Source organism: Lonchura striata, chromosome 5 (assembly GCF_046129695.1).
Source record: "Lonchura striata isolate bLonStr1 chromosome 5, bLonStr1.mat, whole genome shotgun sequence".
Classification (NCBI taxonomy): domain Eukaryota; kingdom Metazoa; phylum Chordata; class Aves; order Passeriformes; family Estrildidae; genus Lonchura; species Lonchura striata.
Genome location: NC_134607.1, coordinates 73,004,557 through 73,138,312, shown reverse-complemented (window position 1 = coordinate 73,138,312; position 133,756 = coordinate 73,004,557). Strand labels below are relative to the sequence as shown.

Here is a 133,756-nt window from a genome sequence, read left to right as displayed (position 1 = left end):
GGCACCCCAGGATGGCGACAGCCAGCACAGACCTGCACCCTCCTCCCCATGGTACCCAGACACCCCCACAGAACCCACATCCCACCCATGGAACACAGAGCACCTATAACACCCCCCATTGCCCCCACACTCAGCTGTACCCAAATCCCCCCTCACAGCACCCAGAGCCCCCAAATTTCACCAACACCCCAAACACACATAGCACCTACCCCCCATTGCCACCCACACCCCCAACAGCACCCAGACCCCAGATACATCCCCCCAAGAGCACCCATCCCTCATTGCCCCCACATCCCCATCACACCCACACACCCATGACACCCCCAGTCACCCCCAGGCCCCCAACATGCCCCATAGCTGGCAGACCCCCCCGTACCTGGCGTGCCGGCCACAGCGCGCTGCAGCCCGGTGCCCCCCGCGCGCACTTTGTGGGCGCCACCCTCACCCAGGGGCCCCACGGTGAACTGGAAGGGGCTCCCGGGCACGTGCTGCCCCCGGAACTTGACGCTGACGGTGTGGGCGCCTGTCTCCTGGGGCACGAAGCGCACGCTGTACACCCCCGCGCCCCCCGGCACCACCTCGGCCTCGCGCCGCTGCCCCGACGGGCTCAGCACCTGCGCCGACAGCTCCTGCGCTGACGCCTCACCTGCAGGCATGCACCACGTCACCGTGAGCACCCCGACACCCATCGGCACCCCAGCGGCACCCCAACACCCTATTGCTATGGCATCCCAGCTCCTGCACCATCGCCTCACCTGCAGGCACACACCTTGTCACCCTGAAGGCGCCTGGGCACTCCAACATCACCCCATTGTCACTCACCCCTCCACTGTGCCACTGTGGCACCTCAGCACCCCATGGCTATATGGCACATTGTCACCCTGTCACCAGGCCACCTTGTCACCACATCGCTCCATCATCCTGTAACCTGGGTACCCTTGCACCCCAGCCCCTCTGCACCCTATTTCCTTATCACCATGTCACTATGGCACCCCAGTACCTGTTACTGGAGTACCCTGTCATCCTGTCACCATGGCACCCTGTCACCCCATCAAGCCATCACCCTGGCACCACAGCACCCCTGCATCCTGTCACCCTAACATCCTGTCACTCTGATACCAGGGCACTGGGACATGCCATTGCCCCATCATCTTCTCACCATTGTCCCAAGGGCTCCCTGGCACACTAGCGCCCTGCTGCCCCACCACTAGGGCACCCTTGTCACTGTCATTGCACCACCCTGCCGCCAGTGTTCCCTGACATCCCAACACCCACCAGAGCCCATGGGGTGCACCCCATCCCACAAGCACATCCCCTCATGCACAGGACACGTGCACTTGCCAGCGTGCACACGCACACACTCGCACACACACGTGTGCTTACGCATGCACATGCCCTTGTGAGACTGCACAGCCGTGCCGAGGGGACCCACAGCCCTCTGGGCTGCGCGCACACACCCCGTAAACAGGTGTAGGCCTGCCTGTGCAAAGAGCCAGAGCTGTGCCCACCTCTGCACATCCCCGTGTGGACGGCATCCCCCATCAGCACAGCAGCCCCCACACGTGTGCCAGGGGGTCTGTCCCAGGTGTGTCCTGGGCACACAGCCCTGTGCAAGGGCACTCCCGTGGCAAGTGTGCCCAGCTCTCATGCAAGTCTACTTCCATGCACACCCAGTCCTTGTGCAATCACAGCCCTGTGCAAACACACACCGCTGCTCCGGTGCACCCAGTCCTTGTGCAAACACACTTCCCTGCGCTCACACTCCCCTCATGCACACCCAGCCCTCGTGCACACTTGCCCCTCATGCACACGCAGCTCTTCTGCAGTCCCACTTTGCTGCACGTGCCCATGCACAGCCCCCGAACACCCCTGGTGCAGGACGCACCCTCGTGTGCGCGCGCAGGGGCTGCGAAGGCGCCGATGCCCTCGCGGGTCCCAAAGGCCCCGAAGGCACCGAAGGGCTCCGGGGGCGCGCGGGGGAAGGCGCCACCCACGCGGGTCGATTCCTCCACGTGCACCTCGCGCGTGGTCTCCCCGCCACGCGTCTTGCTGATCTCAGTGCGCTCCGTGCGCGTGTACGTGTGGCTGCTGCGCGTGAACGTGCGCGTCAGCCGCTCCTGCGCCGACACCATCTGGAACCAGTTCCCTGGGGAACACCCCACAGGGACAAAGAGGGACAGTGCGGACACATGGGGACACGTGGGGACCGCAGGGGGTGAGCATGGAGGGGGAGCAGAAGGGTGCACAGAGGGGTCATGGGGACACAGGAGGATATGGATAGACATGGGCATGAGTGGACAGAGGGACGGATGTAGTGATGGGAGGAGACGTGGATGAGTGGAGACATGGAGGGGTGGAGACAAGGATGGACACAGGGATGATGGAATCGTGATGTGTGGAGACATGGGTGGTCACAGGGTTGGAAGCAGAGAACAGTGCAGGGAGGGATGGAGCCAAGGTGGATGAAGCCAGAGATGGACACGTGGATAGGTGTGAATGGACACACAGACATGTGGATGGAGGTATCAGTGCGTGGTGGCATGCACAGTGGGACGCAAGGACACAGGCACAGACGCACAGAGGGACACAGACATGGACACAGACGCACGGAGGGGAGAGAAAGAGGAAGGAAGAAGAAATCAGAGCTGGAGTGGCTGAGATGTGTCTCCATCCCCATGGCCCACAGAGCAGGAGGAGGAAGATTAGAATGGAGAAGGAAGAAGAGGAGGAAGAGAGGAGGATGAAGAGGAGAACGATGGAGGATGAAAGATGAGGAGAAGGAAGAGGAAGAAGAGGAGAAGGAGGATGAGAAGGAGGGAGGGTGGAAGGAGGAGGGGGTAGGAGGAGGAGAAGAAGGAGGAGGAGAAGGAGGAGGAAGGCCAACCTTACCTGGGATCTTAAGGTTGAGGTCGCAGGTGCTGCCAACAGTGGCAATGGAGGGCGCCTGCCGCCGACGCGTGATGCTCTCCTTCATCCGCCCCTCACCCGTCACCTTCACTGTGAAGGGGCTCCCTGTGGGAGACAGTTACCTCAGGGACCTGTCACCCCCTGGGGGTCCTAGCACCCCTCCCCACCACAACCCTCTGTCCCCCATGTTTCCCCCAGCCCACCTGGGACATGTTTGTCAGCAAATTTGATGTTGATTATGTAGTTGCCGGGCTCGGTGGGGCAGTAGGTGACTTTGCAGGTGCCATCCTCCATGTCCTCACAGTTTATGTCCACCTTGCTGGGGCCCTCAATGGACAGACCCAGTCCACCATAACCTGGGTAGCCATGGGGACATGATCAGAGGTGTCCCGCGGAGGCTGTCCTGCTCTGGTCATGGTCACACCAAGGCCACAAGCCCAAACTGTCCATGGTCACCACCCAATCCCAGCCATCACCCCCATCCTGGCCATGGCCATGCCAGGGTCACCACAGCATCACCCTCTTGGCTGCACCATGGACATGGCCACCACACTATCCTGGCCATGGTCATACCATGCCCATAATCATGGCCACCACCCCATCCTGTGTTGGCCACAGCCATGGCATGGCCTTAAGCCACATTTCACCTGGGCATTGGCCATGCCACAGCCATGGTCACCATTCCATTCAGATGAAGGTCACAGCATAGCCACCACCTCATCCTGTGCTGGCCACACCTGTAGCATGGCCATAGTCATCAAATCATCCCGGTTATGGCCACATCACCACCACAGCCACCATCCAACCACAGCCACAGGGACCATCCTGCCTTGGCCATGGCCATTGCCACCATCCTTCCTGGCCACATGTAGCCTTGGCCAACATCACATGTGGCCTTAGTACACCACAGCAATAACCATGGCCACCATCTCATCCTTGGGTGGCCACAACCATCTCATCCTTGGGTGGCCATAACCTTCTCACGGTCATGGCCATCACCCCATCCTGCTCTTAGCCATGGCTACCTCCTCCCCCATGGCCATTCCCCACCATGTCCTCACCAGCACTGCGTGTGTCCACGATGAACTCAGCCACCTCAAAGGTGTGGCCCTCCAGAAGTCCCTGGCCCCACACCTTGACCCGGCCAGCATCGCCAATCTCTGACTGTCCCACCAGGATCTTGAAGGGGCTGTTGGTGACATGCTGCCCGCTCTTCCGCACACTCACCACGTGCTCGCCCACCTCCTTGGGTGTGAATGAGATGCCTGGGGAGGACACAGTGGTCACACACACCACCACCAGACTTGGCCACCACTCATGTACCATCCCCATCCCCCAGCCACCTCCATCAGCCCCTGGTCAGCATCCAAGTCCCCTGACCATGGCCACCAACCCCGTGCTGACCCAATGCCACAAGGCCACCCATCCCTGTGACCCCATAGCCCCACTGTTCCCTGTCCCAACAAGTCCCCAGGTCCCACATCCTCCTCTCATGTGCCCACGTGCCAGTTCTCCTGTGCCCACATCTGTCCCTGTGCCCCCATGGTGTCCCCTTGCCCCTGCACACCGATGTGGCGGTTGGGCAGCCGCTTGAGCAGGCATGGCTCCTCGTTGCCCGAGGGCGCGCGGATGGTAGCCGCCAACAGGCTCAGGTCTGTCTCTGCGATCTTCAGTGACACATCAGTTGAGGTGCCCACATTGAGCTGGGACGTGCGCATGGAGTCATCCCCTGCAGAGATGCCATCAGCAGGGACATCAGCCCAAGGTGGGCAACAAGATGAATAGGATCCCAATGGTGATGGAATGATATTCCCAAAGCCCCACAAGGTCCCATTGGATATATGGAGAGAGTCCTCAGAATCAGGGGTCACCCAAAGATGTGTGAATAGCATCCTCCATGGATAGAGTCCCCACAAGGTCTACATGGCCTTGTGATGGGGTCCTCAAACTCTATGACATCCCCATGGCCATGGGTTGGGTCTCCAAGGTTTCACAGTGGCCCCAAGGCCATGGGAGGGGGGATCCTGGTGGCCAGGGATGGACAAGAGACACCACAGGTGTCCCAATGGCCATGGGGCAAGTGTGCCCATTACCCCACAGCTGTCCCCATGACTATGCTATGGCCTCCGTGACCCACAGGTGCCTCCATGTTCATACAAGTGCCCCCACAACCTCGCAGGTGCCCTCATGGCCATGACTCCATAGATGTCTCCCTGGCCAACCAGTGCCCCCATGGCCACGTGGAGCCCCCAGGAATCCCCAGAACCCCCCCAGACCCCACTGTGCCCCCCAGCCTGTCTCACCAGTGATCTTGGCAGTGAAGGGGCTGCCCGGGATGTGTTTGTCATCAAAGCGCACAATGATGCTGTAGTCGCCAGGGGCTGTGGGCAGGTAGGACACGGTGCATGTCCCGTCCTTGTTGTCCTGGCAGGTAATCTCCGCCTTGGAGGGACCTTCGACTGCCAGCGACAGCCCACCTGGAGCACAGGGGTTGTCAGAAGGCACCGGACAAGGGGTGTCAGGAGGTAACAGGGGTCTCCAGTCCCTCCTGATGGCACTGGGGGAGTCCCCCTGACCTCCCATCCCTCCTTGGCCATCACTCACCCTCGCCAGCGTCCTTGGTGACAATGGTGAATGTGCATGGCTTGTTGACCATCCCATGGCTCAGCCCAGGCCCATAGGCACTGACGTGGCGTGGGTTGATGGCATCCACGTAGAACTGGAGGGGACTCCCTGGGGACACAAGGGACAATGGTCAGAGACCCATGAGGACACTCCAACCCAAGGATGACCAACCACGGACCCCACAGAGACATTCCACACCATGGTGTGTGCCTGACCCACAGGAGTCCAACCAGGGCATTGCTATATCAACCTTCCTCAGCCACCTCCCAGTGGCTCCCAGCGCCCTGCAGTGGCTCACCAGGAATGTGGTTGCCATCATAGCGAATGTCCATCTCATGCAGCCCCTTCTCGGAGGGGGCATAGTGCACTGTCACCGTCCCGTCCTTGTTGTCAGTGATGTTGGGCCGCGCTGTCTTCCCCGAGGGCATCCGCACCTCACCTGGGGGTATTTTGTCAGTAGGGGCACCAAGAGGGGCGCTGGTGCCTGAAGGGGTGGCCCTGTGCCCACAACCCTGTGCTGTACCTGTGATCTCACCCTTCTGCACCGTGAAGGGGATGACGAGGTTAAAGGGCCGGAGGTTCTCGGTGGTGGCTGGGGGCTCCTCCGTGGCCTGATAGTGGGGCAGAGAGGAAGGGTAAGAACCTAATGGTAGACTCCCAGCCCTGTGATGATCCTCATGATCTCCAGAGCTCATGGTGTCCACCACGATCCCAACCCCCACCATCACAACCCTGGCCCAACAGTGCCCCCCATGGTCATCCAGCCCCACAGTGCCCACCATGGTCTCCCAACTCTCTCAGCTCCATGATGGCCACCATTGGGCCAACACTGCCCCTCCATAACTCCCATCATGGTCACCCGACCCTGCAGTGCCCATTGTGCTCTTGCAATGCCACACTGACTGACTCAACTCTCTCTCCCTCGGTGTCGACCACGGCCCCAGTCCTCTGTCTGTTGGTGCCTACCATGATATTTCAACCCCACCATGGTTTCCCTACTCCATGGTGTCACCCTGGTGTTCCAAATCTGTCCCATGGTGTCCATTCTGCCCTTGACTCTTTGCCCCTTGCATCCACCACTATTTCCCAACCCCATGGCCCCACCTGTCTGCCCCACAGTACCCACCATGATCATCTGACCCCACGATGCCCATCATAGCCCCAACTCTCTCCTCATGGCACCCACCATGATCTTCCAGTTCCATGCTGCCCACACCATGGTCTCCCAAAATCTGACCCGTGGTGCTCATCACAACCCCCCCAGACTCACAGTGCCCCCCTCCCCCCAGTGCCCCACCCACCATGACATGGAAGGGGCTGTTAGGGACGTGCTCCCCGCCAAAGCGGATGGTGATGACGTATTTGCCAGGCTCAGGTGCGGTGTAGAAGATGTCAAAAGTGCCATCGTGGTTTTCCACCACATCCACATCCAGTTCAGCACCATCAGGCGTTGACACCTTGCAGGTGACCTTGCCTTGTCCCGCTGCCTTTGCATCCACCGTGATCACCGTCTCCTCCCCGATCTGGATTGTGGGGCCCAGGCAGGCACCTGAGGGGAGGCTGGGGTCAGGGCCATGGGGGGACTCCAAACCTATTCCCCAACTGCCTCCTCCCAGCCCCCCAACTGCCCCCCTGGCACCACTTACCCAGTCCATGGCCCCCAATGGATACTGCAAGAAAGACCAGGGAGAGCGGTGAGAAGGGGTTGGGGGGCTGGTTGGGGGGCCAGGGGTGCCGAGGGGGCCGGGGGGCTCCAGGGGCCAGCACATCCTGTCCTGGGGACACCCACTCATCCCCACTATGCCATGGGGTAGGTCTGGGGGTGGTGGGAGGGGTGCTGAGGGGCAGCAGTGGGGCAGTGGGTGTGCTGGGGGCAGCCATGGGGTGGTGGGGGGTAAGGCAGGGGTGTCTGGGGTGGGTGCTGTGGGACAGCAGGGGGACACTGTGGGTCAGCATATGGATGTTGTGGGGCAGGAGGGGATGCTGTGGGGCAGGAGGGGATGCTGTGGGGCAGGAGGAACACTGTGGGGCAGGGAGGGGTGCAGTGGGGCAGCGAGGGGACATCGTGGGGCAGTGAGGGGATGCTGTGGGTCAGCGAGGGGATGCCAGAGGCCAGCAAGGGGATGCCAGAGGCCAGCAAGGGGATGACATAGGTCAGCATAAGGACACTGGGGGGCAGCCCCACCTGTGACAAGGCACTTGCTGGCATCGCCAGAAGGCACGGCAAGGACCCGGAAGGGTGACGCAGGGATCTCATCACCCCCGTACTTGACAGTGCTGGTGTAGCGCCCCGGCACGTCGGGCACATAGGACACTGTGTAGGTGCCGTCCCCGTTGTCCCGGATTGACGCCTTCTTGGGCTGTCCCTCAGGGTCCTGCAGGCAGCCCCCATCAGTGCCCTGTACTGGGGGCACCCTGTGGGGCTCAGCACCCCATGACTCCCCCTGCACTGACCGGGATCTGGACTGTGAGCAGCCCTTCACCCATCCTCAGTGTGCCCAGCCACAACCCTCACACTCCCCCACGTTTCCCCCTCACACACTGACCAGGATCTGCACCGTGAGCAGTCCCTCGCCAGCGTCGCGGGCGTCAATGGTGAATTCCACCGGGAGGCTGGCAGGGATCCCTCCGGCACTCAGCCCAGGGCCGCTCGCCCGCACCTTGCTGGCATCGTGGGTGGGCAGCGCCGTGACCTTGAAGGGGCTGGGGGAAGCAGGAAGTCAGAAAAGTGCTGGGATCTCCAGGCTGTGTGGGATCCTGTCCCACTCTGCCAGCCGAGGTGAGGTCTCACCTGCGTGGCACCTCCTGCCCCCCGTACTTGACAGACACGGTGTAGGGCCCGTCAGTGGCTGGGGTGTAGGTGACCTTGTGGGTGCCATCACCATTGTCTCGGATCTCCACTGGCTCCAGCAGCCCTGTGGGGCAGTGGGACATGTGGGGTGGGGACATGTGAGTCAGGAGGACACTTGGGACAGGAGGACATGGTGGGCACAGAGCAGCATGGAGGACACAACCTCCCTGGAAGGCGCCCCAAAGGGTAGGACACTCTATGAAGAAGGGCATTCATGGGGCTGGACATCCTGTGGGGTAGGACACCCTATGGAGCAGGACGTCCATAGGTAGGACACCCTATATAAGAGGGGACACTGTGAGGCAGGACACCCTATGGAACAGGGCATCCATGGTGCTAGACAACCCATGAGTCAGGACACCCCAGGGGGCAGGACTCTCTATAGACCTGGGATCCAAGGGCCAGGACATCCTATGGAGTAGGACATTGAAGAGGCAAGACACCCCAGAGGTCAGGACACCCCACAAGACACAGGCCCCCCTGCTCCCCATGTCCCCACCTACCAGTGGGCCCCAGCAGCGTCACGTCAAGGGCTGCACGTCCCGTGGCACTGACGTCCACGGTGAAGCTCTGGGGCAGCCGTGCACGGACACTGGGTCCCAGCCCTGGCCCTGAGCACGTCACCTTTGAGGCATCCACAGCATCCCGCACTCGCACCCGGAACGGGCTCCCTGTGTGGAGAAGGGGGTCAGCACGTGAGGGAGGCAGCATGGGGCAGGGTAGGGGGGGATGGGGCAGTGTGGCCACTGCCAATGTGAGTGTGGGGTCAGTGTGGGGATGGGATCAGCATGAGGACAAGGTCAACATGGCCATGAGGTCAACAGGGGCACAGGGACAGTGTGGCCATAGAGTTGGCGTGTCCATCACGTGCACAGATAATTTGTGGAGCCAGTGTGCTCATAAGGCCAATGTGGCCTTGGGCTCAACGTGAGCCATGAGGACAACACGACCATCGGTCAGTGTGGCCATGGGGGTACCGAAGCCATGGCCATGGGGACAGCACAGGCAGGGGACAGCTTGGCTGTGGGGCCGCCCTGGGTGGCGTCACCACAGTGAAGCCCTGTGACCAACAGATGACAATCAGGACACCTCCCCCAACCCCCGTCCCTGTGTCCCCTCGCACCAGGGATGGGGTGGCCGCCGAAGGTGATGTTGACGTCGTAGTCACCAGGCGTGAAGGGGACATACTCCACTGCACAGCTCCCGTCCTTGTTGTCCTTGCAGGACATCTTCGCCTCTGAGGGACCCTCGATGGCCAGGCCCAGCCCCCCAGTGCCCGCACCCCTGGGGACACGCCACCACTCAGAGAGGTGACACAGGCATGGTGGGGCCAGGGGGAACAACTGCCGTGGTGGGGAGATGGAGGTGCCACCTCCCTGGCAGAGGTGGCACCTCCATGGCAAGGGGACAAAGATGCCATCCTGGTGACACGGGATGGAGATGGCGCTTTCATGGCAGGGAGTGGAAATGCTTGTTTGGTGACATGGGATGGAGGTGGTACATCCATGGGAAAGGACACATGCGGTAGAGGATGCAACAAGCTGGGCAAGGGACCTCTGTGGCAGAATATGGAGGTGCCAGAGCGGTGGCATAGGATGAAAGGGGGCAGGTTGGTGACATGGGATAGAGGCGGGACATGCACATGAAGGGCACAGGTGAAAGAGGATAGTGGTGGCACCTCCACGACAGGGGATGGAGATACTGGGTTGGCAGTCTGGGGTGGAGGTAACATCTCTGGGGGAGGAATCCATGGGTGTGGGAATGGAGGGACCCAGGGCTGGTGCCCCCCTGGTCTCCACACTGAAGCAGGGAGCCATGCCCACCCCAAACCCCCCAACATGGACAGCATGAGGGGTGGGTGGATGTGGCATACGGCTAGGGCAGGGGATTTGGAAGGCAGGGGTTGGGGGCCTTTGGGGAGCAGGGCTGGATTGAGTTGGGGGTCAGTGCCCACCTGGTCTCCACGGTGAAGTGGTTGGCCGTGCCCACCAGGCCGCCCTCCAGGCCAGGGCCATGTGCCCGAACGCGTGTGGGGTCGCAGCCCTCAGCCACCCCCACACGGAATGGGCTCTTGGGGACTGCCACATCATCGTATGTCACCTCCACCAGGTGCAGCCCTGCGACAGGGACACCATCACACACTGCCCATGGAGGGGGCACAAGGGGTCTCTGGGATGGGGATTCTCAGGGGATTTTGGGGGTCCCTAGGTGGGGTTTTAAAGGTCTTGGGCATTTTGGAGATCCCTGAATGAGGTTTTTGGGGGGGGCTGGGAGTGCCTGGTTGGGATTTGGGGATGTCTCCGTGGTCTGGGGGGTTCCTGGTTCTGGGGCTCCAGTGGGAATTGAAGGGGGTCCCTGCTTGGACATGGCATGGGAAGATCCCTCTCTGAAAGTCCCTCATGAAGAATGGAGGGTGCCTGGCCAGGACTTGAGGTCCTGGGGGGATGTTGGAGTCTGGTGTAGGAGCAGAGTCCCTGGAGCTCATGGTCCCTGGAGCTTCCCAGGGGGTTGGGGGTCCCTAGGGGTTTGGGAGTCCCCTGGGGGTGTCTGTGTTCTCCAAGAGGGCCTTGGGGTCCCTGGGGGTGTTGGGCCTCCCAGGGGGTTTGTGGGGGTCCCTCACCCTCCTCGAAGGGTGTGTACTCCACGCGGTAGGTGCCATCGCCAAGGTCAGTGACGAAGGTGTCGATGGGGGTCCCTGAGGGGTTCAGCACCCGTGCCCGGACGTGGGGTCCCCCGGTGGGGGCCAGTGCCCGCGCATCCACCGTGAACTCTGTGCCCACCTCCCGAAGCACTCCTGAGAGGTACAGGGGGGTCAAGGGGGCCCAGAGCTCACCTGAGGGTCCCTTACAGCACCCTCTGAGAGCCCATGGCCCCCTCAGCACACACAGGGGCTTCAAGGGGAGAAACTGGCACACCCTTGGGGTCCCACCCCACACCCCCTGCACCCCTAGAACTTCCTCCCAGGAATGAGGGGGAAACCACAGGGACTCCTGAGTAGTGGTGGGGGCAAGGGGGACAGGGGGAGGAGAGATGCCTGTGGGGTGCCCAGGAGAGCCCCCATTAGAGGGGATGGACATGGGGAGGAGATATTGGTGACCATGGCAGCGACCATAGCCACGGGGTTGTCCGTGCACGGGGGAGGTGCCCACAGAGGCATGTCCATAGGGTGTTCAGAAATCCCCCATGTGAGAAGGGCTGTCCATGGGGTGCACATGGGGTTGGAATGCCTGTGAGCAGGGATGTCCACAGAGAGGGGATACCCTCAGGGATGGGGAGCCCGTGGGGATGCTCACAGAGGGGAGATGCCTGTGGTGGTGTCCACAGAGGTACCCAGGAGGAAGAGATGCCCACAGGGATGGGATGCCCCTGGGGAGAAGGAGATCCCCACCCAGGGGAAAGAGGCGCCATGGTGAGCGGCCCCTGCGTGGCCACACCCTCACCTCGCGGCTCCACGCCTTTGCCGTAGACCTTGACGCTGCTGGTGTCGACTGCGGGGTCGACAGTGACGCGCACGGGGCAGTTGGGCACCGGGAGGCCGCCATAGTTGATGGTGATGGTGTAGGCACCGGCACAGGCCGGGGTGTAGGTGATGGCGTAGGTGCCGTCGCGGTTGTTCTGCACCAGCACTTCGGCCTTGACGCCGGCCTCGGAACGGATCTCGATGGTGAGCTCGGCCTCGCCGGCCTGTGAGCAGTCCACGGAGAAGACGGCCGCCTCGCCCGCACGGCCGCGCTCCAGCCCCGGCCCCGACGCCGTCACTTTGGCCGGGTCGAAGGGCGCCGTGACCGCAGCCGTGAAGGGGCTGCCCGGGATGTGGCGCCCAGCAAAGAGGATGTTGATGTGGTACTCTCCGGGCGCCGTGGGCAGGTAGGACACGGCGCAGGAGCCATCCCCGTTGTCCTGGCACTCGATCTTGGCCTCGCAGGGCCCCTCCACTGTCAGCCCCAGCCCCCCACTGCCCGCGCCCTGCGTGGCAATGGAGAAGGGCGCTGGGACCCCCACACGGCCGCCCTTCAGCCCCGGCCCCGAGGCCACCACCTGCAGGCACAGGGACACACAGGGGTCAGGGGGACACAGGGACAGGTAGGGGGCACGGGGGACATGGGGACACGCAGGGGGTAAGGGGGACACGGGGACAGGTGGGGGTCAGTGGACCCCAAGTCACTGCCCTGCAGCCCCAGCCCCAAGGCCATCACCTGCTCACACAGGAACATGTGGGGTTCAGGGAGGACATGCAGGGGTTATGGGGATATGGGCACATCTGGGGCTTGTGAGCAGCACATTGGGGTCAGGAGGGCAGAGGGACACAGGGGTTGGGGCACACACATCCTTGTTGCACACGCGTGTGCCATGCTCACCTTGGAGGGGTCAGGGGGCAGCAGAGCCTCCACAGGGAAGGGGCTGCCTGGAACCGGGTGCCCGTCGTAGGTGACCTCGACACGGTGGGGCCCCTCCTCGGGTGGTGTGAAGGTGACAGGGTGGGGGCCCCCAGGGGGTGCAGGCCCCACCGTGCAGGGCACCGGGCGGCGCGAGGGGCCTGTCACCTTCACCTCCAGTTGCCCCTGGCCTCCTGCGCCCTGGGTCTCCACCTGGAACTCCTGCACCTGCCCCACCTCTGCCTCTGCAGGGGAGTGGGGGGTCAGAGGGGCATCCCACACTCTGGGTGCCCCCAGACCTATGGAGAACCTCATACCCAGATGTGTCCCCCAGACCCGGGGTGGGAGGTGTGTGTCTGTCCCGGGGTGTGTCACCTCCACCCAAGGGTGTCCCCCTTATCCAGGGTATTGTTTCCCCACAGGGTGTGTGTCCCCCCATGCCCCCACCCATATCTGTCCCCCATATCCTGGTTGCTCCCACACATAGGCAGTCCCAAACCTCTCTGACTAGAGTGCCCCCAACCCACCCTTGGGGCCCCCAAGCTGCACCCCATAACCAGGGTGTGTATCCCCCCCAGGTACCCCTACATGCAGTGTTCGTGCCCTCATGTGCCCTCACCTTACTGAACCCCACACTCAAGAGTGCCCTCCCCAGCGTGCCCTCATAATTCAGAGTGCCCCTGAGACTGATCCTGTCACCCAGGCGTCCTTCTCAAGGTCTCTTCCCCCAGGATGCCCCCAGTGCTCGTGTCCCTTGTAGGGCCCGCCCCACACTCTACAGCACTCTCAGGGAGCTCCCCTCCCTCGGTGTCCCCCCCGTCATTCCCCCAGTGCTGCCACTCACTGCTGTTGAGCCCCTGCACCTTGACCTTGCCCAGCTGCAGCGGGGGGGCCACAGTGACGGGGAAGGGGCTCTTGGGGATGGGGTCCCCCCCATAGGTGACCACCACAGACAGGGGGCCCTGCAGGAACAATTCCACATCAGGGTGCTGCTAGGGGACCCCCACACATCACCCAGTCTTGGGACAGAGGGCAGACATCCATGGGGCAGTGCTGGAGGATTCCAAGGGGGTGCCAGGGGACACACAGCCATAAGGCTGAGGGGGGCTGGGGGTCACCCATGGCTGCTGGGGAGGGTAAATTCCTGGGGATGGGGGAACGTGTGGACCTGGGGGTGCCCTGGGTTGACAGGTACACACGTGGGGCTGCAGCTGCCCCAGGGGCATGGGGTGTCCATGGCAATGGGGGGGTGTTCATAGCGGGGGGCTGCCCAGGAGCTGGGGGTGCCTATGGGGAGGGGGTGCTCATGGGGTGCCCCTGTACACTGGGCTGCATCAGCGGGTGTCCCTGAGGGAGCCCAGGGGATGGGATGTCAGTGAGGGGGCCCCCTTGGTTACCCCATGGGCCAGGGAGCCCCTGTATGTTGGGCATTCCCCCATGGGGTGACCCTATGGGCTGGGGTGCCCAGACTGGTTGAGGTGGCTCCATGGGATGTCCCCATGGGTCCAGCTGCCCCAGCACGCACCTGCTGCAGCGGGGTGTACTTGACAGTGTAGGAGTAGTCGTGGTTGTCGATGACCTCGAAGTCAGCAACGGCTGGGCCGGGCCCCGACCCCACGAAGCGCACGTCTAGGGGGGCCTTCCCCGCCCCCCGCGTCTGCACGCGGAAGTGGGTGGGGGTCCCCACCTCCACCCCTGCACCACATCATCAAGTCACTGCAGGACCCACGGCACCCACAGTCCCTGCCCCATAGCACCCAGATGTGGGTGGGGGTCCCCCACCGCCACCCCTGCCCCTAGGGTCAGCCACCATGGGACCTGCGCCACTCACAGTACCGTCCTCACAGCACCCATCACCCCCACCCGATGTCCCCACCCCACCCCACCCCACTGGCCCCTCACCCGTCCGGCTGAGCCCAGGTCCCTCAGCTTTGACCTTGGTGGCGTCGTGGGATGGGTCCACCTTGATGCGGAAGGGGCTGGAGGGGATCTCCTGGGGACCAAGGCCAGGCCACAGTGACACGGGGGCACCACGGGGTCACAGGCCCAGCCCCAGCAGCCCCACAGAGTGGGGCACAGACCCTCGGGGATGTGGGGCAGTCCAGAACCCTGACCTGGTTGGCAAAGAGCACCATGATGGTGTAGAGTCCCGCGCCCGGCGCCGTGTACTTGACGGTGAAGGTGTCATTGTCATTCTTGATGATGTCAAAGTCGATGTCGGCCTCGAGCGGCCCCACCACTCCTGGGGCACACTTGATGCCAATGCTGACGTCACCTGTGGGGGTGCCGGATCAGTGGTCCCCACTCCCCAGGGGGACACCAAGGAGTGGAACCAGGCACATGGGGCAGGGGACTGGATCAGGACTGCAGATGATGGACAAGACCAGGATTGATGGACCAGGATCAGAGATAATGGACCAGGGATGCAGGTCCAGGAGTCCTGGACCAGGAGCAGGGACAACGGTCCAGGACCAGGGGTGTAGGATCAGGGATGTAGGAGCAGGGATGCAGGACCAGGCCCAGAACTGATGGGCCCAGAATGAAGGACCCTTGATCCAGGAATGATGGCGCAGGACTGGTGGTGATGGTCCAGGACCAGGGGTGCAGGACCAGGGGTTCTGGCCCAGGGACACAAGCCCCATGCCCACAGAGGAGTTCCCAGGGTGCCTCCCACTATTGCACCCACCCTGTCCAGCCTCGCTGCAGTCCACGGTGAAGTAAGTGGGTTCGTTGGCCTTCAGCCCCGTCTTCTCCACGCCCGGCCCGTGCACCTTCACCCTGCTAGGGTGGCTGCCCTCACCCACGCTCACCTGTGGGCCCACAGTGTCTCATGGGGCAGGGGCACAGATCCCTCTTTCCCTGGCACCCCATGGGCAGGGACCTCCAACACCCCCCCACCACTGGCACCCTACCTCCAACCACTCCATAGACTCCCATCCCCAGCACTTCATGGGACCCCAAGCCCTACCCCAGCACCCTATGGGTGTGGCACCTCCATCCCCACACCCAGCACCCCATGGGACCCCCATTTCCATCCACATCATCCCATGGGCTCCCAGCCCCATGGGACTCCCATGCCCCACATCTGACACCTGAACACCCTCCATGAATAGCACCCCCTCCCTACACCTCAAGGGACCCCCACAGCCACCCCAGCACCCATGGGCCCCCATGATACCCACACGGAAGGGGCTGTTGGGGGTGTTGACACCCCCCCAGGCAACGATGACTGTGTGCTTCACGGCCTTGGTGGGGACGTAGACACAGTGGAAGGTGCCGTCACCATTGTCCTTCACCTTGATGTCGATGGGGAAGCCCTCGGCATCCTGTGAGCAGCAGGGGGGAGCTGAGGGGGCCCAACGGCACTCAGCACTGGCCAATGGCACCCAAGGGTGCCCAGCAATGCCCAACGGCACCCAGTAGTGCTCAAGGGCACCCAATGGTGCCCAACAACAATGAACGGAACCCAGCAGTGCTCAACAGCACTCAAAGGTGCTCAACTCCACCTGATGTCACTCAAGAGCACCCAGCAGCACCCAGCAGTCCCACAGCTCCCACCTGGGCATAGAGCTTGAGGGGCCCCTTGCCAGCAGCACGGGCATCAATGGTGAACTCGGCCGGGCGATCCACAATGCAGCCAGTGGGCTCCAGCCCGGGCCCAAAGGCCTTCACCTGTGGAGAGGGGCGGTTAGAAGGATGCAATGGGGTGCTGGCACCCCCAGCACCCACAGCTGAGGCGCAGTGGGGCGCAGTGGGGCACAGAAGGGCACTGTGGAGCACAAGGGCACAACAGGATCTGTGGGTGGCCATGGGTCGCAGCACCTTGTCGGGCCAGGAGTCAGGGGGAGCGGGGCGGATGTCAGCCATGAAAGGGCTGTCCCGGATGTCCTCATCGTCACAGACCACATGCACGGCGTAGAGCCCTGGCTCCGTGGGCCAGTAGCGCACGTCGCACGAGCCATCGCCCTTGTCATCACACTCGATGCGTGCCTGGGATGGGCCCTCGATGGAGAACCCTGGGGGCACCACAGCCACCGTTACCCTGTGCCCGTGCCACAACCCCCAGACCTCGTCCTCGTCCCCCCTCTGTGCCCATGCCCCCAGAAGGGTGACACCTAACAAGTCCTTTTGTCCCCCCAGTGGGGACCCCAGACCATTGTCCCCTCTCTGTGACCATGTCCCCAGGGTGGCACCACCTGTGTCCCCCCGACCCCACTGGGGCCACCCCCAACCTGCCCCACGTCACCACCTCTGCATGCCTGTGTCACCACAGCAGTGGGGCACTCCACTATGGTGCCCGTCCTGCAGCCTGTCCCATGTCCCCAGTGGGGTTTACACGCTCTGTGACCTTGTCCCCACCACAACACCCCTCACAGTGCCACATTGCCTCATGGTGCCCCCCATTCTGTCCCCATGTCCCCAGCAGGGTGTCAGCCACTCGGGCCCTTGTCCCCATCACATAGCTCCCCACCCTGTTCCCACCACACGACCCCCAGCCCTGTCCCCATGTCCCCACCATGGTGCCCCTAACCCTGTCCCCACGTCCCGCCCTTCAGGGCTCACCCAGGGTCCCCACCACAGTGCCCCCCACCTCCATGTCCCCCCTGCTCACCAAGGGTCCCCACTTCAGTGCCGACAGCCTCGACCACGAAGTCTGCAGGGCGCCCCACGACGCCGCCCTCGAGCCCCGGCCCCCAGGCCCGGACCTTCTGGGCCCCCGGCTGGGGGGACACCTGCACCTCGAATGGGCTGGGGGGGACAGGCAGGCGTGAGGGGGCTGTAACACCTGTACACCCCCAGCCCCTCATCTCACACACCTGCACCTCGAACAGGCTGGGGGGAACGGGAGGGAGGGGCTACACTAACCTGCACACACCTGCACCCCCCAGTCCCCCCAAGTATCTCCCACCCCCGGGGAGACACCTGCACCTCAAACTGGCTCGGGCGGATGAGGGAGGGCTTGTACTCCACACCCCCCCACCTCATTCCCCAGAACCCCCACCCCAGCAGGACATCTGCACCTCAGATGGGCTGGGGAGGGTGGAGGGGCAGTGAGGGCCCCCCGGCCCCTTCTGCACAAGCCCACCCCCCTCACTTTCCCTGCCGGGACCCCTGCGCTCGGCACTGACCTGCGGGGGATGGCGTAGCCGCCCCAGGTGATGGACACCTGGTAGGTGCCGGGCACCCGGGGCACGTACTCGCACTCGTAGACGCCGTCGCCGACATCCCGCACGGTCACCGGCTCCTCCGTGCCCCCTGTGCGAGGGGGTCAGCTGGGGCACCCACCCACGGGCACCCCCAGCCATGCACCTCCCGTGGTGCCCCCAGCCCATGGTCAACCCTAGGATGGCCCCAACCATCCAACCTCCATGGACAACTTCACGAGACCCCTGCCCACGCACCCACCTCCCTATGGCCACCCCATGGTGTTCCCCAACCCTAGAGCCCCCATGGGTCCCCCATCCATATCCATCCCTCCATGGGGGACCCCCACCCATACACTCACCCCATGGGCCCCCCCAGTGGGACCCTCCCCACATCCTTCCAGTGGCCAACCCCACGGTGCCCCCCAACCTTCCAGCCCCGCCATGCTCCACGCAGTGACACGTACCTGGTCCCCGCAGCGTCACCCGCAGGTCCCCGCTGCCCGCGCCCCGTGTCAGAACCTTGAAATCGGCCACGTCCTGCACTCGGACCCCCCGTGGCTGCAGCCCCCTGCCCGTGGCCCGGACCGCCGAGGGGGTGCAGGCTGAAAACTCCCATTAGCACCCACCAGGCACCGGGGGGACCCTGGGGAACCCCCAGGGACAGCAAGAGGGGGTCCCAGGGTTGGGAGGGGCCCATGGGGATGTCTTCGGGACAGGGGAGTGCCATGGTGTCCTCAGGGACACAAGGAACCAACCCCTGGGGACACCCTGGGGACGGGGGTGCCAGAGGGACACCCCGGGGAGTGTCAGGGGACCATGGGTTCACCCGTGGTCACTTAATGGTGTCATGGACCACCACAGTCACCACTGGGTGCCTTGGGGTCACCGTGGTCACAGCTGGGTGTCGAGGGGCCACTGATAGGTGACATTAGGTACAGTCACCACGAATGCTATGGAGCCATGTGGGAACCCAGAGGGAGCCTCACCTTCAGCCACATTGACAGTGAAGGGGCTTCTGGGCACCTGGGCGCCAGCATAGGTAACACAGATGGTGTGTGGCCCTTCGAGGACGGGCCGGTAGGTGCAGCGGAACACGTTGTCCCCCTTGTCCTCCAGCATCACCTCCACTGTGTCTCGTCGGCCCTGGGGGTCCGTGATCACCACCCCCACATCGCCCGAGCCAGCCCCTGTCATCACCAGGACACACGCTCAGTCCCATGGCCAGGCCACCGTGGGGACATGTCCCAGAGCCACCCAGCCCTGCCTGACAGCATGGCCATGGCACAAGAAGGACACAGTCTTGGTGCCACTTCCATGCCACGGCCCTGCCACCATAAGGCCACCCCACCATGAAGGCGTGACCCCAGGGCCACCAGGTCATGCTACATCGAGGCCACCATGAGGACATGTCCCCAGAGCCACCTGGGCATGCTGTGGCCCTGGAATGAGAAGGTGTCCACAAGCCACCATGAGATCATGCCATGGTCATGCCATGGCCGTGCCACTCCAAGGATTCAGCCCCAGAGCCACCAGGCCATCCCACGTCATCATGAGGACATGGACAGTGCCAGCAAGTCATGTCACAGCCACCACAAGGACACGTCCTCGAAGTCTCTGGGTCATGCCGTGGCCATGTCACCCTGAAGGCATGTCCCCAGTCACCTGGCCATGCCACCCACCCCCAGAACATGTCCCCAGGGACCCCCAGCCCCCCATGCCCCCACCTGCAGTGTAGATGTCGAAGTAGGTGGCCTTGTTGGCCACATTGCCCACAGGCTCCAGACCGGGGCCGCGTGCCGTGACCTTGCTGGCATCGCCCAGGGCCATGCCCACGTTCACCCCAAAGGGGCTCCCATCAATGTTCTGCCCCGCAAACAGCACCGTCACCTGGAGGGCACAGGGACATCAGGGGTGTCAGGACACCACGGCCCCATGGCCTCACCACAGCCCAGGAACAGCCCCCACGGATCCCCATGGAGACAGCAGCGACACACCCCAGGGACACCCTCTAGCATGACAACCTGAAGAGGATCCCCCTCAGCAGTGACCACCCCCAGGGGCTCCCATTTGTCCCCTCCAGGGACCCTGATGCATAGGACATCCAGGAGTCCCAACAGGACACTCCAGGGTGCCCCATTACAACACCTCCCCCCACAGACCTCAGTGTGGCACCCCGGGGACCCTACAGGGCACCCCAGGGCCACCCAGTGTCATCCCCAGGGACCCCAAGGAGAGCCCCTCAGAGATCCTTAGGGACCCCCAAACCCTACTGGGCCAGGTGTCCCCCATTCCCCTTGGGGAGGAGGTGTGGGAGGGGCAGCCACCACTCTGAGACATGGGGGTGTCACGGGGTGGGGGTGCCATGGAGTGGGGTGCCATGGGGTGTCAGGGGTAGCAAGGGGATGTCACAGAAGGGCTGCTCTGGGGGGTCACCAAGGTGCTCACCTTGTGCAGCCCCCCAACCTTGGGGACGTAGGTGACACTGTACGTTCGCTTCTTGTCATTGTTGGGGACCACCTTGGCCTGCAGTGGGAAGAGACCCCAAAACCGGGGGAAGAGGGTGACACAGAGCTGGGGCACAGGGAGGTCTCCCAGAGGGGGAGATGGGGGGGGATACCCCTGAGGGGGGGCCAGGGCCCCCTGTACCTCCTCAGTGTGTCCCTCGGGGTCCTCAACATAGACCAGGACCTCTCCCATGCCTGCCTCGAGGGTCTCCACTGTGAACTGGGCAGGGCGCAGCACCACATTCCCCTGGGGCTCAATGCCTGCAGGGTAGGGGGAGTCAAAGGGGGCCACAGCCCCCCAAAACCCCCCAGGGTTTTGGGTCCCAGGTTGTCCTTGGTGGTAGCAGGGGGTTCCAGAGTGTCAATGGTGGTCTCCTGAGTATGGGCAGGGGAGTCTGATAGGCCTTTGGGGAGTCTCTGTGCATAGCGGGACTTTTGGGGAGCCCTGGGTGGGGAGTGGAGACCCTGGGGTTTCCCTCGGGTGTCCCTGGGCACAGGTGACACCCCAGGACTGGAGAGGAGTCCCTGGCTTGCGGAGGCCATGGTTTACTCTCATGCCCTGACAGCCAGAGCCCCCAGACACCCTCTTGTGCTGACAAGCCCCCCAAGTCCCCGCTCCGTGCCCCTTTTGTTCCCACCTGTGCCAGGTCCCCAGCCCCCCCGGTGCCCCTCAAACCTCCACCCCTTCCTGCCCCCCTGGGACCCCAGCTGCCCACGACCCCCGAGCCCCTCAGCCCCCATACCGGGCCCGTAGGCGCGCGCACGGCCGGGCTCAGGGAGACGGGGGCGCACGGGGGCCCCGGGCCGGAGCTTGGCCTTGGGGAACTGGGACAGGTACGTCATCACCGAGTGCTCGTCCACGTTGGGGTCCACAATCTCCTCGGGGGCGATCACCTGGCAGGGAAGCCCAACACCTGTCAGACCCTGCCGGGGAACCCCCACCACGCAGCCCACTACCAGGAGGGGCCCCCGACACTCCCTGACCCTCCTGAGACCCCAACAGCCATCAGGCCCTCCTTGCCCTGCTGGGGAACCCCCCACACCCCTACCACAGGAGCCATGGGGTACCCCAAATGGCCTGTGGATCCCCAAGGACACTCCCCAGGCACGCCCCTGCACCCCCAGCACCCTCTCCCAGTGCCCCCCACCCGTTCCTGCCCTGCACCGTACCTGGACGAGTGCCAGTGCCCCACCCTGTACCTGTAGACCCGCAGTGCCCCCCACACCCCCCAGCATGCCCGTACCTGGGGGACTCCCAGCCAGTCGTCTGCCTGCTGCATGGCCTCCCGAGCGTTCTGCACCGGCTTGTTGGGGTCCCACTTCTCCCAGTCTGGGCACAGACCTGGAGGGCCAGAAGGGTCAGGGGCGCACCCCTGTCCTGACCCCCGTCCTCCACCTCCCCCTTCTGCGCCTGCTGCCCCCAACATCTCCATCGGTGCCCCCCGAGCCAGCCTGCACCTCGTACCCTCACTCGGGGCGCAGTTCTCCCCCCATCTGTCCCCCCACGCCCCCGCCCCGCCGCGCTCCTCACCCGGGGCGCAGTTGTCCACCAGCGCTCCCAGCGCTTTCCCGTCGCGCCAGTCACGGTTGAAGTTGGTGATGGGCAGCTGCGGCACCTTGTGCTGGATCCAGCCCAGCAGCCGCTGCTTGGGGGTCTGGTGGCGGCCTTCGTCGTCCTCCTCTTCCTCCCACATAGGCATGGAGATGGAATAGTGCAGGATGAGTGTCCAGATCAGCCCCAGGATCAGCTTCAGGTTCCCGTCCACGATTGCTTTGCTGTCTGTGGGGGAGAAACGGGGAGGCTGAACCCCGAGATCCCTCGGGACTCCCCCCGGGGTACCCCGACATCCTGGGACCCGCTGGAGGGATCCTCGCACCTGCACAGCTGTGGCCCCGGGATCAGCTTCAGGGTCGTGTCCCGGCTGTCTCTGGGAATGGGGATAATGGGGGGACTCGGCTGGGGCACCCCCAAACCCCACAGCACCACCACAGGGACCCCTACACCCCGACATCCCACGGCACAACGGGCGGACCCCAGCACCCGTCTCGGGGCACCCCGACACCCCAGGCGGTGCCATGGGACGCTGCACCCCAACACCTGCCTGGGGACACCCCGGGGCACAGAAGCGAGGGATGACCCACGACACTGCGCCCTGTCCATGCCGAGCACTTCACCCTGCGGGGACCCAGCACCCCCGGGAAGTGCCTGGGGGGGCACAACCCTGGCAGCAGCCGGGGTCCCCAAGGGAGCGCCCTGGAGTGCCACACCCCTGACCTTCCCAAGGGATTCCTGGAGTGCCAGAAGGGGGACACTGAGGCAGGGGACGGCTGTGGGGGGAGGGGGGTCCGAGGCATCCCGGTCCCTCCCCCACCGCCCTGCGGAGCTGACCCTCCCCCGCTCCTTCCCCCGCCACTTCCCCCCACGAGCGATCGCGTTTCAGGGAGGAAATGGGGGAGATGGAGGGACAAACCCCTCCCCGCCGGGTGCTCCGGGGGGGCAGCACCTGGGAGCTCCCCAAAACTTGGGGTCACATCTGGGGGCGTCCCGAGAGGGGGCAAAGACGCGCGTGGGAGGGGGCGGCGACACCGCGGGAGGGGGTCTCGCACCCCCCGGGTCCGGGCGTGCCAGGGGGGCCGCGCACGGACGTGTGCGCGGGGGGGGTCACCCTGCAGCTGTCGGGTGGGGGTGGGCGCTGAGGCCCCGCGAGGGGTGGGTGCGTGTGCGGGCCGGGCCCCCCCGCGCGTGAGCTCAGCGCCGCGGCCCCGAGCCAAGCGTGAGCTCAGCCCCCCTGCGCGGCCCTGCACGGGCCGGGCCCCCCCGCTCCGCACGCCCTGCGAGGGTCGGCCCGCAGACCGCGCCGCCCCCGCACACTCACCCCTTGCACACTCGCCCGCAGCCCCGCCAGCCTTGCACGCTCACCCCATTCCCACTGCTGCACCGCTCTCGCACGCTCATCCCGCTCCTGCTCCTGCCACCCCACCGCTTGCACATGCATCCCCATTCTCATCTGTCCGTCGGCCTCACTCTTGCACACATCCTTCATTCCCATTCATCCATCACCCTACCCTTGCACACTCACCCACGGCCCCATCCTCATTTGTCCATCATGCTCCTTGCACAGTCATTCTCCACTCACACTCCTCCACTCCCCACCCTTGCACTCTCACCCTATTCACACCCATCCCTCCCCTCCCTTTACACACTCATCCACATCCTCACTTGTCCACCCCTACCCTCGTATACTCTCCCTCAATTTCCCATCCCCACATCATGCCCACCCTTACACACTCATTCCTCATTCCCATTTGTCCATTGGCCCTGCCCTTGCCCGCTCACCGTTCCCATTCCCCTTCTACCCTCCAGCACCGTTCCCATTCCTCTTCCACCCTCCAGCACCATTCCCATTCCCCTTCCACCCTCCAGCACCGTTCCCATTCCCCTTCCACCCTCCAGCACCGTTCCCATTCCCCTTCCACCCTCACCCGCCCTGTGCCCACCCACCCACGGACACCGCTTCCCTTGCACACCCACCGATGGACACGAGCTTGATGTGCTCCCGCTCCAAGAACTCGAGGGCCACCGAGACATTCTCCAGCTTCATCTGGCGGAAGTTGGGGCGCGGGTGGTGCTTGCGCCCCATCTTCTTCTGGCTGAGCACCTCGAGCAGCGCGATGAGGCGCAGCCCGTCGCTCAGGTCGCGCTGCAGGTCCACGATGCGCTTCTGCACACACTTGAGGTGCTCATTGCACCAGCGCGTGAACGTGTTCTGCTGGATCTTCTTCCAGGGCGCGTCCTCTGCAAGGTCCTTCTCGGTGGCCGGGAGCTCCTCGGGGTCCTCTCCCGGTGCTGCCTCGTAAGTAGAGTTCATCCTGGAGGGCTCGGTGGGTCCTCGATGGGCAGAGGGGTTCCTGGGTGGTGTGGAGAGTCCTGAGAGGGTTGGGGGGGAGCCCTGGCTCACTTCTGGTGCTGGGCGGGGGTCGTGGGTCAGTCCCAGTGTCCTGAAGGGATCCTGGCACCGTGGGTGTGGGTCCCAAGGCGGTGCCGGTGTCCTGTGGATGCCTGGGGTGGGGTTCTGGGTCCCGGTGGCAAAGCTGGCGCTGGGGGACAATGTCCTGGGTTGGGGACGGTGTCCTGGGTCAGAGCTGGTGTCCCGGGCGGGGCCCTGGGTGGGTGCTGGTGCCCGCTATGGGGTCCCGGTGCTGGGAGATTCAGTCCTGGGTCGGTCCCGGTTCCTGGGTGGGTGTCTGTGTCCTGGATGGGGTCCCAGTTCCCGGCGATGGGGGACGGTGTCCTCGGTCAGTCCCGGCGCCCAGGGAGGGTCCCGGTCCCCGGGGTCAGGACGGGTGCCTGAGGACGGGGTCCCGTCTCAGTGCCGGTGTCCCGAGAGGGGTTCGCTGCTCGGTACTGGTGTCCTGGCTAGGGTTTCCTGTTCCCGGGGTCGGGGGCTGGTGTCCTGGGTCCGTCCCGGTGCAAGTTCCCGGTGGTGGGGTTGGTTCCCGGTGCGTTCCCGGAGCGGAGCGGCGGGTCCCGGAGGGCTGGGGGGTCCGGTAGGTTCCCGGGTCGGTTCCCGATTAGTTCCCGGAGCGGCGTTCGCGGCGGGCTCCCGTGTGTTCGCGAGGCGTCCCAGGAGCGCTCCTGGGCCAGGGGCGACGGCGGCAAGTGGCGGGGCCGGGGGCGGCGGCGGCTTTAAGCGCTGCCCCGGCCCGGCCCGCCCCGTCCCGGGGAGGGACCGAGCAGGAGGGACGGAAAGACCGCCCGAGCGGCCGGGGGTGGGGGGTCCGGCCGTCGCTATTTACAGCCCCGGCCTCACTCCCGGAGCCCCAGACACCGGCACCCCCAAGACCGCCGGACTTCGGCGCTCCCCAAACCTCGGACCCCCGGACTCCGGCACCCCCAAAACCCCGGAATTCGGCACCTCCCAAAACGCCGGATCCCAGCACACCCCGGAGCCCCCCGACTTCAGGACTCCCGGGCCAAAGCTCCCCCAAACCGCGGCACTCCCAAAACCCCCAAACAGTGGCAGTTCCAAAAACGCACAGACATCAGCACCCCAAAATCTCTGACATCCCTAAAACCGCTGTAACCTCAAACGCCGGCCCACCAAAACACCGACACTCACCAACACAAGCACCCCAAAACGCCAGCACCCACCAACTCCCAAACGCTGGCACCCCAACACCCCAAAACTCCCCGAATTCCCTGAAGTCCAGTGTCATAAACTCCTAAACTCTGCCACCTCAGAACCCCCTGCCCCCAGACACTGGCACCCCCAAACTTTGCACGCTGAACCACGGCACGCCTAAACTTTGGCACCCTCAAACCTCAGCACCCCCAAACCTCGGCCCCCAGGCACCCCAGCCTCCCTACACTGAAACCCTGGTACCTCAAATCCCAGCACCCAGACACCCCTGAAACTCTGGCCCCCCAAAATCCAGAATCCACCCATAATAATCCCAAATACCTGCAACCTCGACACCCCAAAACCTCAGCACCCTATAGCCCAGGCAGCCCAACACCCTGTTATCCTGATACACCTGTACCTTAATTCCCAAACATCCCAGGCACCCCACAGCACAACGCATCCCAAAACCCCCCCAAAGACGCCCCCAAAACTTACTCGAACCCCCTCACTCATCCCTTTCCCCTTGGGAACCCCTGAAAAACACATAAAAACTCTCCCCCAGCCCCGAGGGGCACAACTGAGATCCCACAAACCCTCCCAGGATCCCCTCTGGGGAAGCCCCCCCCCCAGGACCACTCTTGCCATGGAACCCCCACCCAGTCCCCTCGGTTGCACCCCACTCCCTCCGGTGACTCCAGCCGTGGGTCCCCCTGGCCATGCCTCAGTTTCCCCATGACAATGGCACAAGCCTGGGGAGGGGGTTCGGTCATATTTGGGGTGCACCCTAAACCCCTCTGCCCCCCAAATCTCTCTTGTGCCCCTCCCCCCTTTCCAGACACCCGCGGCCTCCTCAGCTCCCTTGGGAGGGGCAGGGGGACACTCGGGTGACCCACATCTGGGTCCTTTGGGGGGGCGATTTGGGGAGTATCGTGTTCCCCCTGTTCCGGTGCCTGCCTGGAAGCTTCCAAGGGAAGGGGGGGCGGTGCGGGTGCACCCCGGGGTGACAACGGGTGACAAGGGGTGACGTGGGGGGGTGACGTGGGGGGGGTGACGCGGTGGCGCCTGCGCCAACACCTAAAAATAACCTGCCGAGTCAGAGCCACGCACCGGCACCCAAAATACCCGGGGGGGCACGCGGGGGGGCGCCCCCAACACATCATCACCCAAAATACCTGGGGCAGGGGCCGGGGGGGCACCAACAGGGGTGGGGGCAAAACGCGACAGGGTCCCTCACCAGGACCCCCAAGCCCTTGGCAGGTGTGGGAAGGGGAGCGAGTGGGTTGGGGGGGTCAGGATGTTTGGGGAGGTCGAGGGTGGTCCAGGGGGCTCTGAGCAGTCAGGGCACTGCGGGGGGGTCAGTGCACTCCAGGATGGGGTTTCAGGATGCTGCTGGGGCAGGTCAGGGGGACCCAGGGGGATCCCAGTGTCCCCCAGGGTCTCGGCTCTGCCACAGCCAGGGCAGAGGAAGATGACGGTGGAGGCCACGAGGGGACAAAGGACCTGACCCCGCCAGTGTCTCCTGGGGAGGGGACACAGGGCAGAAACACTGCTGCCCGTGGTGACATCCTGAGTCCAGCGTCCCCCCAGCCTGTCCCCAGCTGTTTCCTTGGGACACTGGGGCTGGAAGCACTCAGGGTCCTCAGGGTGGGGTGACATGGGGAGGGGGTCATCGGCAGCCTGGGGGCACAGAGAGGGGAAGAGGGGGGCACTGGGGACGTGGCCATGGGGACATGGGGCCAGGGCTGAGGGACATAAGGGACACGAGAACGAGGGGTACATGGACAGTGGGACACAGGTAACGTGGCCATGGGGACAGCAGGGACATGTGTGGGGCCACATCCAGGAGGGCACAAGAGCAGCGACTTGGAGGCCCTAGGAGTCCCACGGGGGCCATGGGGCTGGAGACAGAGCACTGGGGGGCCTGGGGGGCCATGGGTCCCGTGTGGAGGTGGTGCTGCCGGTACCAGTGGGTGCTGGGGGCTTGGTGGTGGGCACTGGTGGTGTGGGGGGTCCTGGCAGGGCAGTACCACCACTGCAGGCCCCGGAGCTCCATGCCCAGCATCCCCCAAGTCCCTTCCCTGCTCCATCCACAATCCCAGAATCACAGAACCACAGAGCCCCTGAGGCTGGAAAAGCCCTCCCGGCCATGGAGTCCAAGCTGTGCCTGACTTCTCCTTGTCCCGGAACCCTGGGTGCCACCTCCAGGCCTCCCTTGGACACCTGTGGGGATGGGCACCCCAAACCCCCCCGGGCAGCCCCTGCCGAGGCTGACAGCTCCGTCGTGCCCCAGCTCTGCCGTCCCCCACAGCCCCTGCGCTGTAGCCCTCTCCGCAGCCCACAGTGCCCACAGTGGCCGCGGCTCCACAGGGGACACAGCGGGGGGACCCTTTGTGGGGTGTCTGTCCCCTGGGTCACCACCCTGGGGCACCACCCTGGGACACCACCCTGGAGCACCCATTTGGGGGTGCCCCTCCATGGGACGCCTAGTAGAGCACCAGCAGAGCTGACCCTACCCGGTACGGCCCAGTACAGCCCAGTACGGCCCGGTAGAGCCTGGTACAGTATGACCAAACCCAGTACAACCCAACAGGGCACAGTGCAATGCCATGGCACAATACAGTGCAGTACAGCCCAATGTAGTCCAGTACAGCCCAGTACAAACCAGTACAGTACAGGCCAGTATGATCCAGTACAGCCCAGTAAAACATGGGCTGGGGGTTCAGCCCAGCCAATCCCCCTGTTCCTTCCCTGGCCCCATCTCTGACCCAGAGCTGGACAGAAGCTCAGGGTGCCCCAGGACACCCCAGGGTGGGCACCCCCCACACACTCAGGGCACAGCGTTCCCTGAGGGTGTCCCCCTCCCCACAAATGAGATCCCCCTTCCCTGGGGGTCCCGGGGTGCCACAGTGAGGTCCCTGCACCAGCCTTTATAGGCGCCCCCAGCCCGGGGGGGCACTGTAATCCCTCCCTAAGCAGCTTCTGTTCATCCTTCCTGTTCCCCGGGGGTGCCACAGGCTGAGGGAGGGAAAGAGGGGGGTGGGAGGGCAGGAAACGCTGGGAGTCTTCTGGGACTCAAGTCCCAGCAGCACACCCCCAAAGTGACCCCCCATCCATGACCCCCTGTCACTGCACCCCCAAAATGAACACCCCCTCTCAGACACCCCACCTCAAGCAGTGCCCCCCCAGTCTTCCCCCCACCCCTTGATACCCCCAGACTCCTACACCTCACTTGGAGTCTCCCCAGCACAGGGATGCCCCAAGCCCAGAACTGGGGACAATTGCTTGAGAGGGGAGACACCTGGGGGGCACCCTGGGGTGCTGGGGTGGGGGGCAGCGGGTGAGTTCATGAGGAAACTCCAAGTTCTTCCCAAAGCATCCAGGGCTGCGGCACCCTGGGGGAGTGGGATCAAGGCTGGAGCACCTGGGGACCCCTGGGGATCCTAGGGGCACCTGGCCATTCTGGGGGTGACCAGGACACAGCTTGGGGACCCCCTGGGGCACACTGAGGACCCTGGTGGGATCAGAACTAAGGCTGGGGACCAAGCCTTGGGCTTGGGAACACCTGGGGACACCTGAACACCTCAGGAGGAGCAGGATCAAGCTTGGAGCCCCCTGGGGACCCTCCCCATACCCAGATGTTGGGGGGAGCCCTTCTGCCCCCCCCCCCCCCCCCCCAATCCTCCAGAGCACCAGCAATCGGCTCACCCGGCTCAGGGGCCCGATTAGGGGCTGAGCCCGGTTTAGCCCACCCTAATCCCCAAGTTTGGCCGGGCTGAGCCCTGATCCCCCCTAAGCAGCTTTGGGGGCGCAGGGTATATCAGGGGGGTGGGCGCCCCCCCCGCCAGCGCCACCATGGACGAGGAAGAGTTCTACCTGTTCAAGAACCAGTCGTCGGTGGGGCCCTGGGATGGGCCCCAGTACCACATCGCGCCCGTGTGGGCCTTCTACCTGCAGACCATCTTCATGGGCTTGGTGTTCGTGGCGGGCACCCCCCTGAACGCCATCGTCCTCATCGTCACCATCAAGTACAAGAAGCTGCGGCAGCCGCTCAACTACATCCTGGTGAACATCTCCGTTGCCGGCCTCATGTGCTGCGTCTTCTGCATCTTCACCGTCTTCATCGCCAGCTCCCAGGGATACTTTGTCTTCGGGAAGCACATGTGTGCCTTTGAGGGCTTTGCAGGGGCCACCGGAGGTACGAGGGGACCATGGGGCGCTCAGGCTGCTGTGGCCAGAGACGATGGAGCGACCACTGGGGGCTACTGGGGCCAGAGGTGGCCACAGTGATCTCCTGGGGCCGTGGGAGTTGGGGTGACCACCAAGGTCTGGTAGGGCTCAGATATCATGACCAACACGTTCTGCTGAGGCTTTGGGAGTTGGGTTGACCACCATGGGCTGCTGGGGTGCAGGATTGGGGTGACCTTCTGGACCTTAAGGAGCTGACCACTGTACTCTGGTGGGACTGTAGGAGTTGGGGTGACCACTGGGGTCTGGTGGAGCTGGAAGTGGGGGTGACCGTCATGTTCTTCTGGGGCTGGGGAATTTGTGTCTGGGATCATTGTGGTCTGGTGGGGCTGAAGGTGGCAAGATGGGTAAGGGCCATGGGAAGGGTAGAGCCCTGTGAGCTGTTGAGGCTGCAGGAGCTGAGGTGACCACTGAGGCCTGAAGGGAGGGGTGATTGCTACATTCTGCTGGGGTTGTAGGACTTGGGGTGACCCGATGCCCTGGGGGGCTGTGGGCGTTGCGGTGACCCCTAGCCCTGGTGGCCACGGGCGGTTGTGTGAGGCCAGCGGTGACCTTGTTCCCCCAGGGCTCGTGACAGGCTGGTCCTTGGCCTTTCTGGCCTTTGAGCGCTACATTGTCATCTGCAAACCCTTCGGCAACTTCCGCTTCAACTCCCGCCACGCGCTGCTGGTCGTGGCGGCCACCTGGATCATCGGCGTCGGCGTCGCCATCCCGCCCTTCTTCGGCTGGAGCAGGTGGGGATGCAGCAGGCGTGGGGGGCAGGGGGGGAACAGTGGCAAGTGGGGGGCAGGGGGGTGCTGAGGGGGTGCCAGGGGACTGCCTGAGGCACCAGAAGTGCCCCAGGGTGCTGTGGGACACCTGGGGTGCCCCCGGTGCAGAGCGGGGGCTGAGCACAGCTCTGCAGGTACATCCCCGAGGGGCTGCAGTGCTCCTGCGGCCCTGACTGGTACACGGTGGGCACCAAGTACAAGAGCGAGTACTACACCTGGTTCCTCTTCATCTTCTGCTTCATCGTCCCCCTCTCCCTCATCATCTTCTCCTACTCCCAGCTGCTCAGCGCCCTGCGGGCCGTGAGTCCCCGGGGCAAGGGGGGCACGAGGGGCATTGGGGTCAGGCACACCTGTGGCTGGGAGCGAGGGATGGAGAGTGGAGAGGGGCTGGGGGGCAGGAGGGAGGGAGAGAACAAGGGAAGGAGAGATGGAGAATTGACTGTGAGCAAGGAGGAAGGGAGGGCAGGACGAGGAGCAGGAGGGAAGGAGAGGTGACTGGAGGGATGAAGGGATGCAGGAAGGGAGGGGAGGTTACTTGGACAGAAGACTGGGCAGGAGCACAAGCAGGAGGATGGGCAGGAGTGCAGGCAGGAGGATGGGCAGGGGGGCAGACAGGCGCATGGGCAGGGGGCTGGGCAGGGGCAGGGGCTGCACAGGGGCTGGGCAGGGGCCAGCAGCCCGGGCAGGCCCGAGATGTCCCTGTCCCTGTCCCAGGTGGCGGCGCAGCAGCAGGAGTCGGCCACGACGCAGAAGGCTGAGCGGGAGGTGTCGCGCATGGTCGTGGTCATGGTGGGCTCCTTCTGCATGTGCTACGTGCCCTACGCGGCGCTGGCCATGTACATGGTGAACAACCGCGAGCACGGCATCGACCTGCGCCTCGTCACCATCCCTGCCTTCTTCTCCAAGAGCTCCTGCGTCTACAACCCCATCATCTACTGCTTCATGAACAAACAGGTGACGCCAGCGACACCGGGACACCCGCAGACGCGGGCAGGGGGACACCCAGGACACAAGGGCAAAGAGGACACCAGGGACACCTGGCGATGGGGGCATCCGGGGTGCCCAAGGATATCTGAGGACCTGGGACACTCAGGGAGACCCAAGCATGGAGAACACCCGGGGATACCCATGTGAGGGAACACCTCAGGATAAAGGACATTGGCAAGGGGGACACAGAGAAGATGGGGACACCCAGGACACCGGAGCAGTGGGGACATGCAGGGGTGCTCAAGGACATTGGGGGACCAGGGACACCTGGGGATGTGCATCCAGGAACACTTGCACGACTGGGGGTACCACGACCCCAGCGACAGGAGATGGGGCCAGTGTGGGTACCAGACACAGGACCAGCGGAATCCCCAGGCTGAGCTGTCCCCTCTCCTGTGAGCCGTGCCACCTGTGTCCCCGCAGTTCCGCGCCTGCATCATGGAGACGGTGTGCGGGCGGCCCATGACAGACGACTCCGAGGTGTCCAGCTCGGCCCAGCGCACCGAGGTCTCCTCTGTGTCCTCCAGCCAGGTCGGCCCCAGCTGAGGGGCTCCAGCACCACCCCAGCCCCAGGACCCCCGGCTGCCCCCCCGTTATCCCCCAGCTGCCCCCACCGTGGGGCCGGCACTGCCCCGGGGGCCGGGGGCCCTGGCCAGCCTAGGATGTAGCGCGGGTGGGACAATAAACCATGGCCACGGTCTGAGCGCAACAGGGACCCGCTGAGCACCTGGCACCGTGGGACAGGGCACCCACGGCATGGGTGTCCATGGGGCAGCCGTGCCCCACAGCAGGGAGGCAGTGGGGGAGCCGGGGGCTGGCTGTGCCGCATGGTGGGATGGGGTGGAGGCCTTGGTGGAGCCTGTGCCCCATGGCTGGGTGGGATGGGGGTCCCAGGGGTGGCTGTGCCCCACTGCAGGGCGGGACAGGTCCTGGGAGTGGCTGTGCCCCACGGCAGGGAGAGAGGGTGGGTCCCAGGGGGAACTGTGCCCCACCGAGGGGCAGGACAGGTCCCAGAGGTGGCTGTGCTCCATGGTGGTGCCATGGTGGGACACTGCTCCCTTGTCCCCCTTCAGGCCTCACACGTGGGGAGGGCAGGGAGGTGGGATGCTGCTCCCCATCTCCATCTGTGGGGTTGGGTGGGACCTAAGGGTCCCCATCCATGGGGATAAGCTCCTCATCCATGGGGCTGGGCCCCCCATCTGTGGGGTGGGGGTGGGACTGAGCCCCCCCATCCATGGGGCTGGATTCCCTCTGTGGGGGGTGAGCCCCCCAAGCCCCACGGGCAGAGCTCCCACAGGCCTCGTGTGTCCCCACATCCCCACCCTGTTGCCCCCCTCCCCTCCTCAGGGCCCCCCACTGCCTGAACTCAGTGCAAGGGGGCCCTCCCAGATCCCGGTGTGGGGGGACACAGGGAGCTGGGTCCGTCCCCCTCGGCCCATCGGGGGTGAACAGTTTTATTGAGTTCCAACCGATCCGGATCCCTTCAATCAGCCCGAGGAGAAAACTGAGGAATAAACCCGGAGGAGGCGGAAAATCCATGTCCGGAATTGTCAGAGGGCTCCAAATCCTCACGGATGGGAGCCGGGGGATGTTAGGAGAGGGGCTGTTGCAGGGCTGGGTGGCTGCACCAGAGGCTTTCCCAGGGTTCCAAACATCACTGTGGCTGTCCCAAATCATCCCTGGTGTCCCAAACCAGCCCCGACATCCCCAGATCACCCCCAGCATTCCCAGATTCCCAAGCCCTGCACGGGGCCATATTTCTGACCCACTCACTGCTGGATTTAGGGAGGGAAGGAAAAGGAGGAGTAGAAAGAGGAGGGGGAGGAGGAGATGGGAGGATCCGGTCAGCCCTTGGAAGTCTTTGGGAAAGGATTTAAGGGAAAACCTGGGAATCTGGAGATGGCCGGGCCCGATTCCACGCAGCTCTGGTGGCTGCGGGGGGACACAACACAGAAGAGAAAACCTCGGGAATTGTCCCAGAGCGGGGTGGGATGAGGCCCTCCCCCAGAGGTCTGGGGGATTCAAGGCACTTGGAGTGAGGCTGGGGGGGAAGGGCCTTGCCCAGATCCCACGGGGCAGCGACGGGGGAGGAGGGTCCAACCTCCCTGGGGTCACCTCCGGGTCACCCCCTGGGTCCTGCTGCTGCTCTGACGGTTTTTGGGCTTTTCTCGGGTTTGAATTTTAATTTCAATGTTCACTTTTCATTCCAATTTCACATCAGTGTTTCCATTTAATTCAATTTCACTTATTTTGTTCCAATTCCATTTCAATTTCAATTTTCAACTTTGATTTCAATGTTTAATTCCAATTCCATTTTTAATTCAAATTTCAGTCCAATTCAAAATCCAATTTTAATTTAAATTTCAACTTTAATTCCAATTCCAATTCTAATTTTTATTCCAACTGCAATTCCAATCCCAATCCCTCTGTGAATTTCCCACTCCCCCCCAGGCCCCCGGGCCCCGCAGCCCCGGGCAGCCCCGTCGCTGCCCCCGCGCCAGGGGAGCTGTTCCCACACGTGGTAAAACCAAAACATACAAAAATAACCCAAAAGCCGTTAAAATCCGAGGAAAACCCACAACGAGACGAGCCCCAGGTGCCGGGGGAGTGTGGCTTTCCCGAGCCCCGTCCCCGGGAGCCGGGATGGGGTTTCTCCGCGGCAGGAACGGCCTCGGCGAGGGTCGGAGCCCACGCAGCGGTGCCGGCGTCGAGCCTAGAACTCGTCGTGCCGCACCAGCGCCTCCCCGAAGTCCGTGGCCTGGCTGCCCACGAACAGGTCTGACTTGTCCACGATCTCCTCCCGCGTCAGCTTCCCATCCTGCAGGGAATGCCACATCCCGCTATGTCCCCGCTCCTCCCGGCCCGCTCCCCAGATCCCCCCAGAGATGCTGGCCCACCTTGTCCTGGTCGGACTCATAGACGAGGTGCCGGGCCTCAGCCTCGGCGTGGTCGTAGTCCGAGGGCAGGATCCAATCCTTGGTCTCCTCCTTGTCCATCTTCCCATCGCGGTTCTTGTCCCGGAACTCCACAAACTGCTCCCGCTCCGTCTTCACCCACTCAGGCTCATCAGCATCACCGTCCTGGCTGTACATGTCACCTGGGGGGACAGCAGGATCAGGATCGGCCCCACAGCCCTGTCCCCACCCCAAGGATTGACCCAAAGCCTTCAGTCCCCTAAATCCATCCCCAACACCCCAAAGAACCACCTGGGTCATGATTTCGCCCAAAAATCCTCGGTGGAGGCCTGGGGGCAGGTGGAAGTTGAAAGAAAGAACATTCTGTGAGGGGGAGGACTGGGAAGGACACGGTGGCAATGGCTCCCACGGGACAGGGACACTGAGGGGACACGGGCAGGACATGGAGCGGTGTCTCACCGATGTACTCCTCCAGGTCAATGAAACCATCACCATTCTTGTCAATGTCCTCCATGGTTTCCTGCAAGAAGATGCCAGCGTGAGCCGGGCCTGGGGCAATTCCTGCCCTGCAACCAGAGCTTCCCAAAGTGCCCCTGTGCTGGCCCCACCTGCACAACGATGTCCTTCATGTAGTCATACTCCTCGGGGTGCAGGAAGGCTGTGAACTCCTCCTTGGTGGCCGCCAGGTCCCCGTCCTTGTCGGCCATCTTGAAGCGCCGCTCGTCCCGCACCATCATCTGCTTGTAGTTGAAGCCATCGTCAGGGTCCGGATCGTCTGCGGGGGAGCACAGGGAGCACCTGGGTCAGCTCGGGCAGGACGAGGGCCCGGTGACCACCAACGCAACCTCAACCCAACGCTGGGTCAGCTCGGGCAGGACGAGGGCCCGGTGACCACCAACACAACCTCAACCCAACGCAACGCAACATTCTCAGTTCAACCTCAGCTCAAGCTCAACCTCCTCTACTCAACCTCAACTTCCTCTCAATTTCAGCCTCAAGACAATTCCATCTCCTCAACCCAACCTCAACCTTCACCCTAACCCAACCTCAACCTCCTTCACTCAACCTCCTGAGCATAACCTTCTCATCCTCAACTTCCTCAATGCAACCTCAACATCCTCCACCCCCCCTCAAACTCAACTCAACTTCCTCCCTCTCAGCACAACCTCCTGACGCTCTGCCAACAAAAGCTGAGCTGCAGCCACCACTTCTCTCCTGTGCCCACTCCCAGGAGGAGGAGGAGCTGCGGAAGCCCTGGGATCACGGCATTCCCAGGGAGAGGCCCCAAAAGACAGGGCTTGGGGGCTTTGGCCAGCACGGCCAGAGGCTCAACGTGAACTATTTTGGGAGGGGAATGTGTAAGGGGATCTCACTCGCTGCTGGCAGCGGCAGGGCCAGCAGGCATCAGCCGGGTGGGACCGTGGGGCACGCGTGGCCGCTTGGCACAGCCCCGCCAGCAGCAGGACAGGAGTCCAGCAGCCTGTGGAGAACGTGAATCCTGGGGGACATTGCCATGCTCTGCTTCAGTTAAACCAGAGGCAGGCCCCATCTAATGAGAAGGTCCAAAAGCCCCTGTGTCCCTGCTCTGTTGCCTGGACAAAGGCAGGCACTGGGGAGCCCTGGATTAAGGGGCTCGGGATTAAGGAACTCTGGAGCATCCATTAAATATCCAAAGATTTGGACTTTAAGACAGCTCTAGGGCAGAATGAACTCCAAATTCCCCATTCTGTTCCCCAAGGTTTTGCCTTGAGAAGCAGCATAGCCCCGAACAAGGAAACCTTCAGGACCAGAGTCATTAATAGACAATTTCTTAATTGCTGTTGAGCTAATTAATGGGTTTGATGGGGGAGTGGTGAGGGGGCAGATGGGTTAAAAAGGGTTAAACCCTCCCAAAGGCCCCAAAGTTACTTCCTGCCCTGGTCCCTGGACTGGGAGAGGTTTGGGGGAGCAAAGGGAGGGGAAGCAGACAGAGCTGGGGGGTTTTGCTCAGAGTACGGCAGCAAAGCCACAAACTCAATCCAACATCTTGTGTCCTGGTTTTGGATCCCACCATGGGATTGAGGAATTAACAAAAATAGGAGTGGTCATGATGATGAAAATATTCTGATTTTGAAGGGAGTTTCAAAGGAATTTCCAGTCTCAGATGAAGTTCTTGGACGTTTATCACTTGACATTCCCTGCTTCCCAAGACTCCCCCCAGCAGAACCCCACACTGCTCCGTGACACTTCTGGGGGCCACCCAGTGACTCATCCTGGTGTGTAATTAATTAATTAATTAAACCACTCCCAGCACCTCGTTTTGCTGGCAAAACACCACATTCTGAACCCTCCAGAGCAACCAAGGGTGATGCCTGGCCCCGTGCATCCCTTGGCCACGGGTCAGCACCCAGGAGGCACTTCCAGAGGCATTCCAGCCCCAGTCTGGCCAGGGAGGGGAGCGAGGAGAAGACAGGGGAACATTTTAGCAGCAAGGAGCTGTGGAAAAGTAATTCCTGCCGAGAGGAGCCGAAGCCAGAGCGTGAGGCAGGATCCTCCCGGCACTCCGTAAGGACACAAGTATGTGGGAGCAGCACAAGTGGAGGCTCCTCCGGGGCCTGCCAAGGGCACGCGGCCTCCAGCGCCATTCCAGCTTTGGAACCGGCCCTGCCGGGGGCTGGGCACTCCCCACACGCTGCTCGACTGAGGCAGGGAGCTCCTCCTTGAGTTCATTGGGGGGTTCTATTAATTCAGGGTGCTCTCATTAAGCCTTTTCCTCGTCAATGTTCACACTGTTCCCTATCCAACACCTGCGGGTCCTAAGCGCCACCCCAGACTCCTCAAACAGCACTCAAACCCTTCCCAGGACCTCTCTGCCCCCTTCCAGGCTGGATTTACACAGGCAGGTTAGCCCAGACCCCAGGAACCCACGGCGAAGGGAGGTCTGGGAGGTGCTACCCCAGCCCAGGGGTGTCATGGGGCCTTCCCTGGCCACCAGCACAGCAAATCCTGATCCTCCCTGAGCCCAAGGGAGATGGATGAGCCTCCTGTGCAGCGGCTCCCCCTCTGCACATCCCGCAGAGCAGTTTGACTATTTTTGGCAATATTTAGGAAATTACAGTGGATTTGACACTCCAGAGCTGCAGCTCCTCCACCCGGGCCAGTCTACAGTGCTGGAGGCCAGAGCTGGCGCAGGGCTTGAGGGTTTAAGGTTTTAACCCCAAAAGAGCTGTTGCTTCTCTCCCTCCCAGGGATGTCTGAAGCCATGCCACACTGCTGGCCCAGCAAGTGTCCCCAAATCCCCGAGTTCTGGGCTCTAACACTGCTCCCAGGACAAGGGAAAGCGACTGAAACCCCTGCTAGTGGGTTTTTGTGTTTAAGGATGCAATGGACACACCAAGATGGTTCCACAGTCACAGATCAGTGGGTTCCACCTGCAGGTCCCAAATTCCCCCACAAGACAGGAATTCCAAAGAGCTGGATACCCCTATTCTCACATGCCATTCATCCCAAAATCACCTGGATTCAGCCCAGAGCTGCATTTGTCACCAGGGACATTAATAATGCCCAGGTGGCTGCAGAGGGGAAAAGGAAGGTGTGAGGTGTGTAAACTTTCCACTGGGGAGATTTCCATGTATTTTGGGTTCTTTTTCTTGGATTTCTCTTTGCTAATGCCAAAGGAAATCAATTTGTAGAGTTTTAGAGGTTTTAAAGTGTAACATTTTGGGGACATCTGCTCCAGCTGGCCCTATGTATGCCAAGGCCACATCCTACATCATATTGCTGTGCTTATCCCAGGGTACAAAATCCATTTTGGGTCAGCAAAGCACCAGCCCAGCACCGCTCCACCCTCTCAACCACAACTTCCTAATCCAGACCTCAAACTCCCCCTTCACCACCACCCACTGACTGCCTGACCACTGTGCCACGAGCCCACCCTATCCCTGACCACTGACAGTGAGCACACTCTGATCCATGACCACCCACTGACCACTGTGCCACGAGCCCATCCCAATCCCTGACCACCCGCTGACCATGAGCCCACCCTGATCCATGACCACTGACCACTGTGCCACCAGCCCACCCTGATCCCTGACCACCCACTGACCACTGTGCCACCAGCCCACCCTGATCCGCCCCCCGCCCACCAACCCTCGGTGACCCAAAGCAGAGCAGGACGTCCCTGATGGCTCCAGGGCAGGCTCATCCCAAGAGCCAGGACCTACCCAGGATATATCCATAGGTGGCATTTTTGTACTCCTCCCAGGAAACAAGGCCATCCTCATTGAGATCATGGCCCTTCCACTGGCGCTCCACATCCTCATAAATCCAGCGCTTTTGGGCAAACTTGATCCAGGCCTTCAGCTCCTCCACTGTCACAAACCCGTCTCCATCCTCATCTATTTTCCCTACGATCTTCCTGTGGGAAACACAGAGAAATGCAGCAAAAGTTAAACAAAAAGAGGGGTTAGAAGGGAGGGAATGGGAAGGGGCAGAGGGGGCAAGTTTAGGTCATTACAGAATTTGGGAATTCAACCATTTGAGAGTTTATCCTTAAAACCAACGTATGGTTCAGCTGCCAAAACTTTGGCTCAGACACGAAAATCCCTGGGTCAGCCACTTTTGGACCATTCAGGTTTTGGTTTCTTCAGAAATTATGAGTTTTAGGGGAAAAGCTTCCTTTAAAGCCCCTGGGAAAGACCCATCCATGTGTCCTTTGACCAAGATGGTGCAGGTGATGAGTACGGACCCTTATTTATATTAAAAATGGGAATATCGGCTCTGTCTCTCCTGGTGATGCCAGGAGAAAATCTGAGGTGGTTATAGAATTTGCAAACTCAACCATTTGAAAATTTATCTTTAAAACCAACATTTGGGTTAGCTGCTGAAAAGCGAGGTCAGCTGCCAAAACTCTGTTTTGGACACAGAAAACACTGGCTCAGACATGGAAATCACCAGCTTGGCCACTCTTGAACCACTCAGGTTTTGGTTCCTTCAGGAATTATGAATTTTAGGGGAAAATCTTCCCTGTTAAATCTTAGGAAAGCTCCACCTGCACGTCCTCCCCCCTCACCGGTGCTGGGCGAGGACGCGCATTTCTGTTAAATTTCTGTGAAAGAGTTTGGCGGCACGGGAGGAACCGGAGCCGCCCAAGCCCAGCGGAGCGCAGCCCGGTGCCGGGCTGGTCCCGCCCGCCGTCCTGCCCGGGGCAGACACCGGAGCCGCGGCCCCAGAGCCGCGTGCCTCCGTTATTTTTAGCAGCAGCTGTAGGAAAGGCCGGCAGGAATGCAGGATCCAGGGGCAGATGGAGCCGGGGGGTGGGGGCTGCTCGATCCACAGCACTCACTCCCCAGGGAACACCCAGTGCTGTGCTGGGGAAGTTTTGGGCTCCTTGGATGAAAATCGGGGATAACAGACTCAAAATCCTTTGTCTGGTGAAGTGGGATCCTGGGTTTTTCATTTAACGCTTTAACGTGAAGGTTTAACAGAAAGCAGTTCAGGAATCCTGAGCTCCAGCTCAGGTATTTGAGGAATTTTAGAAGACAGGTGGAAAACACAGAATTTTAAATTTTAGATCACCACTAGGACTATTAATTCCAAAAATACTGACGCAAAGGGAAAACTGGGCACCGGAACCACCCATGCTCACACCCAGGTTTCCATGTTTCAGAATTGCCCTGGTCTAGGAAAACCAGGAATTCCTCTGTGGCACAAAGGATGTTCCTAGCAATGAGAAGCTGGAGAGAGACTGGAAGAACAAGAGGAAAATGCGGAATTTAGTTCTGACCGTGAGAGGCCAGAGTGGGGGCAGTGGGCAGGGCTTGAAGACCTGAGTCATTTTAAAGCGAAATATATAAAATAAATATGTAAATTAAAAAATAGCTCATCAATAGTGCCCAAATTTATGCAGAAATATGTAAAGTATTATAGAAATACTTCAGAATTTTATGTATCAATGTGCAAAGCATCCCTTCCAATATTACTGAACAAACACAGCAATATGCTAAATGTCACATAAATACCCAGAATTTTACATATAAGTATATAACAAGTCAACGAACATTATTAAGATTCTTTCTGCATAGAATTATGTAAAGTATCACATGGATATTAAACATTTGTCCATGTAAGTATATAAACCACAAATAAATCTGTCAAATCCTTCCTATTTTAGGGAAAATATTCTGTGTTTCCCTCTCCCAAGAAGGTACACACCACCGGCAATGGGATTTATTAGGGAAAATCCCTGGAATGGAGGAGCAGAGCCGGCAGGGGTTGATGGCCCAGCAGCTATTCCAGGGCAGTTTCTACAGGGTTAATTAGGGAACAGCTTCCCGGGGAAGTCAAACCCTCTGCAGCCCAGAGCCAGCACTCAGGAAGCTCCCAAACCTCCTCCCCACGCTGGTCCGGGGGCTGGCACCAGCTGCTCCCGGCTGCTTTCCCAGGGCAGCAGCCACCAAACCCTTCCACTTTCCCAAAGGCCCGTCCTGCCCCCCTGCTCGGGTGGCAGCAGATGCTGGGGAAGGGCGGGCAGCTGCTCCCGTTCCCACTCCCTGCTCCCAGAATGGCGTGCCAGGGAGCAGCACCGCGCCGGGACACAGCGCGGTGCCCAGAGCCCCGGCAGCGTGGCCGGAGCTCCCGCGGGAGCAGCGGGAGGACAGAGCCCTCAGAACCAGCCCGCCCTGAGAAGGGCTTAGCACAGCCCGTCCGGCTCGGGATGCAGACAGGACAGGGCTGTTTGCGCGGTAAACCCCCGATGGAAAGGCTGGAAAGGCGTTCCGGCTGTAACTCGGCAGAACAATGGGATTGAGCCGTGACGGAGCTCTGGGATCGCAGCCCTGGCATCGGGAGAGGCCCAGCTTCCCTCGGATCTGACGCTGCTCCAGGGGCATCGAGGCACTCTCTGATGGTGCTAGGAGGCAAAAAGCCTCCCGGAGCCTATATTGTGGAGCTTATGGAGCGACCAGGGCCTGGCTCCAAGGAACCATGGGGTTTTCCAGTTTAAACTGTCCTTGGAGGGAGGAAATCCCCTCTGGCCAAGAAGTGCTGCGGGAGAGGCCAGCACCTCCTTCCCACTGGAGGATCCATAGGGTTGGATGGAACCTGGCACCCCCTGCCCTGCACATGCCGCTGTGCGAACTGGCTCACTCTGGAAGTCTCCCCAGCACACACATGTGGTTGAGCTTTTCTTTCTCATCAGGGAGCACCATTCCCAAAAAACAGCCCAAAATTCACTATGGGCTGTGGTAGGTGCTCCTCCAGCAGCAGCAAGGTTGGCCTGCTTGGCTGAAAAAATCATGTCTGACTAAAAAAGGAGAGATTCAGGTGGGATACTGGGAAGGAACTCCTGGCTGGGAGGGTGGGCAGGCCCTGGCACAGATTCCCAGAGCAGCTGGGGCTGCCCCTGGATCCCTAGCAGTGCCCAAGGCCAGGCTGGACACTGGGGCTGGAGCAGCTGGGACAGTGGGAGGTGTCCCTGCCATGGCAGGGGTGGCAGTGTAGGGGCTCTGAGGTCCCTTCCCATTCCACGAAAACCCAGCCAAAGGCACCCAGTTCCAAGATGACTGCACATCCTGAGAAGTGTCCCGAGCTCCCCAGGGAGCCTCTGTCCCCCAGCCCCCACCGGCCCTGCTGGAGGCTGCAGTTCCCAGGTTTGAGCCACCCCAAGCCTCAGAACAACTGCGGCAGCAGCTGCTGCGGGGGCAGCCGGCCCCGCACGGCTCCTGGAGCCATCCAGGGCAGATCCCAGCACAGGCATGGCCAGGTCCCAGTGCAGGCATGGCCAGATCCCAGGGGAAGCACGGCCAGACCCCAGGGGAAGCACGGCCAGACCCCAGGGGAAGCACGACCAGACCCCAGGGGAAGCACGACCAGACCCCAGGGGAAGCACAACCAGACCCCAGGGGAAGCACGGCCAGATCCCAGGGCAGGCACGGCCAGACCCCAGGGGAAGCACGGCCAGATCCCAGGGCAGGCACGGCCAGATCCCAGGGCAGGCACAGCCAGATCCCAGGGCAGGCACAGCCAGATCCCAGGGCAGGCATAGCCGTCCTGGATCTGAGGGGAGGCACAGCCATCCTGGGGTCCCAGCAGAGACACCGGAGGGGACTGTCCATACAGGCTGTTTTCCCAAGTTCCAAGTGAGAAACACCAGTGATGCCAGGGGCTCGAGGCACCCAGAGAACACGGAGCGAGCCCGGCACAGCGCAGACCCCCCCTCTGCTCTGGACTTTTGGGGAGTGCCTGGCACAGGAAATGGCTCTAGGTGACTTTTTGGGGAACGGTCGGTGCTGGGATGAATCCCTCGGCTGGGAGCGGGGCCTCCCGCGGCGGGAGCGGTGCATTCCCGCTCTGGGAAGGGTCGGGAAGCCGTCCTTACCCCAGGCGCTCCTTGCTCTCCTCCGGCGTGAGCTGGTCGAAGCTCTTGGCCTCGTCGGCGCCCAGGAAGGCATCGTGGTCGTAGTCGAAGCTCTGGGCGTCGTCGTGCTCGCGGGCGCTGAGCGGGGCCTCCCGCACCACCCGCTCCTTGCGCTCCGTGGGCTTGGCCGAGCCGCACAGCGCCCACACGCCCAGGCACAGCAGGAGCCGCGGGAACCGCATCGTGCCGGGCCTGTGGGGACAGGGACACGGCTGTGCCATGGGGACAGTGCCAGGGGACAGGGCATGGGGACAGAGACATGGCTGTGCCATGGGGACAGTGCCAGGGGACGGGGCACGGGGACAGAGACACGGCTGTGCCACGGGGACAGTGCCGGGGGACAGGGCACGGGGACAGGGACACGGCTGTGCCATGGGGACAGTGCCAGGGGACGGGGCACGGGGACAGAGACACGGCTGTGCCATGGGGACAGTGCCGGGGGACAGGGCCACGACTGTGCCACGGGGACACTGCTGGGGGACAGGGCATGGGGACAGGGACACGGCTGTGCCATGGGGACAGTGCCGGGGGACAGGGACACGGCTGTGCCACGGGGACATTGCCGGGGGACAGGGCATGGGGACAGGGACACGGCTGTGCCACGGGGACATTGCCGGGGGACAGGGCATGGGGACAGGGACACAGCTGTGCCATGGGGACACTGCCGGGGGACAGGGCACGGGGACAGGGACACGGCTGTGCCACGGGGACACTGCCGGGAGACAGGGCACGGGGACAGGGACACTGCCACAGGATAGGGACACAGCTGTGTGATGGGGACATTGCCAGGGGATGGGGCACAGGGACAGGGACACTGCTGTGGGACCGGGCATGGGGACAGGGACACGGCTGTGCCATGGGGACACTGCCAGGGGACAGGGACACTGCCAGGGGACGGGGACACTGCCACAGGGCAGGGACACAGCTGTGTGACAGGACACTGCCAGGGGACAGGGACACTGGGACAGGGACACTGCCAGGGGACAGGGACACTGCCAGGGGACAGGGACACCACCGTGGGACAGGGACATTGCCAGGGGACAGGGACACTGCGACAGGGACACTGTGACAGGCACCAGGCAGCACCAGGGCCAGAACAGGGAGGGACAGGACTAGGCCATGCTGTTGAGGAAAAATGGGTATTAGGGCCGGTTGTAAGGGAAAAATAGGGTTTAGGGCCAGTTATCTTGGAAAAATGGGGGATTAGAGCGAATTTTTGGGGAAAAAACAGATTAATAATAATACAGGTTATGGGAGCAGAAATGCTCAATTAATCTAGATGATTGTGATGAAATCATAAATACAGGTTGTCTGGGCAAAGATGATGATTTAATGCAGACTATCTGAGAAAAATGGGGATTGCTGCACATTATTCAGGAAAATGGAGAATTAGTGCAGATTTGTGTGGGCACAAATGACTAATAATTGCAAATTATGTGGGGAAAAGTTGAATTCCTGCATATTCTCAGGTCAAATGTATTAATGTATCCTAATTATCAGGGCACCGTAATGAACTAATATGGGTTATCTGGGCAAAAGTGATTCACTGACACAGATTATCAGGGCACAGGGATAAATTAACACAGATTATCAGGGCGCAGTAACTAATTAACAGAGATTATCGGGGCACAGGGATTAATCAACAGAACTTATCGGGGCACAGGGAACTTCCAGCCCCTGTGCACGTGGGCAATGTCCCGTTTCCCTGGAGCTGCTCCCAACCCATCCCAGAGCCCCTCAGAGCAGCAGCTGGGCTGGGAAGGGATCCAGGGGTGGGGAAAGGGGTCCTGGCGGGAAGGAAGGAAGTGGATCCAGATGGGAGGAATGTGAAGGATGTGCACATCCCCCTGCTCCAACACCCCCTCCCCAAGCCCTGGTGCTCCCCCAGACCTGCTGGGGTGAATCCTCCCCCAGAGCCCCGATCCCCCACACTGGGGCCCGCCTGAACAAACCCCCAAGATGTGCCTGGGATCCTCTGGAAGGATTCCAGAGGCTCATCCAGGCTCATCCCTTTAAATCCCAACAGAAACTCAGGTGCTCCCCATGCACTGAGATCCCAGCTCAGATCCCATCATAGATCTGGGTGTTCCCCATCCCGATCTCTTTAAATTTCAGTCCAGGTATTCATCATCCTGATGTACTTAGCCTTTTTATCTTTTTGTAATTAAGGTATTTATGATTTTTAACTCTTTCACTCTAAATTTAATCCAGATTCACCACCCAGAGCTCTTAAATGCAAATTTAATTCAACATATTCCCCACCCGTATAGCTTTAACCTAAATTTAAACCCAAGATATTTCCCATCCTTACCCCTTTAAATTTACATCCAGGTCGTCCCCATCCAGAGCTCTTAAACATAAATGTAAACCCATTCTGTCATTCCATAGTGCTTTATGTCTGGTTTAAAATCCAGGTATTCCCCTTCAGCCTGAACCTCAGCCCTTTAACCTGAACTCACACCAAGGAGTTCTGCCCTGGGAGTGACCCAGGAATGACCAGGAGTGACCTGTGGCTGGTCCCATGACAAACCAAGAGAGCGGCAGAGGAACATGGGGGAAAGGACCTGGAAAAGCCCTTTCCTTCCTTTTTTTGAATGAGGATTTACCAGACACAGAAAATTCACAAACCTCAATTCCTTGGAAGTGGGGAAGAAGGGGGCTATAAAGAGTAAAAGTCATTTTTTAGTGTTTCTGGGGAGAGGAAACCTTCCAGGAGGGAAAGCCAGTGCCAGGTGTACGTGGGGCTCTGGATATCCCCATCCCAAAGAGCCAACTCCCATTCCCCCGGGATATCCCAGTCCCCAGGAGCTGACTCCTGTATCCCTGGATATTGCCAGGAGCTGACTCCTGTATCCCTGGGTATCCCAGTCCCCAGGAGCTGACTCCCATATCCCTGGGTATCCCCAGGAGCTGACTCCTGCTCCCTCTGGGCACATCCCAGCACCCAGGGCCTACCCAGGTGCGTGCTGATCCCAGGATCAGCCCAGCCTGGAGCACAGAGTGACCTGGAGCGGGTCAAACAGCCCAATTTTATCTGCCAGTGTCCACACAGGCCCGGCAGGCACTCGGGAGTGATTAGAGAGGGACAATCCGAGCTGCAGCCGGATCTGGCAGCGCCGGCTGCCAGGAAAGGTGCTCAGAGAGACCAAAGCCACAAACCCACGGTCATCCACGAACGATTCTCCAGAAAAACCTGGCAGCACCAGCAGCTCCTGCTGACCAAGGGGACGGGCCCTGGATTTCCCATGGGGATCCCAATCCAAGGGAGAGCAGAGCCACTCTCCTCCCAACACTGCCTCTGGCAGCGGATCCCTTTCTTCCCAGTAAAGGGTCTGTGGGTGAGCTGCAGGGAAGTCAGGAGCAGGAGCCCAAGGTGGGAAGATGTGGGGGTCAGAGTGGGGGTCCAGACCCTCAGCTGGGGAGGAACTTGGAATTCCAGAGGGGCTAGGTGGGGTACTGATGGAGGACCTTGATATTCCAAGGATACTGATGGAGAAACTGGGGATTTCAGGTGGGTTTGATGGGCTGTTGATGGAGGCACTTGGGATTCCAGGTTTGCTTTAATAATTGATGGAGAAACCCAGAATTCCCTTTGGGTTTGCCAGGATACTGACAGAGGAACTCAGGATCCTGCACTGGGCTTGGAACTGGGGGAACATTTAGAGGAACCTGATGGGAAGAAGCCACTCCAGACACACATTGCTCATGTGGGAGGCCAACAGGATCCCATAAAACCCCCCACAGGCAACACAATTTGTTCAGCTTTGGGAATCAGCCTCTGCTTCAGCTTTTTATAGAATTGGTGCTCCCACTGGAGCAGCCAGGGAACAATTAACTGGGACCCCAGGGTGCCACCCCAGGGGCACAGCAAGGGCAATCCCGGGGAATCCCGGCCCTGAGAAGGATGCAGGGATGTGGGGAGACATGGGGCTGGGGGAAATCCCGGGCTAGAAACGGGCTGGTCCTGCCCCAGACCAGCCCCAGAGCTTTGGGGTCATGAGAGCTGCGGCAGGGGAGCATGGCTTTGGGGTGGCACCTCTTCGGGCCGGAGCCCCCGCGCAGGGCAGCACCGAGGATCCCGCAGCCCAAAATCCCGTTATCCCGGGGGTCCCGCAGCCCGATATCCCGTTACCCCGGGGGTCCCGCAGCCCGTTATCCCGGCGGAGCCGATGGATTCCCGCGGGCCGGTCCCGCCCGCGTCGCGAGATGCGGACGGGGCTCCGTCCCCGGGAACGGCGGTCCGGACCGGCGCACCCGCCTGTGCCCGCTCACGGGCGGCGCTGGGCCGGAGCACCCCGCAGCGGGACGGGCTGCAGGAGTCGCGGACGCAGCGGCGCCGCCGCTCCCGCCCGTTCCCATGGAGACCGGGCCCGGCGCTGCCGCCGCCGCGCTACCGCCGTACGGCAGCGGCCCCGCAGCGCCGCTCGCGCCGCTTCCCCGCGCCCCAAACCCCGGCCCCGGCTCCGGCCCCGGTGCCATCCCGGTCCCTTCCCGTCCCTCACCGTCCCCGCCGCCGCCGCCGCCGCTCCACGCACCGGAAGTCGGCGCCGCGCCACGCCGCACGGCCCCCCGCGCGCCCTGCCCGCCCACCAATCGCGGGAGAGCCACGCCTCCTCCTCCTCGCCTATGCGCGTTCCCATTGGTCTGTTCTGACGCCACTCCGCCCCTCTGCCCGCCCCCGCCTCGCGCCCCGCCCCCCGCGCCCACCTCCGGCTCCTCTCCCTCCGGCCCCGCCCACCCTGCCGGGGACGCGGGCGCTGATTGGCTGGAAAGCGCCACGTCCTCAGGCGCGCGCCGGCCGCCGGCCCCGCCCACCGGGGCACCCCCGCCGCACTGCGCACGCGCGTACGGGAAGGGCAGAGTCACGTGTGTGGGAAAGGCGGGAAAGCCGAGGCGGGGCTGGGGCGGGGGGGCCGAGGGTCCCCCCATGGTCACCCCCGGGTCACCCCCGGGTCACCCCTTGTTACTGTATGGTAACTGCCTGGTCACTCCTGGTTACCACCTGGTTACCCCTGGTCGCTGCCTGGTCACCCCTGGGTCACCCCTTGTCACTGCCTGGTCACCCCCGGGTCACCACCTGGTTACCACCTGGTTACCCGTTCTCACTGCCTGGTCACCCCTTGGTCACTGCCTGGTCAGTCCTGGTTACCCCTTGTTACTGCATTGTCACCCCCGGGTCACCACCTGGTTACCCCTTGTCACTGCCTGGTCACTCCTGGTTACTACCTGATTACCCCTGGTCACTGCATGGTCACCCCCGGGTCACCCCTTGTTACTGAATGGTCACTGCCTGGTCACTCCTGGTTACCACCTGGTTACCCCTTGTCACTGCCTGGTCACCCCCTGGTCACCCCCTGGTCACTCCTAGTCTCTCCTTGCCACTCCTGGTCTCTCCTGGTCACTCCTGGTCACTCCCAGCCATTCCCAGGTGCGGAGCGTGGCCCAGCGGAGGGCCCGGGCTGCCACGGAGCCGCAGACTTGGCTACAGGTGCCCACTTTGCTCCAGTGAAGGCAGAGCCTCCAGCAGGGCACAGCCCACGGGGGTTTCTCTCCTGGGGTTTCGGGGGCCCTGAGTGGCACATTCAGCCCTTCCTTGGACGCCTCCAGAGATGAGCACTCCAAACACCCCTGGGCAGCCCCAGCCAAGGCCTGACCCCCTTTCCATGGGGAAATTCCTGCTGCTGTCCCCCCTGAGGCTGCCCTGGCCCAGCCTGAGGCTGTTCCCTCTCCTCCTGTCCCTGTTCCCTGGAGCACAGCCCGACCCCCCGGCTGTCCCCTCCTGGCAGGGACTTGTGCAGAGCCACAAGGTCCCCCTGAGCCTCCTTGGCTCCAGGCTCAGCCCCTTCCCAGCTCCCTCAGCCCCTGCTGGGCTCCATTCCCTTCCCAGCTCCCTCAGCCCCTCCTGGGCTCCATTCCCTTCCCAGCTCCCTCAGCCCCTCCTGGGCTCCATTCCCTTCCCAGCTCCGTTCCCTGGACACTCCAGCCCCTCTCTCCACGCAGTCCCAGACGTGCCCCAAGCCATGACCACATCGATCCCAAAATAACCGCAGGGCTCCACGTCCGGAGTGAGGGCCCAGCTATAAATACACCTCGTCTGGTGAGCGAGGCTCCCTGCACAAGGTGTGATGCCATCGGCAGGGAATGTCTCCTGGGACCAAATCCGGGTTTACGGGCTCCCGGAGCGTCAGGCTCTATTTGGCCCGCGCTGCCTCTGCTCCGTGACGCGTCAGGAGCTGAGGTCCCGCGGCCAGGCCGCCAGCTCCGCGGAGTCACCGCGGGGAACACAGCGCTTCCCGCGCCATGATTCATCCCGTCCTGCAGAAGTGCCTAAATTAGGCAGCGGGAGCATCCCGGGGCTGCGGCTCCCCGCTCCCAGGGAGCCGAGCCGGGCAGAGGCTCCGGCAGATATTTACAGTCAGTGAGATAATTCCCACCCTCGGCCTCGCCGGGAGCGCTGCCAGCACTGACACTCGGACACGGCCCCACGGTGAAGTCACGGGCTGAAAAAGCGCAGCCCAGAATTCCTTGGAAAACCTCCCACTGTGTTTTTCCCCTCGTTAAATCTCTCAGTGCTGGAATTGCACAGTGTTGAGGGAAAAATGATCCCAGATATGGGGAACAGACACTGAAAGCATGAGATTTTCTATCTTATTAATAAAATACATCTCAGGGGTTGAGATGGTTTTTTGAACAAAGGATGGCTCAGGAAGGTTGAAATGTTAAAATTTTCATTAAAATGTAAGTTAAGGGGATTTAGATGGGTTTTTAATTTTTTTTTTTAATTGTTTGAGGTTAATTTTGGGGTTTTTTTAAAACACATTTTGTGGGCATCGGGAGGCTGTGGGGTGGACACTCGTGCCCAATCCCAGGGACACGGAGCAGCTCCCAGAGTCCTGGCCATGGCCCAACAATGCCACCAAAACCAGGAGGGCTGAGTGGAATCTGAGGCTCTCTCTGTGCTCTCCATCAGCCTTTTCCCATGGCAGGGGACGATCCACCTCTTCCCCCACAGCCTGGCCTGACCGTTCCTAGGGAAGCAAATCCCATTTGACCCTCCCACCTTTTGGCTCCACAGCTGCCTTTTCTCATGTCAGCTGAGCCTGGAGCTCTCTGCTGCTCTGGGAGTGATTTATTGCGTTTCCTTATGGAAGTGCTAGTGGAAATCCCTTTTCCTCCCCTTCCGGAGGAGCTGAAGGACCTCCGAGCTCCAAGGCCCTCACAAATCCCTTTTTTTCACACCTCGCACCATTCCCATTGTTTCTTTTTTTCAGTTCTTCCAGCTCAGTCTTTTAAAGCCATTGACCTGTTGCAGCTGGATCCCCTTCTCTCCCTCTATTTAGCATGAGGCAAAAGTCACTCCCAATTCCTGTTTTCCTGTCTTGACCTCCCCAGTCCCTCAGTCCGGCTGGTTTTGCCCAAACTGTGGACATTTAGGGGTTTCTCTGCTCAGACAGCACTGGCAGACATTTCCCTTCCCCAGTAATCTTGTCCCACTCCCAACTGTGAGAACAGATCCTAAATTGGGTAAAAATTCTGATTTTAACACACTTCCCAGCTGGATATTTATTAATGGGACCTTCAGACACTTCCAAATCCCAGAATTTAGGAATGCCTGTTATTCATTAACCAGCTTTTTGGCTGCAGCCACGTTTGCCCCATTGTCACACACCCAGCCAGCAAAGCTCCAGGGAGGATGGCCTCGGTATTTGGGCAAAGGAGAGGGAATTTTACTGGTCTGTCTATTATCAATCCCCTCCACCCACCACAGCCACCATGGGCCCTGGGCAAAGACACCAGGCTGGCTTCACCTCTGTGAATTCCCCATGAAAGCCCTGGGGGAAGAGACAAAACACAGAGGATATGACAACAGCTCCTGGAGGTCCTGGAGCGTCTGTGAGGAGAGGACGGGAAACTTGTGCTTGAAATGTGGGAAAAATAGGATATATGGAAATGTTTTAGCAATCTGGGAGGGTTTGCATGAGGGTGTGCGTAGTCTAGGTCCAGCACATGGACCTGCAGTGGGAGAATTTGTATGGAACAGACAGAGAACCAGGGATGGAGAAGCTGGAATGCTGAACCTCCATCAAGGAGGCTGCCTGGGAGGTGTATCCCAAAGGTAAGGGCTGACTCAAGCTCTGCTTCAGTTTCCTTCAGCCCATGGGAAGGAAGGTGGTGTCAGAACCAAACCACTGAGCCCTTCCCAGCTTCTTCCAATAGCTCATTCCCCATCCATCCATCCATCCATCCATCCATCCATCCATCCATCCATCATCCATCCATCATCCATCATCCATCATCCATCATCCATCATCCATCCATCATCCATCATCCATCATCCATCATCCATCCATCCATCATCCATCCATCCATCCATCCATCCATCCATCCATCCATCCATCCATCATCCATCATCCATCATCCATCATCCATCCATCCATCTATCATCCATCCATCATCCATCATCCATCCATCATCCATCCATCCATCCATCATCCATCCATCCATCCATCCATCCATCCATCCATCCATCCATCCATCCATCTATCATCCATCCATCCTAATGCTCTTGTGCCTGGTGTGACCCTCTGTGGGACCCGCTGCAGGCACAGGACATTCCCTCACAGCTTCAGCCCCACACTCCAGAGCAGAGCCCCACGGTGGGCTGGGCCCCATCCCAAAGACCCCTGACCAGAGCTGGCCCCATCCCATAGCGCCAGACCAGAGCTGGGCCCACACAGTGTTGCCCAGGCCCTGTCCCTGGTCCCTGTCCCTGGGCACTGTCCCTGGGGCCTGTCCCCAGGCAGTGTCCCCTGCCCTGTCCCCAAGCCCTGACCCTGATCCCTGTCCCTGGTCACTGTCCCCAAGCCCTGTCACCAGGCACTGTCCCCCAGGCACTGTCCCCGGGCACTGTCCCCAGGCACTGTCCCCAAGCCCTGTCCCCAGGCAGTGTCCCCTGCCCTGTCCCCAAGCCCTGACCCCGGTGCCTGTCCTCGGTGCCTGTCCCCTGCCCTGTCCCCAGGCACTGTCCCCAAGCCCTGTAACCAGGCTCTGTCCCCAGGCTCTGTCCCCAGGCAGTGTCCCCTGCCCTGTCCCCGGCTGGCACCGCGTCCCTTCGGGCCGGGCAGTGGCTCTGATCGCCCCGGGCTGCCCCGGCGGGGCCGGGCCCGGGCACAGCCCAGGGGCCGCAGCCCGGGGAGCGGGGGCGGCCGGGCTCGGCGCTGCGGGCGGCTCCGCGGGGCTCCGAGGGCGGCGTGCGGCGGGACCGGAGCGCCGGGGAGGGCCGGGGCACTCAGCAGCGAGGCGGCCGTGGGAGGGCGGTGGGCCGAGGAATGCCCCGGCTAATCCTCCGCCCGCCGCCGGCTATTTAGGGAAGAACGGAGGCGCTCGCTGCTGGCCCCGCTCCCGGCTGGATCCCGGCCCGCGCCCCCTGCTCCGCTCCGGGCCGGGCTGCCCGGGGCACCGGGCACCGCGGAGCCCGGACGGGCGGATGGCCCCGCTCGGGGCTCGGAGCCGTGATCTCAGGGAGCAGCAATGCGGGGCAGCTGCCGGCCCAGAAACGTCCTTGTCCCGGCACGGCGCTGGCCCCGCGGGTCACCCAGCCTTGTCCTGCCCGCCCCGGGACACCGCCCGTCCCCCGCCACGCTCCGGGAGCCCCGGCTGCGGCTCCGCCGCCTCGGGAGCTGCCGGGATCCCGCGGCGGGACGGGGCTGCGGGCAGGCAGCGGCGCCCAGCTCCGGGGCTTTCTCCGCCCTCCTCTGCCGCTGCAGGATGACGGATGGAGGTCAAAGATGACACCATCAGCCTCTCCTCATCCCGGGCGCTGAATTTTCCCAGCTCTCTCCATTTACTGGGCCTTTGATTGGGAGAGCTTGAGCCAAAAAGGAGAAAATACCGGGGAATTCCTGGGTCCGGGGCAGCCAAATTTGATTAAAACCACTTCAGACATTAAAATGATTCGCCAACTAAATCAATGCAATGAGAACCTCCCCATCAATTCTGCCCTTCCCTCCTCGGTTTGTTTCGTCAGGGAAAGGTCACAGGAGCAGTGGTCAAGCCAGGCCTGCAGCCCGGCTAGGGTGGAAGTTCCCAGGGACAATCGTGTGTCCCCGGTGTCCTGAGGAGCTCCAGACCCTGCGTGTGGCTGTCCTGGCACGGTGCCTTTGCTGCAGGACGTCCTGGATTCGGTCCCTGCCCGGCTCCTGTTTGTGCCCACGTGCGGCCCTGCCTGTCCCAGAGAGCCCGGCCGCCTCCCATGCCCGGCAGCTCTCAGGGCCCCTTCCTGCTGCCCTTGGTCACCCGAGCCCGGGGAGCTCCTCAGGGCTGGCTCCCAGCTCCCGGCCCCTTGCAGCGCCCAGGGAAGGGAACATCCCGTCACGGCTCCGTGAACTCAGCACCCCCCAAATAGCCCGGCCAGCCTGGCCCCCAGCAGGAGCGCTCCGGCCCCGGCGCGGGCCCGCGGATGATCTTACAGCCTGGGAAGCTCCAAACATGCTGCTCCTGCCCATAAAAAGCAAAGGGCTTTGGGCATGGAATCATCGGGAACACGGGGATTGCGCCAGCCGGGGGAGACGCTCCCAGGAGACAGCATTGTTGGAACAGTGAAAGGGCAGAGGGAGCTGAGGCTGGGGGCAGGGGGAGCCCCAAAACACAGCTCAGTCCCGCCCCTGACCCCTCCAAGTGTTTGTGAAACGCACCCAGAGCTCTGCTGCCGCCATTCGGCTCCTTGGCCGCCTCATCCCGACGGAAATACGCGACCCAAACTGTGCGCCAGAACCGGTTCTTCGGAACCCAGAGGTGGTTACTCTGTTATATTGTGATCCCAGTCTGGCCCATACCACCGGCTCTGGAGACCATCCCAGAGAGCTGGAAGCTGGCAGAAGCCGTCCCCTCCCAGCAGTGCTTGAGGCTCAGGCCCTGGGCACCACCCCAGCCGTGGAGCCCATCTGGTGGCAAGAGACTGCACAGGGAAGTCCTGGTCAGTGAGAAGCCCAGTTTCCGCCGGCAGGAAGAGGAAAAACACCTCACTGAAGCAATGCTACAATGGATAAAATTGGAATTTAATTAAGTTAAGGATATATTTGCAGAACTAGAAGATCCAAACTGCCCTCCCAGCACACCATGAGCTGCCCCCTGCCTGGACACACGTGGAGACAACGGTGTCTCCTGGGCCGCAGCTGGTCCTGCTCTTCTGCAATTCCCAGGAATTCTTTTTCCTTATCTTATCTGGCCACCCACGGCTGTCCTCATCCGCCACCATCGCCAGGGCCAGCCCGCAGGTCCGGGCGCAGGCGGACCTCCACCAGCCGGACGGCGCGGAGCAGCACGGCCAGCTGGGAGCACACCCGGGCCACCACGTCCAGCACAGGATCCGTCAGGTCCCGGACACCACCCAGCACCTTCAGCAGGAAGAGCAGGAGTGGCTGCAGCAGGCTGTGAAACGCCGCCGCCAGGAAGGGCTTCAGCACGTGGTCGCCGATGGCTGTCAGGACACCAACCACCAGCGCCTGGATTTGGGGTGAAATCCTGTGTTTGAGGGATACTTGCCAGCAAGAGTCACCAAACATGGGCTGAGACACAAAAATTCCACTATGGGAGAGGAAACATGCAACAGTGGGAAATGGAGGTTCCTCCTCCCAGTACTGAGGGACTTTGCCATCCTCAGCAGCTGCTCCAGCCGTAGCTCTGCAGGGCGGCTCACCTGGACCACGGCCTCGCCAAGGAAGCGGATCAGCTCCACCAGGAACAGGCTGAACACGCTGACCAGGCACCGCGGGATGGCAAAGAATTCCCGCAGCTTCCGCTGGATCGTCCACTCGGAGCTGCCGTGGAGAACAGGGAGGGTCAGAGCTGGGGAGCTGCGGGGATGGACCTCCATCCCAGAACAGATCCAGCATCCCAGGCAGCTCCTTGGCAGCACGTCCCAGCTCCACAGCCACCAGATCAGGGAGGAGAGAGCACTGGAGCCTGGAGCTGCGTTCCCACAGGCTCTCCCTGTATGGCCCAAACCCGCCTGAAGTAGCCCCAAAAGCCAGTCCATGGGGATGGCACCCAGAGCAGCGACTGGCCGGGGAAGCAGCAGCCCAGCTCCAGGGAATCCCATCCAACAGCACCCGGAGCAGCTCCGCGTGGGCAGTTCCGAGGCTCCCTCTCATGGCCACTGCCACGAGATGATCCGGAGATTTATTCCGGTTTCTCTTTCCAGAAAAATACAGAGTGCAGAGGGTGAATTGTGCCAGGCTGGGAGGAAACCCCAACCCAGCGGAGCAGCAGCGTGTCGGGAATGCGACGGCAGCAACATCGGTTTGGGGTGGAAGGAGCCACTGCAGGATGGCCCAAACCCTGAGGTTTTCCCCCATTTTGTCCCCGTTTCCCAGAATCCCAGCCGAGATGCTCGATGCTGCCACTCACACCCCCAGGATCCCACTCTGCAGAAACCCCCAATGAGGCCTGAGCAGACACCAGGGTGGATCCTGGGGGAAATATCCCTTTAGCACCCCATAACTGGTGGCTTTGCTGCCTCTCCCCATCTGGGATGAGGCCCTGGCCTGCGGCCAGGCTCACACAGGCTGCAGCTGTCCCTTGGGATCACCTGGGATCCCGGGAAGAGCAGGGACAGGCGAGAACGGGCACTGCGGTGGGACAAGCTGCAGAGCTGTCGGTGATCCAGCCGGGAATCCCCCGGCTCCTCTGCCCCGGGGACCCACGGGCTCCGCTCCTACCCCTGCTCACGGGACCTGAGCCTCTTTCCCTGGGAATCCACCGGGATCTGCTCTCCTCTTCCCCCGGGATCCACGGGGCTCTGCTCCCGCACCACCCGCCTGGATCCAGTGGGATCTGCTCCTCTCGAGAAAGCCCCGCTCCCGTTCCCAGCGGTCGCACCGAGATCGGGGCGAAAAATAACATTAAACCCCCGAGATCCGCAAGCTAAACCGGGCGAGACCGGCCCAGGCTCGTCGGGGCCCCCGAGTCCCCTCCGTCCCCCCGGGGCCATCCCGACAGCGGCACCGCCGGGGACACATCCGCACCCCGCCCCGCGGGGCAGCGCTCCAGGGTCCCGTCCCCGGCGGGTCCCGGGGCAGGGGGAGTCCCGGTACCTCCTTCGGTTCTTCCTCCCGGGGCGGGGCGGGGGCACCGGCGGCACCGGGGGGGCGCGGGGGGCACCGGGGGAACCCGGCGTGCGGCGGGGCGCGCCCGGCGCCATGCGAGCAGCCCCGCCCCAGAACAGCCCCGGCCCCCGGGACCGGCACCGCCCCCCAGGACCGGCACCGGCACCGCCCCCCGGGACAGACACCGCCCCCCGGGACCGGGACCGGCACCGGCACCGCCCACGGGACAGGCACCGCCCCCCGGGACCGGGACCGGCACCGCCCACGGGACAGACACCGCCCCCCGGGACCGGGACCGGCACCGGCACCGGCACCGCCCACGGGACAGGCACCGCCCCCCGGGACCGGGACCGGCACCGCCCACGGGCCCGGCCCCGCTGAGTTCCCGCCCTGGCCACGCCCCTCTAAGCCACGCCCCCTCGTTTGACAGACATCTGGTTCAGGGGCGGGGCCCCCACTGATGAATGACAGCGGGTGTAGCCAATCAAAGCCCGCGAGCGCGCCCGGGTGTTCTCGCCCACCGCGGAGATCCCCGCGCGTCACGTGGAGAGGGAAATAGGCACTGTGCATGCAAATATATGCAAAGCATATGTTAATGAGGGTTTTGCCAGCAGTGCGGGCTGACAGCCGGGGAGATGGGGCAAGACCCGGGAGGGGACACGAGGGTGGGGACAGGGGGAGGACACGGGGGACAAGGAGGGGGAAAGTGGGGGTGACAACGGGGGCCACACGTGGGGGGAGCCCGGAGGAACACGAGAGGGGCGACACGGGGCGGGGGGTCCTGTGGGGACACGGGGAGCCCCGGTCCACGCCCCACGTCCCGGGGCGGTCCCGGCCGGTCTCGCCCCACGCCCACGCCCTGCCCCGCGTGCGGAAGCTCCGGGCGGCGGCCCCGGCGCCGGCCCCGAGCGCAGGTGAGACCCGGGGCCGCTCCCGATGGGCGCGGGGGGTCCCCGTGGGGAGGGGGTGCAGTGGCGGGGAGATGCTGCGATGGCTGGGAAGAGCCGCGGGGACACGCGGGGACAGTGCCCCGTCCGTGATGGGGACGGCAGCCCCGGACACGCCGTGCCCAGGCGCGGTGGCCGCGGCCGGGCCTGTCCGTGGGACACGCGTGGGCGCTGCCCCGCGAGGGGGGACAGGCGGGGACCCCCGGCTCGAGGGGAGCGGGCGGGATCGCCCCTCGCGGGGCTTCCGTGACTGCGCAAGGACCGCGGCCGGGACTTCGCGTGTCCCCCCGTCCCGCGTGTGCCACCCCCTGTCTCTGCGTCCCCTTCCCATCCCACGTCCCCCGTCTCCTCGTGTCACCCCTGTGTCCCTCCTCCCTTCTCCATATCCCCTGTCTCCCGTACGTTTCCCATGTCCCTCCACGTCCTCGTGTCCTCAGTGTCCCCCCGTGTCGCTACATGTGTCCCCCATCCCTCGTGCTCCCTGTCCCGTACACTCCCTTTATCCGCTCCGTGTCCCCGTGTCTCCCATCCCGTGTCCTCCCCTTGTCCCTCGTGTCCCCTGTCCCGTGTCCCCCCGTCCCCCTCATGTCGCACATTCCCTGTGTCCCTCTCTCCCCTCTGTCCCTCCTGTCCCGCTCCTTCTCAGCTCCTCTTTTCTCTCCCTGAAGCCACCGCAGCTTCTGCTTTCGGGGCGTGGGTGACGCCCCCGGACACCCACGGGGGGACAGAGCTCGGGGGGGCCTCACGCACCCTCCCGGCCCCGAAAGCGGAACCGGGGCTGCCCCAGAGGGGCCGTGCGGGCCCCGGTTCCGCTTTCGGGAGCGGGGCGGCCCGCGGGGTCACGCCGTGCCCGCCGGTGTCCCCAGGCCATGGAGCCCCCCCGCCGGGTGCGCCTCAAGCCCTGGCTGGTGGCCCAGGTGAGCAGCCGGCGCTTCCCGGGGCTGCACTGGCTCGACCCCGAGCGCCGCCGCTTCGTCATCCCCTGGGGACACGCCACCAGGAACCCCCCGGGGCCCCAGGACCACGACACCATCTTCAAGGTGACACCGGGGACATGGGCGGGGGTGACAGTGGGACGTGGGATGTGTCAGGGGTGACAAGGGGGACACGGTGTGGGGACAGTAGGGGTACAGGAGAAGTGTAACGGGGGTGACAGGGCGGTGGGGTGACAGTGGGGACATGGGATGGGTGACAGTGGGGATATGGGGGACAGTGGGGATATGGGTGACAGTGGGGATATGGAGGACAAGGGACGGGTGACAGGGAGGTGGGGTGACAGTGGGGATATGGGATGGGTGACAGTGGGGATGTGGGGGACAAGGGACAGGGGTGACAGGGTGATGGGGTGGCAGTGGGGACATGGGATGGGTGACAGTGGGGATATGGGATGGGTGACAGTGAGGATGTGGGGGACAAGGGACAGGGGTGACAGGGTGATAGGTGATGAGGGACACAGGAGGGGGTGACAGGGATGATGGCATAACACGGTGTGCGGGGTGGCAAGGGGGACCTGGCAGGTGGGGAGGATGGGATGGCAGGACACGGGTGGGGGGCGCTGACCGCCCCACAGGCATGGGCGCAGGAGACGGGCCGGTTCCGGGCCGGGGATCCCCCGGACCCGCCGCGCTGGAAGGCCACGCTGCGCTGCGCCCTCAACAAGAGCCGCGAGTTCCGGCTGCTGCTGGACGGGCCCCGCAGCTCCCCGGCCCAGCCCTTCCGCGTGTACGAGCTCTGCGAGGAGACCCCCGGGGGCGCAGGTACGGGCGGCTCTGGGGAGCCCTCCGAGCAGCCCCCGAAGTCCCAGCACCCCACAAAGACCTGACATCCCACAAGGGACCCCCCCGTGAAGCCTCAGTGCCCCATGAGTCCCCTGAACCCTTCAATATCCCCCCCAGCACCCCCCAGTTCCCTCTGTGTTTCCCAGCCACTCTCTCCCTTGCAGACGGGGGGGACGAGGATAACTATGGCTGCAGTGGGGAGGAAGACGTCAGCCAGGTATCTGGGGGGCTCGCAACACAGGGTGGGGGGATCCCCAAACCAGGGGCACCTCAGAGGGCCAGGGGTGCCCCTGTAACGCCCACTCTGCCCTGCAGCTCCACAAGATGACATCCCTGAGCATCGATGGTGAGTGGGGGGCTCAGGGCGGGTCGGGGTGTCAGGGGGGCTGGGGTGCACCCTCTGACCCCCCCTCTGACGCCCTCTCTGCTCCAGACAAGAAGCACGAGCAGGACCTGCTGCCCCCCTACCCCTGGCCCAAGGAGAAGGCTCCCCCCTTTGCCAACCACTGCCCCCCGGGGGGGCCCTTCGGGCCTCCCCCCCCGGCACTGCTCCAGGGGGAGGCAGAGGGCACCCACGGGGCCCCTGAGCTGCTCCCCGGGGCCCTGGCCGAGATGGGGCCCCCCCTAGGCCCCCCGGGGCCCTCGTCCGCCTGCCCGGTGGCACCGACAGAGCACCTGATCCCCGACCTGCTGGTCAGCCCGCACATGCTGCCACGTGAGCAAGGCGGGGGGCATGGGCGCTGGGTGGGGGTCTCATGGGTGCGGCGAGGCCAGGTGGTGGCTAGGAGGCTTGGGGTGGCCACGGGGTGGTGGGACAGAGGTGACGATGGGTGTGGGGTGGCCATGGGACGGATGGGAGCAGCCACTGGGTCACTGGGTGAGGGGTGGCCATGGGGTGGCCGGATTGGGGTGGCCGTGGGCACGGAGCGGCTGTGGGATGGATGAGGGTGGCTGGCTGGAGCGGCCCTGGGGGCTCCCTGGCCCCACTGACCCCGTGGCCCCCCGACAGTGACTGACCTGGAGCTGAAGTTCCAGTACCGGGGCCACCAGGTGAGCGCCCTGACCGTCAGCAACCCCCACGGCTGCCGGCTGTTCCACAGCAGCCTGGAGCCCACGCGGGAGCAGGAGGAGCTCTTCGGGCCCCTGACGCTGGAGCAGGTGCCCTTCCCTGCTCCTGACATCATCCCCAACGAGAAGCAGCGCTTCTACACCCACCAGCTGCTGGACGTGCTGGACCGAGGGCTCATCCTGGAGCTCCAGGGCCAGGACCTCTTCGCCGTCCGGCTCTGCCAGTGCAAAGTCTTCTGGACAGGGCCCTGTGCCGCTCCCCGGCCCGGCCCCAACCCCATCCAGAGGGAGAGAAGGACCAAGCTCTTCAGCCTCGAGGGCTTCCTCAACGGTCAGAGGGGAAGGGGGGTGGCCCTATGTCCCTTGAGGGCAGTGGGTTGGGATGGAGAGGTCAGCCAGGGTGGGACACACCAGGCACGTGGGCACCTGGTGACATGAGGGGACAAAGGTGTGACGGGGACACCAGGTAGGATGGGGAAACACCAGGTGGCACACGGGAACCTGGTGGAACAGGGGGACAGAGCTGGGATGGGGTCACCAGCTGGTTCTCGGGGGTGCCCTCCGTGGGGCGGTGGTGGCCCAGGCAGGCACAAGGCCCCGTCCTGTCCCTCACTCGGCATCGGCCCCGCAGGCCTGATCCAGTTCCAGAAGGGGCAGACCCCCACGCCGCCCCCGTTCGAGATCTTCCTCTGCTTCGGCGAGGAGTGGCCGGACCAGAAGCCCAAGGAGAAGAAGCTGATCACGGTGCAGGTGAGGGCCGCGACCCGCGGCTGTCGCGGGGCCCCGGGCGGGCTCCGTGCCCCGGTGACACCCCGGGCGGGGTCCCTGCCCCGGTGACGCCCCGGGCGGGGTCCCTGCCCCGGTGACGCCCCGAGGGGTCCCTTCCCCGGTGACGCCCCGAGGGGGCCGTGCCCCGGTGATGCCCCGGGCGGGAGCCCTGCCCCGGTGACGCCCCGCGGCTCCCGCAGGTGGTGCCGGTGGCGGCGCGGCTGCTGCTGGAGATGTTCTCCGGGGAGCTCTCCTGGTCGGCCGACAGCATCCCGCTGCAGATCTCGCACCCCGACCTCAAGGACAGGATGGTGGAGCAGTTCAAGGAGCTGCACCAGCTCTGGCAGAGCCACCAGCGGCTGCCGCCGGCGCAGCCCCCGCCCGGCCCCTCCGCGGGGCCCTGGGCGCTGCCCCCCGGACCCCTGCCCCGCTGACGGCGCCGCGGGCACAGCCGCACGGGCGGGGCACTCCGCGCCCATCGCGGCTGGCGGCGCCGGGGCCACCCAGCACCCTCGGCCCTGGCCCTGGCCCCAGTCCTCTCCCCGTCTCCCCGGAGCTGCCAGGGACCAGCAGCTCCGCAGGGCAAGGGGACCCCGAACTGGGGCAGCTCCGCACGCCCCTCCCTGCACTGCCCAAGGATCATCCCCCCGGCATTTTGGAGGGAAAAGCAAAAAAACAGGGGCTGGGGCCACCTCGGACCTGGAGCCCCCAGGGATGGGGGGTACCCAACGCTGGGGGGGCACAAAGCAGCCCCAGCCCTGAGAGAAAAGCCAGAGGGACCTCAGGAGATTTTAATTTATTTTTTCAGTTTTTTGTTGTTTTTTATTGTTCTCGAGATGGCTACACACCCCCAGAGGGAACCGCATGCGCCCGCCCGCCCTGCCTGCACTCGAGCCACCGCCTCCTACCCCAAAATCAAACCAAAGAAAACCCTGAAAAAAGGAAAAAAAAAAAAAAAGAAAACAATCAAACAAGAAAACAAACAAAAAAAAGCAGAACAAAATAAAATATAAATCTCTATTTGCAGAGTCCGTCCCGCCTGTGTCGTCTCTGGGAGTCGGCACCAGGCAGGCCACGGTGGGCTCAGGGGGGCAGCGCCCCAGGACCCCCAGACTGACCCCCCATCTTCCATAACAATTTGTATTGTTTGTTTTTTGTTTGTTTCTTTTCCTTCTTTTTTGTCTCCATTTCACAGAAAGTTTTTCTACTTCTGTTGCTGCCGGGCGAATCCGAGTGGGCCCGTGAGGCTCCGGTGCCTGGTGGGTTGCAGTTGGGTGGGAGGTGCTGCCCCCGGGCTGTTGCTCGGGGCCGCCGGGACCCCCGGGCCTCCCCCCGTGGCTCCGGACTCCGGGACGCGCTGGAGCGGGCGAGAGCCCTCGGCTGATTGTGGGACACATTCTTGGGTTGCTGTTTCCTGTCTTCTCCTTAAAGACATTCCTGGGAGGAGGAGGGAGCATCAGCCCTCTGTCCCCGAGGTGCTGCGGGGCGGGGGAGCCCGAGGCAGGCCCTTACCTGGGAGACAGGTGCCACGAGGAGCCGGAGCTATCGGAACAGGCGGGTGAAGTCCCTCAGAGCCCAGCAAACTTGTTTACATTCCTCAGCACTGCAAGACAAGGGGTGACCCCAAGGGGACGTTTGGAACCCAGGGAAGGTGTCCTGCCAAGGGGTGGCAGCTGGGAGCGTGGCAGCTCGGCTCCAAGGTGTTGGGAGAGATGAAAGGACAATCATCGGGGCAGAACGGGGTCGGCAGCCCCCGGGACTGTCCCTGGAGGAATCTGTGTGCCACCACGGTGGTGGCTTGGCGGAAGGAACCAGCTGCCCGTGGGCACTCGGCCTCTGGGATTTGGACGAGATGGAGCCAGGCAGAGGGAGCTGACATTCCCAAAGCAGCTGGTGGCCCTGGGAAGGGACAGGCCCGGGCAGGGCCTGGCAGCTGGAACCAGTGACTCACGGGGATGAGAAGGTGGCTCGGAAGGGCCGGCAGCTCCGCAGGGATCGGGCTGGGCAGAAAAACCCGTTGGGTGACGGCGAAGGTGCCGCGTGGCCCCCGGGGCCCCGTGTGCCCGTGCAGGCAGATGGCACAACCCGGCAGGATGGGCAGCACAGGCAGGGCTGGGCTGGGGCTGCTGCAGGCCAGCCTGCAGGAGGGAGCTGGTGCCAGCTGCAGACCCTGGTGCTACTCACCTGGTGACCTGCTTGTGGAAGTCGGTGAGCTGTTTGTGTGTCACCTGGATGGCTCCACCCGTGGTTTCCTTTGGCAACCCCTTCAGAGAGCTCTCCAGCCAGCGGCAGAACGTCTGCGCCAGGGAGAGAGGAACTCAGAATGTGGAGCCCAGCTCGGCTCCCGGGCCCGGCCTCGGCAGAGCCCGGGGTGCCAGCCCCCCAGGTTGTCCCTCCCCTCACCGGGCGGTCGATCTGCATGATCTCCCAGAGCACCTCGGCGACGTCAGGCAGGGTGTAGGGCGGCAGGCAGAAGCAGCACGTCTGCAGGAGCTGGTTCACGAGCTGCTGCCCCAGCTGGGTCATCACCTGGTTGATGAGCTCCTTCCGCACCTCAAAGTCCTCCTCGTGCTGCGGGAGGAAGGAGAAGGGGGTGGGCAGGACCTGGGGACAGGGATACACTGGTCCTGGGGACAGGGATATGCTCCTCACTCTGCAGGCAACTGCCAGAGCTTCTCTGCCAGCAGTGGTGGAGAAACCAGGGTGGCTTGTGGGGACAACAGGACAGGGCAGATGAGGATGATGGGGCTGACAGGGTTTGGAGCAGCCTGGGACAGTGGGAAGTGTCCCTGCCATGGCAGGGGGTGGAACTGGAGGGGCTTTGATGTCCCTTCCCACCCACCCATCCCAGGATTCCATGGCGACATCCCTACGGAGGAAGAGCCTCCGGAGAACAGTGTCACTCACATCGTTGGCCACCCCAGTGTGGATCAGATCCCGCAGGAATTTCATGACGCTGCAGTTGGCGTCCCGGTGGTCCAGGGTGGTGGCGGCGATGGCCCACTGCAGGATCGGGATCATCACCTGGCTGCGCAGGAGGGTGATGGGGCTGCGCTGGATAAACCTGCCCGGGGACAGATGGGTGTCAGGGCAGGCCCTGCCTCTCCCCTCTCCGCTGCTCCCACAGGGCCCCACCGGGACCCTCCACGAGGGGAGAGGGGCCGGGGGTCCTGTGGGAGGAGGTGGCACCTGGCTGCCAGGCGGAAGAGGTCATCCACGGTGTCCGGGTGGTTCTGGAGGCCATTGGGCTGCTCGAGGAGCTGGAAGGTGGGGATGCAGAGAGCCTGGGGAGAACAGGGATCCATCAGCAACTACCTGGGATCACTCCTCAAGCTGCCCCTCCCTGCATGGAACAGGCTAGGGCTGCTCCATCCCTGGAAGTGTCCAAGGACAGGCTGCAGGGGGCTGGGGACAACCTGGGATAGTGAAAGGTGTCCCTGCCCGTGGACGGGCTTCAAGGTCCCTTCTCACCCAAACCAGTTTGAGATCCTATATAGACTGGATATTAGGGAAAATTGCTCCTGGAAAGGGCTGTCCAACCCTGGCACAGCTGCCCAGGACAGGGGTGCAGTCCCCACCCTGAGGGACTGAAAAGCTGTGTGGACGTGGCACTTGGGGACGGGGTCAGTGGTGGCCTCAGCAGCACCGGGGGATGGCTGAACTCGTGGTCTGAGGGACTTTCCACCCTGACGATGCTGTGATGAGGGTAGGCGGGCCCCACCTGCAGCATGTCGAGCAGGCCCTGCCGGCAGCCCTCCTCCATGCCGTACTCATCCACCAGGATGCTGCCCAGGTAGAGGAAACAGGAGTGCTGGTGTTCCCGGTACACATTCACCATCTGGGGAGACAGGAATGCTGCACAGGCACCGCCAGGCCTGCCCTGACCCCACAGCCCCCGTGGGCAGGGACATCCCAGCGGACTCGCTCGGGTCCCGGGAGCATCTCTGAGCTGAGGCTCCCTGAGCCAGCAGCGCTTCTCCACAGAAGCTTCCCCTTGGAGCCTGGCGGGAGCCAAGCGGAGCAGGGAACACCCAGCCCTGGGATTCACGGACCCTTCCCTGAGGCTGGGTTACCTCCCCAGGGAGCTGCACCACGCAGGGTTTCACACACCTCCCAGATCACACGCACACACGGGGATACACAACCCGGCATCCCCCAACTCTTCCAAAGCCTCCCTCCTCCCCACGTGTTTATGCTGGAATTCCCAAGAGTGCCGGGATTCACTGCAGCACTTCCCCGCGCCACTGGCGGCAGGCTCCGTGCCCCGAGCGAGCCCCCCGAGCCCCGAGCCCCGCCGCACCTGGGTGACGAGGGGCTGCAGCAGCGCGGCCGAGCCCTTGCCCACGCAGCGCACGGCGAAGCGCAGGCAGCGGCAGCAGCGCTCCACGATCCGGTTGTCGGCACTGTGCTTGTTCAGGGTCTCCGACAGCACCGGCCAGATCTGGGCACGGCGGGTGGCAGCGTCACACCTGACCCGGGACACCGCCCACCCTCCCATCCCCACAACACCCAGATCTGGCGAGGGACGGCAGGTGGGGGAGGAAAGCTTTCTGCAGGACCTGGGGTAGCTTATCCCCTCCAGTACAGCGTGGCAAACGGGACACGGGCAGGGAAACCAAACACCTGGGACATTCCCAGAGCCAAGACCTCTTCCAGAGGGCTGAAGCCTCAAATTTCCCCCTCCACAGCCCAATCCCTGTTCCACGAGGGACAGGAGGGTGCCCACAGCTCCCCTCCCCTGCAGCCCTGGGCAGACACATGGATCTGCTGGCAGCCAAGGACCGGGACTCTGTACAACACCACAGGTAGCCCCATACCTGGAAACTCCCACCCCAAAAGCCCCCACCAGAACCCTCTCCCACGCACCTCCTGAATCACTTTTTGGCACGGGTGGACCTGGCCGTTCTCGACAATGGGGTTGGTGTGTCTGTGGAACAGCCAAGGGTTAAGGGGAGTTTGGGATTAAAGCCAAGGAAAAGGGTTGGAGCTGTGGGAAGTGGGCCAGGAACTGGCTTGGGGGCACCTCAGGAGCTGGAACCTGGGGAAGCAGAGACTTCCAGCCCATTCCCCAAAGGCTGGGGAGAAGGAGGCGGTGCAGAGTCAGGCTCTGGGGGAGCAGCAGTGCCCCAGCTCCTTCCTCACCTGAAAATGACAGCGAGTCGATCCAGGGGCACTGTAGGGTCTGAGGAGAGGCCATTGCTTGGCTCCTGGGAGAGCAGCTGGAAAACGAGGGAAAAGGACCAGATTTCAGGAGCACAGGGGGCCCTGGGAAGACACTGCCTGGACACTGACCCCACCAACAGCACCTCTGCACCTCCTCAGGTGGGACTTGGGGAAGGGCTGGGTCCTGGACACGTCCTGGGTGGGTTCTGGGCCCTGCCCCCATGGGACAAGTGACAGGATGAGAGGGAACAGCCTCAAGATGAGCCAGGGAGGGTCAGGTTGGATACTGGGGAAATTATTCCTGGCACTGGCACTGCTGCCCAGGGCACGGTGGAGTTCCCATCCCTGAAGGGAGTTAAAAGCCATGTGGATGTGGCACTTGGGGACATGGGCAATGGTGGCCATGGGAGTGCTGGGGAACAGCCGGACTCCAGGGGCTTCTCCAACCCAAGCAATTCCATTACTCTAGGATACACCTCTGGCTCTGAGGACACAGCTGCTGCAGCAGGGCTGGGGCCTGGCCAGTGTCCCTGCTGTCTCCTCCTAGCTGCTGTCCCCCCGTCCAGACGCACCTTCTTGAGCGCCAGCACCTGCACGGCGCAGAGCTCGCTCAGGCACTCCGAGATCTTCTCCAGGGGCAGCCGGGCCAGCACCAGCGCCGTCCCTGCAAGGACACACACGCTCAGGTGCAGGGATGCAGCACGGCAGGGGGCAGGCAATGACATTCCCAGATGGAAAGGCTGCGGGACAGAGGCGGGGCCTGGGAGAGTTCCCTGCAGCTGAACCAGACACTGAAAGCTCCAGTCCCAGCAGGGAGTGATGCTGGTGTGAGAGACGGGACAGGCCAACGCATGCCACAGGCACCTCTGGGCCCACTGTGTGTCCCCAGTGCCCCTGTCCCAAGTGCAGCAGCACCCTGAGATCCCGGGAAGCTCCAGGGAAGATGCTTTGGGGCTCCCACCCATGGAAAACACGGAGTGTTGAGCTGCTCCCACTCCCACGGGCAGCAGCTCACTCCCAGCTCTGGCACAGCCAGCATCTGGCTGGGGTGCCAACCACGGTGGGGGAAACCTCCCTGGCTCGGGAATCCCTGGCTTGTTCTAAGGGAGAGGAGCAGCTCGGCCGGTGCTGGGGCATGCAGCGGAACAAGGAGAGTTTGTCTGCCATGGCAGCACACAACTGCAGGGAAGGCTCCCTGGCTCTGGGGTAAAAGCTCCAGCAGCACTGGAATTCAATGGAAATCTCTAAGGTGCATCCCCAAAACCAGCTGTGGTTGAGGAGGCTCATGGTGCCTAACAGTCCAGTGAGACACCAATGCTCCAAGTTAAAAATCTCCATTCTCGAGCCCAAACTCTCTAAAATGACCAATACTCCCAAATCTCCACCCTTGGGGTCCAGCAGGTGATTCCCAGAGTTTGGATGGAGCAGAGACCCACTGCCAGTCTGGCTCTCAGCACTTCCCACATGTTCTTCCCACAAATCCAGCCCAGGACACACCCTGAGCTCTGTCCCAGGGATGGGGACAGGTACCAATCTAGGATTTAGGTCTGCCTCCAGCCCCAAGGGAACTCCTGAGGATGCTCTGCATGTGGAATGGGACTTGGGGCCCACCAGGACAAACGCCATGAGGATGGGGCTCAGCACCCTGGGGAGCAACTCCTATGGACATCCCAGCAGTTTCCCTGGATACCCTGGCAGACCCCGCAGATAACCCCCAGATCCCACAGAGACCCACCCTTGAGCAGCCCCACGGCGGCCTCGGGCGACAGCGCGAAGGAGTCGAGGGCGCGGGCGATCTCCAGCAGCCCCGAGAAGTGCTGCGCCATGTGGTCCCGGCACACGGAGCAGATGTTGTGGATGGCCTTGGCCGCGGCCGACGCCAGGCGCCGGTCACAGAGCCCCTTCATCAGGTAGCCCAGCACGGGATCTGCAGAGACAGGGCTGGGTCAGGGGGCGGCGGGCGCGGCGGGGCCGCGGGGGAGCGGGACTCACCCAGGAATTGCGGGTTCCTGTCCACCACCTCGCTCATCTCGCCCACCAGCTCGATGCTGGTGTAGCGCACGGCCGTGTGCACCGACTCGGGCAGCCGCACCACGCCCTCCAGCACCTCCACCAGCGTCGGGTTGTTCTCCCTGCGGGACAGCCTCGGCTCAGCGCCTGGAGCGGGCTGGGAGGGACCCACCACCAGGCAGGACACTCTGAACGCGCAACGTGACCTGGGGCACATCGGGACAAACCCTGCGAGGATGGGCTCAGCCCCACGGACACCAGTGCCGCAGACAGGGACACCAAACACCTCCCCAAGCACTGCTGGGGGACACGAGAACCAGGGGGTTCATTATTTGGGAACTGCCTGTTCCGCTGCAGGAGGGTGTGATGGGGTGATCCTGGGCTGGAGTTCCCAGTGCTTCCAGGCAGCACCCCCTGGAACAGGACATGGGAAACGCGAGCAGGAGCAGCTCAACACAGATACCACGAGCTGCTGGTGTGAAGGGACTGAGGTGACTCCTCCAGGTGCCTAGAGAGCAGGGGGATAGGATTCCCAGCCTCACAAGGAAGGGAGGGATGGTGCTACCAGCCTCCTTGGGAAAAGGAGTGACAGCAATTGCAGCAAGGGATGGGGATCCCAGTGTCCCAGGGGTGGGAGGGACAGCATTCCAAGCCCAAGGAAGGTCAGCTGGGTTGTCCTACTGCTGGCAGTGCACAGGACTTGCTGTGGGCTCAGCACCCTGGGTATCATCTGTCCATGCTTCCACTGCCACTAACATAGAAGGAAACACTTTCAGTGACTTAACCTTCCCTAAGGATACTTAGGAAAACTCCACCTGGATGTGGAAGGATCCCCAATGAATGGTTTGGGTGTGAACAGACTCAAAGCCCCTCCAGTGCCACCCCTGCCAGGGCAGGGACACCTCCCACAGTCCCAGGCTGCTCCAACCCCAGTGTCCAGCCTGGCCCTGGGCATTGCCAGGGATCCAGGGAAGGTCCTTGGGATATCTGGGGATATTTGTGGTGTCTGTGTCACACAGAGGCAGCCCTGGCCCCCAGCCCCGCTGACCACAGGCAGGACTCACTGGTCAACACTCTTGGCGATGGAGGCCATGATGAAGAGCACAGCTTCTGTCACCTCCCAGGGCGGGTTCCCGTCCTTGAGAGTTGCGTAGAGCTGCAGGAGGGGACGGTCACCGAGGGGCCACCAACCCCCATCACCAACCCCCGCCCCAAGGCCCTGCTCCTGACCTCTCCCATCCCCAAACTCCCACCCCACGTGCCACAGGCCACCCTGACATTGTGGGACCACAGAGGCTTTCCCCAAAATGTCAGGAACCTCCTGCTGCTCCCACACCTCCTACCCTCCCAGAGCTGCTCTCACCACACACTTCCTCACACACAAGATGTATGTGACCTCCTAAAGTCCCAAAGGCCACCAGGGCTCAGTGACCTCCCCTGGCATTTGCCTGCACCTCACTGCACTCCCACAAACCCACCTGAGCAAAGCACTCTACTGAGCCCACCAGGAAGATCAGGTCTTTCACCAGGTCCGAGACACGCATCCGGAACTCCCCGAAGTCATCAGTCTCCTCCGGGACACCTTCCTGAGGGAGAGGAGGGAGACACAAGGGCAGCTCAGGTTCCCACTCAGCCAGGGCAACACCAGTGATTCTGTTTCAAGGAGATCCAGATCCTGCCCTCCTGTCACAGGCCAGGCTGCCAGAGGACTGGAGAATCATGCCCAAGGAAAACATGACCAGCCTGAGCACACACTGTGCTCCATCTCCATGAGAAGGAAGGGATGGGAAGCAAGGGGATGAGAAGGAGAGGGGACAATAAACCATCCCAGACTGCATGGAAGACGATACCAGTTGTGGCTAGTGAGCCATGCCATCCTTATCCCAAAAAAACTCCCTCAAGCAGGGACACCACAGCTCTCCAAGGGGACACACACACATCCCAGTACCTCCACAGGGACACACACACATCCCCTGGCCAGCTTTCCACAGGGACACACACACATCCCAGTGCCTCTACAGGGACACACACACCCCCCAGTACCTCCACAGGGACACACACATATCCCAGTACCCAGCTGTTCCACAGGGACACACACACACATCCCAGTACCTCCACAGGGACACACACACATCCCCTGGCCAGCTGTCCACAGGGAGCTTACGTGGTCGGAGTCGAGCTGGCAGTGCCGGGCCAGCGCGTGCAGCAGGCGCTGGATGTAGGCTTTGAAGATGCTGTGGATCACAGCATCGTCTGTCTTGTACAGGTGCTCTCCCAGTCTGTACCAGAAGTTAAAGGAAATTTCTACCACCTGTTTGGGAAGAAAAAGGCAGCGTTTTGTTACAGAACAGCAGAACACAGAATGTTTTTTTCCCCATGCTGTAAGTGGTCTCGATGGAGAAGCTGAAACCCTGGCCCTGGGTGGCAGCACCACAGATGTGTGTTGGAGTGTCACACAGCAGTGATACAGGGAGCAGCTGTCCCAGATCCACCGACTTCTCTGCCTGTCGGTAAATAAAGGGCTTGGGACCCCCAGTGACACTGAAGAGCTGCCCCAGCCCTTGGCAGCCAAAGCCTCTCTGGCCCAGAACCACCCCAGAGCGGGGCCTGGGGCTCTGGGAGCAGCTGGGGCTGGCAGTGGGTGCAGCCCCTTTGTGGTGGGCTCTTTTATTTAGTGTGTGGTTATTACACAAAAACCATGACTGCGGATTTAGTCAGGAGCAGCTGCAGAGCTCCGTGTCCCACTCAGCACTGATGGCACAGGATGAGGCTGTGGCCAAGGAAAACTGAGCTTAACGGACCTGGGAAGGGAGGAAAAGGGTCCCTGGGACCCCAGGGAGCACATGGGCCCTGCTGGAGCACAGCTGCCCTGCACCTCCCATGGCAAACCAGCAAGGCAGCAGCTTCCATCCACTGAACACAGGCAGGGACCAGCTACTGGCACTTAATTAAAGGTTTGGGAAGAATAAAAGGATCAAGAATTAAATAAAGGATTAAAAGAAACCAAAACAATGACAAGTTTTGCTCCTAAGGCAGGAGCTTTGATGTGAACCAGCATTTCAGTCACTCGCAGGGCAAAATTCCCAGGAACCACAAATCCCCAGTGAGCTGGACTTTGACGTGTGGGAAAGCACTGACAGGGGTGTCAGAGCTGTGCTGGCACTGCCGGGCTTCCAGGACACGCGGAAGGGAACGCCCTGCCCACGAGCACAGGGCTCCAGAGGCAGCAGCTGCCGGGACCTGGCCGGCAGCAGCAGGGAAGGCTCCTCCCGCCCCGGGGCCGCTCACCTCGTACTGCGGGTGCCCCGCGCAGATGAGCAGCAGCTCCAGCGTGCGCAGGTCGCCCAGGCCCTGGCCCGGCGTGCACACGATCTTGTCCAGGAAGGTCTCACACAGCTCGGTGAACACACGGCAGTAGTTGAGCACCCTGAGAAGGGACAAGGGCTGGATCAGCCTCACGGGCTTTGCCCCAGGGTAAAGCAGGGCAGGGCTGGGCCAAAATGTGCCCAGAGCCTTGGCCAGGGCAAGAAACGCCAACTTCTGCTTTGCCAGCAGCTGGGAGACATTTCAGCAGGGGAAGTGGCTGCAAACACTGGGCTCCAATAAGTAAATCTGCTGAAATGCTGATCTCGAATCTGCTGAAATACTGATCTCAAACTTCTCCAAAAGCCCAGTGAGGGCACGGTTCCAGCCCAGCCCAGCCCAGCCCCTGGCCCCTCCAAGTCTCTCCTGCACTGAGAGGCCTAAAGCTGCCCCCAGGATTCGGGCATGACCCCACGAGTGCCCAGCACAGGGACAGGCACTGCCCAGCCCCAGTGCCCCCAGCACTGCTAGTGCCCCTGGCACTGGTATCTCCATTTGGAGGGACGTGGCACCAGCTGGGTCGGTGCTGTCCTGCCCATCCCTCCCAGCCACAGCACAGGTCCCTGTCCCTCACTTGTCCAGGTCCTCCCGTGCCACAGCCATGTGATAGGCACTCTCGAGGGTGAGCACGCCCTGGAAGAGCTGCAGGGCCAGGGGCAGGTTGGTCTCCACGTTCTCGATGGCGTAGAGGGCCGAGCACACGCAGTCCGACGCAGCCTCGTGCAGGTTGGATGAGGTCTTGTCCTGTTGCTGCAAGGCACAAAAGCCCAGGAATTATCAAAGAATCCTGGAGCATCCTGAGCTGGGAGGGACCCCAGGGATCACAGATCCAGCTCCTGGCCCTGCACAGACACCCCAACAATCCCAGCCTGGCATTCCAGGGAGGGGAGCTCCAGCAGCCTCAGGGCCGTGCCCATTCCCCGAGGAGCCTGGGCAGTGCCCAGCACCCTCTGGGGAAGAACCTTTCCTGCTTTCCAGCCTGACCCTGCCCTGGCACAGCTCCAGCCGTTCCCTGGGTCCTGTCACTGGTCACCAGAGCAGAGATGGGAGCTCACCCTCCACCACCCCAATTATATAATACAGTCAGACAGTAATGAAACCACCAGGTTTTTGTTCTTGTTCCCACAGTGGTTGGATTTTATCTTTGAGATCCATTCCAACCCAAAGAATTCTGTGGAAACACTTTGTAGAGGTCCTGGAAAGCCACAGCCCCCACTACCCCCCACCAGCCTTGTAACCTGCTTCCCTGGACACTCCAGGTCAGACTGACCTTCCCCCAAGGGACCCTGGCAAATTCCCTGGCAAACACAGGAGGGAAAACACCAGCTGGAAGCCAGGGCAGCTTGGAAGGAAGGAAATCACCATGCTGCTCATCACCTGGCTGGACAGAGAGTCATCACTCCCACCGGGAGGAGAGGTGGGAGCTGGGGAGTCCTTGGTGGGGATGGAGATGAGGTTTCCACAAGGATGTGTGGAATATTGACCAGGGATGGCTGTGGGGGTCAGTGAATTCCATGGATGGTGACTGAGCCAGGGGGATTTACAGGGAAGGAGACAGGACATACAGAGAATCAGGAGAGAGCAAATAGGGAGGAAACAAAGCAGAGACTCCGAGTCCTACTGAATGAGGTCTCAACAGATTTGGGAAACAATTCCTGGTGCCACTGAAGAGAGAAGGGGAGGAAGGAAAAACACCCCACCTGAAATGCCATGAACCACTAAACAGGCTGCTGAGCCCCACAGCCTGTCCTGGGAGCAGCTCCTGCTACAGCTCCACTTGAAGCAGGATCCCACATGGATATTCAGGATCCTGCATGGGTATCTTTCCTTGGAAGCCCTCATCTGCATTTGTCATTGATTGAATCATGGAAATGAGGGATCCCATGAGAGAGAGGGAGGAGGGACAATCTCTGCAGCAGAAATCTCCATTCTCCAAGAATTCCTCGCTCTGGCTCCACTCCCTGCCTGCCCTGGCTCTGTGGCACAGGACTCTCCACACCTCCAGCTCTCCCACACTCAGCTGCACAAACACCCCAACACCTCCAGGAGGGGATCTCCCAAGGACAAAGGGCCAGAAGAGGAATACTGCTTTACTGACAATCTGGGAAGAAACCAAAATAACCTCAACCCCTCTGTGTCCCAACAGAGTCTTCCTATACCCAGCCATGAGGATGACAAACCTCACCTGGCACCTTGGGTGGCACAAACCTCACCTGGCACCGACAGGTGGGACAAACCTCACCTGGCACCTTGGGTGGGACAAACCTCACCTGGAACCTCGTGGGCAGCAGCACTTCCCTGCCTGCCCTTCCCTGCAGAGGGACTGCCTGCTCTGTGGAACTGATGTGGCCCAGAGGGAACCAAGAGTCCCTGCATGACACAGGAGGGATGAACCCCCTGCCCCACGCCTCAGTCCTGCAGGGATTCCCCAGTGCCCCCACCCCAGAAGCCCCTAGCTCCTGGGCAACACTCACCAGCACCTCGAAGAGCAGGGACAGCAGCTTGCTGTTGGCCATGAAGGTGCTGTCCAGGACACCCAGGTTGAACCAGCTGCCCAGGCACCGGAAGATTTTGATGAGCATTTTCTCCTCATTGCCTGCTTTCTCCACACACGTCACCTGCGGGGACATGGAAGAGCCAGTCAGGATCTGACTCCAGTGGTGATCCATGAGAAATAACCAGTAACATCCTCTGGAGTCCACATCAGAACATTCCAGAGGCAGGCTGCTCCCAAGGCCCTGCCACCAACAGCCCTGGAGTCGGTGAGTGGGAGGGAGAGAGCCCACAGGAGCAGCTGGAGCACCTCCCTCTCTCCCACTCCTGCAGGATCCTGGGTCAGCCCAGCAGAGCACAGCCATCAGAGGTTCACACCTGACAAATCCCAGTTTAACCCTTCTCCCAAAAAAACACCTCTGCAGAGAGAGGTGCTGAGAGCCAGACCTGGCCCAAGGGACATTCCAAACATGCCACCCCAGTGTCCAAGCCAGGATGTGCCAAGATGTGGCAAGATGTGGGATGGCAGCAGCTCATTCCCAGTGCTGACCAGTGCTCCAGCTGTGGCCCAGTGCCAGCAGAGCCCTGCCCAAAGCCCCAGCCTCAACTGGCACAGGGAAAGGGGGAAGAGGACATGGAGAAAGATCCCAGAACCCCTGGACTGGCCCAGGAATCCTTGCACAAGAGCTTCCAGAGATCTTCTCACTTAACACTTCAGTCCTAAAGGCAGAATGTGGGCCCTCATCACAGTCCCTGGAATGCTGCTTTAACCCCTCATTTTGTAACTGAAGAGGGGAATTTGGCATTTCAGTCCTACACAGAAAATACAGATTTGGCTCTTCAGGTAGCTGGTGCAAATACCCATGCTGGCACCAGCAGGGAAAGCTCAGGAAAGCTTCAGGCAGGTGCAGAGGGAGCAGGAAGGGGCAGGGACAGGGCCAGCCCTTGGTGATCCCCTGTCAGCTCTGAGAGAGAGGTGACACTGCCTGTGTCCCCAGCATGTCAACCAGGATCTCCCAGGGATGCTGGGAAAAGCTGGGGCTGGACATGGCTGGAGGGGACAGCCCAGTGCAGGGTTTCCTGGTGTGCCAGCTGGGATATCCCAGGGGTGCCAGGAAATGATGGGGGGGACTCCTGATACACCAGCCAGGATCTCACAGTGTCCCTGGAAAAGCTGGGGCTGGCTGGGCAGGGTGGCCCTGGACAAGGACTGGAGGAAGGTGGAAGAATTTCAGAGTGAGCAAGGACTTGCTCAACTCATCCCAGGGACAGGTGCAGCTGGGCTGCCCCGACAGCTGCAGTGGCACTGGCAGGGAACTCTGCTAGGATAAACATGGAATGGGGGAACAGGCTGCTCCAGCAGCACCTAGGCTGCTGGGCAGAGGACACAGCTCAGCTCCATCTCCTGATACAGGATAAAGGGAAGCAGCCTCGAGTTGTGCCAGGGGAGGCTCAGGTTGGATACTGGAAAAATTCCTCCCTGGAAAGGGCTGTCCATCCCTGGCACAGCTGCCCAGGGCACGGGTGGAGTCTCCATCCCTGGAGGGATTTCAAAGCCACGTGTGTGTTTGGCACTCAGGGACAGGTCAGTGGTGACCCTGGCAGTGCTGGGGGATGAGTGGACACGTGGGCTCTGAGGGCTCTTCCACCCCAAACGCTCCCCTGGGCGGGCTGGGCGCCGTGGGGCAGAGGCAGCTGCAGCTGGAGGCTGCTCACCAGCAGGGACACCACGGTGCTGGAGTAGTAGGCCAGGTCCTCGATGATCTCGGTGCGGCGGTTGGCCCCGATGCGCAGCGAGCGGCTGTGCACCTCCTCGGGCAGCACCGTCAGGATCTCCAGCAGGAAGGGCAGCGACGTCACGTCATTGCTGTACCTGCCAGGAGGGACAGGGGACACCCCGGCACTGCGGAACAGCACCACCAGGGCTGCAGGGCACCCCGGGCCACCGCAGGCCTCTAAGGTCCCTTCCCACCCCAGGCACCCACGATTCCATATTCCACAGACTCGGCAACAGTCCTGCCTCAAGGACAGGCAGTATCCAGCCACAGCCCTGCCAAGAGGAGCCTCCAGGATGGCTCAGCCCAGGCCTCCAACAGAGCAGTGACAGCAGCTTTCCCAGCCCATGAGCTCAGGGAGTCCAGGTGCCACTGCCCGCACAAATCCCATCCCCTCCTGCTGCCAACGGACACAGGGCCACCTCAGGGTGGTGGCAGCCCCAGGGGCTGCTGCTGTCACTGTGCAGCAGCATGTGGCATCCCGTGGGGACATCTGGGGACGCCCCACTGGCTGGCTCCAGCCCCACTGCTCCATTCCACAGCACAGACACAGCTGAGGGAAGAGGGATTGTCCCTAACAAAACAGGGATGAGGAAAAGCGCTGAGTGTTGGGCTGTGAGCAGGGAAGCGTGCACGGCAGATAGCCCCTCCTGCCACCACCCAGGACAGCTGAAATCAGCCATCACGAGAGAAAAACTTCCCTTTCCTGCACCACAGCCGCCTGGCACAGCCCGGGGAACAATCCCCAGGCCAGAGGCAGGAACAGGCACTCACTTCTCCACCAGTGTCTGCACACAGCCCTTCCACGAAGCCATCTGCAGGGCAAGGTCAGCTATTGCCAAAGCGAGCTGGAAGGGAATGGAGAACAGGGATCAGTGTGGGGAGTTCCGGCGTGTGCCCGGGAAATAGGGCTGGCAGGCAGCTCTGGAATCCACCCCAACATCCCTGCCAGCAGGTAACTCGGGAATCGCTCCCAACGTGGCCCACAGGCAGGGAGCTCTGGGATCCATCTCCCCATCCCTGTCTGTGCATGATCCCCGCGGTGAACTGTGGAACACCGGCTGCCCCGGGGGCTGACACTCCCTGCCACAACATTCAGGGGCTGCAGGAGCACCCTGGCTCAGCCTGGGGGTGTCAGGCCCCCCAGTGCCATGGGAACATATGAATAATGGGAATGAAGCATGCAGAGAAATCCCCTGAACACCCAGGGCACTGCTAGGTTTGGTCTCCACGGCAGAGAACAGGGGCAACCCCTGCTGCTCCTCTCCAAACAGCAAACGAGGATGAAGTAATGGGTGTAACTAAAGGAACCAAGTGATGAAGGAGGGAAAATAATCTAGTGCCAGGCTGGGAGCAGAGATTAGCCTTCCCCATTTTCCAGCCCAGGGAGAGCAGTCCCAGAGTGGCTGCCAGGAGCAGAACACAGAGGGAGCAGCTCCATCCCTCCTCTGCCATCACCAACCTGTGTGACAATGACTGGGGACAGGTCCTTCAAGTTCTGGATGTGGGACAGCAAAGAGTCCCGGAGTGAGGCGTGGGAATCCGTGGGGAGTTCATAGAATGAAGTTTGGATCTTCATCTTCATGGTCTGCGCCGCAAAGTAGCAGGACTCCACATCCTGGTGGATCTGCAGCAGCTGGTCCGAGATCTCCCAAGCATGGACCTGTGGGAAAGCCACGGCGTGGTCAGTGGCCAGGGCAGGGGGGTCAGGGTGCTGCAGACAGTCCAAATTCCCCAATGGAAACACAGCCCTGTCCTGCCAGAGCAAGTCCAGAGAGATGCACACAGCTGCTCCAGGGCTGGAGCCCCTCAGATCCCAGGGATCCAGGCTGGGAGAACTGGGGGTGCTCACCTGGAGAGGAGAAGGATCCAGGGAGAGCTCAGAGCCCTGGCAGGGCCTGAAGGGGCTCCAGGAGAGCTGCAGAGGGACTGGGAACAAGGGTGGAGGGACAGGACCCAGGGAATGGCTCCCACTGCCAGAGGGCAGCCATGGATGGGAGATTGGGAATGAGGAATTCCTGGCTGGGCTGGGATTGCCAGAGCACCTGGGGCTGCCCCTGGATCCCTGGCAGTGCCCAGGGCCAGGCTGGACACTGGAGCAGCCTGGGACAGTGGGAGGTGTCCCTGCCATGGCAGGGGTGGCACTGGAGGGGCTCTGGGCTCCCTGACCACCCAACCCATTCCATGACTCCCTGAACACCCCTGGCTGCAGAGCCCACACCGTGCTGCCATCCCAGGCTGGCACTGGGACACCGAGGAGCTGCAGGGACAGAGCAGCTCTGTAACACGGGCAGAGACCCCACAGCCCCGTCGGGAGAGCAGAGCCCACGGGGTTCCAACACCCCACCCTGCAGGAAAGGGCAGCAGAGGCTTCTCTGGGCTAAGCAGAGTCTCACACAGAAACAAACACAGAGAGAGCCCAGCAGGGCACAGGTGGCAGAGGGGCTTGGATAACCCCAGACTACAACCACAATATGGAATCCAGCACTGAGGACACCAGGCCCACACCGGGACTCCAGAGCAGAACATGGATGTGCCTGAGCGCTGGAGGAGAGCCAGGCAGGAGCCTGCCCAGCCACGGGGCAGCTCCAGCCCGTGCCAGCCTGGTCTGAACCCAAAGGCTCAGTCCTGAGTGTGGGATCGGGGCACTGGTGAGCCAGGGAAACACCCAACAGACTCCAGAGCCCCCTGGCTGGGCTGGGGCATGGGAACACATTCACTGAATCCCAGAGTCACCGAATCCCAGAGTCACTGAGGGTGGGAAAGACCTTTAAGACCATCGAGACCAACCTGTGCCCTTGTCCCCACCCTGTCCCCAGCCCACAGCACTGAGTCTAGTCCTTCCCTGGACACCTCCAGGGACGGGAACTCCAAACCTCCCTGGCCAGCATGGTTAAAAATCCCAAATCCAGCTGATGTGGAAACCTGGGAACAAAACTTGAATCAATTCCATGAGCTTCACAGCTCTTGTCTCTGACAGCCTTTGGGTCACAGGACTTCCCTGAGCTCAATCCAGAGCGAAATAAAACCTCTGCATCCCTAAAACCCAGCTCTGGTCCTCATTCCAGCCTCACTAATGAAGGCAATTCCATCACAACCCTTGGCCAGTCACTCCAACAGCCAAACAGCTCTCTGCTACAAACCACCACCTGCCTAGCCTCGCTTCCAGCTGCGTTCCAGCCTGGAAGACAAAATAATCCCCATTCCAAATCCCCCCCCAGGCAGGACAGCCTGCTCAGAGGCTCCACCCCACCAGTGCTCCAGACCCAAATCCTGAGCCAGGGCTCTCCAGCATCACAGAGGGGAACAAGAAGGCAACACCAGGCAGGATCAGTATGATCCAGGCTGATTCCCAGGAAAACCCAGTCTCTTGCACATGGAAAAGGAAAATGTTATAGCTGGCAATAGCACAAGGCCTAGTTCCTGATCCCACTCCCGGAATTTCTGCTAGGAGCTCTTTCCACAGCCACTGGAGCCTGGAACGCAGCTGGAGCCAACCACAGAACTCAAAGGGCCCAGACAAGCTGGGAGGCTGGGACCCCAGCACCCCACGTGCTCCCCTCTCCCTTCCTCCTTTCCACAGAACCCTCAGAGCTGGAAACCCCTGCAGCCCACGCAGTCCCAGAGCTCCCAGCGCTGCCGAGGCCACCGCTGCCCCATGTCCCCCTGTCCCCAGGAGCCACATCCCCACGGCTCCTCAGTGCCTCCAGGTTCAGCCCCCACGGCCGTGGATCCATCCCTGCCACAGCCAGGCGGGAGCTCCCCACAGGACACGGCAGGTTCTCCCCACGGAGTGCCAGTCCATCGCCACGGCTGAGCACAGCCTGGCCAAGGAGAGCCCTGCCAGAGCCTTCAGACAAGCTCCTCTGCGTTTCCAGGCTCTGCTCCTCCTTTCCTTTCCTTTCCCTGCCTCCATGACAGCTGCTGTTCCATGGTCAGCATCTCCTGGTGTAAAACTCACCTGGAACGACTCTAACAGGGAGTGAGAAACACCTGGAGCCACTGCTGTCATAAACACCCCCCGGATTTATTTATCCTCACAGGGAACTCCCACGCTGGGAACAGACAAGAAGTAGAACTCAACACCTACAACAGCCAGAATCCCACCAAACCCTCTCACTAAACTCCTTCTCCCCTCAATTAACAAAGGTAATTCCAGGTTTAGATGGACATGGTGGCAGACACAGGAGATCTCCCAAGCCCACCAACCCCAGGGACATGGATAATCCGTCTGGGAGCCCAACTCAGCAAAGAGCACAATTATTAATGGGCTGTGAGCACCAAAGAAGCTGTTTCCATGCCTGAAACTCTTCATGGCACATTCAGGAATTCTACAAAGCCAGAGGATTTCCTTCCCAGAAAGCAGTTCCTGAACTCCCACGAAAGCCCAAACCAACCTCAATGCACACCAAAGCTCCAACACTCAGGTCACAGCCGTGGATCCACATGGAACATTCTCCCAGGGCTCTGCTCCAGACACCAGGGATGCAGAGAAACGCCAGCCATGAAGCTGGGAAAGCTGGGACAAGGCCAATCCCACACTGGGAACAGCTCCTCTGCCTGAGGAAACCCCAGCTAGTCTGCAATCAGCCTTCACACAGCTCCCAGCCCACGGCTGCCTGAAGGATCTGCAGATTCTGGGATTTAGGTCAACTTGCACCTTCAGCTGAGCTCCCCGGTGCTCTGCAGGCTCGGAGCTGCTCTGCCACGTCCGGCCCCATTTCCCAGGAATAACCAGCAGCAAAGGCCAGAACGAGGCAGCTGGGGGAGCTGAGGGACACACCTGAGCCCCCAGGGCCCTCCAGAGCCAAACCTGAACCCACGTCCTGCCAGAGATACCAGGGATGGGAACTGCAGGGATCTCCCTTAGGTTTGGGGGTGCCCAGTGCCAAACCTGAACCCCCACAGAGTGATCCAGGCACCCAAACTCCACTGCAGGTTTTGCCTTCTCATCCCTACGATGGGATGTATCCCACAGATACAATTTCAGACGGCTTCAACCCACACAGTGACACCACACCACCTCAGAAGGCTCCAAGCACGTGCCCTTGTTGTTCTTCACCCCCTTTTATCCCCCCATGTTCATGCAGTGCACCTGTGTGCCCTCTGCTCCCTGTGAGGCTGCTCAGCACCCCTGGGCACTGCCTGGCTCAGAGTTGGCAGTGCTGCTCAGCACCCCTGGCACTGTGTGGCTCAGAGCTGGCAGTGCTGCTCAGCACCCCGGGCACTGCCCGGCTCAGAGCTGGCAGTGCTGCTCACCTGCTCCTCACAGCTGTGCCCACAGGGCTGGGGCAGCGCCGCTCCCAGCCACCCAAACTGCACCCACAGCCACAGATCTGCAGGTTCCCAGATCTCCCTGTTCCTGGGATCTCCCTGTCCCTGATTCCAGTCACCCAAACTGCACCCACAGCCACAGATCTGCAGGTTCCCAGATCTCCCTGACCCTGGGATCTCCCTGTCCCTGATCCCAGTCACCCAAACTGCACCTGCAGCCAAGGATCTCGCTGTTCCAAATAGGATCTCCCTGCTCCCAGGATTTCCCTGTCCCCACTCCCAGTCAGCCAAACTGCCCCTACAAGTGCCCAAGGCCAGGCTGGACACTGGGGCTGGAGCAGCCTGGGGCAGTGGGAGGTGTCCCTGCCGTGGCAGGGGTGGCACTGGAGGGGCTCTGGGGTCCCTTCCCACCCAGCCATCCCAGGATTCTGTGATTACAACCCCAGAAAGGCAAAAGCCAGTGGGAACCCTACCCTGAGAGCTCGTCCCAGCAGAGGCAAACGTGACACAGCCCAGCAGGGCATGGACAGCCCAGGGGTGCCAGCAAACAGCCCGTGACGGGTGGCACTGCAGGGACACGGCTGGGCACAGAACGGGATCCAAGCAAACACTCCTTGGGGGGTTAATGCCAGTGCCTCCATCCAGACCAGGGCACGGGGACACTGAGGGACAAAGAGCTGCACCCAGCCAGGGCCACCAGGGCCACAGTGACTCCTGTCCCACCAGGGTCACCGTGACCCCAAGCCGGGCAGGGTCCCCTGGAGCATCCCACGCTGCCAGCCCACACCAGGGAGCTCCAGTTGTGCAGGGCTGGGGGAACTCAGCAGCTCCGAGCAGAGGGAGGCGCTGGATGGAGCCAGGCTGGGCCTGAACACCCCAGGAATAAGTGGGGTTCCTTCTGGGAGCAGCTCAGAGCTCAGAGAGAAGCAGGGGGAATGACCCAGCAGAAGGGGAGAGGCAGGACTGCTGCTGCCCTGGGGCTGAGCTGAGTCAGTAACAACGTTGTTATTGCTGTTTTTATTATTATTATTATTATTATTATTATTATTATTATTGCTGTTATTACTGCTAATGTTCTATCAGAAAGAGCCCAGGGAAAAGCCCGAGGAACTGCAGCAGAGACCCCCCCAGATTCCCAGATACTGGGGAATACAGATCAGCCCCCAAAACCCAAACTCTGCAGGGGATGGGGAGCCTGACCTGGAACACCTCTTTACCCAACAGCAATCCTGGGGCCCGGGACAGGACCCAGCCCTGAAATGTGAATGCCCCTCCTCCAGCTGCCTCGAGATCTTGCTTCTGCCCCGGGGAAATGGGGGGAGCAGCAGCAGAGCCCCCAGACCCAGCCGTGGACAGTCCCTTGGGAACTCTGATGGGAGCTGCAGCACTGCAGGAATTCGGGGGGAAATGGGAAAACACGAGTTTGTGGGAACAAAGAGTGGCGAGCCTGGCCAGGGAGCGGGAAGGGGCTGGAGCTGGAAGGGAACCGGGCAGAGCTGGGTCAGCCAGAGCAGGCAGGGCCAGGACACAGCTCCTCCCCGGCCCCAGGGCAGGGATCCTGGCCCTGGGGAAAGGGGGAGCACAGCGGGAACTGCCCAGCTCCGGGCGGGGAAGCACCACCCCTGAGGCAGGGGGACAGAGCAGCCCCAGCAGGAGAACACCGACCAACACCCCAAACCCGGGGTGTGTCCTGAGGGCTCGGCTCCATCCCCTCACGGATCTGACCCGGCCGGCAGAAGAAGCCCAAATTTCCCTCCGGGAGCCAATTCCTCCTTCCCAGCTGCCTCAGCACTGTGCCAAACGTTCCAGCCCCTTGTTCCTGGTGCTAATCACGGAACCGGCGAACAGTTTGGGTGGGAAGGGAGCCCAGAGCCCCTCCAGTGCCACCCCTGCCATGGCAGGGACACCTCCCACTGCCCCAGGCTGCTCCAGCCCCAGTGTCCAGCCTGGCCTTGGGCACTGCCAGGGATCCAGGGGCAGCCCCAGCTGCTCTGGCAATCCCAGCCCAGCCAGGAATTCCTCATTCCCAATCTCCCATCCATGGCTGCCCTCTGGCAGTGGGAGCCATTCCCTGGGTCCTGTCCCTGCAGGCCTTGTCCCGGTCCCTCTGCAGAGCGCTCTCAGGAATGGGGTAGCCGCAGAGCAGCGGGAAGCGGCGGCGGCGGGGCAGAGGCTCCCCGAGGCCGCCAAGGGGCCGCCGTTCCCTGCCCCGCCCCACCCGGATGGGGCCCGAGGCCTCCCCGCGAGCCGGGCCCGGTACCCGCCGCCCGCGGCTCTCACCGAGCGCTGCAGCTCGCCCAGCCAGCAGCTCGCCCGCTCCTTGCCGCTGGGGTCGGGGTCGTGGTAGAGCGCCTGCACGGCCTGCTGGACGAGCTGCAGGCTGGGCCGGCCCGGCCCGCGCTCCATGGCCGGTCCCTCAGCGCCGCCCGCCCGCCGCCATCGCCGCTCCGCGCCGGGCCGGCCCCCGGAAACGCGCCCCTGCGCCTTCCGTTCCGCGTCCTTCCGTTCCGCCGCCCGCCCTCGCCGCTGCCCGCTACGCCCCGTTCCGCCTCTTCCACCTCATCGCATCGCATCGCATCCCATCCCAACCCGTCCCGTCCCGTTCCGTTCCATTCCATCGCGTCCCGTCCTATTCCATTCCATCCCGCCACGGTTTGTCCCACCCCCGCCCCCCCCGCGCCCTGCCCAACGCGAGCTTCCGGCGGTGCAGCGGGCAAATGTGTCCGGGCGCACCCGGCGCGGCGGGAAGGGTCCGTGCCCCACCCCCCCAAAAAAACCGGGGCGTGGGGCCCGGCACCCCCCGGCACCCCCGACACCCCCCGACACCCCCCGGCACCCCCCGGCACCTCCGGGCTGTCCCCAGGGCTCCAGAGACCCCCAGTGTGAAAAATGCGTATTTTATGATTGGCTTTTCGCAAATGCTACAACGAATATGGTATGTGTCATGTCAGAAAGTGATGCTGTATTCGGTGTGTTAAATACAGTTTCAGGTTCCAGCACGATGTTAAAATAGAAACTCTGCTATGTGAAGGGGTTTTTTAAGGAATGAGATACTCGCTTCAAGGAATACCTAAATCTTCCAGAGAAGAGAAATTTACGGTTTTCTTATCAGAGGAAGCTAATTTCTTCAGGCATTACTCAGACTCGAACACACCATGGGGAGTAAAGGAAACACTTGACATACAACAGACAGAGTTCTTGTTTTAAATAGAATATATGCATAACCATGAAGGACATATGAATATGTAACAGGTTATTGCTTTTAAGGTTATTCCTTTGTTCACAAGTCATGCTTTTTGTGACTTAGTGTCCGAGAGCATCCAGATGTCTGTAATTCTTTGCTTTTTATTGTCTTGTAATTGTCCTAACTCTAAACTTTATTACTCTAATTGTATTACTATTTTTATAACCATTTTATTATTATTAAACTTTTAAAATTTTAAAAAACCAAGTGATTGGTGTTTTTCACAGGAAAGATACCTCCTTGGAGAAAAGTGGAAAAAACCTGTTTATTAAACAAGCAAACCTAAACAATATTAAACAATAAAACTTCTTGCCACTCCAAGAGAGAGACAAGCTCAGAAACCCCCCGGGCTGCAGCTGGGCTCACTCAGTCTCTGATCCGGCCCTGCAGAGCTGGAAATGCCACGGCCCAGGCCCGGAGCTGCTGCTGCTCTGCTGGTGTTCAGTCCAGAGAAAGGGAAAACAGCCCAGTCCAGGGAACTGCTTTGCTCAGCTAGCTAAAGCTAGCTAGGAAAGCAAAGGAGAGCTCTGTCTCGCTGTCTGTCTGTCTGCAGACACTCAGTCCAGGAGCAGGAATGTGGAGGAGGGAGTGCAGCTCTTGAAAACAAACTGCGCTCCTTCCCCCCCCCTTCACTCCTGGAACGAGCCTTAAAGGTGCAAAGCTTTTTGTTGCACACAAACAGGGCAGAACGGGGAGAAAGGCACCAGGCAGGCAGCCCGGGGCAGCCGTGCCAGGATCGGGGGGCAGGGGGACCCTCGCTGGGTCTGTGTGCAGGGCGCTGCCCGTGCTCCACAGGGCGCCGCGTTCCAGAGCTGTGGCAGGCAGGGCTGCTCCTGTCCTGCGTGCCCCAGCTGCTCCACAGCCCAGCGGGCTCCTCACAGTGCCCCAGGGATCTCCCCCCGGGCCAGGCGCCACTCGCTTTGGACAAAGGCCGTGTAAATTAATTTTTGGGAAGACTGCGGTGCACCGCCATGGACGATGGCAAATCCTTGTGGCTGGGCCGTCGAGGATCTAGTCCTGACAGTGGTAGCTCTAGTCCCCTTCCCCCCTTTCTCTCCGTCCTTTATTTCCCTTTTCTGTCCCCTCCGTGGCATTTGCTGTTCTGGCCCCCCGTAAAGGTGCACTTGTGGTGGTTAACCCGCTGTTCCCCTGCCGTTTGCCTTTTGCACTTTGGGATCGGCTGAGGAGCCACCGCGGCGCGAGCGGGTGGGACGGGGCCTCGGGCGGGACAGGGGGACATCGGCCCGACCTGCACAGGGACAAACGTCCCCAAAATCCTCCCCCACAGTGCCAGCCCCACGCGGGGCCAGGCGCCGTGGGCACAGCCGGGGGGGACACCCGCGTGTGCCAGGCACCTTCTTCTGTCTCAGCATTTCTACAGAGACGCACAGAGGGAAGAAAGAGAAAACCATTTCTGTTTCTGCTCCTTGTTTTCCCATGTGGAATGTGCTTGGAGAATTGTTTCCCTGGGGTGAGTGCTTGGTGAGGATTGTTTGAGCCTGATGGCCAATCCAACCCACCTGGGGCTGGACTCAGAGAGGGGCACGAGTTGTAAGTTAGTTAAATATAGCAGTTAAAAAAAGTAAGTAGTTTTAGTGTCTCCTTTAAATGGTATATTAATGTATTATAGTATAGTTATACTAAAGAAATCATTCAGACTTCTGAACATAATAATTTCTTCCTACCAGGGTCACCTGCATTTACAATAGACATGAGCAGCTACTGAGGGGGGCTCTGCCAGCCCCCACATCTGGGGAGAAAACTCCATCTGCAGCTGTGATGGGATTTTGGGATTGGGGGGGTTTCCTGGGGCCTTGATCCCACCTTGTTCCTCATCTCAATCCATGGGATTTTGGGATGGGGGGGTTTCCTGGGGCCTTGATCCCACCTTGTTCCTCATCTCAATCCATGGGATTTTGGGATGGGGGGGTTTCCTGGGGCCTTGATCCCACCTTGTTCCTCATCTCAATCCATGGGATTTTGGGATGGGGGGGTTTCCTGGGGCCTTGATCCCACCTTGTTCCTCATCTCAGCTCCTGGTTAGGTGATGCCGGCAGTCAGACCCGATGTGTCGGCAGGCAGGGGCACTGGATTGAGATGGATTTTGGGGGAAAACTCCTTTAATTTCCTTTCCCCCATAGTCACTGTTGAGTAATGATGAGGTGGCTCCTGAGGCCAGCGGTGCTCGCTGTGCCCCGCCCGGGCCAGCCCCTGCGTCCCCTCGTGGTGGTGCCCGTGGCAGGTGTGTGGGACAAGCTCCTCTCCTGGTCTTTTCCAGCCCAGCCCGGCCTGAGCTCCATGATTCGTGGTCAGTCCCTCTACAGCTGCAGTGTCACTGCTGGGTCACACACCTGCACACACACCCTCACCTCATTTTCACACCCGCACTCCCCCTCGGTGGCCCCCGTGTCACTTCCCCCTCCCCCCAGCTCATCCTCTTTGTCCCCAAAGCGGATTACGGCGGTGGCTCAGCGGGGACACGCGAGTGTGCAAGGAGGGGCCGCATCCCGACCAGCCTCACACCGGCCACAGGTGTGCGTGGAGGCGGTCACACCCCTGCCAGGTGTGCACAGGGGTGTGACACCCCTGCCAGGTGTGCACAGGGATGTGACACCCCTGCCAGGTGTGCAGGGAGGGTCACACTCCCTCCCTGGGCCCACACCTGTGCAGGCAGCATGGGCAGGCCGTGCACAGCCCAGCAGGGCAGGTACAGTGTGCAGGGGATGCCCTGGGTGTGCAGGGGACAGCCCAGGTGTGCAGGGATGGCCCAGGTGTGCAGGGGATGCCCTGGGTGTGCAGGGATGGCCCAGGTGTGCAGGGATGGCCCAGGTGTGCAGGGGATGCCCTGGGTGTGCAGGGATGGCCCAGGTGTGCAGAGGATGGACCAGGTGTGCAGGGGATGCCCTGGGTGTGCAGGGATGGCCCAGGTGTGCAGAGGATGGACCAGGTGTGCAGGGGATGCCCTGGGTGTGCAGGGATGGCCCAGGTGTGCAGAGGATGGACCAGGTGTGCAGGGGATGCCCTGGGTGTGCAGGGGACAGCCCAGGTGTGCAGGGGATGCCCAGGTGTGCAGGGATGTCCCAGGTGTGCAGGGGTGGCCCAGGTGTGCAGAGGATGTCCCAGGTGTGCAGGGATGGCCCAGGTGTGCAGGGATGGCCCAGGTGTGCAGGGATGGCCCAGGTGTGCAGGGGACAGCCCAGGTGTGCAGGGACAGCCCAGGTGTGCAGGGAATGCCCTGGGTGTGCAGGGACGGCCCAGGTGTGCAGGCAGGGCCCGGGCACAGCCCTTGGCAGGTGGCAGAGGAGGTGCAGGCAGGTGACCGGGGATGCTCCCGGGCACCACAGACAGGTGACATCTCCTGAAGTGCAGGCAGGGACTGGGGCACGCAGGTGATCCTCGGGCATGGCCCATGGGGCTCGGAGATGCCCAGGCAGGTGCCAGCAGGTGATACCCAGGTGTTGGAGCCCTGGTTACTGGGAATTTTAAAGAGGATGTGGGATTTGACCTGAGGCCCAAAAAAGAAACAAAGACTCCACATCCAGGAGGTGCAGGCAGGGCAGGTGGTGACAGTGGCACCCAGGAGGTGCAGGAGGGTAGGTGATGCTCAGGTGATATAGGTGATGTCCAGGTGGTGCAGGTGATGCCCAGGCGGTGCCAGGCCGGGCAGGTGGTGCAGGTGATGCCCAGGTGATACAGATGATGCTCAGGTAATGCAGGTGGTGCCCAAGTGATACAGATGATGCTCAGGTGATGCAGGTGATGCCCAGGTGATACAGGTGATGCTCAGGTGATGCAGGTGATGCCCAGGTGGTGCAGGTGATGCCCAGGCGATGCCAGGCCGGGCAGGTGGTGCAGGTGATGCCCAGGTGATACAGATGATGCTCAGGTAATGCAGGTGATGCCCAGGCGGTGCCAGGCCGGGCAGGTGGTGCAGGTGATGCCCAGGTGATGCAGGTGATGCTCAGGTAATGCAGGTGATGCCCAGGCGGTGCCAGGCCGGGCAGGTGGTGCAGGTGATGCCCAGGTGGTGCAGGTGATGCCCGGCTAATGCAGGTGATGCCCAGGCGGTGCCAGGCCGGGCAGCACTCCGATCCGGCCGCAGGTCCCGGGTCAGCCCCGCCCCCGGCCCGGCCCGGCCCCGCCCGGTCCCGCCCCCGCCCCCCCGTCCCGCCGGGCCGGGGCAGCAGCGCCGGGGGCGGCGGCGCCGGGCAGGTACGGGGGGGCGGGGGGAGCGGACTGTGGGGGGCCGCGATCTCCGGGAGGGGTCCCGGGGTGGGAGGGGGTCCCGGACACGGGGGGCCCGGACACGGGGGTGACACGCGGGCGGGGTGGCACCCGCGGAGCGCAGGGTGGGAACGGGAGCCCCCCGACTCCCGCCGTGCCCCCAGCAGGGAGCGGGTCTGGGGGACAGCACGGGGACCCCGCACCGCGGGATGGCGGGGGTGGCAGACGGGAGCGCCCCCCCTTCCCCCGCCCTAATTACCTGCCGCTAATTGGGGGGGGGGGGGGCGCCATATGGCTGCCACGGCCGCGCGGGGAACGCCGAGGGTCCCCCGGCAGACCCCAGGGCAGGGCCAGCACAGCGCGGGGCCTGGGGGGCGACACGAGTGGCATTGGTCAGGGGGCACGGAGGGGGGACACGGCTGTGAGACCCCCTGGTGGGGACAGGGACACCCTGGGGACGTGCACCGAGGACAGCGGCGGCACCCCGGGGTCCTGGGGAAGGGGACCCGGGCATGGCGGCCCGGGTGGGTGACACGGGCAGAGACAGCCAAGCGCGAGAGTCCCGGGGGAAGGGAGCCGGGGCGGTGCCAGCGCTGCCACCGGGGCTGTCCGGCGGGGGGGACACTGCGGAGGGCGCTGGGGACGGGGGCGCGGGGCCGGGGGTGGCAGCCCCGCTCCTCCCGCCGCCCCGCAGGCGCCCCCCAGGTCCCCGTGTCCCCATGGCGGCCGCGTCCTGCCCGGCGCTCCTGGCCGCCTGCCTGGCGCTGCACCTGGCCACAGGTGAGCACCTGGGGCGCCGGGCCGACAGGGGACACCTGAGCGGGACACCGGGGCTGGGAGGGACCCGGTGGGCGTCTGGTGGGGACCCTGGGAGTAGCAACCGTGAGAGGTGGGACCCCAGGGCACAGGGACACAGAGGGGACCCAAAGATGTCACCCGAGCGCAGGACCACTGGGGTTGATAGCCCGCTGGTGTCCTGGGGACGGAGACCAGGGGGTGGGGACACGGGGGTGGGGACCAGGGGGTGGGGACACGGGGGGACACACGGGCGACCGTGCTGGGGGTCCAGGGAGTGGGATTTGGGTGGTGGGGACACGGGGGGACTGAGGGGGGAGGTGGCGACGCGGATGGAGCTGTTGGGCTGGGGATATGGGGACCCTGGCGCGGGGACACGAGGGACCCTGGGAGGGTCAGCAGGGAACGGGGGGAGAGGACCTGGAGAGGGACCCAGGGCGTGGGGACACGGGGACCCCGAGGCTGGGGACCCGCGGGGCCACCCCCCCACGGACACCCGTGTGCCCATCCCCGGCGCGGCAACGGCAGCCCGGGGCGACGGCTGCAGCGGCTTCGGGAACCTGTTCACGGAGATCGCGGAGAACAGCGCCCACGGGAGCCTGGTGGCGCGGCTGCCCCCGCCGGGGGACGCGGGGGGCGGCGCCGGCCTCCAGCTCTGCCTGGTGGGCGCCGACGCCGCCTGGTTCTACCTGGACGGGCGCAGCGTCCGGCTCAACGTGTCGGCAGGGCGGGCGCTGGACCGTGAGGTGACACCGCCGGGACACCCCCGGTCCCCTGCCCTGCTCCAGCCATCCTGTGTCCGTCGAGTGTCCGTCCCGCATCCATCCTGAATCCACCCCCTCCACCCCGTGTCCATCCCCACCCACCCGGTGTCCATCTACCTCCACCATCCATCCCTCCCTCCCACAGCCGTGTCCATCCCACACCCACCTGTGTGCATCCTGTGTCCATCCCTCAGCCACCTGTGTCCATCCCACACCCACCTGTGTCCATCCTGTGTCCATCCCTCAGCCACCTGTGTCCATCCCACACCCACCTGTGTCCATCCTGTGTCCATCCCTCAGCCACCTGTGCCCGTCCTTTGTCTCTCATCCATACTCCATCTATCCTGGGTCTACCATCATCTGTCTATGTTCCATTCATCCTTCCTCTTCTGCCCATCCCGTGTCCATCCTGTGTCCATCCCGCGTCCATCCATTCATGCTCCCTCCGTGCTGTGTCCATCCATCCTGCAGCCCCTCTCTCTCCAGGTCATCCTGCCCCACGCTCATCCAGCTGGGCCCCTCCTGCCCCAGCTTGGCGGGGGACCCCGTGGGGCAGCCCCCCACGTCACCCGTGTCCCAGTGTCCCTTGTCCCCGCAGGAGCTGGAGTCCCCGGTGCTGATGGTGGCCCTGACGTGTGCCGAGGACGGCTCCTCCCCGGTACGGCCACGCACGGTGGGGACCCGGAGCTCTGGGGGCGCCCGGTCCCACCCTGGTCACCGCCTGTGTCCGTCCCCCACGCCCCCGGCAGGTCGAGTTCCGGATCATCGTCCAGGTGCTCAACGAGAACGACAACCGGCCCCACTTCCAGGGGGCCACTGTCCTCACCCACAACGTCAGCGAGGTGACAGTGGCACCGCCGGGGACAGGGGCGGTGACGCGTCCTGCACTTGGTCATGGTGGTGGGGCAGGGATGGGCCCCGCACAGGGAAGGCTGTGTGCACGGGCTGGGGACAGGCACGGGGACAGGGACAGTCGGGCCATGGGCACAAGGACAGTTTGTGCCAGGGAGGGTGCCCAGAAGGGATGGGGACACCCAAAAGTGGGAACGGGGATACCGGGTGTGGTCGTGAGTGCTGAGGGACCCCCGGTGACCCCCGCGAGGCAGCTCAGGGCTGTTTGGGGGTGCAGGGTGTGTCCGGGATTCCCGGGTGCGTTCGGGGGCCACAGGGGCTGTTGGGGGCGTGGGGGGCCCCGGGGTGTCCGGGACCGCTGCTGACCCCCGCGGCAGCTGGCGCCGGTGCACTCGGTGGTGTTCAGCGCCCAGGCCGAGGACGCGGACGGGGACACGCTCATGTACGTCATCGACACGGCCTCGGTGAGCCGGGGCGGGGGCGGGGGCCGCGGGGGGGCCGGGGCCATCTGCCGGCCTGACCGACCCCCCCCAGCCCGACGCCCGCTTCTTCCGCATCGACCTCCCGAACAGCGGCCGCGTGGTGCTGGCGCGGGCCCTCGACTTCGAGAGCCGGCGGCACCTCGAGGTGGTCGTGACCGCCGTGGTGAGACCCCCGCCCGCCCCGGGACCCTGCTGCGGGCCCCCGCCTCTCCCGTCTGTCCCCATGTCCGCGGGACCCTCACCCGAGGCACTCGGACATGGGACGCCCATCTGCGAGCCCCCCACTTGTGGGACCCCGGTGCAGGACCCTGATACGAGACCCCCGGCTGCGGGACCCCCGCCCACCCTCATGAACGGGGCCCTGGCATCCACCCCTGGCCCCGGGGAAGACCCCAGCCCCGCCCGACCCCCCCAGAGCCCCCGCCCGCGGGTCTGGGGTCCTTGTGCCCACCGCAGCCCCTCGGCAGTGCCGCGGGTGGGTTGCACAGGCGGGGGTCCCCCCAGCCTGCCCGCCCCCCGCGCCCGCCGCCGTCCCCGCCGGCCCCGCTAATTGGGGGTGACGTGATCCCGTCACCTGCCCTCAATCCCCCTCATTTCCTTAATGGGCCACCTGCGCCCCCTCCCCCCTCCAGCGCCCCGCCCCCACCCGGCACCCCCCGGCACCCCCGCGCCGCGGTGGGACCCCACGGCCCCCGGCTGCGACCCCCGCTCCTGCCTGGGGCTGGGGGTTCCTGTCCCTCCGAGCCCCCTGTGCACGGGGGTCCCTGTCCCGTGGGGTGTCCCCGTGCCCACGGGGGTCACCATTCAGTGGGTCCCTGTCCCGTTGGGTGTCCCCGTGCCCACGGGGGTCACCATTCAGTGGGTCCCTGTCCCGCGGGGCTCCCCGGACCCCGGGGCTGTCCCCGTGCCATGAGGGTCCCTGTGCCCCTCGGCGCCCCCCCAGCAGGTTTTGGGGCTCTGCCCGCAGGAGATGAACACCCGGGAGCGGTTCAACGCCTCGGCCCGGGTGCGGGTCAATGTCCTGGACGGGGATGACCAGTACCCCCAGTTCCTGCCCTGCACCCCCCGCGCCCCCCACAGCCCCCTCGTCTGCACCAGCCCCGTCTACACCGCCAACGTCACTGAGGGCCAGCTCCAGGTGGGACACGGGACCCCGGGGACACCGCGGGGTCAGGGGGGCCCGCGGGGCTCGGCCGGACACCCCCGTGTCCCCTCCTTGTCCCCAGGGGGGTCCCCTGAGCTTCAGCCCTGGCGCCGTCTATGCCGAGGACGGGGACAGGGGGCTGCGGGCGGCCATCACGTACTCCCTGCTGGCAGGTAGCGGGGTCTGGGGACACGGGGGACACGGGGGGACACGGGGGGATACGGGGAACACGGGGAACACGGGGGACACGGGGGGACACGGGGGGACACGGGGGGACACGGGGGGACACAGAGGCCGGGGACGTGGCAGGCAGCGACACACAGACACAGGAGGACAGGGAGGTGGGGACACGGGGGCACAGGCGCGTGGGCAGGAGCACAGGGAGGTCACAGCAGGGACACAGATGTGCCGGGACATGGGGACAGGGATGTGCTGGGCGGGGACATGGGGGGGCAGGGGTGGCCATGGTGCCCGGGGTGGGTCCCGGGGCCGCCCTGTGCCCCCCAGACCCTGCCACTGCCGGGGGTCTCCCTACGGTGGGGGTGTCTGCTGAGAGGGGTCCAAGTCAGCACAATCCCATTGCCAGATCCACTGGGGCAAATTGAATAAAGGGATTGAGCTGGGGGGGGGCCCTAATCCCCCTTCCGGCCCGGGGGGGCAGTGGGGGGTGGGTGTCAACCCCTGGTGCACCCAAGGGTGCCCCAGCACCACAGGGGTTAAACCTCCCCCATACTGGGGGTTCAAAGGGTTAATAACGCCCCCCTTCAAAATAAGAGGGGTCCTCCCCGCCGTGAAGGTCCAGGAATGGAGGGGGGGACACCAGGGACATCCCTCAGGGCTGCCCCGGGAGTTTCCCACAGTGCCCCGGGGCAGGAGACAGGTGGGGGGTCCGAGGGGGTGGAGGGATCTCGGGGGGTCGGTCCCCATCTCTGTGCCCCCCCAGGCCAGGAGAGCAGCAGGTTCCACATCGACAACGTGACCGGGGCCATTACGCTGCTGCGGGCGGTGGAGAGCAGCCGGCAGACCCCCGAGATCTGCCTCAGCGTCATGGTGGGCGGGGGACGGGGGCTGGGCTGGGGGCCGCAGGGCCATGGGGGTCCCTGGCATGGTGGGAGCTGCCCGGGGCGCTCCGGGAAGCCCCCACGGGTGCAGGAAGCTGGTGGCAGCGAGTGACAGCCGGGTGTCCCGCGTGTCCCCCCCACGCCCCCCAGGCCTCGCAGGTGAACGACCCCTCCAAGTACGCGGTGGCGCGGGCCCTGGTGCGGGTGCTGGCCCCGAACCGGCACCCGCCGCGCTTCCCCCGCGCCCGGTACCGCGCCTTCGTGCCCGCGGCCCCGCGCCGCGCCGCCCTGCTGCTCACCTTCGGCGGGCAGGTGCTCGCCCTGCGCGCACACGACCCCGACTTCCCCGAGGTGAGCGGGCACGGGGCGAGGCGAGGTGGGAGCAGGGCCTGCAGGCAGGGCGGGGAGTGGTACAGGCGGGATGCAGGTGGGATGAAGGCAGGGATGCAGGTGGGATGAAGGCAGGGGTGCAGGTGGGATGAGGGTAGGATGAAGGCAGGGGTGCAGGTGGGATGAAGGCAGGTGGGGTGAGGGTAGGATGAAGGCAGGGGTGCAGGTGGGATGAAGGCAGGGGTGCAGGTGGGATGAAGGCAGGGATGCAGGTGGGATGAGGGTAGGATGAAGGCAGGGGTGCAGGTGAAGGCAGGTGCGGGGAGGGGGATGCGGGCAAAGGGCCAGGTGGGGTGGGTAGGGGTGCAGGTAGGGATGACAGACGCAGGGAGAGGCGTGGGCAGCAATCAGGTGCCGGGTGAGGGTGGGTGCGGGCAGGAGCTGACCCCCGCCCGCAGGGGGTGAATCCCCAGGTGCGCTACACCCTGAGCCACGGCGCCAACCAGAGCCAGCAGCTCTTCCAGGTGATGCCCAACGGGCTCCTGGTGGCCCAGGCGGATCAGCTGCGGCCCGGGCAGAGCCACCGCCTGCAGGTGAGGCGGGGGGCAGCGGGAGCCCGGGGGCGCCGGGGGAAGGGGGACGTGGGGGGCTAGGGAAGATTAGGGGGCACGGGGGGCCAGGGGCGCATGGGCCTACGGGAGGATTGGGGGCACTGGGTGGGCACGGTGGAGGTTGTGGGTACCAGCGGGGTACCAAGGGCCGGGTGGCACCACAGAGGGGACACGGGGTGGGACAGAGGGAACACTAGGGCTTGGGGGCACCTCCGTGTGCCCTTGCGTATCCCCCCGGTGCCACAGCCATGTCCCTGCCTGGCCCCCGTGCCCGCCATGTCCCCCTGTCCCCTCCGTGCCCCTTCCCCGTCAGGTGCTGGCGCGGGACGAGGAATCGGGCGAGACCTCGAACACGACGGTGGAGCTGGAGGTGCTGTGGCCGGGCCAGGCGGGTACGGAGGAGGGGGATCCCCCCAGAAACCCCCAGGGACCCCTCCGTGACCCTCCCCATCCCCACGGCACTGGGACACCCGCCAGGACCCCCGCCCCCAGCGATGGGGTGTCCCCAGAGCCCCGCCCGGTGGAGAGGGGCCCCCCAGCTCTGCGTCCCCCCGTGACGGATTTTCCCCAGGCTCCCGCGGTGACGGGGTCCCCCGGCCGCCCCGGGCCGTGATGGGGTGCCCCGTCCCGCAGCCCCCCGGGACCCCTCGGAGCCGCCGGGATGTGCCGGGCTTTGTCCCCGCGCTGCCCCGGTCGGAGTCCCCCCGCTGACGCGTCCCCTCTGTCGCGCAGCCCCGCGGGACCCCTCGGAGCCGCCCGCCGGGCGCGGGGTGCCGGCGGGGGCGGCGGCGGGGGCGGCGGGGGCGCTGCTCCTGCTCGGGGCCGTGCTCCTGCTGGCGCTCCTGGCGCTGCGGGCGCGGCGGCGGCGGCGGCGGCAGCAGCGCACGGCGGACCGGGCGGCGCTCGCCATCGAGAAACACCCCAACGTGGTAGGGGCCCCCCAGCCCCCGGGCACCCCGCGGCCCCGTGCCCGCCCCCCGGAGCCCCCCGACACCCTCCTGCGTCCCCAGAGCCCCCCGCGACCCCTCCCCGAACCTTCAAAGCTCCCGCACTCCCGGACCGCTCCAAGCCCGGCTCTCCCCAAACCTCCGCACCCTCGTCCCTCCCCCGGGTCTGGGGTCAGGGAAGGGGTCCCGGGTCAAGGGGGGCGCTGCGGCATCGGGGACCCTCCATGGGGGGAAAGGGGGTCCCCTGTTTTGGAGGGGCTGGGAAGGAAGGGGGTCTCCTGTGTCTGGGGGGCTGTGGGACCGGGACTCTGCTGGTTTGGGGGGGCCGTAGGAAGGCGGTTCCCAGGTCTGGGGGGGTTAGAAGTGGGTAACCGGGTCTGGGGGCTGCGGGGAGGAGAGAGCCCCCCCGTGCCTCAGTTTCCCAGCTGACCCTCCCCCCCCTCCCCCGTTCCGCCCCACAGAGCCTGAGGTGGTTCCAGCCGGTGAGTGGGCGGGGAAGGCGGGGACCCCCCAAAAAGTGCTGGGGGGGAGGGTCATCCTGCTCTGAGACCCCCGAAAAGGGGGATGCGGGGTCCCCTGTGCCAGGGGGTCCCATAATAAGGGGTCCCTTTGGGAGGGTCGGGGTGCTGGGGGGTCCCGTGCTGGTCCTGCAGGGGCAAGTCGGGGTGATGGGAGCTCCCAGGAGGTCCCTGTGCTGGGGAGACATTGGGGTGCTGGGGGGTCCCATGGCCGGGGGGCTGGGTGGTGGTGAGGGTCCCTGTGCCTGGGGGGTTCGAGGTGCCCGCGGGGGTCCCACGGGGCGGTTTCTGTGCCAGGCAGGACCGGGGGGGGGGGGGGGTCCCACGGGGTGTCCCCGGTCTGGGCAGGGTTTGGAGCACTGGGGGTCCCCATGGGTGCGTCCTTGTGCAGAGGGGACCCCATGGGGGCGGTCGGGCTGCCGGGGGGCTCCCATGGAGTGTCCCCGCGGGGGAGGCGGTCCCGTGGAGGGTGTCCGGTGTGGGGGGCGTCCCCTGGCCCCCCTGACCCCTCTGTCCGCTCCGCAGGTCCAGGCCGGCAAGTCCCCCCCGAGCCCCCCGCGGCTCTACTACCCCAACGAGGGCTACAGCGAGGTGGGGGAGGTCCCCCCACCGCCGCCGCCCCCGCCGCCGCCGCCGCCGCCGCCGCCAGCCTCGCAGGCGCCCCCCGCCCCCAAACCCCAGGCCAACTCCGTGGGGCGGCCGGGGGGCGGCTCGCCCGCGGGGGGATCCCCGGCGGGGTCGCCCCCGGCCCCCCGCGGCAGCCCCGGCCCCCCCCGCGCCCCCAGCCCCGGCGAGGTGCCGGGGGGTCCCGCGGAGGCGGGGGGCAGCCCCGCGGCCGGGGGGCGGCGGGGGGGCGCGCTGGGGGTGCTGCCGGCGCTGCAGGAGGAGAGCGAGGAGAGCCTGGAGGAGGCGGCGGGCGGCGACCCCCGGGTGCCCCCCCCGCTGCTGCAGCTGCTCGAGGACTCCATCGAGTGCTGAGCGGGCAATAAAGAGCCTGAGCGGCACGGCTGGGAGCTGGGTGTACGGGGGCACGGGGGGGGTCACCGGGCTGTCCTGGGGGCCACCGGGCTGTCCTGGGGGTCACTGGGGAAGTCACCGGGCTGTCCTGGGGGTCACTGGGGGTTCACTGGGGGGGTCACCGGGCTGTCCTGGGGGTCACTGGGGAGGTCACTGGGGGGGTCACCGGGCTGTCCTGGGGGTCACTGGGGGTTCACTGGGGGGGTCACCGGGCTGTCCTGGGGGTCACTGGGGGGGTTCACTGGGGGGGTCACCGGGCTGTCCTGGGGGTCACTGGGGGGGTCACCGGGCTGTCCTGGGGGTCACTGGGGGTTCACTGGGGGGGGGGGTCACTGGGGGGGTCACTGGGGGTCACTGGGGGGTCACCGGGCTCTCCTGGGGTTCCCACCCTCCCCGGGTCCCCGCTCCCGTTTGGGCGTTTCCCGCCTTTCCGAGGCCCCGCCCCCAGGGGCGGGGTTTATCTCAGACCACGCCCCTTAAAGGCGCCGCGTCCCTTAAGCGGCGCTTCCCCACGAGGGGGCCGTGGGGTCCCCCTGCCGCGCGTGGGGAGGGTGCCGAAGGTGGGCAACGATGGGACCGGGGGCGTGGGGTGTCTCCTGGGCGTCCCCGAGGTGCCACGAGGGTCCCGGTGTGCCCGAGGGTGCCGCGTGGGTTTTGGGTGACGCGGGGGGCCCTGGGGGTCCCCTGGGGGTGCCGTGGGGGTCCCCTGGGGTGCCCTTCCCCCACGCGTGACCCCGTGGCTGTGGGCGGCCCCCGCTAAGAGGCTTGAGCGGGAGTTTGTCGCTAATCCCCGGGGTCACCGGCACCGGCGGGTCACCTCCGGCGGGTGGCACCGGCACCGCGACACCACCACGGGAGCGCTGGCTGTGGGGGACAGCGGGCTGCGCTGGGAACACCGGGGGCGGGCTGCGCCGCTTTGTACTGGGAGCACTGGGCTATACTGGGGCACTGGGAGCGCGGCGAACTGGTGTGTACTGGGACATACTGGGACGTGCTGGGAGAAGCGGGCGCTTTGGGAGCACTGGGAGCACCGCGTGCAACGCGCTGCGCTGCGACACGCTCGGACAGCTGGGTTATACTGGTTCATACTGGGAGCGCTGGGCGGAGCGGCGCCGCCCCCCCATTACCTTCCTGCCCCTCCCCCGCCCCCTCGCCCCCCTCTCAAATCCCCCCTTAATCCCGGCCGCGATAATCCCCGGCAGCTGCCGCGGCTGCAAAAGGCCCAGGGGCGGGGGGGCACACAGGCTACGACCCCCGAGCCCCCCCGCGAGCCCCGCGTGTCGCGCTCCCACGCGTGTCCCCCCTGCGCCGCTCGGGAGCGGCTGGAAGTGCGACCCCCCCACGGTGGGGTGGGGAGAGGGCGGAGGGGCGGCCGGGGGGGCCGCTGGGGGACCCCCCTATGCGTGACCTCCCCTCTGTGACCTCCCCTCTGTGACCTCCCCGCGAACGTGGGCCGGACCCCCGCGCCGCCCCGTGCCTCAGTTTCCCCGTGCCTCAGTTTCCATGTCGCGACCGAACCCCCACGGGGTGGGCGGGGCCGAGGGCGCGGTGCCGCCCCCACGTCCCCCCTCCCACGGCACCGGGTCCCGCCGGCAGCGCACCCACGGACCCCCCGGGACCCCACGGGACCCCCCCTCGCCATGGAAGCGCCCCCAGAATCCCCCGAGGGCGAGGTGACCCCCGCGGGACAGGGGGAGGGCAGGTAATGGGGGGCTCGGGGGGCGTGGGGGTCTGGGGGCGCTGTGGGTGCCGGGAGGGGGGGTCAATGACGGGATGGGGGTCAGTGCCGGGGGTCCCGGGGGACGGGACAGCGTGAGGAGAAGGTCCGTGATGGGGGTCAGTGTTGGGGCGTCGGTGTGGGGGCCTGTGGGTCCGTGACAGGGGGTCAGTGTGTGGGGGGTCGGTGTGGGGGGGTCGGTGTGGGGGCCTGTGGGTCCGTGACAGGGGGTCAGTGTGTGGGGGGGGTCGGTGTGGGGGTCTGTGGGTCCGTGACAGGGGGTCAGTGTGTGGGGGGGGTCGGTGTGGGGGGTCGGTGTGGGGGTCTGTGGGTCTGTGACAGGGGGTCAGTGTGTGGGGGGTCGGTGTGGGGGGGTCGGTGTGGGGGTCTGTGGGTCCGTGACAGGGGGTCGGTGTGGGGGGGTCGGTGTGGGGGTCTGTGGGTCTGTGACAGGGGGTCAGTGTGTGGGGGGTCGGTGTGGGGGTCTGTGGGTCTGTGACAGGGGGTCAGTGTGTGGGGGGTCGGTGTGGAGGTCTGTGGGTCCGTGACAGGGGTCAGTGTGTGGGGGGTCGGTGTGGGGGTCTGTGGGTCCGTGACAGGGGTCAGTGGGAGGGTTCCGTGGCGGGTCCGTGCCGTGGCCGTGCCTCGGGTGGGCTCTGTTTGCCCCCTGCGCCGCGGGTCCCTGCGCCGGGGGGTCACCTGGGGACACGGGGGGGTCACCTTGGAGGGGGCGGGGAGAGCTGCGCCCCCCCCCTCCCGCCCTGCCCTGCCCGGCCTGCGGGGGGCGCAGTGCCGGGAGCCCGCACCCAGCCTGGGGGCAGCCGGCCCGGATGGGGGCTCCGGGCGGGGGGGCGGGCCACGGACAGGGGGTCAGAGGGGATCACACAGGTGATCGATCACAGTGGATAACAGGGGGTCAGAGGGGAGCACACAGGTGATCGATCAGAGGGGGTCAGAGGGGAGCACACAGGTGATCGATCACAGCTGTACACACAAGTGATATATCCCAGGTGCTCCCAGGTGATCGATCCCAGGTGCTCCCACAGAATGATCGATCCCAGGTGCTCCCAGGTGATCGATCCCAGGCGCTCCAGGTGCGGCTGCTTTGCCGCCCCATCCCCCGGGGCTCGTTAGGGCCGCACAAGCCGCCCCGGGGGGCGCGGGCCGTCCCCGGAGTCACCCGGGGCAGGGGGACCCCAAGGGACACCCAAAGCAGAAGCGTGTCCCCCCACAGGGGAGGTACACCAAAATCAGGGGGTGCCCCCAAAAACGGGGAGCACCCAAAACGGGGTGGGGCACCCTAAATAGAGGATTGCTCCCCAAGAAAGGCAGGGCACCCAAAAGAGAGAGTGCCCGAAACAGAGGGGTGCGCCCCAATAGCGGGGGGACACCCCCATGCAGGAGGCGCACCCACACTGGAGGAATGCGGCCCCCAAAAATGGGAGCACCCGAAATAAAGGCCTGCACCTCCCAAAACGGGGTGCGCCCAAAAGAGAGGCGCCCTCAGCGCCACAGCCGGGGGTGCCCGCAGGAAAGGAGCCCCCAAACCCCAGAGCCGGGGGCTCCCCAATCCCGGGGTGCCCCATCCTCGGGGGTGTCCCCATCCTCGGGGGTGTCCCAGTCCCGGGGTGCCCCATCCTCGGGGGTGTCCCAGTCCCGGGGTGCCCCATCCTCGGGGGTGCCCCATCCTCGGGGTGCCCCATCCTCGGGGGTGCCCCATCCTCGGGGGTGTCCCAGTCCCGGGGTGCCCCATCCTCGGGGGTGTCCCCATCCTCGGGGGTGTCCCCATCCTCGGGGGTGCCCCATCCTCGGGGGTGTCCCAGTCCCGGGGTGCCCCATCCTCGGGGGTGTCACAGTCTCGGGGGTGCCCCATCCTCGGGGGTGTCCCCATCCTCGGGGGTGTCCCATCCTCGGGGGTGTCCCAGTCCCGGGGTGCCCCATCCTCGGGGGTGTCCCCGGAGCTCCGGGGGCGGGGCCTGGCGGGGCGTGGCCGGGGCGTGGTCGCAGGCCCCGCCCCGGCGCGCTCAGCGCCATGGGCGAGGGGGAGCCCAGGTACGGGGGTTACTGGGGGCACTGGGAGCCACTGGGAGCCGCCGGGGGCACCCCGGGACCGGGCCAGCGGCACCGGCGGGGCAGCGGGGCCGCAGGGGGAGGCAGGGGCTCTAGCGGGGGCACTGGGATGGACTGGGGCGTTACTGGGGCGGGAGCGAGCAGCAGCGAGGGGACGCTGCGGGTGTTACCGGGGGGCTACCGGGGGGTGTGGGGCAGCAGCGGGGATGGGAGGTGGGGGTACTGGGGGTTACCGGGGGATGCGGGAGGGGCTGCTGGGAGCGCTGGGGAATGGGGGGGTCCCCGGGTGCGGGAGAGGTTACTGGGAGCGCTGGGAGATGGGGGCAGTCGCTGGTGCCCGGGAGGGGTTACTGGGAGCACTGGGGGAGTCGCTGGTGCCCGGGTGAGGTTACTGGGAGCGCCGGGGGAGCCGCTGGTGCCCGGGAGGGGTTACTGGGAGCGCCGGGGCCGCTCCCGTGCTGGGAGGCGCTGGGCAGGCTGGGAGGGGGGGGGCTGCGGCGGCCGGTCCCGGCCCCGGCCACGCCCCGCGGGATCGGCCACGCCCACGGGCACGCCCCGGGCACACCCACGGCCACGCCCACGGTCACGCCCATGGCCCCGCCCTGCGCCGCTGCGGGAGCGCAGCGTGCGGGACCCGCACGGGACCGGGACAGCCCCACCGGGACCCCCACGGGGACTCCCACGGGGACGGGACAGCCCCACCGGGACCCCCCCGGGAAGGGGACAGCCCCACCGGGACCCCCACGGGGACGGGACAGCCCCACCGGGACCCGCACGGGGACGGGACAGCCCCATCGGAACCCCCACGGGACCGGGACAGCCCCACCGGGACTCCCACGGGAAACTCCTGGAACCCAACAGGAACCTCCCGGGGACCCCCACGGGACTCCCCTCTAGGGTGACCCCTCCGTGCCCCCCTCAGGAACCCCCCCGTGAACCGCCCCGATCCCCCCAAAACCGGCCCCCTCGGGAGCGGGACCCCCAGCCTGGCTCGGCCAGCCCCGGAGTGGGTGGGGGTCCCAGTCCTGTGGGGGGGGTCTAGGTGGGGGTCCCGGTGTGGTTCGGGGGTCCCGGCCCGGGGTGGGGACGGTCTGGGTGCGGTGGGGTCCCAGTCATGGTGGGGTGTCCCTGTCCCAGTGCGGGTGGGGGTCCCAGGGGGGCGCCGGGGCTGTTCCGGGGGGTCCCGGAGGCAGGGCGGCCCGGGCGGGGCGGGGGTCGCGCCGTGCCCACCCGGTGCCAGCCTCCCCCCAGCATGGCGCAGCAGCTGATCAGCGGCGCCGGCTACGTGCCCGAGGACGGGCTCACGGCCCAGCAGCTCTTCGCCTGCGCCGATGGCCTCACCTACAAGTGCGGGTGACCCCCACCCCAAAACCCTCTGACCCCCACCCCAAAACCCTCTGACCCCTCTTGATGCCTCCAGACCCCCAAGGCACGGCCCGGCAGTCCCCGATGCCTCCCTGGGGCTGCCTGAGCCCCCAGGGTCCTCCCAATGCCCCAGAGACCCCCGGGAGGCCCCAACTGCCCCCCGCGCCAGCCCCAAGGATCCCCCAAAGATCCCCCGGTTCCGCCAGGAGCCAGCTGACAGCCCTGCACCCCACTGCCGAGCCCTCAGGAGCCCCCAGGAGCCCCTCCAGACCCCCCAGGAGCCCCTCCAGACCCCCCAGGACCCCCTGACCCTCCAACTCACGTCTCCCTGCCCTCAGTGCCTCCCCAGAGCTCGGGTGCCCCCGCGATGGGTCTGGGTGAGTCTGGGGGCCCCAGGGGTCCCAGCCCTGTGTCCCCCCACAGTGACTTCCTCATCCTCCCCGGCTACATCGACTTCACGGCTGACGAGGTGGTGAGTGACCCCCAGGATCCCCTGAGACCCCCCTGTGCTTTCCCCACGGGGTGGCTCCCGTGCCTCGGGACCCCTCGGTGACACCCCTGTGCCCCCCATCCTCCTCCTGGGGGGTTCTGGGGTTGGGGATGCCCATGGGGTCCCCGCAGGTTTTGGGGTGTGGGGGCTCACAGAACCCCAACCCTCCAGGGGTGGTTAGGGGGTACAGGTGCTTCTGGGGGTGCTGGGGGGGCAGGGGGGTCAGGTGGAGTCAGGGGCCCCCACTCCTCAGGGGGGGTCGGGATTTTAGGGGCGCTCCCCTCCCCCAGGACCTGACGTCGGCCCTGACCCGAACCATCACCCTGAAGACGCCGCTGGTGTCGTCCCCCATGGACACGGTCACCGAGGGGGACATGGCCATCGCCATGGCTGTGAGCAGGGGGGACACTGGGGTCATTCACCGAGGGGGACATGGCCATTGCCATGGCTGTGAGCAGGGGGGACACTGGGGAACGCTGGGGTCAGTCACCGAGGGGGACATGGCCATTGCCATGGCTGTGAGCAGGGGGGACACTGGGGAACGCTGGGGTCAGTCACCGAGGGGGACATGGCCATTGCCATGGCTGTGAGCAGGGGGGACACTGGGGGACACTGGGGCACACTGGGGACACGGTCACCGAGGGGGACATGGCCATCGCCATGGCCATGAGCAGGGGGGACACTGGGGGACACAGGGGGACACTGGGGACACGGTCACCGAGGGGGACATGGCCATCGCCATGGCTGTGAGCAGGGGGGACACTGGGGGACACTGGGGCACACTGGGGACACGGTCACCGCGGGGGACATGGCCATCGCCATGGCTGTGAGCAGGGGGGACACTGGGGAACGCTGGGGTCAGTCACCAAGGGGGACATGGCCATCGCCATGGCCGTGAGCAGGGGGGACACTGGGGGACACGGGGGGACACTGGGGTCATTCACTGAGGGGGACATGGCCATCGCCATGGCCGTGAGCAGGGGGGACACTGGGGGACACTGGGGGGCACTGGGGACATGGCCACCGAGGGGGACATGGCTGTCACCACAGGGGGAGGTGCATCTACACGTGTGGAGGCATCTCAGGGGGAACCCAGGGCTTGTGGAGGCGCCCGGGGGGGTCTGGGCTGGGGGGGCTCTGTCAGACTGGGGAGACACCCATGGGTGCTTGGGGGGCAGCTGGGGAGCTGGGCAAGGGGGGCACAGTGCCCGAGGGGTGAGAGGGCAGCAAGGGGACGGGGCTGCAGGAGGTGCCCACCTGGGGGGTGCCCACCCAGCTGGAGCCCAGGTACCCACGGCCCCCCCTGCCCCTCTTTGCCCCTTTTGCCCCAGCTGAACGGCGGCATCGGCATCATCCACCACAACTGCACGCCCGAGTTCCAGGCCAGCGAGGTGCGCAAGGTCAAGGTGAGCAGCCGGGGCCCCGCGCTGGCACCCCCGTGCCCCTGGGCCGGGCTGGCAGTGCGCTGAGCTGGTGCCCATCGGTGCCCATCGTGGCAGTCCCCTCGGTGTCCCCTGGCCTTGTGCCACCCCCTGTGTCCCTGAGCACCTCCTGCCCCCAGTGACACTGTCCCATGTCCCCATGCCCCAGTGACACTGTTCCCTGTCCCCGTGTCCCAGTGATGCTGTCCCGTGTCCCCGTGCCCCGGTGACACTGTCCCATGTCCCTGAGCCCCCAGTGACACCGCTGTCCCCTGTCCCCATGCCCCGGTGACACTGTGCCCCCATGTCCCCATGCCCTAGTGACACTGTCTTGTGTCCCTGAGCCCCCGGTGACACTGTCCCCTGTCCCTGTGCCCCGGTGACACTGTGCCCCCGTGTCCCCATGCCCTAGTGACACTGTCCCCTGTCCCTGTGCCCCGGTGACACTGTGCCCCCGTGTCCCCATGCCCTAGTGACACTGTCCCCTGTCCCTGTGCCCCGGTGACACTGTGCCCCCGTGTCCCCATGCCCTAGTGACACTGTCCCCTGTCCCTGTGCCCCGGTGACACTGTCCCCTGTCCCCATGCCCCAGTGACACTGTCCCCTGTCCCCGTGCCCCGGTGACACTGTGCCCCCGTGTCCCCATGCCCTAGTGACACTGTCCCATGTCCCTGAGCCCCCGGTGACACTGTCCCCTGTCCCCATGCCCCAGTGACACTGTCCCCTGTCCCCGTGCCCCGGTGACGCTGTCCCCTGTCCCCGTGCCCCAGTGACACTGTCCCCTGTCCCCATGCCCCAGTGACGCTGCCTCCTGTCCCCATGCCCCGGTGACGCTGTCCCCTGTCCCCATGCCCCAGTGACACTGTCCCCTGTCCCCGTGCCCCGGTGACACTGTGCCCCCGTGTCCCCATGCCCCAGTGACGCTGTCCTGTGTCCCCATGCCCTGGTGACACTGTCCCGTGTCCCCGTGCCCCGGTGACGCTGTCCCCTGTCCCCATGCCCCAGTGACGCTGTCCCGTGTCCCCAGCGCTTCGAGCAGGGTTTCATCACGGAGCCGCTGGTGATGAGCCCGGCGCACACCGTGGGGGACGTGTGGGACGCCAAGGCCCGGCTCGGCTTCTCGGGGGTCCCCGTCACCCACTCGGGGCGCCTGGGGGGGCGGCTCGAGGGCATCGTCACCTCCCGTGACATCGACTTCCTGCGCGAGAGGGACAGGGCCACCCCCCTGGCCGAGGTGGGCGTGGGGCCCATGGGTGGGGTGGGATGGGATGGGATGGGATGGGATGGGATGGGATGGGATGGGATGGGATGGGATGGGATGGGATGGGATGGGATGGGATGGGATGGGATGGGATGGGATGGGATGGGATGGATGTGGGGCAGGATGGATGTGGGGCAGGATGGGATGGATGTGGGACAGGATGGGATGGGATGGATGTGGGGCAGGATGGATGTGGGGTGGGATGGGATGGACAGAGGACAGGCAGATCCACGGCAGGGGTGGGGGCTGCGCACGGGGGCCCAGAGCCCCCCAGTGCAGGTGACAGTGAAGGTGACAGTGACACACAGTGCAGGTGACAGTGACAGTAGCCGTGCCTGTGTGGTGCCTGTGACAGTGCCAGGGCACGTGACAGTGACAGACAGTGATGGTGACAGTGCTGGTGGCAGTGGAGGTGACAGTGCCAGCACTGGTGACAGTGACGGTGGCAGTGCCAGACAGTGCCAGCACCTGTGCTGATGCCAGTGACACGTGGGTCCCTGTGTCCCCAGGTGATGACCAAGCGCAGGGACCTGGTGGTGGCCCCGGCCGGTGTCACCCTCAAAGAGGCCAACGAGATCCTGCAGCGCAGCAAGAAAGGTGCAGGGGGCACCTGTCACCCCCCTGTGTCACTGCCACCCCCTGAGTCACTGTCACCCCCCAGTCCCCTGTCAGCCCTGGAGACACCTACCTGTCACCCCACAGGTGTCACCCCCAGGGGTCACCTCCACTCAGGGCCACCTCTGTGCCATCCTGGGTGGCCCATGGGAGATGTCCCCTGTCCCTGTTCCCCTCCCCTCACATTGTCCCCCGCTGTGTCCCCAGGGCTGCTGGCAGTGACCAGCACTGGTGAGCTGGTGGCTGTCACTGCCCCATCCTTCAGGTCTCTGCCATGTCCCTGGGGTCAGCCCTGTGTCCCTGTCCCTGGTGTCACCTCCGTGTCCCTGGGGTCACCTCCATGTCCCTCGTCTCACCTCCATGTCCCTGTTCCTGTGTCTGGTGTCACCCCCATGTCCCTGGGTCACCCCCATGTCCCTGGGGTCAGCCCTGTGTCCCTGTCCCTGGTGTCACCTCCATGTCCCTGGGGTCACCTCCATGTCCCTGAGGTCAGCCCTGTGTCCCTGTCCCTGGGGTCACCTACATGTCCCTGGGTCACCCCCATGTCCCTGGGGTCAGCCCTGTGTCCCTGTCCCTGGTGTCACCCCCATATCCCTGGGGTCAGCACTGTGTCCCTGTCCCTCGTCTCACCTCCATGTCCCTGTTCCTGTGTCTGGTGTCACCTCCATGTCCCTGGGGTCACCTCCATGTCCCTGGGGTCACCTCCATGTCCCTGTTCCTGTGTCTGGTGTCACCCCCATGTCCCTGGGTCACCCCCATGTCCCTGGGGTCAGCCCTGTGTCCCTGTCCCTGGTGTCACCCCCATATCCCTGGGGTCAGCACTGTGTCCCTGTCCCTCGTCTCACCTCCATGTCCCTGTTCCTGTGTCTGGTGTCACCTCCATGTCCCTGGGGTCACCTCCATGTCCCTGGGGTCACCTCCATGTCCCTGTTCCTGTGTCTGGTGTCACCCCCATGTCCCTGGGTCATCCCCATGTCCCTGGGGTCAGCCCTGTGTCCTGTCCCTGGGGTCACCTCCACGTCCCCGTGTCCCTGCAGCCCCCCGGTGCCCGGCACCCCAGGGTGCCCCGCGCTGCCCCCGTGTCCCCGGGGAAGCTGCGGGGTGGCAGCTCCTCGCTGCTGGCCACCCTCGCCCTGCGCCCGGGTCCCTCCCGGCCGGTGCCCGGGGCGCCGGCGGGGCGGGGGTGACTGTCCCCGCGCTGTCCCCGCAGGGAAGCTGCCCATCGTCAACAGCCGGGACGAGCTGGTGGCGCTGATGGCGCGCACGGACCTGAAGAAGAACCGGGAGCACCCGGCGGCCTCCAAGGACGAGCGGAAGCAGCTGCGGGTCGGGGCCGCCATCGGCACCCGCGAGGACGACAAATACCGGCTGGACCTGCTCGTGCAGGCGGGCGCCGACCTCGTGGTGCTGGTGCGGGCACCCCGAACCCGGGCACCCCGAAACCCGGGGCACCCAAAACCCGGGCACCCCAAAACCCGGGGCACCCCGAAACCCGGGGCATCCCAAAACCCGGGGCACCCCAAAACCCGGGGGCACCCAAAACCCGGGGCACCCCGAAACCCGGGGCATCCCAAAACCCGGGGGCACCCAAAACCCGGGCACTCCAAAACCCGGGGGCACCCCGAAACCCGGGGCACCCCGAAACCCGGGGCACCCAAAACCCGGGGGCACCCAAAACCCGGGGCACCCAAAACCCGGGCACCCAAAACCCGGGGCTCCGAGCACTGGGGAGGAGGGGGAGGAAGGGGATGGGGCTGGAGCTGCCGGGCGGGGGGGGGGGGGGGGGCGGAGCTCGTGGTGCTGGGGGCTGTGGAGGGGTCCCCGAAAACTGGGGGGGGTGAGGGCACCCCAAAAAAAGCGAGGCCCCAAAATGAGGGGGATGAAAAAGGGCAGCACGGAAATCAGCATCCCAAGAACGGGGAGGATGAGGATGGAGGAATGGGGTGGGGATGGAGCTGCTGGTGCAGGCGGAGATGACCTCAGGGTGCTGCTGTGAGGGACCCCGAAAATGGGGAACCCCGGAAACGGGGATCGCCAGAAATGGGAGACCCCAAAACCGGGCAGGGATAGAAGGGAAGGGAAAAAGAAGGGGATGGAGGGATGGGGATGGAGCCGCTGGTGCAGGGGGAAGACCCTAAACATAGGAGGGTGGGGGTGCCCCAAAAGCCGTGGGACCCCAAAAGGGAGGGGATGGGATCTGGGGACGGGGATCGAGCTGCTTGTGCTGGGTGGGGGGTGCCCCAAAAAAGGTGGGCCTTGGGCGGTACCCCCTGCTCACTGAACCCCAACTCGCTGCTCCCCTCCCGTGGCACCCCAACCTCCTGCCCCGCACCCCAAAACCTGCCCCGCCCCACCCCAAACGCGGCCCCAGGACTCGTCGCAGGGGAACTCCCGGTACCAGCTCAGCATGATCCGCTACATCAAGGCCAAGTACCCCGAGCTGCAGGTGGTGGGGGGCAACGGTGAGACCCCAAACGGGGGGCACTGATGAGGTGGGAAACGGGGCGACCCCAAAATGATGAGCGGGGAAACGGGGCGACCCCGAAATGATGAGCAGGGAAACGGGGCGACCCCGAAATGATGAGAGGGGAAATGTGCCAACCCCAAAAGAGAGGTGAGGGAAATGGGGGCGGGGTTTGGGGTGTCCCCTGCAGTGCTGCAGTGGGATTTGGGTGCCATTTTGGGGGCTGTTTTTGAGGTGCTCCCCGTCATAGTGAGGCAGGATTTGGGGAGAGTGGGGCTGGATTTGGGGTGCCACTTTTGGGCTGCTGTTTTGGGGCACCATGTTTGGGGTGCACCCCGCAGCACAGAGATGGGATTCAGGGTGCCCTGGCACTGCTGGGGTGCCGTTTTGGGGTGCCCTGGCACTGCTGGGGTGCCATTTTGGGGTGTGCCCCGCAGTGGTGACGGCGGCCCAGGCCAAGAACCTGATCGACGCCGGGGTGGACGCGCTGCGCGTGGGGATGGGCAGCGGCTCCATCTGCATCACCCAGGAAGGTGGGTGGCACCCGGGACCCCTGACCCCACCCTGGCACCCCTGGACACGCCTGCAGTGTCCCCACTGTGCCCTTCGGTGTGGGCCTGTAGCTGCTGTCCCCGTGTCCCCGTGACAGTGTCCCTGTCCCTGATCCCCTGACCCTGTCCCTGTGATGGTGTCCCTGTCCCCACAGCAGTGCTGGTGTGTGACCAGGCTCAGGCTGTGGCCGTGTCCCTGCCATGTCCCTGTACCCATGGCAGTGTGGCCATGCCCAGGCACGGCCATGTCCCTGACGTGTCTCTGTCCCCATCCCCATGGCAGCTCTGGTCTCTGGCCATGCCCAGGTCATGGCCATGTCCCTCACAGTGTCCCTGTCTCTGTCCCCATGGTAGGGTGGCCATGCCCAGGCCATTGCCATGTCCCTCACAGTGTCCCTGTCCCCACAGCAGTGCTGGCATGTGACTGTGCCTGGCCATGGCCGTGTCCCTGACGTGTCTCTGTCCCTGTCCCATGGTAGTGCTGGCGTGTGGCCGTGCCCAGGCCATGGCCGTGTCCCTCACAGTGTCCCTGTCCCCATGGCAGTGTGGCCGTGCCCAGGCCATTGCCATGTCCCTCACAGTGTCCCTGTCCCCATGGCAGTGTGGCCGTGCCCAGGCCATGGCCATGTCCCTCACAGTGTCCCTGTCCCCATGGCAGTGTGGCTGTGCCCAGGCCATTGCCATGTCCCTCAGAGTGTCCCTGTCTCTGTCCCCATGGCAGTGTGGCCATGCCCAGGCCATGGCCGTGTCCCTCACAGTGTCCCTGTCCCCATGGCAGTGTGGCCGTGCCCAGGCCACGGCTGTGTCCCTCACAGTGTCCCTGTCCCCATGGCAGTGTGGCCGTGCCCAGGCCATTGCTGTCCCTCACAGTGTCCCTGTCCCACAGCAGTGTGGCCGTGCCCAGGCCATGGCCATGTCCCTCACAGTGTCCCTGTCCCCATGGCAGTGTGGCCGTGCCCAGGCCACGGCCATGTCCCTCACAGTGTCCCTGTCCCCATGGCAGTGTGGCCGTGCCCAGGCCATTGCCATGTCCCTCACAGTGTCCCTGTCTCTGTCCCCATGGCAGTGTGGCCGTGCCCAGGCCACGGCCATGTCCCTCACAGTGTCCCTGTCCCCATGGCAGTGTGGCCGTGCCCAGGCCATTGCCATGTCCCTCACAGTGTCCCTGTCCCCACGGCAGTGTGGCCGTGCCCAGGCCATTGCCATGTCCCTCAGAGTGTCCCTGTCTCTGTCCCCATGGCAGTGTGGCCGTGCCCAGGCCACGGCCATGTCCCTCACAGTGTCCCTGTCCCCATGGCAGTGTGGCCGTGCCCAGGCCATTGCTGTCCCTCACAGTGTCCCTGTCTCTGTCCCCATGGCAGTGTGGCCGTGCCCAGGCCACGGCCATGTCCCTCACAGTGTCCCTGTCCCCATGGCAGTGTGGCCGTGCCCAGGCCATTGCTGTCCCTCACAGTGTCCCTGTCCCACGGCAGTGCTGGCGTGTGGCCGTGCCCAGGCCACGGCCGTGTACCGCGTGGCCGAGTACGCGCGGCGCTTCGGCGTCCCGGTCATCGCCGACGGTGGCATCCGCAGCCCCGGGCACGCCGTGAAGGCGCTGGCACTGGGAGCCTCCACCGGTGAGGGCAGGGCTCGGGGGGCGCCCAGCACGGGGGGGGCACCCTGAGGGGGTCTGGTGGCCAGAGCCCACCCGGGGCCCGGGGCTGGCCCCGCAGCCCCCGGCCCATCCCGGCGGGTTCCGCGCCCCCGCCCCGCCGGGGGTCCCTGACGGGGCGTCCCCCCAGTGATGATGGGGTCGCTGCTGGCGGCCACCACGGAGGCGCCGGGCGAGTTCTTCTTCTCGGAGGGCGTGCGGCTGAAGCAGTACCGGGGCATGGGCTCGCTGGACGCCATGGAGCAGGGCCCGGGCAGCCAGAAACGCTATTTCAGGTACCGGGGGGCCGGGGGGGGGGCGCGGCCCCCCGACCGCCCCCCAGCCCTGTGTGTGCCCCGCAGCGAGGGCGACGCGGTGAAGGTGGCGCAGGGCGTGTCGGGCTCGGTGCGGGACAAGGGCTCCATCCACAAGTTCGTGCCGTACCTGCTGGCCGGGCTGCAGCACGGCTGCCAGGACCTGGGCGCCCGCAGCCTCTCGGCGCTGCGGTCAGTGCGGGCAGGGCGGGGGGGGACGGCAGGGCTGGGGGGGCCGGGCAGGGCTGGGGGGGCCGGCAGGGATGGGGGGGTCGGCAGGGCTGGGGGGTCCTGGCAGGGCGGGGGGGTCCGGCAGGGCTGGGGGGGTCCTGGCAGGGCTGGGGGGCCGGCAGGGCTGGGGGGGTCCTGGCAGGGCTGGGGGGTCCGGCAGGGCGGGGGGGTCCGGCAGGGCTGGGGGGGTTCGGGCAGGGCTGGGGGGTCCGGCAGGGCTGGGGGGCCGGCAGGGCTGGGGGGTCCGGGCAGGGCTGGGGGGTCCTGGCAGGGCTGGGGGGGTCCTGGCAGGGCTGGGGGGTCCGGGCAGGGCTGGGGGGTCTGGGCAGGGCTGGGGGTTCTGCAGGGCTGGGGGGTTCTGCAGGGCTGGGGGGTCTGGGCAGGGCTGGGGGTTCTGCAGGGCTGGGGGGTTCTGCAGGGCTGGGGGGTCTGGGCAGGGCTGGGGGGCTCGGCCGCCCCCACCGACCCCCCGTGCCCCCCAGGTCCATGATGTTCGCGGGGGAGCTGAAGTTCGAGCGCAGGACGGTGGCGGCGCAGGTCGAGGGGGGGGTGCACGGGCTGCACTCGTGAGTGGGGACGGGGCTGGGGGCTTTGGGGGGCCTGGGGGGGCTGGGAGAGTTGGGAGAGGTTTTGCGGGATACAGGGATTTGGGAGAGGTGCGGGATTTGGAGGAGTTTTTGGGTAGCTGAGAGTGATTGGGGGGGCTGAGGGGCTTTGGAGGAGGTCGGGGGGGGGGGCTGAGGGGGTTTGGGGGAGGTCTGGGGGGGCTTAGGGGGTGTGGAGGAGGTCTTGGGGGGCTGAGGGGTTTGGGGGAGGTCTGGGGGGGCTGAGGGGGCTTTGGGACCTGCGAAGGGTGCAGGAGCTGGGGGGATCTTGGGGGCGGGGGAGGTTTTGGGGGGCTGAGGAAGGCACCAGTTCAGATCCCATCGTCGGGCCCCAGTTGCCCCAGTCCAGGCTCTGGGGCACCCCCGTTTTGCCCAATGTCGGGGATGGGGGGTGGGGTCCGGGGGGTTCCTGTGCCCCCCCTAACCCCCCTCACTTGCCCTCCCCCGCAGCTTTACGGTTCTGCCCCGTAAGTACCTGCTCCCCCTGGGACTGGGGGTGCTCGGGGGTCCCCTTTACCCCTCCTCTGTCCCCTCCCTGATGGATGGGGGCTGGGGGAGGGGGGACCCCCAGTCTCCCAGCCAGGATCTGGGGTTTGGGGGTCCCAACCCCCCCAGAGGGGTTTGGGGGTCCCCTTCCTCCCCTTTGACCCCTGCCTCGTCCCCGCAGTACCGAGAGGAGGCTGCCCTGAGGAGGGGTCCCCCCGGGGCGGTGCCCCCCGCCCGGAGCCTGCGGGGACCCCTCCGGCCCCCCGACACCGGCGCTGCTGATGCCGCACGGGCACCCCGCCGTGGGGGCACCCACCATGGAGGCACCCTGCCGTGGGGGCACCCCGCCGTGGGGGCACCCCGCCGTGGGGGCGCCCCAAACCCCTGAGCACAGGGGCTGCGAGCACCTCGGAAACCCTCCCGGAACTGGGGGTGCGGGGAGCCCCCAAACCCCCCCGGGTCACCACAGTGGAGGGGGATCTCCAGAGCCCCCAGAAATGGGGGTGCAGGGACCCCCCAAAAGTCCCCGGGGCACCACGAGGCTGCAGGACCTCGCTGGCCTCTCCACAGAGGGGGACGCAGGGACCCCACAACCCCCCAATGGTGTGGGGACCCCCTGAACCCCGCGGGGACCCCAGACCCCCCCTGGCACTGGGGAGCTTGCAGGGCCGTGTCCCCCTGTCCCCCCGAGTGGGGATGGAGGGACCCCCGCAGCCTCCAGGGGACCCCCAGAACTGCAGGGACCTCCCCAGCGTCCCAGGGGACCCTGCAGCGTCCCGGGGGACCCCACAGCGTCCTGGGGAACCCCACAATGTCCCGGGGGACCCCACAGCGTCCCGGGGGACCCTGCAGCGTCCCGGGGGACCCCACGGGCCTGTGGCCTCCCGGTCTGGGGGAACCCCGGACTCGCTGTGTCCAGGGGTGAATAAACGCTTGGAGCATCGGAGCCTGGCTTGTCCCTGTCCCCGCTCCTGTCCCCGGGCTGTCCCCGCTCCTGTCCCCGGGCTGTCCCCGATCCTGTCCCGCTCCTGTCCCCAGGCTGTCCCCGCTCCTGTCCCGCTCCTGTCCCGCTCCTGTCCCCAGGCTGGCCCCGGGCTGTCCCCGCTCCTGTCCCGCTCCTGTCCCGGTCCTGTCCCCAGGCTGTCCCCAGGCTGGCCCCGCTCCTGTCCCCGCTCCTGTCCCCAGGCTGGCCCCGGGCTGTCCCCGCTCCTGTCCCGGTCCTGTCCCCAGGCTGGCCCCGGGCTGTCCCCGCTCCTGTCCCCGCTCCTGTCCCCAGGCTGGCCCCGCTCCTGTCCCCGCTCCTGTCCCCAGGCTGGCCCCGCTCCTGTCCCCGCTCCTGTCCCGGTCCTGTCCCCAGGCTGGCCCCGGGCTGTCCCCGCTCCTGTCCCCGCTCCTGTCCCCAGGCTGGCCCCGCTCATGTCCCCGCTCCTGTCCCGGTCCTGTCCCCAGGCTGTCCCCAGGCTGGCCCCGCTCCTGTCCCCAGGCTGGCCCCGGGCTGTCCCCGCTCCTGTCCCGCTCCTGTCCCCAGGCTGGCCCCGCTCCTGTCCCGCTCCTGTCCCGCTCCTGTCCCCAGGCTGGTCCCGCTCCTGTCCCCGGGCTGTCCCCGATCCTGTCCCGCTCCTGTCCCCTGTCCCTGCCTTTGTCCCCGCCCCTCGCCCTGTCCCGTCCTTGGCCCTGTCCATGGTCCTGTCCCCGGCCTGGCCCAGGCGTGTCCCTGTCCCTGCCGGTGGCACGGGGACCGGGGCACACACGTGGCACCAGGAGGGCACATGCCGTGACACAGCGTGGCACACACGGCACGGGTGGCACACACGGCACGGGTGGCACATGCTGTCACACACATGGCACGGGTGGCACACGCACGGCACGGGTGGCACATGTCACACACATGGCCCACCCTGGCACACACCTGGGACCCCCCACAGGTGGCACCACCCAAATACGGGATCCCAAATGTGGCACCTTCCCAGAAGCGAGACCGCCCCCCCCAAAGTGTGGGACACCCCCCGAAAATCTGGGACAAGCCCCCAAATGCAGGATACTCCCCTCGAAAAAAGGGGGGGCACCCCAAATGTGGGAGAATCCCCCAAAAGCGAGACCCCCTTCAGATGTGGGACATCCCCCCAAGTGTGGGACCCCCAAGTGTGGGACCACTTCTACATGTGAGACCCCCCAGCTTTGAGAACCCAAACCTGACCGCCCCCCCCCATGCAGGGGGGGACCCCTCAATCCTGGGAGCCCCCCGGCCGTGGGGCACCCCCAAACGCCGCCCGCTCCCTCCGGGCCGCGCGGCCCCGCCGGGTGCCGGTGCCGGGGGGGCGGGGGGAGCCCGGGGGGCGCGGGGGGTGGGGGGAGGAGGAGGAGGAGGAGGAGGAGGAGGAGGAAGAGGAGTGGGGGGGGGCTCGGCCCGCCCCTCCCGCCGCTGCCGCCGCCGGGGCCGGGCCGGGGCTGGAGCCGCCGCCGAGGCCGGTGGGTCCGGGGGGCGGGGGTGGGTTTGGGGGTGCGCGGGGGTTCGGGGGTGCTCGGGGCTGGGGTGCCCTGGGTGGGGGCAGCACCCGCCCGCGCTGCCGGGCCGGGCTGGGGGCGCGGGGAGCTCGGGGTGCGGCGTTTGGGGGCGGGGGGCGTGCCCGGGGTTGGGGTCCCTGGGGGGGCGCGGATGGCGAGGTCGCGGCTGCCGGGGGAGGAGGTGAGCGGGGTTTGGGGGTGCGGGGGACCCCGGGTTTGGAGGCGAGGGGGGCCGGCTGCGGGGTCCGGGGGGGGCGGGGTCGCGGCCGCGGGGCGGGGGTGGCGAGCCGGGGTTCGGGGGGTTCGGGGGTGCCCCCCCAACCCTGCCGAGCTCCGCGCCCCCCCCGCGCCGCCCCCGCGCGCGCTGTCCCCACGCACACGCGCTCGCTCGCGCCGTCACGCGCGCGCACACGTGCGCTCCCGCACCCACGCGCGGGAAAAGGGGGGGGCTGCGGGGGGGGGCACGGGCGGGGGGGGCCCGGTGGGCCGGGGGTGCGGGGTCGGGGGCGCGGGGGGGGCCGGGGGCGGCACGGGGAGCGCGGGGTGCGGGGCTCAGGTGGGGGTGTGAGCGGGGCCCGGGGGGCTCAGGTGTGCGAGGAGGGGCGCGCCCCCCGGGCCGTGCCCGTGTACCCCCCCCGCAATGTCCCTGTCACACGCGTGGGCACGGCGGGAGGGGGCAGGTGTGACCCGCGGGGCGCGCGCGGTTGTGACCCACGGGTGACACCGGCGCGGCGTGGGGGGAGCTCCCGTTGTCGCGGGGGGGGTCTTGGGGCCGGAGAGAGCGGGGGTGGCGGTTCCGGGGGGGTGCGGCTGCGGGGGTGTCCCGTGCGGGGGTGGCGGTGCCGGGGGTGTCCCGCGTGGGGGTGTCCCGTGCGGGGGTGGCAGGGTCGGAGGTGTCCGGTGCGGGGGTGTCCCGTGGGGGGTGGCGGTTCCGGGGGGCTCGGACGCGTTCCGGGGGTGCCGGCTCCGGGCCGCGGCGCGGTGCGGGCTGTCCTGCGGGGGCCGCGGGTCCCCGCGTGTCCCGCGTGTCACTTCGCATCCGTCGTCCCCGCGCCGCCGCCGCCCTGACGGGCGCGGTGCCGCCCCGCGGCGACAGCCCTGTCACCCCGATTAGGGACCTGGCGCGGGCGGGGGGTCCGGGGGAGGGGACACCCCGCACGGCCCCGCGGCGGGGGCGGCCCCGCGTGCCCCCGTCCCCGAGTGCCGCCGCGGCGCCCGGGCTGCTCCTGCCCCTGCCTGGGGGGCTCCTGGGTCCCCACAGGTGCTCCTGTCCCAAATCCGGGGTGCCCCTGTTCCCCCCCGCGCTGGTGCTGTCCTCCCCCGAGGGACTCCTGTCCCCAGGTGCCCCGGTGTCCCCCCCGGATCCTGCTGTCCCTCCCGTGGAGCGCTCCCGCGTGTCCCCGGCCGTCCTCTCCTGTCCCTGCTCGCGGGGCGCTCCTGTCCCCCCTCAGAATGTTCCCCGAATGTTCCCCGTGGGCTGCCGGGGCTCAGGGTGCAATGGGGGATCCCGGGGTGCCATGGGGGGCTCGGGGGTGCCATGGGGGATCCCGGGGTGCCATGGGGGGCTCGGGGGTGCCGGAGGTGACCCCTCTGCCCCCTCTCCACAGCCGCTCCCGATGTCCCCGATGTCCCCCGCTGGGGGGGCGGCCGCCCCCCGTGTGCTGCTGGCGCTGCTCTGCCTGTCCGCCCGGGCCGCCGCCCCCCCGCCCCCCAGCAGCCCCCCCGGGACCCCCCCGGGCCCCCCCGCGCCCCCCAGCGACTCCCCGGTCCTGTCCCTCAACCTCGGCCTCAACTTCAAGATCAAGGTGCGGAGCCAGGGGGGGCCGCGCCCCCCCGCGCCCCCCACCCCCCCGAGCCCCCCCAGGAGCCCGGGGCCCCCCACCCGGCCTGACCCCGGCGATGAGCAGGGCTCCGCGGGACCCCCGGAGGAGGCGGGGGGCCCCCCCGGCCGCGGGGCCACGACCCCCGCTCCGGGGCGCCCCCGGGACAAGCAGCTGGAGCTGGACATCGCCATCGACCTGACAGCGGGGCTGGACCCCCCCCCGGCGGGCTCGGGGGCGGCCGTGCCCCCCACCAGCCTCCTGGGGGGTCCCCCCGGCCGCCCCCGGTTCCTGCCGGGCCTCTCGGAGCTGGCCGGGAGACTCAGCGCCGCCGGTGAGTGCCGGGGGCGGGCAGGGTCCCCCCGGGCCCCCCAAACCCGAGGGCCGCCCCGACAGCTCAGTGCCCCCCCCCCAGGGTTCCTGTTTCCCACGGGGCCCCCCAAGATCGGCGCCGAGGGGGGCAACGCGAGTCTGGAGCTGGACGAGGCGGGGAGCGGCGCCGAGCCAGGTGGGGGCCGGGCACTTGGGGGGCGGGCATTTGGGGGGCGGGCATTTGGGGGGTGGGAATTTGGGGCGGTGGGAATTTGGGGGGCGGGCACTTGGGAGGGTGGGAATTTGGGGGGCGGGCATTTGGGGGGCGGGCACTTGGGGGGCAGGCACTTGCGGGGCGTGGGGCGGGCACTGGGGGTGGGAATTTGGGGGGTGGGCACTTGGAGGGCGGGTATTTGGGGAGTGGGAATTTGGGGGGCAGGCACTTGGGGACGGCCTGGGGGTCTTGGGGGACCTGGGGGGATGGGGGGTCGGGGAACCGGGGGAGTCCTGGGGGGTGGGAGTGTCCTGCATGTCATGGGGGGCCGGGAGAACGCGGAGGTCCCGGGGTTTGGGGGCATCCTGGGCTTCGGGGGGCTCCGGGAGGAACGGGGGGTGCTGGGATTTGGAGGAGCCGGGGGGAACGCGGGGCCGGGGGGAGAGGCTGCGGATTGGGGGTGCTGGGGAAATGGGGAGGGGGTGAGTTTGTGGGGTGGGGCTGCCTCCCTCCGGGTTCTCGGTGGGATTCGGGATGTGGGGTGGGGGGGGTGACACGGGGCGTGCTGCGAGGAACACCGGGGCGCGTCGGGGCGCCCCCAGGACGCGGGGACCCCCCGGTCCCCCCGCTGAGCCCCGGTCTCCCGCAGCGCCGTCCCCCGGCCGGCAGCCCTCCCGGGGGGCCGCGCCGCCGCCCGCCGCCGCCTCCGCCTGCACCCCCGGATCCGCCTGCGGCTCGGGGGGTCCCGGCCCTTCTGTGGCGCCCCCCTTCTCCTGGCCGCCCCACTTCCTGCCGCTGGGCACCCCCTGGCCCGAGGCCGCGGCGCTGTGGGGCGCGGCCTGGGGGGGGCACGTCTATGGGGCGGGGGCGGCCTTCGCGCTGCTGGGCGCGCTGGGGGCGCTGCTGCTGCTGGGGGCGCGGCGGCCGGCGCCGGCCCGGCTGCTGGGGGGGCTGCTGGCCGCCGCCGCCTTCGCCCGCGCCTTCCCGCTCTTCTTCGACCCCTACGAGCTGGGGGCGCGGCTGCCGCCCGCCGCCGCCCGCGCCCTGTTCGAGCTGCCGCCGCCGTGCCTGGGCTGGGGGCTGGCGCTGGCGCCCCCGGCCCGGGGCGCGCCGCTGCTGCTGGCGCTGGGGGCGCTGCACCTGGGGGGGGTCCTGGGGGTCGTGGGCGCCGTGGCGGCGCTGGGCGGCCCCGCGGCGCTGCTGCTGCTGCCCCGGGCTCTGTTCGCCGCTCTGGCGGCCGCGCTGGCGCTGGGGGGGCTGCGGCGCTGCGGGGCGGGCGGGGGGCGCGGCAAGCGCGGGGCGGGGGCGCGGGCGGGGGTCCCGCGGCTGCTGGGGGCGGCGGGGGCGGCGCTGAGCGCGGGGCTCCAGCTTTTCGGGGCGCTGCAGGCCCGCGGGTGGGCGCTGACCCCCGCCCCCGGGCCCTGGGCCTGGTGGGGGCTGCAGCTCGGGGGGCGCCTGGCCGAGCTGGCCATGGGGGGGGCGCTGGCCGCGCTGGCCTTCGCCGCCCCCCCGAGCGGCCGCGCCGCCCCCGGCGGCCCCCCCGAGCCCCCCGAGGGCGGCGGCGGGCGGGGCCCGGGGGAGGAGGCGGGGGGGCCCCCCGAGTCCCCCCTGGACGTGGACGGGGACCCCACGGCCGGGTACCGGCCCCCCTCCCCCATCGACCTGCGCCGCTCCATCGACGAGGCCCTGGGGGCGCCGGGGATGTTCCGCGCCGGGAACGGCGGCATCGGGGCCACCGGGAGCGCCGGCACCGGCCGCGCCGGGACCGGAGGGAAAACCAAGAGCAACGGGGTCAGCGTCCTCGGGAGCACCGGGAGCACCGAGATCAGCGTCATCAGCACCGCCGGCAGCGCCGGGAGCGCCGGCGGCACCGGCAGCACCGGCACCAGCACCACCGCCCTGCCGGGGGGCGGCGGCGCCGCCGTGGCGGGGCTGGGCACGGGGAGCGCCGGGACCGCCTTGGGCACAGCCGGGGCTGCGGGAACCGGCGGCTCCGGCGCGGCGGGGGCCGGCACGCATGGAGCAGCCGGTGCTCCTGGCACAGCTGGAACGGCTGGCAAACCTGGAACACCTGGAACAGCTGGAAAACCCGACACGGCTGGCACAGCTGGAACACCTGGCACAGCTGGAACAGCTGGAAAACCCGGCACGGCTGGAACAGCCGCCACAGCTGGCACGGCTGGCAAACCTGGAACACCTGGAACAGCTGGAAAACCCGACACGGCTGGCACAGCTGGAACACCTGGCACAGCTGGAACACCTGGCACGGCTGGCACAGCTGGAATAAACAGCAAACCTGGCTCAGCCACCACACCTGGCACAGCCGGCACAACCAACAAACCTCTCACAGCTGGCACAGCCGGCACAACCAGCAAAGTTGGCACAGCCACAACACCTGGCACAGCCGGCACAACCAACAAACCTCTCACAGCTGGCACAGCCGGCACAACCAGCAAAGTTGGCACAGCTGGCACGGTTGGTACAACCAGCAAACCTGGCTCAGCCACAACACCTGGCACAGCCGGCACAACCAACAAACCAGGCACAGCTGGCACGGCTGGTACAACCAGCAAACCTGGCACGGCTGGAACACCTGGCAAAACCAGTACACCTGCCACAGCTGGAGGAACCGGCACAGCAGGAACAACCAGCAAACCTGGCACAGCCGGCACAGCCAACACACCTGGCACAGCTGGCACGGCCGGAACACCTGGCACAACCGGTACACCTGCCACAGCTGGAACAACCGGCACAGCCACCACACCTGGCACAGGTGGCACAGCTGGAACAACCAGCAAACCTGGCACAGCAGGCACACCTGGCACAGCTGTCATGGCCGGAACACCTGCCACAGCTGGAACAACCGGCACAGCCGGCACACCTGGCACAGGTGGAACAACCAGCAAACCTGGCACAGCAGGCACACCTGGCACAGCTGGCACAGCTGGAACAACCAGCAAACCTGGCACAGCTGTCATGGCCGGAACACCTGCCACAGCTGGAACAACCGGCACAGCCGGCACACCTGGCACAGGTGGCACAGCAGGCGGGACAGAGCGTGGCACCACCAGCACAAGCAGGGACAGCAAAATTGCGACCCCGGGAATTGGCACCACCGGCACCTCTGGGGCTGGGGCACCGGGCACCGCCGGCACCAGCAGCAGCACCGGCAGCACAGCTGGAACACCTGGCACAGCTGGAACACCTGGCACAGCTGGCACAGCTGGGGGACCGGGCCCTGCAGCGCCTGGCACAGCTGGCCCATCAGATGCCAGCTCCTCTGGCACAGCCGGGACACGGGGGCCCGGCGCTGCTGGCCCCGCCGGTGCCCCCGGTGCCAGCGGCGCCGCCCCCCGCGGCCCCCCCGGGCTGTCCCGCGCCGCCTCCTGCGGGGGCTCCCCCGGGGGGGCTCCGGGGCCGGCCCGGGGCGGGGGTCCCGGAGCGGCCCCCCCGGCCCGGGGAGCCTCCCGGGGGGAGCCGCCCCCGCTGCGGCCGTCGCAGAGCTGGGCCGAGGGGAGCCCCCGGGCCGGCCCCGCGCCCCCCGGCCCCGCGCCCCCCGCGGGCGGCGGCCGCAGCCCCGGCAGCGACACCATAGACTTGTAGGGCGCGGCGGAGACAGCCGGCCCCCCGAGCCGCCCCCCGAGTCCCTGAGACCCCCAAATGCGGGTGACAACGGCGGGACCCCCAAACTCCTGAGACCCCCCAAGTGCTGCTGGTGACGATCCGGGGACACCCCAGGTCCCTGAGACCCCCCCCCCCCCCCAATGCGGGTGACAATCCGGGGACGCCCCCCCCCATGCCCTCGAGACCCCCAAGTGTTGATGACGACCTGGAGACCCCCAAGGTGCCCCCCCAGGTCCCCGAGACCCCCAAATACGGGTAACAAACAGTCCCACATGTCCCTGAGACCCCTCCAAGTGCTGGTGACAATCTGGGGACCCCACCCAAGTTCCTGAACCCCCCAAGTACTGACACTGCCCTGGGGACCCCCAAGGGGCGACAACCTGAGCCCCCCCATATCCTGGAGACCCCCAAGTGCTGGTGACAATCTGAGGAGCCCCCCGAAGATCCCAAGTCCCCCCGAAGAGGAGTGACAAACTGCCCGGCCCAGCTGAGCCCCCCAGGTGCTGATAAGGACTTGGGGACCCCCAAGCCGCCCCCCAAGTCCTTGAGACCCCCAAAGACGGGTAACGAAGTGCCCCACCCAAAGCCGGGAGCCCTCCAACCGCTGGTGCCAGCCTGGGGACCTCCCCAGCTGCCCCCCAAGTCCGCGAGACCCCGAAGTGCTGGTGCCCCTCTGGGGACCCCCCCCAATTCCGTGAGACCCCCAAATACGGGTAAGAAGCGCCCCCCAAGTCTTTGAGCCTTCCAAGCACTGGTGCCAGTCTAGAGACCACCCCCCCCAGACGCCCCTCAGGTCCCTGTGACCCCCCCAATACGGGTAATAAAGTGCCCCCCAAGTCCCCGAGACCCTCAAATGTTGGTGACGACCTGGGGCCCCACAAAACCCCCCGTGGCCCCCCATTTCCCCCAGCGTGTACCCAATAAAGTGCCACGTGCGAAAGATGTGTGTGACAGCCCGGGCAGACCCCTGAGCACCCCAAAACCTGGGGTGGGACCCCCGAGCCCCTCTGCCTCCCTAGATCCAATACGGGACCCCCGAACGGTACCCCAAGGGCCTCTCGACCCCCTTCCCGTGGGGTGGGACCCCCCGAGCCCTCGGGGCTGTGCTGTGGGACCCCCGGACCCCCCCCGACCCCTCGGGGCTCTGCTGTGGGACCCCCGGACCCCCCGACCCCTCGGGGCTGTGCTGTGAGACCCCCGGACCCCCCGAGCCCTCGGGGCTCTGCTGTGGGACCCCCCGAGCCCACTGAACCCCTCGGGGCTCTGCTGTGAGACCCCCGGACCCCCTCCGACCCCTCGGGGCTCTGCTGTGGGACCCCCCGACCCCCGGACCCCTCCTAGCCCCCCCCCGCCCCCCGGTTCCGCCGGTCCTCCGCGCCGCCAGGGGGCGCTCTCCCCGCGCCGCCAGGGGGCGCTCTCCCCGCGCCGCCAGGGGGCGCTCTCCCCGCGCCGCCAGGGGGCGCTCTCCCCGCGCCGCCAGGGGGCGCTCTCCCCGCGCCGCCAGGGGGCGCTCTCCCCGCGCCGCTCCCGGCGTGCCCCGCGCGCCAAGATGGCGGCGGCCGAGCCGCGCACGGTGCTGGTGCGGGGCCTCCCCGCCGGGGCCACGGCCGCGCTCCTGGAGCGGCTCTTCGGGCACCTGGGGCCTGTCCGCCGCTGCTTCGTGGTCACCGAGAAGGGTCCGCGCCGGGGGGGGCCGGGGGGAGCGGGGAGCGGGGTTGGGCCGTGTCGGAAGCGCCGTGGGAGCGAGCTTTGGGGCTGGGAGCGGGGTTTGGGGGCTGGAAATGGGGGCCTGGGGCTGGAAATGGGGTCTGGGGAGCTTTAGGGCTGGGAGCGGGGTCTGAGGGGGCTGGAAATACGGTTTGGGGGGGCTGGAAATGGGGGCTGGGAGAGATGTGTGAGGGGCTGGGACCAGGGTCTGGGGGGCTGCAGGGGCTGGGAGTGGGGTCTGGGGGCTCGGACTGGGGTGTGGGGCAGGGCAGGGCTGGTTTGGGGGTCTCAACCCACTCCGGTTGGGGTCTCAGGCAGGTTTAGGGCCTGGGGCAGGGCAGGGCTGGTTTTGAGGGTCTCAGCCTGGTCTGGGGTCCCAACCCGGTTTGGGGTCCCAGCCTGGTTTGGGGTCTCAGTTTGGGGTCCCAGCCCGGTTTGGGTCTCAGTTGGGGTCTCAGTTGGGGTCTCAGTTTGGGTCTCAGTTGGGGTCTCAGTTTGGGGTCTCAGTTGGGGTCTCAGTTTGGGTCTCAGTTTGGGGTCTCAGTTTGGGGTCCCAGCCCGGTTTGGGTCTCAGTTTGGGGTCTCAGTTGGGGTCTCAGTTTGGGGTCTCAGTTTGGGTCTCAGTTTGGGGTCTCAGTTTGGGGTCCCAGCCCGGTTTGGGTCTCAGTTTGGGGTCTCAGTTGGGGTCTCAGTTTGGGGTCTCAGTTTGGGTCTCAGTTTGGGGTCTCAGTTTGGGGTCCCAGCCCGGTTTGGGTCTCAGTTGGGTCTCAGTTGGGGTCTCAGTTGGGGTCTCAGTTTGGGGTCCCTCCCGCAGGCTCCCCGCGCTGCCGGGGCTTCGGCTTCGTCACCTTCTCGCTGGCGGAGGACGCGGGGCGGGCGCTGCGCGAGCCCCCCGAGCTGGGCGGGCGGCCCCTGGCGCTGAGCGCGGCCCGGCCGCGGCCCCGCCGCCGCGGGGGGCCCGGGGGGCCCGGGGGGCCCGGGGCCGCCCAGGGGGAGCCCCCCCGCGCCCCCCGCCCCAAGGGCCCGCGCGGCCCCTCCCGCAAGGCCCGGCTGATCCTGCGCAACCTCAGCTTCCAGGTCAGGGCACCCCGACCCCAGGGACCCCCGGGACCCCCGAGTACCCCCTTGGGCCCCCTGGACAGCCCCAGGACCCCCGGGATCCCTGAGTACCCCCTGGGAACCCCCTGGAATCCCCGGGACCTCAGAGTATCCCCCTGGGAGCCCCGGGACCCCCGAGTATCCCCCAGGACCCCTGAGCGTCCCCCAGGACACCCGAGTACCCCCTCGGACCCCCTGGACAGCCCCAGGACCCCTGGGATCCCTGAGTACCCTCTGGGAACCCCCTGGAATCCCTGGGACCCCCGAGCATCCCCCGGGACCCCCAAGTACCCCCTCGGACCCCTCCTTGGGACAGCCCCAGGACCCCCGGGAATACCACAAATGCCCCCTGGGACCCCCAGGCGTCCCCCGAGTGCCCCCAGTCCCCCTGGGACTCCCCCAGGGACCCTCCCCGCACTGCCCCGTGCCCAGGGTCCCCCCAGACCCCCCCAGTGCCCCACTGCTCCCAGGGCGCCGCCCCAGCAGCACCTGAAGGCCCCAGGACCCCCAGACCCCCTCATGGCCAGAGCCCCCCAGTGCTCCCCTCTCTGCAGGGTGTCCCTGACCCCTCAGTGACCCTCTGACCCCGCAGTGACCCCCTGACCCTGCAGTGACCCCGCAGTGACCCCCTGACCCCGCAGTGACCCCCTGACCCTGCAGTGACCCCGCAGTGACCCCCTGGCTCCTCAGTGACCCCGCAGTGTCCCCCTGTCCCCGCTGTCTCTGCAGAGCTCCGAGGAGGAGCTCCGGGCTCTCCTGGCCCCCTTCGGCCCCGTGCTGGAGCTGAGCATTCCCCGCAAGCCCGGTGAGCCCCCCGGACCCCCCCGGGATCCCCCCGGAGCCCCCTGGAGTCCCTGGGAGCCCTGGAGCCCCCCGGGAGTCCCCGGGGATCCCCCCAGAGCCCCCCGGGAGCCCCCCGGCCGGGGCTGACTCGGGCTCACTCGGGGCTCCGGGGCTCTTGCAGACGGGACCCCGAGGGGCTTCGCCTTCGTCCAGCTGCGGAACCTGCGGGAGGCGGCGGCGGCGCTGGGGGGGCTCAACGGGACCCAGCTGCGAGGTCTGGGGGGCCTGGGGGGTCCTGGGAAGATGCTGGGGGGATTCTGGGGGTGCTGGGGGGTCCTGGGGTGTTCTGAGGGTTGCTGGGCGGTCCTGGGGGGTTCTGGGGGTCCTGAGGGGTCCAGGGACGTCTTGGAGGTCCAGGGGTATCCTAGGGAGGTCCTGGGGGGGGTCTGGGGGGGTCCTGGCGTTCGGCGGGGGTCCCTGGCAGTGTGGGGGTGCTGGGGGTCTCCACACAGAGGAGATCAGAGTCTGGGGGTTCTGGGGGGTGAGCGGTGGGAGCTGGGGGGCACTGGGGGTGCAGGGGGGTCTGTGGGGAAGGGGGGCTGTGGGGCACAGGGGGACCCTCGGGAATTTGGGACTCTGACCCCCCCGTGCTCCCCAGGGCGGACCCTGGCCGTGGACTGGGCCGTGGCCAAGGACAAGTACCAGGGGACACAGGGACCCCCAAAAACGCCTGGTGAGACCCCAAAGCTGCCCCCCAAACACCCCAAACTTCCTGAGACCCCCACACCCGCGGTGGGACCCCACAGAGGGGTGACTGTCACCCCCCACGCCTGTTCCTACAGAGGGAGAAGGGCAGGAAAACACAGGAAAAGGAGGAGAGCAAGGAGAGGAGGAGGAAGGGGAGGAAGGACACGAGGAGGAGGATGAAGAGGAGGAGGAGGAAGAGGAGGAGGAGGAAGAAGAAAACAAAGAGGAGGAGGAAGAGGAGGAGGAAGAGGAGGAAGAAGCTGCGCAGCCGCCCCGGCAGACCCCAAAAAGGGAGTCAGGGGTCAGGACTGGGCCGGGGCGCAGGAAAAGGAAGGAGGTAGAGGAAGCTGAGGAGGAAGAAGAGGAAGAGCTGGCGGAGGATGAGGAAGAAGAGGAGGATGAGGAAAAGGAAGAGGATGAAGAGGAAGAAAAGGATGAGGAAGAAGAGGAAGATGAGGACGATGAAGAGGATGAGAATGAAGAGGATGAGGAAGGTGCGTTGGGCACTGGCACGGCCGGGGGCTCAGGGGTGGGGGGGTTCTGTGGGGTCTGGAGGGGCCTTGGCAGAATCTCGGGGGGCTTTTGTGCTCTCGGGGGGGGCTGGGGGTGCTCCTGGGGGGTTTGGGGTGGGCTGGGGACTCCTGGGGGGGGGTTGGGGTGGGCTGGGGGGATTTGGCTTGGGCTGGGGGGCTCCTGAGGGCTTTTTGGGGTCTGTGGGTGAGGTTAAGGGGTCTGGGGATGTTTCAGGGAGGGGCTTGGGGCGGTCTGAGGGGTCTTACAGGGCACAGGAGCACTCCTGGGGGTCTGTGGGTGCCCCCGGGGGTCTGTGGGTGCCCCTGGGGGTTTGTGGGTGCCCCTGGGGGTCTGTGGGTGCCCCCGGGGGTCTGTGGGTGCCCCTGGGGGTTTGTGGGTGCCCCTGGGGGTCTGTGGGTGCCCCGGGGGTCTCCAGGTGCCCAAACCCCCCCCATTGCAGAGGGACCCCCCCGGAAGCGCCGGCAGCGGCCGTCAGACGTGGGCGAGGGCAGGACGGTGTTCATCCGGTGAGTGGGGGGCCGGGGGCCGGGACCCCCGCCCGGGGCGCCCCCGGACCCCCCTGAGCCCCCGGCCCCCCAGGAACCTCTCGTTCGACACCGAGGAGGAGGAGCTGGAGGAGAGCCTGCGCCAGTTCGGGGGGCTCTGCTACGTGCGGCTGGTGCTGCACCCCCACACCGGCACCCCCAAAGGTGAGGGGGCTGGGGGACCCCCAGGGATGGGCTGGGGGCTGCACGGGGGCACTGGGACCCCCAGGGATGGGCTGGGGCCTGCACGGGGGCACTGGGACCCCCAGGGATGGGCTGGGGGTTGCACAGGGGCACTGGGACCCCCAAAGGTGGGACAGGGGCTGCACAGGGGGCACTGGGACCCCCAAAGGTGGGACAGGGGCTGCACGGGGGGCACTGGGGCCCCCAGGGATGGGCTGGGGGCTGCACGGGGGCACTGGAACCCCCAACAATGGGCCAGCAAGCAGGGGGGCTGCACCCCTCAGGGAGCCCCGGGGGGGATCTTTGGCAGGGGGTACCCCAGAGAGGGTTCTGGGGTGTGAGGGGGGTGCTGGGAGCCGGAGGGGGGTCTGAGATTTGGGGGTAGCATGTTTCGGGGGGGGTCTGAGATTTGGGGGTAGCATGTTTTGGGGGGGTCTGAGATTTGGGGGTAGCATGTTTTGGGGGGGTCTGAGATTTGGGGGTAGCATGTTTTGGGGGGGTCTGAGATTTGGGGGTAGCATGTTTTGGGGGGGGTATTCCACATTTGGGAGTGTCTGTTCCATGTTTGGGGGAGGGTCTCCCATGTCTGCCAAGGGGAAGGGGGGGGTTATCTCATTTTTGGGGTGGTCCTCAAGTTGGGGGTGTTCCACATTTGGGGTTGGTCCCACCCTGGGGGCTCCCCTGACCCCCCCAGGCTCTGCCTTTGCCAAGTTCGAGACCCCCGAGGGGGCCCAGAAATGCATCGAGGCTGCCCAGGAGGGGCCCGAGGTGAGGGGGGACCCCGCAGGGACCCCCGGGACGGGGACACCAGGGGGTGTCGGGGCTCCTGTGGGGTTTAGGGGCAGCTCCTGGGGGTCTGGGGGGCGTGGGGCAGCGTTTGGGGGGTCCTGAGGGGTTGGGGACGGGCTGAGGGGAGTTTGGGGGGAGGGTCTTGGAGGGTTTTGGGGGCGGTTTAGGGTTTTGTTGGGATGAGGGTTTGGGGGGGTTTTGGGGCAGTTTGGGGGGTTTTGGGGCAGTTTGGGGGGTTTTGGGGCAGTTTGGGGGGTTTTGGGGCAGTTTGGGGGGTTTTGGGGGCAGTTTGGGGTTTTGTTGGGATGAGGATTTGGGGGGTTTTGAGGGGGTGTGGGAGGCTTTGGGGGATGCTGTGGCTTTGGGGGGCCGGGGAGGTCTGGGGGTGTCTGGGGTGTGGGGCTGGTAAGGTTTGGGGATTTGGGGTGTGGGGCTGGTAAGGTTTGGGGTGTTTGGGGTGTGGGGCTGGTAAGGTTTGGGGTGTTTGGGGTGTGGGCCTGGGAAGGTTTGGGGTGTTTGGGGTGTGGGCCTGGTAAGGTTTGGGGATTTGGGGTGTGGGCTCAGGAAGGTTTGGGGATTTGGGGTGTGGGCCCGGGAAGGTTTGGGGTGCCGGGGGTCCCTCCCTGACCCTGGGCCGGTGTCCCCAGGGCGGGGGGCTCCGTGTCGGGGGGCGGCCGCTGCGCGTGGACCCCGCCGTGAGCCGGGAGCAGGCGCGGGGGCTCCGGGGGGGCTCGGGGGCCGCCCGGCCCCGCGGCGGCACCAGGAACCTGTACCTGGCCCGGGAGGGGGGTGAGTCCCTGCCCCTGACCCCGACCCCCCATCCCGTTCTCCTGGGACCCCAAACCCCCTGTCCCGTTCTCCTGGGGACCCCAAACCCCCTGTCCCGTTCTCCTGGGGACCCCTGAACCCCTATGTCCCGTTCTCCTGGGGACCCCTGAACCCCTATGTCCCGTTCTCCTGGGGACCCCAAACCCCCTGTCCCGTTCTCCTGGGGACCCCAAACCCCCCTGTCCTGTTCTCCTGGGGACCCCAAACCCCCCTGTCCTGTTCTCCTGGGGACCCCAAACCCCCTGTCCCGTTCTCCTGGGGACCCCAACCCCCCGTGTCCCGTTCTCCTGGGGACCCCGACCCCCTGTCCCGTTCTCCTGGCCTGGGAGGGGGGTGAGTACCTGGCCCCGACCTCGACCCCCCATGTCCCGTTCTCCTGGGACTCCAACCCCCCCTGTCCCGTTCTCCTGGGGACCCCTGAACCCCTATGTCCCGTTCTCCTGGGACCCCAAACCCCCTGTCCCGTTCTCCTGGGGACCCCTGAACCCCTATGTCCCGTTCTCCTGGGGACCCCTGAACCCCTATGTCCCGTTCTCCTGGGACCCCAAACCCCCTGTCCCGTTCTCCTGGGGACCCCTGAACCCCTATGTCCCGTTCTCCTGGGGACCCCTGAACCCCTATGTCCCGTTCTCCAGGGACCCCGCCCCCCCCTGTCCCATTCTCCTGGGGACCCCCGACCCCTGTTTGTCCCCAAATCCCCGAACCCCTCGCTCCCTCTGCCCCTCCCAAAGCCCCCTGACCCCCCTCTTTTCCCCACCACATTTCCTGAACCCCCCCAACCCCCATTCCCTGCCCCAAACATCTGCCTGGGCTCTCCCATTATCTCCTGCCCCCCCAGATTCCCAAAATTATCCCATATCTCCATTCCCACTCACCCACCTGGCTTCCCCCATTCTCCTGAGCCCCCCAAATCCCCCCCAAATCCCCTGACCCCCAAATTCCCTTCCCAGCCATCCGGCCGGGCTCCCGCGCTGCCGAGGGCGTCAGCGACTCGGACATGGCCAAGCGTGCGCTGGTGAGCAGGGCCGGGGGCCCGGGGGGTTTGGGGTTGGGGAGAGGGTTTGGGGTTTGGGATTTTGGGGGTTGGGTTTGGGGTTGGGGAGAGGGTTTGGGGTTTGGGATTTTGGGGTTTGGGTTTGGGGTTTGGGGTTTGGGGCTGGGGTTGGGGTGAGGGTTTGGGGTTTGGGTTTGGGGTTTGGGGTTGGGGTAAGGGTTGGGGGTTTGGGATTTTGGGGTTTGGGTTTGGAGGTTGGGGTTTGGGGTTGGGGTGAGGGTTTGGGGTTTGGGATTTTGGGGTTTGGGTTTGGGGTTTGGGGTTTGGGGTTGGGGTGAGGTTTTGGGGATTGGGATTTTGGGGTTTGGGTTTGGGGTTTGGGGGTTGGGGGTTTGGGGTTGGGGTTTGGGGTTTGGGGTTGGGGTTTGGGTTTGGGGTTTGGGTTCGGGGTTTGAGTTTGGGGTTCGAGTTCAAGGTTTGGGGTTGGGGTTTGGGTTTGGGTTCGGGTTTAGGTTTGGGGTTCAGGTTTGGGGTTTGGGTTTGGGTTAGGTTTTAGGTTTGGGGTTTAGGTTTGGGTTCGGGTTTAGGTTTGGGGTTCAGGTTTGGGGTTTGGGTTTGGGTTAGGTTTTAGGTTTGGGGTTTAGGTTTGGGTTCGGGTTTGGGGTTTGGGTTCGGGTTTAGGTTTGGGTTCGGGTTTAGGTTTGGGGTTTGGGTTCGGGTTTAGGTTTGGGGTTTGGATTCAGGTTCAGGTTTAGGTTTGGGGTTTGGGTTTGGGTTCGAGTTTAGGTTTGGGATTTGGGTTCGGGTTTAGGTTTGGGGTTTGGGTTCGAGTTTAGGTTTGGGGTTTGGGTTCGGGTTTAGGTTTGGGGTTTGGGCTTGGGTTCGGGTTTAGGTTTGGGGTTTGGGTTCGGGTTTAGGTTTGGGGTTTGGGTTCAGGTTTAGGTTTGGGGTTTGGGTTCAGGTTTAGGTTTGGGGTTTGGGTTCGGGTTTAGGTTTGGGGTTTGGGTTCAGGTTTAGGTTTGGGGTTTGGGTTCGGGTTTAGGTTTGGGGTTTGGGTTCAGATTCAGGTTTAGGTTTGGGGTTTGGGTTTGGGTTCGGGTTTAGGTTTGGGGTTTGGGTTCGGGTTTAGGTTTGGGGTTTGGATTCAGGTTCAGGTTTAGGTTTGGGGTTTGGGTTTGGGTTCGAGTTTAGGTTTGGGGTTTGGGTTCGGGTTTAGGTTTGGGGTTTGGGTTTGGGTTCGGGTTTAGGTTTGGGGTTTGGGTTCGGGTTTAGGTTTGGGGTTCAGGTTCGGGTTGGGGTTCAGGTTGGGGTTCGGGTTGGGGTTCGGGGTGCCCCGCTGACCCCTGCCCGCAGTTCGAGGAGCTGAAGCGGCGCCGGCTGCGGGACCCGGCCGTGGGCGTGTCGCGCACGCGGCTCTGCCTGCACAACCTGCCCAAGGCGCTGGACTCGGCGCGGCTGCGCGCGCTGCTGCGGGGGCTGCTGCGGGGCCCGGGCCGCCCCGGCCCCCTCATCAAGGAGGTGCGGGCTGGGTCCCCTGGGTGGCAGCTGGGTCCCACTGAGTGCCCCTGAGTGCCCCTGAGTGCCCCTGAGTGCCCCTGTGTCCCCCTGAGTGACCCTGAGTGACCCTGAGTGCCCCTGAGTGACCCTGAGTGCCCCTGTGTCCCCCTGAGTGCCCCTGAGTGCCCCTGAGTGCCCCTGTGTCCCCCTGTGTCCCCCTGAGTGCCCCTGTGTCCCCCTGAGTGACCCTGAGTGACCCTGAGTGCCCCTGTGTCCCCCTGAGTGCCCCTGAGTGACCCTGAGTGCCCCTGTGTCCCCCTGAGTGCCCCTGAGTGCCCCTGTGTCCCCCTGAGTGACCCTGAGTGACCCTGAGTGCCCCTGTGTCCCCCTGAGTGCCCCTGAGTGCCCCTGTGTCCCCCTGAGTGCCCCTGAGTGCCCCTGAGTGCCCCTGTGTCCCCCTGAGTGCCCCTGTGTCCCCCTGAGTGACCCTGTGTCCCCCTGAGTGCCCCTGTGTCCCCCTGAGTGCCCCTGTGTCCCCCTGAGTGCCCCTGTGTCCCCTCATATCCCCTCGTGTTCCCCCGGGGCTCTGTGTCCCCCTGCATCCCCCTGAGTTCCTCTGTGTCCCCCCATGTCCCCCCATGTCCCTGTGTCCTCCCCTCTTGTGCGTGGAGGAAATTTGGGGCTGCACTTGGGGTCCCTCCAGGAGGGGTCTGGGTGCAGGGGGAGCTGGGGGGGTCCCCGCTATGTTCTCTGGGGGATGTTGGGGTGCTCCAGGGGGCTTTGGGGGGACCCCATCGGGTGCCAGTGCTGGGGGGTGCAGGCAGAGGGGAATTTTGGGGTGACCCAGGGGGCTTTGGGGGGACCCCATCGGGTGCCAGTGCTGGGGGGTGCAGGCAGAGGGGAATTTTGGGGTGACCCAGGGGAGTTCGGGGTGTCTAGGGGGATCCCTTCCCTCCCCAGAGCTGGGTGAGGCAGGAGCTGCCCTGGGTGGGTTTTGGGGTGACCCAGGGGTTGCTTTTGGGGTGCCCTGGGTAGAATTTGGGGTGCCCTGGGTGGGTTTGGGGTGAGCCAGGGGCTGTTTTTGGGGTGACCCTATGCCTCCCCAGTGCTGGGTGATGCGGGAGCCACGGAGGGGCGTTGTGGTGCCCTGGGTGGGGTTTGGGGTGCCCTGGGTGGGTTTGGGGTGCCCTGGGTGGGTTTGGGGTGAGCCAGGGGCTGGTTTTGGGGTGACCCCATGCCTCCCCAGTGCCGGGTGATGCGGGAGCTGCGGGGCCAGGGCCAGTCTTTGGGGTTCGCCTTCGTGGAGTTCGGGGAGCACGAGGAGGCCCTGGGGGCCCTGCGGCGCCTCAACAACAACCCCGACCTCTTCGGGGCCCACAAGGTCAGTGGGGGCACCCCAAACCCAGGGACCCCGTTTCCAGACCCCGGAGCTGCCCCCGGCATTCCGGGGTCCCCCTGGGATTTGCTGGGATCCCTCTGGGTGTTTTTGGGGGGATTCTAGGAGTTCTCCTGGGTGGTTTGGGGTGGTCTGGGGTGTGCCCGGGTTTTGGGGTGTTCTGGGTTATCCCCCAGTGTTTCACGGGAAGGTTTCTGGGGTCCCAGCTGGATTTTGGGATGCCCTGGTTGTGTTGGGGTGTCACGGGGTTTCAGTGGGGTTTTGAGGGCTCCCCCTAGTTTGGGGGCATTTTGGGGTGCCCCTGGTGTTTGGAGTATCTGGGATATTTAGGGGCTGTTCCCCCTGGTGGTTGGGGTATCTGGGGGTGTTCCTCCGTGGGTTTCGGGGTATCTGTGGGGCGCTCCCCCCAGTTTTGGGGGTGTTTCAGTGCCCACCGTGCCCCCCCAGCGCCCGATCGTGGAGTTCGCACTGGAGGACCGGCGGAAGCTGCGGCTGCGGGAGCAGCGGATCCAGCGGGGGCTGGTAGGGAGCCCTGAGCCTGAGCCTGAGCCTGAGCCTGAGCCTGAGCCCAGCCTGAGCCTGAGCCTGAGCCTGAGCCTGAGCCTGAGCCTGAGCCTGAGCCTGAGCCTGAGCCCTGAGCCCCGAACCTGAGCCTGAGCCTGAGCCTGAGCCTGAGCCTGAGCCCAGCCTGAGGCCTGAGCCTGAGCCCTGAGCCCTGAGCCTGAGCCTGAGCCCCGAACCTGAGCCTGAGCCTGAGCCTGAGCCTGAGCCTGAGCCTGAGCCTGAGCCTGAGCCTGAGCCTGAGCCCCGAACCTGAGCCTGAGCCTGAGCCTGAGCCTGAGCCTGAGCCTGAGCCTGAGCCTGAGCCTGAGCCCTGAGCCTGAGCCCTGAGCCCTGAGCCTGAGCCTGAGCCTGAGCCTGAGCCTGAGCCTGAGCCTGAGCCTGAGTCTGAGCCTGAGCCTGAGCCTGAGCCCTGAGCCTGAGCCCTGAGACCTCAGCCCTGAGCCTGAGCCTGAGCCTGAGCCTGAGCCCTGAGCCTGAGCCTGAGCCCTGAGCCTGAGCCTGAGCCTGAGCCTGAGCCTGAGCCTGAGCCTGAGCCTGAGCCTGAGCCTGAGCCTGAGCCTGAGCCTATTGCTGATCCCATTGCAGACCCCACTGCTGAGGCCCCGGCTCCCCAGAGCTGAGCCCTGCCTTGATCCCACTGCTGACCCCCGGCCCCACTGCTGACCCCATTGCTGACCCCATTGCTGACCCCCGGCCCCACTGCTGACCCCATTGCTGACACCATTGCTGACCCCATTGCTGACCCCATTGCTGACCCCATTGCTGACCCCCGGCCCCATTGCTGACCCCATTGCTGAGCCCCGGCCCCACTGCTGACCCCATTGCTGACCCCTGGCCCCACTGCTGACCCCACTGCTGACCCCACTGCTGACCCCATTGCTGACCCCACTGCTGACCCCATTGCTGACCCCATTGCTGACCCCATTGCTGACCCCATTGCTGACCCCCGGCCCCACTGCTGACCCCATTGCTGACACCATTGCTGACCCCATTGCTGACCCCATTGCTGACCCCATTGCTGACCCCCGGCCCCATTGCTGACCCCATTGCTGAGCCCCGGCCCCACTGCTGACCCCATTGCTGACCCCTGGCCCCACTGCTGACCCCATTGCTGACCCCCGGCCCCACTGCTGACCCCACTGCTGACCCCACTGCTGACCCCATTGCTGACCCCCGGCCCCATTGCTGACCCCACTGCTGACCCCACTGCTGACCCCATTGCTGACCCCACTGCTGACCCCATTGCTGACACCATTGCTGACCCCATTGCTGACCCCCAGCCCCATTGCTGACCCCACTGCTGACCCCACTGCTGTCCCCCTTTCCCCACAGCTCAAGGCCAAGGCCAAGGCGGCCACAGGACCCCCAAAGCCGGCCCAGGGAGCCCCGGACCCCCCCCAGGGGCAGCCAGACCCCCCCGCGGGCTCGGGGGGCCCCCCGGCCGCCCCCCAGCCCCCCCCGGGGCCGGCCCCCGGGACCCCCTGGGCCGGGTTCCGCACGCAGGGCCCGGGGTCCCGGGGGGCTCCCGGCGCCCCCCGCACCAAGGTGCTGGCACTGCCCTCCCACCGCGGCCCCAAAATCAGGTCAGGGGGCTGTGCCCACCTTCACCCATCCCCTGTTCCCCTCCCACTCAGCCTGCTCCCCGGTCCCTCTGCCCCCTTATTTATTCCCCATTTGTCCCCTTGTTCCACCCTTCCCTTCTCCTCTCCTTCCCCGTCCCCCCTTTCCCTACCTCCCATTCCCTCATTTCTCCCTTTTCCTTCCCTTTGCTCCCTTTTCTCTCTTTCCCCTTCTCCTTTTCCCCTTTTCTCCCCTATTTTCCCACCCCGTCCTTTCCC

At 65.1% G+C, this 133,756-nt stretch overlaps 8 protein-coding genes and 1 long non-coding RNA gene across 9 annotated transcripts in view; 5 read left to right on the top strand and 4 right to left on the bottom strand.

The window, feature by feature from the left end:
- The window catches only part of FLNC (filamin C), a 28,380-nt gene extending 3,321 nt beyond the window's left edge, over positions 1-25,059 (bottom strand). Inside the window, exons 1-40 of the mRNA XM_021546970.2 lie at positions 23,943-25,059; positions 21,942-22,190; positions 21,655-21,752; positions 21,154-21,304; positions 20,553-20,671; positions 20,352-20,429; positions 19,631-19,793; positions 18,893-19,093; positions 18,371-18,508; positions 17,889-18,015; positions 17,372-17,508; positions 16,582-16,775; positions 16,318-16,431; positions 15,942-16,085; positions 15,446-15,569; positions 14,874-15,034; positions 14,662-14,752; positions 14,285-14,454; positions 13,604-13,721; positions 12,742-13,004; positions 11,824-12,421; positions 11,004-11,177; positions 10,338-10,500; positions 9,507-9,667; positions 8,887-9,054; positions 8,324-8,447; positions 8,079-8,235; positions 7,718-7,907; positions 7,179-7,202; positions 6,834-7,081; positions 6,056-6,143; positions 5,831-5,971; positions 5,512-5,640; positions 5,211-5,384; positions 4,475-4,636; positions 3,969-4,172; positions 3,111-3,263; positions 2,890-3,012; positions 1,886-2,146; positions 377-646 (exon numbers count right to left, since the gene is read on the bottom strand). Of these exons, the coding sequence (XP_021402645.1) occupies positions 377-646; positions 1,886-2,146; positions 2,890-3,012; positions 3,111-3,263; positions 3,969-4,172; positions 4,475-4,636; positions 5,211-5,384; positions 5,512-5,640; positions 5,831-5,971; positions 6,056-6,143; positions 6,834-7,081; positions 7,179-7,202; positions 7,718-7,907; positions 8,079-8,235; positions 8,324-8,447; positions 8,887-9,054; positions 9,507-9,667; positions 10,338-10,500; positions 11,004-11,177; positions 11,824-12,421; positions 12,742-13,004; positions 13,604-13,721; positions 14,285-14,454; positions 14,662-14,752; positions 14,874-15,034; positions 15,446-15,569; positions 15,942-16,085; positions 16,318-16,431; positions 16,582-16,775; positions 17,372-17,508; positions 17,889-18,015; positions 18,371-18,508; positions 18,893-19,093; positions 19,631-19,793; positions 20,352-20,429; positions 20,553-20,671; positions 21,154-21,304; positions 21,655-21,752; positions 21,942-22,190; positions 23,943-24,279 (6,889 nt within the window). The 5' untranslated portion in view covers positions 24,280-25,059. The remainder of the gene's footprint in view (positions 1-376; positions 647-1,885; positions 2,147-2,889; positions 3,013-3,110; positions 3,264-3,968; positions 4,173-4,474; positions 4,637-5,210; positions 5,385-5,511; positions 5,641-5,830; positions 5,972-6,055; positions 6,144-6,833; positions 7,082-7,178; positions 7,203-7,717; positions 7,908-8,078; positions 8,236-8,323; positions 8,448-8,886; positions 9,055-9,506; positions 9,668-10,337; positions 10,501-11,003; positions 11,178-11,823; positions 12,422-12,741; positions 13,005-13,603; positions 13,722-14,284; positions 14,455-14,661; positions 14,753-14,873; positions 15,035-15,445; positions 15,570-15,941; positions 16,086-16,317; positions 16,432-16,581; positions 16,776-17,371; positions 17,509-17,888; positions 18,016-18,370; positions 18,509-18,892; positions 19,094-19,630; positions 19,794-20,351; positions 20,430-20,552; positions 20,672-21,153; positions 21,305-21,654; positions 21,753-21,941; positions 22,191-23,942) is intronic.
- Positions 25,060-29,385: 4,326 nt separating this feature from the next.
- On the top strand, positions 29,386-32,081 carry OPN1SW (opsin 1, short wave sensitive). Its single transcript, XM_021546976.2, has 5 exons — positions 29,386-29,728; positions 30,344-30,512; positions 30,683-30,848; positions 31,263-31,502; positions 31,959-32,081. Exons 1-5 carry the CDS (start codon positions 29,386-29,388, stop codon positions 32,079-32,081), a joined length of 1,041 nt encoding a protein of 346 aa, XP_021402651.2.
- Positions 32,082-32,950: 869 nt separating this feature from the next.
- CALU (calumenin) lies at positions 32,951-47,415 on the bottom strand. The gene is made up of 7 exons (XM_021546972.3): positions 47,348-47,415; positions 42,807-43,037; positions 38,653-38,846; positions 35,059-35,225; positions 34,910-34,970; positions 34,433-34,632; positions 32,951-34,353 (listed from the first exon to the last, which is right to left on the bottom strand). Exons 2-7 carry the CDS (start codon positions 43,025-43,027, stop codon positions 34,249-34,251), a joined length of 948 nt encoding a protein of 315 aa, XP_021402647.1. The 5' UTR covers positions 43,028-43,037; positions 47,348-47,415; the 3' UTR covers positions 32,951-34,248.
- Positions 47,416-53,881: 6,466 nt separating this feature from the next.
- LOC110479585 (uncharacterized) lies at positions 53,882-55,992 on the bottom strand. The gene is made up of 3 exons (XR_002466945.3): positions 55,940-55,992; positions 54,544-54,664; positions 53,882-54,349 (listed from the first exon to the last, which is right to left on the bottom strand). It is a non-coding gene; the product is annotated as an uncharacterized LOC110479585 (long non-coding RNA).
- Positions 55,993-56,821: 829 nt separating this feature from the next.
- On the top strand, positions 56,822-60,946 carry IRF5 (interferon regulatory factor 5). Its single transcript, XM_021546964.2, has 9 exons — positions 56,822-56,865; positions 57,765-57,938; positions 58,469-58,655; positions 58,841-58,893; positions 58,992-59,022; positions 59,110-59,391; positions 59,686-60,075; positions 60,376-60,494; positions 60,713-60,946. Exons 2-9 carry the CDS (start codon positions 57,768-57,770, stop codon positions 60,944-60,946), a joined length of 1,467 nt encoding a protein of 488 aa, XP_021402639.2. The 5' UTR covers positions 56,822-56,865; positions 57,765-57,767.
- A 347-nt stretch (positions 60,947-61,293) lies between these two features.
- Positions 61,294-83,041, bottom strand: TNPO3 (transportin 3). The gene is made up of 23 exons (XM_021546971.3): positions 82,871-83,041; positions 76,779-76,979; positions 76,091-76,164; positions 75,258-75,414; positions 73,523-73,666; positions 71,623-71,798; positions 70,974-71,112; positions 69,850-69,996; positions 69,164-69,271; positions 68,750-68,841; positions 67,668-67,807; positions 67,411-67,602; positions 66,248-66,339; positions 65,655-65,731; positions 65,379-65,439; positions 64,813-64,953; positions 64,234-64,350; positions 63,702-63,796; positions 63,420-63,576; positions 62,916-63,083; positions 62,697-62,809; positions 62,025-62,115; positions 61,294-61,949 (listed from the first exon to the last, which is right to left on the bottom strand). The coding sequence occupies exons 1-22, from the start codon at positions 82,994-82,996 to the stop codon at positions 62,055-62,057; spliced, it is 2,778 nt and encodes a 925-aa protein (XP_021402646.1). The 5' UTR covers positions 82,997-83,041; the 3' UTR covers positions 61,294-61,949; positions 62,025-62,054.
- Positions 83,042-100,306: 17,265 nt separating this feature from the next.
- IMPDH1 (inosine monophosphate dehydrogenase 1) lies at positions 100,307-112,002 on the top strand. The gene is given in 16 exon segments (XM_077783101.1): positions 100,307-100,348; positions 101,618-101,713; positions 102,155-102,203; positions 102,512-102,613; positions 103,553-103,627; positions 104,670-104,876; positions 105,413-105,570; positions 105,726-105,749; positions 106,556-106,928; positions 107,890-107,980; positions 108,420-108,515; positions 110,006-110,200; positions 110,315-110,459; positions 110,526-110,669; positions 111,191-111,274; positions 111,981-112,002. Coding segments are annotated over 16 exon segments (1,881 nt in total). The 5' UTR covers positions 100,307-100,328.
- A 5,182-nt stretch (positions 112,003-117,184) lies between these two features.
- LOC110479580 (uncharacterized) lies at positions 117,185-120,369 on the top strand. Its single transcript, XM_077783100.1, has 5 exons — positions 117,185-117,922; positions 118,037-118,712; positions 118,794-119,576; positions 119,613-119,900; positions 120,254-120,369. The coding sequence occupies exons 1-5, from the start codon at positions 117,185-117,187 to the stop codon at positions 120,367-120,369; spliced, it is 2,601 nt and encodes an 866-aa protein (XP_077639226.1).
- Positions 120,370-121,817: 1,448 nt separating this feature from the next.
- The window catches only part of LOC110479591 (RNA-binding protein 28), a 12,654-nt gene continuing 715 nt past the window's right edge, over positions 121,818-133,756 (top strand). Inside the window, exons 1-15 of the mRNA XM_077783099.1 lie at positions 121,818-121,950; positions 122,796-123,058; positions 123,809-123,884; positions 124,044-124,136; positions 124,521-124,595; positions 124,705-125,103; positions 125,583-125,649; positions 125,723-125,832; positions 126,545-126,618; positions 127,287-127,428; positions 128,418-128,482; positions 129,815-129,979; positions 131,205-131,339; positions 131,802-131,990; positions 133,251-133,288. Coding sequence (XP_077639225.1) covers positions 121,824-121,950; positions 122,796-123,058; positions 123,809-123,884; positions 124,044-124,136; positions 124,521-124,595; positions 124,705-125,103; positions 125,583-125,649; positions 125,723-125,832; positions 126,545-126,618; positions 127,287-127,428; positions 128,418-128,482; positions 129,815-129,979; positions 131,205-131,339; positions 131,802-131,990; positions 133,251-133,288 — 2,018 coding nt within the window. The 5' untranslated portion in view covers positions 121,818-121,823. The remainder of the gene's footprint in view (positions 121,951-122,795; positions 123,059-123,808; positions 123,885-124,043; positions 124,137-124,520; positions 124,596-124,704; positions 125,104-125,582; positions 125,650-125,722; positions 125,833-126,544; positions 126,619-127,286; positions 127,429-128,417; positions 128,483-129,814; positions 129,980-131,204; positions 131,340-131,801; positions 131,991-133,250; positions 133,289-133,756) is intronic.

Excerpts from the sequence above, each read along its gene's own strand:
- IRF5 (XM_021546964.2), top strand. The coding sequence starts at position 57,768 with ATGGAGCCCCCCCGCCGGGTGCGCCTCAAGCCCTGGCTGGTGGCCCAG. Across the intron at positions 58,656-58,840 it reads GGAGACCCCCGGGGGCGCAG|ACGGGGGGGACGAGGATAAC; the intron begins GTACGGGCGGCT and ends TCTCCCTTGCAG. Across the intron at positions 59,392-59,685 it reads CAGCCCGCACATGCTGCCAC|TGACTGACCTGGAGCTGAAG; the intron begins GTGAGCAAGGCG and ends GCCCCCCGACAG.
- OPN1SW (XM_021546976.2), top strand. The coding sequence starts at position 29,386 with ATGGACGAGGAAGAGTTCTACCTGTTCAAGAACCAGTCGTCGGTGGGG. Across the intron at positions 30,849-31,262 it reads TGCTCAGCGCCCTGCGGGCC|GTGGCGGCGCAGCAGCAGGA; the intron begins GTGAGTCCCCGG and ends TCCCTGTCCCAG. Across the intron at positions 31,503-31,958 it reads ACTGCTTCATGAACAAACAG|TTCCGCGCCTGCATCATGGA; the intron begins GTGACGCCAGCG and ends GTGTCCCCGCAG.
- LOC110479580 (XM_077783100.1), top strand. The coding sequence starts at position 117,185 with ATGTGGGGTGGGGGGGGTGACACGGGGCGTGCTGCGAGGAACACCGGG. Across the intron at positions 117,923-118,036 it reads GGGGGCTGCGGCGCTGCGGG|GCCCGCGGGTGGGCGCTGAC; the intron begins GCGGGCGGGGGG and ends GGGGCGCTGCAG. Across the intron at positions 118,713-118,793 it reads AGCTGGAACGGCTGGCAAAC|CCGGCACGGCTGGAACAGCC; the intron begins CTGGAACACCTG and ends CAGCTGGAAAAC.
- TNPO3 (XM_021546971.3), bottom strand. The coding sequence starts at position 82,996 with ATGGAGCGCGGGCCGGGCCGGCCCAGCCTGCAGCTCGTCCAGCAGGCC. Across the intron at positions 68,842-69,163 it reads CAGTAGAGTGCTTTGCTCAG|CTCTACGCAACTCTCAAGGA; the intron begins GTGGGTTTGTGG and ends CCCCTCCTGCAG. Across the intron at positions 63,084-63,419 it reads ACACTGGGGTGGCCAACGAT|CACGAGGAGGACTTTGAGGT; the intron begins GTGAGTGACACT and ends TTCCTCCCGCAG.
- CALU (XM_021546972.3), bottom strand. The coding sequence starts at position 43,027 with ATGCGGTTCCCGCGGCTCCTGCTGTGCCTGGGCGTGTGGGCGCTGTGC. Across the intron at positions 34,971-35,058 it reads TGAAGGACATCGTTGTGCAG|GAAACCATGGAGGACATTGA; the intron begins GTGGGGCCAGCA and ends ATCTTCTTGCAG. Across the intron at positions 34,354-34,432 it reads ATGAGTCCGACCAGGACAAG|GATGGGAAGCTGACGCGGGA; the intron begins GTGGGCCAGCAT and ends CATTCCCTGCAG.